Source organism: Nuphar pumila, chromosome 5 (assembly GCF_984573655.1).
Source record: "Nuphar pumila chromosome 5, dmNupPumi1.hap1.1, whole genome shotgun sequence".
Lineage (NCBI taxonomy): Eukaryota > Viridiplantae > Streptophyta > Magnoliopsida > Nymphaeales > Nymphaeaceae > Nuphar > Nuphar pumila.
This window is the reverse complement of record NC_143253.1, coordinates 93,663,399-93,807,577: the sequence shown is the minus strand read 5'-3', so window position 1 is coordinate 93,807,577 and position 144,179 is coordinate 93,663,399. Positions and strand designations below refer to the sequence as shown.

The following is a 144,179-nucleotide window of genomic DNA, read 5'->3' as shown; positions in this document are numbered from 1 at the left end:
TTGATATATCTTCGTCCCATTCAGGTTAAGGGCTAAACCTGAGACATTCCAAAAGGCCAATTTTGTCTCACCCATGAGACTTGATCAAAATTCTTATTTTCATCATTTCGGGACCTTCGCCCAAAGTCCCATCACAATTTCCTCATTTTCTTCCAGTTATATCATCTTCGAGGATTTCGTCTCCCCAAAACCATTCAGGATAAGGTTTTAAGCCTGAGAAACCATGTCTTTTAAAATAAATTCTTCCACACCCAGTTTAGATCTGCTTACTGGGGCATTTTTTAAAATGTAGAGTGTTTTCTTTGCCACTAAGCTCGGCATTCAACCGGCATAGTAGCAAAGAGGGGCATTTGTGAACACCCCAAATTTTTCAAAATCTTCTAAATATCCCCCTTTTGCCCCTGGTCTCCATCTTCTGAGTAAATTGAGTCATTTTCACTCAAAATTCTAGTTTATTTTTTGGATTCACTGGAATCCAAATTCATTTTATATATCTGACTCAATTTCGGATCCAGATTCAGTTCAAAATCCAAATCAAAGCCTCGTTATCCAATTTTCAAATTAAAATTACAAAAAATGCCAAAATAATTTCTGAAAGGCTCAGACAATTCATTCGGTATCCATTTGGATCCATTTCCTTTGTATTTCTCGATTCAAGGTTAAAAACTTGAATATTTCCTTAAAACTCAGATCCAAACATGTTTTCTGAAGAAATTTTTAAAAGATAAAACTCGAATTCTCAGAAAACCCCTCTTTTGTACATATTTCTCAAAAATACAAAAAAATAGTTTTAAATCCATTATTTACCATAATTTAGAGTTTTATTTCAAAAAAAAAACAGAAAATGAAAAGAAAAGAAAAGAACAAAAAATATATAATGGAAAAAGAAAATGTAAAAGACGGCCTTTTAAAGCCCTTTTTTGAAAAAAAAAACAGTTTTTGTGAAAACCACATTTTTGAGAAAACTTTTGAAAAGGACCACCTTTTTTAAAACCTTTAAAAATGAAGACCAATTCTTTGGTAAAAGGCCTTTAAATGACTTTCTGTTACAAAAAGACGCCCTCGCTCTCCCGATCTCTCTCAACCCTTCTCGAATCTTTCCTCTTTAGCCTATTTAACAAGCTCTTGTATTCTCTCAGGGGATCATCGCGTTTCATGTCACCATTTCATGAATCTCTCTTCTTCATCCATCTTTACCCCCACATGCCCTTCTTCACGATCCTTCTTCTTTATTCCCTCTTCCCCTTTACTTTCTCCTTAGAATTTTTCTTTTGATCGACCGAAGGGTCTTCAGCTCCAGTAACGTAGAGCCATTTGTTCCTATAAGCAAGAGGATCCACTATATAGCAAGCATCAATCCTTCAATCGAGCCATTAGCATTGCAATTGGCTGCTATCTGACCCCCTCTTCGTCTTCTGCACCAAAAAAAAAAGAGGCTGAAGAAGGGCATAGAAGGGAAGATCCTTCAGGACCCCAACAGAACCAGCTGAAGGAGGATCTCTCCCTGCACGCATCCTCTCTGCAATCACTCGAAAGCGGTCTGGTAACAAGTTGTTTCGAGGGATAATGATTCATATCCTCTTTTGATCCATCGCTCCATCTTCCAAGGTTTCAGCAAGTGAAAGGAAGCTGGTGGATCACCTTTCCGGTTCCCTTGAAGGAGAATCGATTTCCTCCTTTCAGATTTCTGAAACTATCCGGTGAGTCCCCTTTCCTTTCCTTTCCTTTCCTTTCTTTCCTTTTCTTTCCTTTCCTTTCCTCTTTGTTATTCCTGATTTTCTTTTTTTTTTCATTTTTGGATTTCTTGTTTAATCGCCCCATCAGAGCACTATTGTGGTATCGGTTTGCATATGGAAAACACCGATCCCCACACATTGTGCCATATCAATGGAATCCTCGGATTCCGACATTCCCTTTCTCTAATTACAAATTTCCTTTAGTTTTTTATTTTTTATTTTTTTTTATCATGCACACTTCTTCTTCTTCTTCTTTTTCTTTTTTACTTTACTTTTTTTTATACCCCGGTTACTAGGAATAATTTGCTTAAATTACAAGTTATCAATATCTTCAGCGATCTATTTGGGATTTCATGATCTACGTTTGCTGCCTAGGTTAGCAGTTGGGTTATTTCTGAATCACCATGATTTATCCTTTAGCATTTCCATGTTCATGTCAGATCCTCTATTTTCGTTCTAATTATCCATTATGAATTGTTCATTTCTGATCTCCCACATTCAGCACACTATTACATTGGCCACAGCAGCCGATTTCCAACCTTTAACGTCTGCTACAACAGCAAACGTCCAGAACACTCTCTCTAATCCCATCGAATAATTTCGATGGTTGGAACTCCTCAATTTACTGTGAGAGCCGTCCCACTGATTCTGAATTCCCCGGTTAAAGAAGATATTTTGTTCTGATTTACCATCACATTCTTTGTTCAATCATTCACAGGATCATTCCTTTTCTTTTATTTTACCTACTTTTCATTTAGCATTTGACCAGAGATGTGTTACCATGGCATATAAACTATTACAGTATGGATCTATGCTTCATCATAGCATAAACCTATAGTGTAGATTTATACTTAGGAACAATGTAAACTTTTTTTCTGAATTTCGTTACAGTCTGAGTTTATGCCTCGTTTTAAGATGGATATATTGATGGATATGACATTTGATGTAGTATATCTAGGTGTTATATTTTTTCAGATGAAATTGTTGGTGTTGGCTAATATAAAAATAAAAAAATAAAAAATAATTGAACCTTACTGAAGCAATTGTTTATATTTGAGGCCAGAATATCAGCAACTCGTTTTTCTTTTTTCTTTTTTTTTCTTTTTTTTTCTTTTTTTGACAAAGCTTTCTTGTCTTGGGGATTGGTAAGTAATTCTCTTGTTGTACACCAATAGATGGCCTGGCACTACAATCCCTTATCGTTTCAAAATGTAACAGGCTGAGCAGTCATGACATTACAATTACCTTGGGTTACTAGCTGCATTTCTGATGCAATGAATATATATATTGTTGCTTCTAGCATCTGTGAAGCAAATGATGTTCCATTATTATCTCTTATGTCTTCTTGTGCTTCCTTGTAATATTTGATTGTCTGTTGTAGTGAAATTTTTATCATTCTCAAAAATTGTCCTGTTGAATCTCAATGATGGATGTTAAATCAACCTGCTAATATCGATTTATGGTTTGAATATAAATATGGAATATCGATTTTCTGTGTGATCGATTCACAGCAAAAGTCATCTGTGTGATTTAATGAGACTAAACCACTATCATGATTGAGGATATGGGTGGTTAGCAGAGCAATCATTTTTGTCGTTAAGCAGTGTGAATCCCTCATAGGTATATCTGACCTCAGATGTCAAAACTGGGTATAATAGCTTTGTGTACTTCTACAAGTACAACAAGAGTGGCCTAAGAGCAGTTTCTTCACCAAGGAGATGCACGTCACCCATCCACCTCACTAACTATATCCACTAGCACCCACAACAACACTTTTGCATACACCTGCTAAGTGCACTATTCATCACATCATGCACTTCACTCTCACACAGCTGCTACACCTACCCTGCATAGCCCTGTTACTTCATCCCCTGCACCTGCCACACAACACCGTCTTGTTGTGACTTCCTCATAAAAACCCTACTCACTTATGTTTGTTGTCCATGCATATGTCTGCACTTAATACCCTGCAAACCTCAATTGGCTCCAGCTACTTGCACTCACATAGTTGGTCGCCTCTCTACCTAATGTACCTTCCATAGCAAATCCTCCCATCACCCTTCAGCCCACTTGTGCACTACTTGCACCTGCTGGAGCCCCCTTCACAATTTCAGCAGTCATCATATTTTTTCTTCCATTTGCCTTTTAATAGTAAGGGCCTCACATACTTACACTGCCACCATTGTATCTGTGCACGTTTTCATCTCATGTCCATCCCTGCACTATCATTGCACTTGCAGCAATACACTGCATTGACCATCACATCCTATATTACCCTCCTATCATTTGTTGTTCAAGTGTGGGAACATCATACAGTTAGGAATCACTGTAGTTGGGCCCCTATGCATTTAGAAATTATTTATTGCATTGCATGACAATTAGGTAACATGCATTTAGGAGTTAGGTAGATAGGCACCACTCATTGGTGAGTCCGCTTATATAGATTTGTTGTAAGAAGCTTTTCCATCACATGTATCTATCATAATACATTTTCCATTAGTATTAACCTTGTTAATGCATTTGATATAACTTTGCTCTTGCTTAGGTACTCTATCTAGCTATACATCCATATAATATTTTGTATATAGCTAAATATAGATATCATATCTAACTATAAGCATTTGGGATCTTGACATAGTATTTTCCATCATTTACTGTATTTTACGTGCTCTTTTGCTTTATTACTAACTCAATCTCTGCAGGGAAAATGTGGAAGATCTGCTTGTTACGACAATGAAGCTATACATGATACTTCAAGTACAAGGTTTTGATGATGAGCAAGTGAAATCAACTGCATTTCAGCTAAGGCAATGAAGACAAAATTCTTTTCATATTCCAAGTGATTTTGAGAAAATTCCTTAAACATTTTCTTCACTTCTCAAATCAATTCTTATTTATCAATTCAAATTCATCTTTCTATTCTACCTCATTTCAAAAATTCAAACTTCAATTTCAAAGTCCGATTTGACTTTGAAATTTCAAATTCATTTTTATATTCAAAATTCAATTTCAATTCAAATCAAATTTCAAAGTTCAATTCAACTTTAGAATTTCAAGTTCATTTTCAGGATTCAATTTCAAAGTCAATTTAACATTTTAGATTAAATTTCAAAGTTTAATTTAACTTTAAAATTCCTAGATTCATCATCTGATTTCAAAAATTCCAGTTTTTAAAATCAAGTTTTATTCTTCATTTTTCACTTCAGGTTCCCAAATCTTCCAGATTTATCTTCTAATCCCATTTAGGATTCTAGACTTCAGATCCAATTCCACTTAGGATTCAAGATTTTGGATTCAACTCTATCTCAGATTCCCGACTTTGGGTCCAATTCCATTTAGGATTCCAGATTTCGGATTCTATTCCATCTCATATTCTAGACTTCGGATCCAGTTCCATTTAGGATTCCGGATTTCGGATTCAAATCCATCTTGAATTCCAGACTTTGGATCCAATTCCATCTAGGATTCCAGATTTCAAATTCAATCCCATTTCTCAATTTGATTTTCAAATTCCAAAACTCAATTCCATTTACAAATCTCACATTGATTTTCAAATCCAGAGTTCAATTCCATTTCAAAATTCCATCTCAATTTCGAAATCTAGATTCAAACTCAAATTCAAAGTTCATCTTGACTTTGAAATTTTGTTCTTACTTCAAAATTGTAATTTTAAATTCCAATTCTCCTTTTTCTCTTCAAGATTTTTCCAAACTCTATCTCGAGTTCCAAAATCTCTTTTTCTTTCTTCAAATCAAAATCCATTTCTTTTCGAGCTTTGATTATTTCAAGGCTTGGGGTTTCAAGTCTCTTCTTCCAGATCTATTTCAAATTCTAAGTTTGATTCAAAATCTAACTTTTTCAAACCAATTTCAAATCCTTTGAGTTATTTCTTCATTTCATTATCAAATTCATTTCAGAATCGCTTGAAAAAATCCAAAATTTCTAAACTATTTTTCTCAAAAGCATACATTTATGCATTTGCATTGCACAAGCATGATTCTTTGTGCATTTTAGACTTACAATAAATTCTTAGACAATATTTAGGCAAAGCAAAAAGGCATAAATTCGATACTTGGTTCGATTACCCCTGATAAAGGCATCAGGAACGGTCGAACCTCGTATCGATGAGCGAATCTCGTCTCTCCATTTTCCTGCAAATATTTCAAAACGGAGGTGAGTAATTTTCAAAGTGTTTTCAAAAAATTAGGTCAAGTGAGACCTTTGCAAAAGAATTCATCTCTCTTCTTTTCTTTTTTCTTCTCTCTTCTTTTTCTATCTTTTATTTCCCCTTCAAAAAGAGAAATAGAGGTTAGAAAGAAAAAGAGAAGGAAGAAAGGGAAACAAGAGGGAAAATTTTGCAATGATTACAAAAGATGGCAACCGTGATGGGACCCGTCTTCGTCCGATCAAATTTATGCCTTTTGTTTTGCTTCAATATTATCTAAGTCTTTATTCTACAAATGTCAGCTTCATTTTCATGCAAACCTTAGGAGCCTAGACTTTGTCCTAGCTGACATAATACATTTAGGATTTAGGTATAGTTTGGTAGGACCATATTGAGGAGATCTATTCATGCTCACTTAGACTTAGGTATGAAATACTACTCTCCTCAATTCTAGGGATTGAATGTAAACAATGTATGCAAGTGTATGCTTCTTTTCATTTAAATTTTGTCTAGGACTTGCATTAGAAACATCTGATTTTATTTGCATGTTGAGCATGTTATCAAAAACATCCCTACTTATATTGTCTTGGTCTTCATGTTGCTGGGTTGTCTCACTGAACCATAGTTTGGGAGAGAGCCTCACAACTGGACCACTTATTTGGGTTAACACCCCCTTACCACATACTTAAGGATCATAGTCCGAAGTATATTGGTAGGTGCTCAAGAATGTTGGGAAGTCATTACCTTAGAACCGGAGGAATATTTCTATGCCATGTACTTTGAGCTTTAGCTTGAGTATAACAGCATATCTTGATTGGAATTAGATAATCTGAACCATAGAGTTAGGGTTAAGGTCCTACCAGCCATTTCAAATATTGCATTTAGAGTCAGCTTTAGGGAGTGTTGTTTGTGCATCCTTGTTTATACAACTGTGATTCTTTGATATTTATTTATTTATTATATTTCCTTATATTTTCCAAAGACCCTAGGTATATTATTCAAAATTTTCTCTTTGTTTTCAAAACTCTGGTGTATTTTTCTTTTTTTCTTCTGATTTCTTCAATTCTTTTGATCCTGTCTGCAATTTTTTAAATTTTAAATCTTTGCCATCTATTTTCAAATTCTTTTTTTCTCCTATCTTTCCAACGTATCTTCTTATTCTATTCTAAGAATTTTTTCACCTTTCTACAAAAAGTCCCTTTTTGTCAAGAGATATCCTTTTTCAAAATAGCATTTATTCTTCATATTTTCAGTTGTTTATTCCTCCCCATGGAGTAACAACGCAATTGTCACAAATTTTGTGACGACTCAATCCCTCGCAATGGGATATCATTTTTCAAAATCTATTAACGTGATTCCTTCTCTTGTCAAAAATTTCTCCCAAAAAATCGTCAGTCTCAACCATCCCTTTTTATTCTGCAAAAAGCGTTGATATTTCATCACGGTTCAGACAAGGACTGGAAAGGAGACACTTCCATAACAAAGCGACAATGAAGCAGAAGAAATGAATTCCCCCAAGCTATCCAGGAGCCAGGGCCAAGAAGCATAAAGCGATGTTGATCCGGCTACATACAAGTTGTTTCAGAAGGTGATGGCCCGCTAGTCCCTTGTGATCATCACAAAATTTTTCCTCTTTTGATATTTTCTCTCTTCCATCTCTTTTCCTTTCCAAACTCTATTTCCTCCTTTTTGAAGGGAGAAAATAAAAGTCAGAAAGGAAGAGAGAAGAGAAAAGAAAAGAAGAGAAGAGGAACTCTTTTGCGAGGTCTCACTTGACCTTAATTTGAAAATATTTAAGAAAATAACTTGCCTCCGTTTTGAAATATTTGCGGGAAACCTGGGAGACGGGATCCGCTCGTCGGTACGAGGTTCGACCGTTCCTAGCGCCTTTACCAGGGGTAATCGAACCAAGGGTTGAATTCATGCCTTTTGCTTTGCTAAGAATTTATCTAAGAATTTATCCTAAGTCTAAATGCACAAAGAATCATGCTTGTGCAATGCAAAGATGTATGCGCTTTTCGAAAAACTGATTTGGAAATCTCCAAGTATTTCTGAGATGAAAAGAGTGAAGAAATGGTTTCTAACTCTGAACTCAAGATTTAAAATTCTGAATTTTTGGAATAATCAGAGCTTGGGAAAATAATCTAGACTTTTGAAAGGAAGGATCTTGAAATTGAGATAAAAGGAGAAGAAAGGAAACTTCAAAGTCATAAATGGACTTTGATTTAGAGTTTAGAACTTGGATAAATGTTTTGAATTCTAACTTTGAAGTTTGAAATTAGAATGAGTTCTAAGAGATCCAAATAAGGTTGAGAAATGGCTTTTGGAATTTTTAGGAATCAAGATAAACTTGGTTTTTGAAATCTAGAATGAAATGGAGTTGGACTTGAAAAATTGGAATTGAGAATGGATTTTGAATCCAAGGTCTGGATCTAAAATAGATTTTGAAATCCAAGATGAAATTGAATTCTGGATTTAGAATGGAATTGGATCCAAGATCTGGAATCCAAGATAGAATTTGGATCTCAGATCTAAGGTAAAATTGAATTCTGGATCCTAAAGGGACTTTGGATCTGAAGTCTAAGATCCGAGAGGGAATTGGATTCTAGATGGAATTTGGACCTGAGATCCAATATGGAAATGGATTCTGGATCCTAAAATGAATTTTGGATTTGAAGTCTGAGATCCAAGGTAAAATTGGGTTCTAGGTCCTAGAATGGGTTTTGGATCTAAAGTCTGAGATCCAAGATGATATTGGATTCTGAATCCTAAGATGGGTTTGGATCTGAAATCTGAGATCCAAAAAGTGGAGGTTTATACTTGGAAATCTGGATCCAAGTTGGGATGAGGATTCTAACTTTGGATTTGGATTCTGAAAAGTCCAAATAGGACTTTCAAAGCTGGATCTGGGTTTTGAAAACCCAGATTTGAATTTTTTTAAGAAGAGTCAAGTTTTGGGATTTAGAATCAACTTCAAAATTGAACCTAATTTGAAATGAGAAGATAACTCAGAGTTTTCAAAGTCAAATTGAACTTTGAAAGATGAAATTTTGAGATATCTGAATTGAATTTGAATTTGAATTTGAATCTTGAAAAATGAATCTTGGAATTTCAAAGTTGATTTGAGAATTGAATTACACATGAATTTCAAATTCGGATTTTTGGATTTGAAGCTTGAATTTGGAATTTTTAGAGAGTGAATCAAGAATTTCAAAGTTAAATTGAACTTTTGAATTTGATTTTAAAGTCAAATTTTGGACTTTTGAAGATGAGATAGAATTGATGAATTTGAAATGGAAATTGAAGAAAAGATATTCACAACCACTTGGGTTTTTAAGAGGAGAATTTTGAAAACATGATGCAATTCTATCCTAAATGATGAATGAATATTAAATAACTTTGAAATTGGAATATGAAAATCATATTTCATTCTTTAAATGAATGTAAATAAGATTAATGATATAATACACTCCTGACTATGGTCATTGAATGTATTATATAATGATCATATCTAAATTCAAAATGAAGAATAAAACACATTTTGGTGCTTTTATAGAGTTTAGAAAGAAATTAACTCTCAGTATACCCTGACTATGGCCATTGGTATACGTATTGAATTAATTTTAAACTAAACTCTGATAAAAGAGGAACATATTTAAAGAAAACATAATGAATTTTGAAAATGATCCAGTGTGGATCCAGTGTTATTTTATAAAAGATAAAAATCCTAAGTCTTATTTACATCCTGACTATGGCCATTGATGTAAATCATCAACTTAGGATTAATTACCTCTTACGAAATGGTGCACGTGCCATTCGTGTTCCCATTGTGAGATTTTAGAAAATAAAAAGAAAATAGTGAAACAAATGGTATTTACATGCTCATCCATTCTAATCTATAGAGTTTTCATTTAATATCTAACTTATTATAACATTGAAAGGGGATTTTGAGATGACAAAATTCTAATCTGGAAAAGAAGATCAACATTTGCCATACATCCCTGCAAAACAAAGTTAATGTAAAGCAATAGGCTAAGGATAGGGAATGTACCTTGGCAAAATTGATATATTCATTGCTTTCGTATGATCTTTACCTCTAATAAAAGAAACTTATGTATAAATGTCAATGAGGGAAATACATACACGTGGATCATATAGACAAGCATTTGTATTAAAGGGGAAAATCCATATGAAAAGAGATGCTCATATTACATAAAGTAGAAATGTATATTCTAGGCTAACGAAAGGGAGCATATATATATGTATATGTATACATATATACCTATATATATTATGTATATATAGATATATATGTATATATATGATATTTATATTGAAACGGGGAATATATATACTTATGTATGGTATATATGATGTGTTGAATACAGATGTGATGAGTACTAAGTGAAGGAAGGGTTATATACAGGTGAATGTATGACTCCCATAAGTAACTGTGAAAATGTGGTGTAAGTCATGGTAGTGAACAGTGTATGAAGGCAGCATGTGAAGAGTGCTGGAATATGGATGGTAGGCATGACTGCAAATGTGTGGTGTAAGGTATGGACATGTGGTAGTGAGTTGTAGGTGAAGTGGACGACAGAAGGTGAGGTGCAAGAGGTCCGCCCAGATCAGGTGAAAACAAGAAAAACCATGGACCAGAAATATCTCTTTTACCTGTTTGCAAAGATCTTCCAGAAAATCAGAATAAGCTCCAGCCTTAATTTCATTGAATTTGCCAGGAAGGAATGCTTGGTGATATCAATAAGCACCTCACACATGTATACCAGGAAATCAAGAAAACCCTCAAATCAAACACCCTCAGCTTCTAAATTATTTTGAGCTAGTACAAACAAAAGATATGCAGTAATATGAAACCTCTCAACCGAGTTTGTTCAAGAAAATATGTGAAATGTGGTTAACTGAAACAGCAAACAGATTCTTTGAACAAGGAAAAAGTTAAAGATAAAAACTTAAAAAAATGAAAAGAAAGAAAAAAAAAAGAAAGAAATATCTCTGAGCATCATTATCTGACATGGTCTGCGAATCCAACAACCCACACAGTCACTACACCATGTCATGCCTCATAAATTTTCCTCATGACAAGACAACAAATTTTGATACCTTGTATATGCTTTTCTAAGAGTTAACAGTGAAAAGTAGCGTGCTAGTATTTCTTTTGAAAGCCACGTTTGAAGTCACTAAGACTTGGAACTTTTTTTTTGTTTCCAGGTAAGGGAATAGTTATGGCTAAAGAATAATCATATTTGTCATGTAAAAACAACTAAATGAGGAATAATTGCTTACTACAGTACACCAGTTTGTGGAGAGTTTCCTTGCTAAGATGCTTGAAAACATTGCATTTAATATCTTGCAAAGTTATTTGAGACTAGCAGTGCCAGTAGTGCATTATTGTGTGAACAATGCAGGTACATAAAGTTATTGCCTGAGCTGATAAGATAAACGAGTGCACAATGAATGCAACCACTGATATTGTTTGGTCCAAAACGAATGTCATAAGCTCAAAGGTCATATTTTCTGGTGTGCAACTTGCAACCCTTTCAGCAGAACTAAACAACACTTGCGCAACATCCCCACCAAATGATTGACAGAGTTTGTTAAATATCTCTAGAACATTATACACCATATACAGCTTAAGAGAATCTCGGCCCTGAATTATATGATATGTAAGGCTGATATCTTTATTACAAGAAGACCTGTTGCCTGTATAACTCCACAAAGCGACCAAAATTTGTTGATTCTGCTGCACTTGGCCTCTAGAACTGCCTCATGTTGGAAGAATCTCCAGCAGATCAAGAGGATCTGGGCTGTTTTTCCAAGCACCTAGACGATGAACCCCATGATAGGACCCAATTGAGCCCTCTTGTCAGTACGCCAGCAATTTGATTTTGTAATGGATGGCTTTTTCTGATTGTTGGGATGGAGCAGATGGCTAAGTATTGTGGTACTTCATCGATGTGAGTGATTTATCGCCATCAGGGCAATCGATTAACATAGTAATGTAACAGGACCCATGACTATATAAAAAGAAAACTTGAGAGGTAGACGAACATTGCATTGCAGCCGATGACAACACAGTAACAAGCCACTTGCTGGGAATTTTTAACCGAGATATAACTCGGGCGATTTTTGTACTCAAGATACATAAACATTGGAGAGAAACATAACCAAAGAGATAGCAAATACACATGGCAGGCAAGATCAGTGTGACAAAATGGACTGTAAATAGATATTAAATCTAAACGACTTGTATTGAGATGTATCAAAACAGGAAATCAGTTATGCAGATACTAAAAGAAAAAACATTAAAAGGAATGACGGAGAATCCAAAAGGAAGTTAAAAACAAATTGTAGAGAAAAAAAATTGATTGTCGGAACAAAAAATTCCGTTAATGTCGCTTTGTATGAGTCGAGGTTGCAATATGCAGACCGACGCCCTACATGAGATCAAAAGAAGCTAAAAACTCAAAACAAAACAAATAAAGGAAAACAAGGGAGGAGGGGAGCGGATTCTTGCCTTGTTGGGGGTTTGTGGAGCTTCCAAGCTTGAAGAAGGAGAAGGCAAATGGGGGATCGGATCGTGCCTTTTTCGCTGAGATTTTCCTGAGGAGAGCTAGAGTCGATTGAAATCCTTCATGAAAGAGGGGTGCGGGGGTGAGAGGTGGTCCCTCAAACCTTCCCCTTCATGCCTCTTTTAAAGTGGAAGAAGAAGCTTCGGGAGGATTCGGGTTGTTGGAATTCGATGGCGGAGGATGAAGGTGGCTGATCCGAAGGTGGTTGGTGCGATGGGTGAAGAGGGTTTTGGAAGAAAGGGATTTCGGTGAGGGTCTGTGACGGCTGAGAGAGAGGGGCAGTCTTTGCCCTTTCCTTCCTTACGAAGGTTGCTTTTCAAAATCCTAAAAGAAGATTTGCAGGGGGCCCCCTTTGATTTTCAAGTTTTTTAAAAAAAAAGGGCTCCCTCAAAACGATTTTTCCTAAAGGTAGTTTTTATACATAAAAAAATGATTTTCAAAGAAAAAGGATATTTTTAAGAGGTTTTGAGGTCCACATTTTCTGATTTGTTATTTTTCATTTTTTTTTTGTATTTTTGGAGTAAAAATCTAAGATTTTACGAGAGAACAAAGATTAAACACTAATTTTTTTTTTTTTTGCAGAATATTTACAAAAGAGAATTTTTTTGAGAACTCAAGGCTATTTTGGAAGAAAAAAAAATTCTTTAGAAAATGGGTTCATATCTGGATTTTGAGGAAATATTCGAGGTTTAACGCCTCGAATCGATAAATACAGAGTTGTGGATCCAACAGAGCGCCGGATGAACTGCCCTAGCCATTCAAAACCATTTTTTGGTATTTTTGTAATCTTAATTTGGAAATCGGACAACGAGGCCCGAATTTGGATTTAAGACACTAGGTTTGGTTCCGAAATCAAGTTTGAATGGAATTCAATCAAAAAAAATTGAAGAATAACTGAATTTTAGTTTTGATTGTCTCAGAAGATGGAGTCAGGGGCAAAAAGGTCATTTTTACAAGCCTTTGAAAGTTTTGGGGTGTTCACATCCCTCCAACAACAACAATGGCAAAAACAAAAGGGGTGGCAGAAAGAACCACACCGACAGATCAGGCATAGATGATTGCTCAAGTAAAAAGAACAGGATTAGCAGGCAAAATGACAGCCCTCCCTCGAGCATCCAATTAGAATCAAAGCCCCAAGGGAGACCAAAGCACGACGGTTGGGGATACCACTGTGAATTTACCTCTGTAGAACAACCACTTGAGCAAGTTCTTAAGTACATGATAACCAAGGAGATGGTTAAACTCTCTAAGGTAGCAGATCCTCCTTTGACTATGGAAAGGTTTAAAGATCAGTTCTGCAAATTCCATCGCGCGATGGGTCATGACACCGAGCACTGCTTTGTCTTCAAAAACATCGTCCAAGACTGCATTGATAAAAAGCTTATGGTGGAAGACGAAAAAAAAGGTTAGCCAGTCGTCCTGACCTAGCCTTCCCGAACCATGCCAAAGTTTTTCTGCTTTCTTTCTTTTCAGTCACCTTATAGGGGCAAGTCAGCCTCAGTCTTTTGTGACCTTTGGTCAAAAACTTGTAAATATTTCAGTATTTGTTATCAATTCAGTTTATCAATGCAATGTCAATTCTCTTCATATCTTTGATATCAAATACTTTTCTCTTTTGCCACACTGGGGCATTTACTTTTGAAAAATTATATATTCATTCTAAAAATCTTCTTCTTCATCGGCTTCTATTAAGCCGCATTAAATTCCTATTCTTTTCAGGATGAGAGACAATCTCGACATCATTCATGAGAGAAATAAAATTACCTATGAGGGTTTTTCAAAATCTTGAAATTTTGAAAATTTTTGCAAAATCTTCTCATGATTACCAAAAGTTCAATACTTTGGTTTTATCTTTTTCAAAATCAACTGTCGCGTTGATCATCCTTTTCCAAAATTGGTTTCAAACCATTGTCTTCAAAAATCAACCCTCATGTTGATCTCTTCTCAAAATCAACCTCGCGGTTGATCCTCTTCCCAAAATGATTTCTCCCTTGTCTTTCGAATGAACATTCTCCTTTCACTTTAAAAATCCCACGTGCAGGCAGGATCAAATAAACTCTTTTCTTTTCTTAATTTTTATCAATTTTCATTTAATCTTTTGTCAATCTTATCAATTTTTATCCTTCTTTATTAATTTTATCAATTCTATCGATTTTTTAAATCTTTCAATTTTGGTCAATTCTATTTTTTCTTTTACCCTTTCAGGTTAAGGGATAAACCTGATGCCTCTTTCCCATGAGGTATTCATTTCTCATTTCTCTTCCCGCTCAGGTTAAGGGATAAACCTGACCCTCATTCTTCGAGGTGTTCCCATTCAGGATAAGGGATAATCCTGAGACCCCTCATAGGAGCAATAAGGCTACCTATGAGAATTCTTTTGTAAAACAATTTTTCATCAATTTTCTTCAATTTTATAAATTTCTGTCAATTTTTATTCCTTTTAAAATTTCCTCAAATTCTATTCTTTTACCATTCAGGATAAGGGATAATTCTGAAACCCCTCATAGGAGCGATAATGCTACCTATGAGAATTCTTTTGTAAAATAATTTTCATTAATTTTCCTCGACTTTATATTTTTTTGTCAATTTTTATTCCGTTTAAATTTTTCTCAAATTCTATTCTTTCTCATTCAGGATAAGGGATAATCCTGAGACCCCTCATAGGAGCAATAATGCTACCTATGAAAATTCTTTTCAAAACAAATTTTCATCAATTTCCATTAATTTTCTCTATTTTTATCAAATCTTCCATCAAATTTTATTTCTTTCTATCTTCTCAAATTTTATTCTTTCCCCTTTCAGCTTAAGGGATAAACCTGAACCTCTTCTTTCAAGGTATTCTTTTCCCTTTCAGGTTAAGGGATAAACCTGAACCTCGTCCTTTGAGGTATTCTTTTCCCCTTTTAGGTTAAGGGATAAACCTGAACCTCGTCCTTCAAGGTATTCTTTTTCTCTCTCAGGTTAAGGGATAAACCTGAACCTCGTTTGTCGAGGCATTTCTTTCTCCCCTTCAAGATAAGGGATAATCCTGAAATTGTTTATCATCTTTCAGTTTTCCACCAATTTTTACCAATTTTCATCAGACTTTCGTCAGTCTTTACCCATTTTTATTCTATGTCAAATTTTATCAAATTTTATTGATTTTTCATCAATTTTTATTAATTTTTATCAATTCTTTCATTCCCCCTTCAGGTTAAGGGTTAAAACCTGAACCTTGTCCTCTGAGGTATTTCCCTTTCAGGTTAAGGGATAAAACCTGAATCATTTTTCCATAATTTCCTCAAAAATTCTCATCAATTTTTATTTTTTTCCCCTTCAGGATAAGAGATAATCCTGAAACCCCGACAATCATTCTTGCTTCGATTTTCAAACATCTTAAGAATGACGGTCTCCTTTTCAACTTCTAGTTGAAAAATTCAGTGCTCGTACTGGTATGCCTAGCGCTCGTACTGGTATGCCTAGCGCTCGTGCTAGTGTCTGGCTGATGGATCAATTGGCCTCCCAGGTCAGTCTTTGTACTAATCATTCATCAAAATTCAAAGTTTTAATTCCAATTTCGACATTTGGGTCATCCAATTCTCAATTTTAACCCTTCGGGTTACAATTTTATGAAAGTTTATCATTTCAAGCCTTCGAATTACAATTTTATCAAAGTCTATCATTTTCAAGCCTTTGGGTTACAATTTCATCAATGTTTATAATTTTCAAGCCTTCAGGTTACAATTTCATCAAATATTTATCATTTTCAAGCCTTCGGGTCACAACTCTATCAATGTCAACCATTTTAACCTTATCAATAAAATCCTGCTTTCGAGCTGGTCAGTCAATCAAAATCCTGCTTTCGAGCTGGTCGGTTAAATAAAATCCTGCTTTCGAATTGGTCAGTCAATCAAAATCATGCTTTCGAGCTGGTCGCTCAAACAAAATTTTGCTTTCGAGCTGGTCGGTCAATCAAATCATGCTTTCGAGCTGGTCGGTCAAATCGAAATTCTGCTTTCGAGCTGGTCGGTCAATCAAATTTTGCTTTCGAGTTGGTCGGTCAATAAAATCCTGCTTTCAAGCTGGTCGGTCAAAATAGAAATCCTGCTTTCGAGCTGGTTCATCAAAAACAAAATCCAATTTTACTGGTCGGGATCTCCAAAATCTGACAATTTCAGCTCAAGATCCTGTCAAAATCTATATTGAGTGATTATTTCACAAAAGATTCTCAAAAAATTTGCCAATTTGCTAAAAGTATTTGTTGATTCCAATATTCTTACTGCACAAAAGAATCATCTCAGATTACGTCTAGTATTCTTTTTAAAAAGGTGAAACTTTTTGCAAAAATGGATAAAATTTAAATATTTTCTCTGTTGATCAACCAAAAGGACGTAAGAAATATCCTTGGTATGATTAGCGAAAGAAATATTCAATGATGTTGAAAAGCCAGAAGTGAATCGATATTGATCATAGCTATGGCGCATGTTTAAAGACGACTTTCTAGCAATCAGACAGTAGAAATATCCTGAGCTATAAAAAGAATCCACTCAATCCATATCTCCTCAGTCATATAAGCTGCAATCAAATATCTGCAAAAGATATCTCTCAATTGTCGTCAAGATGAAGACGAATATGCGAGCTAGACCCTCAGGGCCAAAGAAGATTTGGATCATCTCCGAGATGAAAGAGTTTGTGACAGATCCTTCCAGGAAAAGTTCAGATCACCGTCGAGGTGAAGGAAAATGTGATAAACCTTCCGACAAACCCTAAAAGATATTTGATTTCTGCTATCATCTAAAGATTTTTGACCAATGAGCCAATATCATCAATATAATTCCTGAAAAAAAAAGGATCAGAAGATCTCCAAAAAGAAGCAGTTTGTGACATACCCTTCCTAGGAAAAAAGAAAAGTCAAAACATCTCCAAAATGAAAAATGATGTAATAAACTCCTCGCCAAAAAATCAAGAAAGCTCAATGACTCAAAAAGAGTGCAAAAAGATCATCATGGGAAAACACCAAGATATCAAACTGCCAAAATTGCCAGAAATCATCTTTCTTATGCAAAATTTTTTTATCAATATCTTTTCATTACTTGCTTTTATGAAATTAAGAATATACCTTCCCTTCTCATATCAGGGAAATGGATAGCTTCCTTGAAGAAAATCATCGGCGCTAAAATTTTGAATTTGACTCTTAACACCGAGGAGTTAACCTCGTTAGAGAAAATACTCTAGGTAAAAGAGGAAATGTCTTTTACATATACGTGCACATTTTTCAAGCGTTTGAGTCAACTACAATTTTATCTTATTTGCAAAATTTTTTAGCTATTCAAAAATGAGATAAATGCTCAATATCTATTTTTGAGGCAACCTATAGTTATTTACATTTTCAAAAAGAGTTGCCTCGTTCAGAAAAGGTATCTCTTCCTATCCCATCACGGTTTCTTCATTCAAGAATTCTGTATGGTCGTCCCCGCTCAGAATAAGGGTCAAACCTGAACTTTCTGCAAGAGGTCTTCTATTTTAAAAAGTTATTTCAGTCTCAACAATGAGGCGCCCCATATCAACCCCTTTTTAAGCTTTAGGGATCCCCATTTTCTTCCTTTTGCAAACCCCTCTTGGATTTGTTGTGCAAAATCCAGAGATCTTATCACAGTTTTCTCGCTCCTCAAGGATTTTGTATTCATTCAGGCTAAGGATTAAACATGTTTACATCGCTCCTCGAGGTATCACCCACTCAGGTTAAGGGTCAAACCTAAACTTTCTACAAAAGGTCACCTATTTTAAAAGCTATTTCAGTCTCAGCAATGAGATGCCAAGATCAATCCCTTTTCTAGCTTTAGGGACCCCCATTTTTTCTCCTTTCACAAACCCCTCTCGGATTTGTTCATCCGAGGATTTCCTTATGGTCGTCCTTTTCAGGTTAAGGGTTAAGCCTGAACCTCGCTCCTCGAGGTATCATCCCTTTCAGATTAAGGGTTAAGTTTGAACCTCGCTCTACGAGGTATCTTCCCTTCAGGTTTGGGTTAAACCCGAGCCTCCTTCCGACGAGTTAGTTCTCTCAGTCCCATCATGGTTTTCCTCGTCGTGGAATCCATGCCCTTCATATCCATCCAAGAAAGGATCATACTTGAGTTTCATCTCACGAGGCATTTTTCTCAAAAATGTCCCATCAAGGTCCTCATGTATTCATTTCCCCATTTAATTCATCTTGATATATCTTCGTCCCATTCAGGTTAAGGGCTAAACCTGAGACATTCCAAAAGGCCAATTTTGTCTCACCCATGAGACTTGATCAAAATTCTTATTTTCATCATTTTGGGACCTTCGCCCAAAGTCCCATCACAATTTCCTCATTTTCTTCCAGTTATATCATCTTCGAGGATTTCGTCTCCCCAAAACCATTCAGGATAAGGTTTTAAGCCTGAGAAACCATGTCTTTTAAAATAAATTCTTCCACACCCAGTTTAGATCTGCTTACTGGGGCATTTTTGAAAATGTAGAGTGTTTTCTTTGCCACTAAGCTCGGCATTGAACCGGCATAGTAGCAAAGAGGGGCATCTGTGAACACCCCAAATTTTTTAAAATCTCGTAAATATCCCCCTTTTGCCCCTGGTCTCCATCTTCTTAGTAAATTGAGTCATTTTCACTCAAAATTCTAGTTTATTTTTCGGATTCACTGGAATCCAAATTCATTTTATATATCTGACTCAATTTCGGATCCAGATCCATTTCAAAATCCAAATCTGAGCCTCGTTATCCAATTTTCAAATTAAAATTACAAAAAATGCCAAAATAATTTCTGAAAGGCTCACACAATCCATCTGGTATCCATTTGGATACATTTACTCTGTATTTCTTGATTCGAGGTTAAAAACTTGAATATTTCTTCAAAACCCGGATCCAAACCCGTTTTCTGAAAAAAAAATCAAAAGATAAAACCCGAATTCTCAGAAAACCCCTCTTTTGTACATATTTCTCAAAAATACAAAAAAATAGTTTTAAATCCCTTATTTACCATAATTTAGAGTTTTATTTCAAAAAAAATCAAAAAATGAAAAGAAAAGAACAAAAAAATATAATGGAAAAAAAATGCAAAAGACGGCCTTTTAAAGCCCCTTTTTGGAAAAAAAATTTGTTTTTGTGAAAACCACATTTTTGAGAAAACTTTTGAAAAAGGACCACCTTTTTTAAAACCTTTAAAAATGAAGACTAGTTCTTTGGTAAAAGGCCTTTAAACGACTTTCTGTTACAGAAAGACGCCCTCGCTCTCCTGATCTCTCTCAACCCTTCTCGAATCTTTCCTCTTTAGCTTATTTAACAAGCTCTTCTATTCTCTTAGGGGATCATCGTGTTTCACCTCACCATTTCATGAATCTCTCTTCTTCATCTGTTTTTACCCCCGCATGCCCTTCTTCTCGATTCTTCTTCTTCATTCCCTCTTCCCCTTTACTTTCTCCTTAGAATTTTTCCTTTGATCGACCGAAGGGTCTACAGCTCCAGCAACGTAGGGCCATCTGTTTCTGTAAGCAAGAGGATCCACTATTCAGCAAGCATCAATCCTTCAATCGAGCCATTAGCATTGCAATCGGCTCCTATCCGACCCATCTTTATCTTCTGCACCAAAAAAGAGAGGCTGAAGAAGGGCATAGAAGGGAAGATCCTTCAGAACCCCAACATAACCAGCTGAAGGAGGATCTCTCCTTGCACGCATCCTCTTTGCAATCACTCAAAAGCAGTCTGGTACCCTGTAGTAACAAGTTGTCTGGAGGGATAATGATTTGTATCCTCTTTTGATCCATCGCTCCATCTTCCAAGGTTTCAGCAAGTGAAAGGAAGCCGGTGGATCTCCTTTCCGGTTCCCTTGAAGGAGAATCGACTTCCTCCTTTCAGATTTCTGCAACTATCGGGTGAGTCCCCTTTCCTTTCCTTTCCTTTCCTTTCCTCTTTGTTATTCCTGATTTTTTTTCCATTTTTGGTTTTCCTGTTTAATCGCCCCATCAGAGCACTATTGTGGTATTGGTTTGCATATGGAAAACACTGAACCATACACATTATACCATATCATTGGAATCCTCGAATTCCAACATTCCCTTTCTCTAATTACAAATTTCCTTTGGTTTTTTATTTCTGATTTTTTTTTTATCATGCACTCTTCTTCTCCTTTTTTTTTCTTTTTTACTTTACTCATTATTATACCCCTGTTACTAGGAATAATTTGCTTAAATTACAAGTTATCAATATCTTCAGCGATCTATTTGGGATTTCATGATCTACGTTTGCTGCTTAGGTTAGTAGTTGGGTTATTTCTGAATCACCATGATTTATCCTTTAGCATTTCCATGTTCATGTCAGATCCTCTATTTTCGTTCTAATTATCCATTATGAATTGTTCATTTCTAATCTCCCACATTCATCACACTATTACATTGGCCACAATAGCCGATTTCCAACCTTTAACGGCTGCTACAACAGCAAACGTCCAGAACACTCTCTCTAATCCCATCGAAGAATTTCGATGGTTGGAACTTCTCGATTTACTGTGAGAGCCGTCCCACTGATTCTGAATTCCCCGGTTAAAGAAGATATTTCGTTCTGATTTACCATCACATTCTTTGTTCAATCATTCACAAAATCATTCCTTTTCTTTTATTTTACCTTCTTTTCACTTAGCATTTGACCAGAGATGTGTTACCATGGCATATAAACTATTACAGTTTGGATCTATGCTTCATCATAGCATAAACCTATAGTGTAGGTTTATACTTAGGAACAATGTAAACTTTTTTTATGAATTTCGTTACAGTCTGAGTTTATGCCTCGTCTTAAGATGGATATATTGATGGATATGACATTTGATGTAGTGTATTTAGGTGTTATATTTTGCCTGATGAAATTGTTGATGTTGGCTAATATAAAAAAAAAGAAAAGAAAATAACTGAACCTTACTGAAGCAATTGTTTATATTTGAGGCCAGAATATCAGCTGTGCATTTTTCTTTTTTCTTTTTTCTTTTTTTTATCTTTTTTTGACAAAGCTTTCTTGTCTTGGGGATTGGTAAGTAATTCTCTTGTTGTACACCAATAGATGGCTTGGCACTACAATCCCTTGTGGTTTCAAAATGTAACGGGCTGAGCAGTCATGACATTACAATTACCTTGGGTTACTAGCTGCATTTCTGATGCAATGAATATATATATTGTTGCTTCTAGCATTTGTGAAGCAAATGACGTTCCATTATTATCTCTTATGTCTTCTTGTGCTTCCGGGTAATATTTGATTTTCTGTTATAGTGAAATTTTTATCATTCTCAAAAATTGTCCTGTTGAATCTCAATGATGGATGTTAAATCAACCTCCTAATATCGATTTATGGTTTGAATATAAATCTGGAATATCGATTTCTTGTGTGATCGATTCACAACAAAAGTCATCTGTGTGATATAATGAGACTAAACCACTATCATGATTGAGGATATGGGTGGTTAGCAGAGCAATCATTTTTGCCATTAAGCAGCGTGAATCCCTCGGAGGTATATCTGACCTCAGATGTCAAAACTGGGTATAATAGCTTTGTGTACTTCTACAGGTACAACAAGAGTGGCCTAAGAGCAGTTTCTTCACCAAGGAGATGCACGTCACCCATCCACCTCACTAACTATATCCACTAGCACCCACAACAACACTTCTGCATACACCTGCTAAGTGCACTATTCATCACCTCATGCACTTCACTCTCACACAGCTGCTACACCTACCCTGCACAGCCCTGTTACTCCATCCCCTGCACCTGCCACATAGCACCATCCTACTGTGACTTCCTCATAAAAACCCTACTCACTTGTGTTTGTTGTCCATGCATATTTCTGCACTTAATACCTTGCAAACGTCAATTCGCTCCAGCTACTTGCACTCACATAGTTGGTCGCCTCTCTACCTAAGGTACCTTCCATAGCAAATCCTCCCATCACCCTACAGCCCACATGTGCACTACTTGCACCTGTTGGAGCCCCCTTCACATTTTCATCAGTCATCATACTTGTTCTTCCATTTGCCTTTTAATAGTAAGGGCCTCATGTACTTCCACTGCCACCATTGTATCTGTGCACGTTTTCATCTCCTATCCATCCCTGCACTATCATTGCACTTGCAGCAATACACTGCATTGACCATCACATCCTATATTACCCTCCTATCATTTGTTGTTCAAGTGTGGGAACATCATACAGTTAGGAATCAATGTAGTTGGGCCCCTATGCATTTAGAAATTATTTATTGCATTGCATGACAATTAGGTAACATGCATTTAGGAGTTAGGTAGATAGGCATCACTCATTGGTGAGTCCGCTTATATAGATTTGTTGTAAGAAGCTTTTCCATCACATGTATCTATCATAATACATTTTCTATTAGTATTAACCTTGTTAATGCATTTGATATAACTTCGCTCTTGCTTAGGTACTCTATCTAGCTATACATCCATATAATATTTTGTGTATAGCTAAATATAGATATCCTATCTAACTATAAGCATTTGGGCTCTTGACATAGTATTTTTCATCATTTACTGTATTTTACGTGTTCTTTTGCTTTATTACTAACTCAATCTCTGCAGAGAAAATATGGAAGATCTTGTTTTACCTTCCTAGATTAGGATTTTTCCATTTCAATTTCAATTCAATTCAATTCAATGATGTAATAGCTAGATTATAATGAGAGTTTACATTTTTCTGTATTAGATTAGAATGTATAAGCATGCATAATTTCTAGAAATGCTTGTTTTATATCATTTTTTTTCTTTTATTTCAAAAATTCACGAATGGGAACACAAATGGCACGTGCACCATTCTAATAAGAGGCAACTGATCTTAAGCAAATGATTCACATTGATGGTCATAGTCAAAATGTGAACAATGCTTAGGATTTTTATCTTTTATGGAATAACATTGGATCCACACTGGATCTCTTTTAAAAAATTCATCATATTTTCTAATATTTTCTTCCTTTATCAGAGTTTAACTTAAAATTAACTCAAAATATATATCAATGGCCATAGTCAGGATATATTGAGAGTTAATTTCATTTTAAACTCTATAAAGGCACCAAAAATATGTTTTATTCTTCACTTGAATTTAAATATGATTATTATATAATACATTTTATGACCATAGTCAGAAATGTGTTATATCTTTAATCTTATTTCAATTCATTTAAAGAATGAAATATGCTTTTTCAATATCCAATTTTCAAAATTCTTTTAAATTCATTCATACATCATATTTTCAAAATTCTTTTCATATTCCAAGTGATTTTGAAATAATTCCTCAAACATCTTCTTCACTTCTCAAATCAATTCTTATTTATAAATTCAAATCCATCTTTCTTTTCTACCTTATTTCAAAAATTCAAACTTCAATTTCAAAGTCCGATTTGACTTTGAAATTTCAAATTCATTTTTATATTCAAAATTCAATTTCAATTCAAATCAAATTTCAAAGTTCAATTCAACTTTGGAATTTTAAGTTCATTTTCAGGGATTCAATTTCAAAGTCAATTTAACATTTTAGATCAAATTTCAAAGTTCAATTTAACTTTGAAATTCCCAGATTCATCATCTGATTTCAAAAATTCTAATTTTTAAAATCAAGTTTCATTCTTTATTCTTCACTTCAGGTTCCCAAATCTTTGAGATCCATCTTCTAATCCCATCTAGGATTTCATACTTTGGATCCAATTCCACTTAGGATTCAAGATTTTGGATTCAACTCTATCTCAGATTCTTGACTTCGGGTCCAATTCCATTTAGCATTCCAGATTTCGGATTCTATTCCATCTCAGATTCTAGACTTCGGATCCAGTTCCATTTAGGATTCCGGATTTAAATCCATCTTGAATTCCAGACTTTGGATCCAATTCCATCTAGGATTCCAGATTTCAAATTCAATCCCATTTCTCAATTTGATTTTCAAATTCCAAAACTCAATTCCATTTACAAATCTCACATTGATTTTCAAATCCAGAGTTCAATTCCATTTCAAAATTCCATCTCAATTTCGAAATCTTGATTCAAACTCAAATTCAAAGTTCATCTTGACTTTAAAATTTTGTTCTTACTTCAAAATTGTAATTTTAAATTCCAATTCTCCTTTTTCTCTTCAAGATTTTTCCAAACTCTATCTCGAGTTTCAAAATCTCCTTTTCTTTCTTCAAATCAAAATTCATTTCTTTGCGAACTTCGATTATTCCAAGGCTTGGAGTTTCAAGTCTCTTCTTCAAGATCTATTTCAAATTCTAAGTTAGATTCAAAATCTAACTTTTTCAAATCAATTTCAAATCCTTTGAGTCATTTCTTCATTTCATTATCAAATTCATTTCAGAATCGCTTAAAAAATCCCAAAATTTCTAAACTATTTTCCTCAAAAGCATATATTTCTGCATTTGCATTGCATAAGTATGATTCTTTGTGCATTTTAGACTTAGAATAAATTCTTAAAAAATATTTAGGCAAAGTAAAAAGACATAAATTCGATACATGGTTCGATTACCCCTGGTAAAGGCGCCAGGAACAGTCGAACCTCGTACCGACGAGCGAATCCCGTCTCTCCATTTTCTCGCAAATATTTCAAAACGAAGGCGAGTAATTTTCAAAGTATTTTCAAAAATTTAGGTCAAGTGAGACCTTTGCAAAAGAATTCCTCTCTTTTCTTTTCTTTTTTCTTCTCTTTTCTTTTTCTATCTTTTATTTCCCCTTCAAAAAGGGAAATAAAGGTTTGAAAGAAAAAGAAAAGGAAGAAAGGGAAACAAGAGGAAAAATTTTGCAATAATCACACTTTTTGACCCAATATAGATTATGATTATGTTTTCTTTTTGTTCATATGCATGTATTGACATATTTGAACTATGGTATTCTTTTCAGGGTAAGGGTCTAATATTCTAAAATGAGTTGATTGAAACATGTTACCAAAGTAACATCTCTTGTGTACAATGACTTGATTGAAATATTGATATATATATATATATATATATATATAGTAACAAATATGGGATGATTGTACAATTTTCTATGTGAATAACGAGTCGTCCCAACGAAAGGCTCAATCTTTGACAGGATTAATTGTCCATGTTTGATTACTGTGATGAGAGTACTACTTACAAGTTGACATTTTTCTCCAAAGACTGAATGTCAATGATGTCCTGAGTATCTTGTGATGTGGTTCACCATAGTTTATATATATTTGTTTATGTTAATGCATGTGAATATGTATGTTAATTATGAGTTTGTTTTGTTCTTGATTCATTTAATACCTTTGCTTTTATGATATTTGCAAATAAAAATTCGATCTCTGTTTTAAATGGCTCTAACATAAAAAACTGAAAAGAGAACATTATGATTGTTCTCGGATGCATAGATCTAGACCTTACTTCAAGATGATCAACCACCTACTCTTACAGATAAGAATTCCACTAAGGATAAAAGGAACCATGAGCGGTGAGATCGATCAAATCCCATGAGTCTTATGATCATGAAATATGTAATTTTGAAAACCTTCAAGGGCACTATGTCCAAAGAGATTAATGCCAAGAGGTTCTTTGAGGAAATCAAAAATCGTTTTGCTAAAAATGAAAAGACTAAGAGAAGAACTCTCCTTTCGAGTCTTGTTTCAATGAGGTATAAAAGTAAAGAGAACATTAGAGAGTACATTATGGAAATGTCTCATCTTGTTTCAAAACTAAAGGTACTAAAGATAGAGTTGTCTGAGGACTTACTCGTGCACTTAGTTTTGATATATCTTTCGGCATAATACAGTAAGTTTAAGGTCAGTTATAACTGTCAAAAAGATAAATAAACTCTTAATGAGTTCATTTCCAACTGTATGCAAGAAGAGGAAAGGATGAAGTAAGAAAAGACAAAAAGTGCTCACTTGACAGTAGCCTCTAAGGACAAATTTAAGAAAAAAAAAAGGAATCAAGAAGTTGTAGTGGACCCTCAATCGCAGAAGCGACATCAGGATCCAAAGTTCAGTTGTTTCTTTTGCAAAGGGGAAGGTCACATAAAGAAGGACTCTACCAAATATCATGCTTAACGTGAAAAGAAAGGTATGTTCCTTGCTTTGGTTTGTTCTAAAGTTAATTTAACTTTTGTACTCAAATATACTTGGTGGATGAATTCCGGTGCTACCACTCACATAAGTGTATCTATAAAGGGTTGCCTAAGTTGTCAAACGTCAATTGATGCGGAAAGATTCATCTATATAGATGATGACAAATCAGTTCAAGTTGAGACATTAGAGACCTTTAGGTTATTATTAAAGACGAATAGTTATTTAGATTTGAAAGAAACATATATTGTACCACCATTTAGACAGAATTTGGTTTCTATTTTTGCATTAGACAAATCTTTTTATTCTTGTTTATTTAAAAATAGTCAATTTAAATTATTTCTTGATTCAAATCTTATTAGGACCGGTTCTTTATCTGTGGTTGAATATTTATATTTACTTAATATTGTTGCCTCATATAATGAAACCTTGCATTCAAGTTCTCGTAATAAAAAAAAAATAACAAATGAGAATTTTATTTTTTTATGGCACAAGCGCTTAAGTCACATTTCTAAACAAAGAATTGAAAGGCTTGTGACGAATTAAATCTTTGATTCTCTTGATTTCATCGGCTTTCAGGTTTGTGTTGAGTGCATAAAAGAAAAATAAACAAACATAAAAAAATTAGGTGCCGAAAGAATAACAAATGTCTTAGAACTAATTCATACAGATATTTATGGTTCATTTCATATGGCTTCTTTGAATGATCAATAATATTTTATTACGTTCATAAATGACTATTCATGCTAATATTTGATTCATGAAAAGTCTGAGTCTCTGAATGTGTTCAAATCATTTAAGGCTGAAGTTGAAACCCATCTTGGCAAAAGGATTAGGGCCCAACTTAGCAAAAGGATTAGAGTCGTCAGATCTGACCGTGGTGGTGAATACTATGATAGATATGATGAATTAGGTGAACAACATTTAAAGCCCTTTGCTAAATTTTTAGAAGAATATGATATTGACCCTTAGTATACCATGCCAGACACTTCTAGCATGAATGGTATTGCTGAGAAATGAAACAAAACCTCAAAGGATATGGTAAGGCGTATGATTTCTCATTCTACTCTATCAGAGTTAGCACAAATAAGTTTAACGATCAAATAAAGTGTTTTCTCAGTCGATTCTAAATCCAACACTCTACCCCAGCTGCTAGTAATATTGGATCCCTATTGATGGTTTTCCTGGTGTGGGTATCCATAAATCAGCCAATTCTGATTATGGGTTTTCATTAGAAAGAGGAGGAGACGATGGTTTTCATGAATGATGGTTGAAAAGGGTATCGCTTGTGTTGTTGTACCACTGAAACCTCTCATGAATGGGAATAGAGTGGACTTCTTCACATTTCTGAGAATGGCGTGTTTCCAAACGAGGTGCATCTCTACCACACACACACACACACACACACACACACACAGAGAGAGAGAGAGAGAGAGTTATTCTACAAGAACCAGCCGAATACCTGAGGATTGTAACGGAAAAAGAAGCAGCAGCATTTCCACCAACCTGGAAACTGAATGGGGAGTTCCCTTTAAAAATTTCAGAATAGACGAGCATGAAAGAAAGATGACAATGGGTCAGGTTTGGTTCGGATATCTGGACGACCACAAATACTACCATTTAGTTGGATTCAGTACAACATTCTAGTATTAGTATTAGAGTTTTTTCTCTATTCTCTCGACAGTCAGGCTCTGGATTTTGAACCTGAGACCTCTCGGTTGGATGGCTAGGCCTGTATCTTATAGGGTACAATGCAATCCTTTTTCGATGCAAACCTATGTGTCTAATTAAGCATATAAACAACTCAGTTTGGATGCAAGCATTATTGAAATCGGATATTGCCTGGAGCCTAACTGCCGGCCTGATGGACAGTAAAGCAAGGCTGAAGTCCAGGGTACGAAAATTTGTCACTAATCTTACATGGTATGCAATATATAAGACCATTCATGCGCCCATATACTGCCTCAAAACATACAAAAGGATGAATATATGCGAAATATTCAGAATCTTATACAAAAGGATGAATGTATGTGCAGGACCTCCGAAGGGACAGTAAACAATGAGCTTAGAGTCCCTGAGGGTAGCTACAATTCTTTCCTCCTCAAGGTCAACTATATTGGTAGAAAACTTAATCCTCATGACCCTCTCTTTAAAAGATGGTTTTTCCCTCATGCATCTTGGTATTAGCTTTTTTCAACAAGTTTTATTGCAACATGAGGTCTTGGTTTGTGATTGCTCTGAAAACACATCTAAGATGAACAGTATTACAGTAATTCATCTGAAGTGTGTGTTCTAACAAGTAAATTGTATAGAATATATCTGTAAGTTTTGATTAAGCAGATATCTAAACATTTGTGATTTTTTGTCATTTAGGATTGTTTAGGAGAAACACGCACACATGTACCATCATCATCATCATCAAAAGTGCGGCTAGTTGATGCAACTCGATTCATTTCTATCCCTGATTGGATCCAATCATATATTGGTTTGAGACACAGCCCGAGGTTGAAACAACCTCATAAATCAAGCTTATTCTCAAACAGGTGAGGGCCCATCACACGCATTAGTAATGCCGACGAATTAGGTAGGTTCAGCCAACACAAATTATGTTGATCTAGATCTGTTGAATATCCAGTCATCTAGACTAAAATGTATTCGGTCTTGAACACAAGCAGCAAATTATTGGGGTTCATCCCAATTAGGTGGTAGTCGACCACATCCAATCTCATTAAGCAGGGCTGGTATGAGCTGAACTAGCTGAACTTGAAATGTACAAGGTTGACTCATTCTTGTGGTGAGCCAACTGAGATTAACTTTTATAATGAGCTTGAGTAACTGGTTTGTTTATAGAAAAAATACATTGTTTAAGATCTAGAAGCATAAGGTTTTATCTCTAAACCTATTACCTGCAAACCAAATACTTTAATCATTTGTTTTACACTATACTATACAATGTAAAATACATTTAAAGCATTTTATTACTACTTAAAACGTGTTTACATGAGTAGAGCAACATGCTAAACATCTATTGTTCATGTTACTCTTGCCAAGCTTATTTTATGAGTTTGAATGAACTCTTTATGAGCTGAACACAAGCAGAGGCATGAACAGCTTGGCTTGTTTCTCAGCCCCACAATTAAGTGACTGAATAAGGAATAGCTTGCCAGACCCAAACAAATAGAGCCTATAACCACAGAACCAAAAAGATTATCAAATTTTCTGCTTCGTGGAGCCATAGCCAAAAACTGTGTTTCTATGCTCATTTTCCAATTTTTACAGGATTTTGTAGTCAATTAGAGGCAGCACAATAATTAAAAAAAAATCATTTAGAAGCCAACCAGAACCCTTCAAGGGAATTTCATAGTGGACGAAAAGAAATTAAGATTCCCATCAAAAGACAACCAAATTTTGACTTGCCCAAGCTAAAGCAGGCCAAAATCGCTTTTTCCTCAACATCTAAAGCACTCATAAAATGTACAATGAGCTCTTGTGATCCAACAAATTCAAAACAAAAACAAAGTTAAACAAAAAAAAAAAATCACATTAACCTAAACGGAGAACATTACGGAAAATTTAATCCAACAAATTGAGGGCTCCCAAAAGATCACAAGGCAATTTGATGAGGTGGTACTAAATATCTGAAACAGCCAGAGGTCCTTGAATTGTACAATGAGCCTACTGAACAACCATTATATCAGCAGTTAACTCAATTCCCTATTGAGGGTTTTACTTCTAGGGGGAAACTAAACACAATATCATTCCCACTGCAGGTAAACCAGTGCAGATAACCTTCATTGCTTGACTTGATTTGATGTTTGTGCAGGTCAAGCAGCGGCATCCTGTTGATCGGCTCCCAGAGAAGCATTCTGACAACTCTATAAAATCCAAGACAAAAGTAGCAGAAGCTCTGTTCTGCGATCTGTTGACCTTACACAGAGAAGAGAATCGGTACAAACTGCTTCTCTTGTAGCACCAACTGCCGATGAGAACATGTTAAAGAGAAAAAACTGCATTAGCATATCAAGGTGCCACCTGAATCATTAATTACCAAGTTGAACCCAGAAATGTATTATCTGGAAATATTTTCTAATATTTAAAAATCGTCATGCTAGCCTTTCATTCAATAAATGTTACTATGGAAATTATGTTGTAGCAAGCCTTCTGGATCACTCACATGCAAGAGATTTGCCTGTTTTACTTCGTGAATTCCACCACAAGCCGAGTAATCTCCTCAAGGAAGGAAACAAAACCCATTCCACTTGTGAGTCCACTTCCATCAACATCCTGCTCTTCGATGAGATAATGCTCAAATGGAGAAACATCATCCTGGCCTTCACGAATTAGGATCAGCTTGGGTGTAATACTTCTTTCTTGCTTCAGCTTGTTAATTGTAGTTCGAAGAAGACCTAAAAATGCATATAATTTTCTATGTATGAAAAGAAAATGCAATTCTCTACCAGTAAGCATGCACAAGTTGACTTTCTTGTTCAACAAAAAAGATAGCCATAGATTATTAAGATGAATACCCACATTCAGGCAGCAGCATAAAAGTCAGGGTGCCATAATCCGAAATAATACACCCAATAAAAACTTGTAGTACCTGAGCATAGGCGGAGGAACCCAGTTCTCTTCTAGGTTAAGCAACAGCAGATCACAGAAGAATTATGCAAAAACCGACTTTTGGATTCCAGATCACAGTGTGAGATAATGCTTGCATTTATTAGAATCATTATTTTGTAAGATCCATCCAAAACTGACATTCTTGTCAACAAAAACACCAGACTAACTTGCAGGCCCTGGCTAGCTTCTATAGTGGTTAACTTTTAAAAGAAACTTAATTTTCTACTGAATCAGATGGCCAAAAGTTACATCAAATGTACCACACAAATCAAATATGGATTTTGAACTTACACAAGGTTTGTAAGTTAAGTTCCAACTCGCATGCTATTTTAGGAAAAACAGAAGGATGCAAAAAAGAATGGGAAGAACAAACATACCATCAATCAACTAGTGAGCATTTGATAAAAATAAAAAGAATTCCTAGGAAGCCACAGACATGAAAGAGAGAGCCAATATAAAACTAAACCCCCTTCCATAATTAAATAATGATACACATAGCATGTTACAAATTAAGCAGAGCAAAGATTGGTTATTATGCCTAATAATCCCAACAATCTCAACTTGGATAAGGTATTCCAGCCTGTAAATGAAGCAAAATGCAACTCTTAAAACCATAAAACTAAATAAGCCTGACATGGATATACATAAAAAATAAATAAATTATATATATAATATATATAATATATAATATATATATATATACAAAACGTGATCGGCTTGATGAGCAGTATCTTAACATTTTCTTTTTTTTATTCACTTTTTAGGTGTGTGTGTACACGTGTGGAAATCTGCAGGATCATGCCACATTGCTTTATCGCCTGTGCCAGCACCATGGCTGTTGATTTACAGCAACATAATACAACTAAGACTACGTTAGCATGTAAAATGTTGTATAATGTGTAGGTGAGATGGAGGCAACTTGGTGCTTAATCTATGTTGTCAAAAGCGCTAGGCGGGGCTAATCGGTGGACCTTTGAAAAGGCCTAGGCGGCCGACTAGGAGGGGCCTAGGCGGGCAAAAAAAATTAAGAACAAACAATGTAGAAAAAGATAAACTACACAATATTGAGATAAATAAAGCATGTATGTGTTAAATTGTATATATATATATATATATATATATATATATATATATATATATATATATATATATATATATATATATATATTTCCCAACATGTAACCCGTAAGGGTATTTCAGTATTTTCTCCTTTTGCGCATATTCACATTAGTGAATATGATTGTACTTTATTTTTTTCCTTTCTTTTTCTTTTCCTTTTTTTTTTCCTTTCTGTTTTTCTTTCTTTTCTTCTTTTTCTTTTTTATTTGTTGACTTAGTCAACCTTGGAGGGGGTCCAACACTAGACGTTGGACCTCTCCAACAGTTAGATTTCTAACCGTTGGAGGGGCTCCAACGTCTAGTGGGAGCCCCTTCAAGGGTCCCTCTTGTGTATAAATAGGGGTGAACCCCCTTCATAAATGTATTCATTACTTGGAGCATTGTTCTCCAATTGTTCAATAAAATTCTTTATATTTTTGCATTTGTGTTCTTCATTTGTACCTTGGGTACATTTTGTTCTAAGTGTTCTTGTGCCTTTGTGCACATATCCCTTTGTAAAGTTGGAGCTTGGTTTGCACACTATCTCCTTTTGAGATATTTTTACATGGTATCAGAGCAAGGTTGGTGATAGAGGATCGTGGGATTCTTCGTTTTCGAGTGCCTCGAAAAACGTGCCTTCGGTGTTTTGAAGATTGAAGTGGTGGATCTTGCTTCTCCAATATTTTAGAAGAATCTTACATCAAGTAAGATTTGAAAAACCTTTTGTGGTACGTATTTTTTCTCCACTCTTCTCTCTCTAATGGGTGAAAAAGAGTCGCATTTTTCACTTGGTTTTAAGTTAAATGACATTTACCTATACACATAGAGATAAAAATACTTTTAGAAGTGCAATAGAGAAGTATAGTGACCTTAGTGAATCTTCCAATCACTCTCGAAGAACATAAAGACCTAGGAAAAATCCTTCTAAATTTATATCCTATGAATCTTTCTCCCCAAAACACAGGGCATGTCTCAGTGTCATTCACTCATATCAAGAGCCTATGAACTTTGAAGAAGCTAATAAAATGATAGAATGGAGGGACGCCATGGATAATGAACTTAGAGCCCTCAACAAAGCTAAAACTTGGATCTTTCAATATCTTCCAAAAGAAAAGAAATCAATAGGATGTAGATGGGTTTTTAAAGTCAAAACAAAGAGTGATGGCACTCTTGAAAAATATAAAGCTTATCTTGTCGCAAAAGAATATAGTCAAGAATGCGGTATTGATTACGAAGAAACCTTTGCCCCTGTTGCACGGATGGTCACTGTAAGATGTTTGATCATCATTGCATCTATTAAAAAATAAAACATTTACTAAATGGATGTTAAAAATACCTTTTTAAATGGGGATCTTAATGAAGAAGTTTACATGGATTCTTCTCCTGGCATGGACGTACCAAAGGAAAAAGTCATTTGTTTGCAAAAAGCACTCTATGGTTTAAAACAAGCTCCTAAGGCTTGGTATGATCGATTTAATGAAGTTATGATTCAAGAAGGTTTTGCTTCATGTTATACTGATACTGCTCTGTTTGTCAAAAAGTCTGATGCAGGAATTGTGATTTTATTACTATATGTTGATGACATGTTGTTAACAGGTAGTGACAAAAAGGGCATCAAAAGTATTAAAACTACTTTAAAAGAAAGGTTCGAAATGTCAGACTTGGGGTATTTGACATACTTTATAGTTTTTTTAAGTTTAAAAAAAAATTGAGGCTTACGCCTCGCCTCAGATTTTGGTGGAGCGCCTCGCTACGCCTCAATGCTTTTCACAACACTGGTACCTTGGGTACATTTTGTTCTAAGTGTTCTTGTGCCTTTGTGCACATATCCCTTTGCGAAGTTGGAGCTTGGTTTGCACACTGTCTCCTTTTGAGATATTTTTACAATATGAAGCATAACAATTACTATTAAAGGGTCAAAACATAAGAGTGAATGACATTAAAACATCGAACAAACAATTAATATTACTTGGGTTTGCATCTTCCATTATTCTAATTAAACATTTCAAAACAAACAATTATTAATCAATAAAGTAGATAAACAAAACATACATAATATATATAACAATATATAAACAATACATATATAACAGTATGTATAAACTGTTCAGTATATAAAATATATAACTGGTATATATATATATATATATACTAAACCGACTAGGTAGCTCGCCTAGTCGAGCCGGTGGCGCCCAGCGCCTAGGCAGGCCTTTGACAACATAGTGCTTAATATAACTGTTGTTCCCTTTGGCATAAGGTGTTTTTTTCCCATTTTTGAAACACTAATATATGCCTGGTTCTAAATGTAGAACCTCTGTCTCTCTATATATACACACACACAAACATATCCACTTTGCAGAACGACATTTTTTTTGTAAACAGGGTGAACATGTGAAATATATTATTTCTTTTCAATCACTTGTACAAGAAGATGACTAGCAACTACCCAATTTTCACGGAAATGCACATGCTTTAGGATAATAAAACAAACTCATTCTTTCTGAGGAGAGATGATGTTGACCTAGTCTATCTATCAAATTCACAAATTTCTAAAGAGAAATGTAATATCGTGTATTTTTTACATTTAGTTAAATTTGAGATTTTTGCAAAAATTTGGCTAAGTATAGAAGAAAAATCGTTTGATTCTAGATTTTTGGCCGATGCTTTGGAATCTGGGCTTGGCCCAGGTCTCATTGTCAAGGCCTAAACAAGTCAATTGAAACGTGAGAAAAGTTTTATTTTTTACCTTTAAATTCAAGAGAAATTCGGGTTATTTTCAGGCGAATTTTGAAAGCAAAATTCAAGTTATATATCGTTGGAGGTGTCTCAAATTTCTGAGCATAACGATATTTTATTTTGCTTGATTTGGGCTACGGTTGGCCCAAAAATCTCATTTTTTCAAAAATTAAGCAGTTTGTCGGTTCAAATTCGGATTTAGATTTGGATCGGACCGGATCTGATGGATTTGATCCAAATTAATATGGATTTGGACTCTATCCAAGACTCATATTAATCTGGATTTGATCCAGCTCAAAACCCATTTGGATTTTTAAGATGGATTTGGATCTTGGATCCGGATCCGGATCCAGATTAAATTGGAGTTAATTAGTGTTAAGAAGCCTTCCAAGTTAATTTGATAATTTTTGGAAGCTTCTGAAAATTTATTTATTATTTAATATTAAATAAATAAATAATAATTAATTAATGTAATTTCAAATTTTTAATTTGACAATTGTTTAGGACTCTAAGTAGAGCCCTTAAACCCATATAAAATCACTTTAGAAGTGTTTTACTTCAATAATATAATTTTTGGAAGCTTCTAAGTATTTATTTATTAATAAATAATAATTAATTAATTAATTATAATTAATTCCAAGATTTATTTTTAGAGAGCTTAGGACTCTTTATAGAGCCCTTGTTCATGCCTTAGAAGCTTTAAGAAAGATTTTTTTTTTTTAAATACTCAAATTTGAAAAGTCAACCCTTGGAGAATTTCGAAATTTTTGGAACTCTAAGAGAGAAGAGAGTTCCAGCTGGGGCTGCACTCTCTTCTCCAACCCATCTAGAGTTCTATGAATAGATCAAAAAAAAGGGGAAGAAAGAGAAAAAGAAGGAAAAAGAGAGGAATAGAGAGAAAAGGAAAGGAAAAGAGAGGAAGAAGAAGAGGGCTATCTTCTTCGATCGTCCGGCATTTTTCACCATTAATCTTGTTTCTTTTTCGATCTACGGTAAAGGTACAGGTTTCTCTCTTGTTTCAAACGAGAAAAAGAGCGTGGATTTGGATCTCATGCAATATTTTGGTAAAAATGTATGGAAAAGGAGTAGATCTAGATATTTACTCCAATTGGTGTTTGATATCCCTCTTTTTCGAAGTTTATTTATGGGAAAAATTTATATTTTTGTACTTGATATTGTGAATTCCTAAATCGGGGCAGATTGGCCATGCTTAGAGCATCTGCAAGTCTGGTCCAGATTTAGTTTATGAAAGAATCTTCGAAAACGAGATACAACACAAGTGTTTACATGTATTTTTGTGTATGGAAAAACCTTGGAAACGGGGTGTAAAAATAAGCATTGGCTTGTATGTTTGCAAACAACTCGTTTATACATGCATACATAACTGCAAATCTGCATACAAATCTATCGGTTTATGAACTCATGGAAATCTGAACATGTTTATATGCTGAATGTGAATATGCATGGACATGTGTATTGGGCTTTGAATCTGCATACTTAAGCATAGCTGCTCATAAAGCAGCCTGTAAATGCATGCTGAAATATTTTTTTCTGACATGAATGTATTCCCTATATAAAAAAAGGGGTTTATGTATAAAGATATAATTTTTTTGTTCCCTGGCTGGCTGGCTGTCAGGCCAGCCGAATCTGGCCTGACATGCCAGGCCCTGCCAGGCATGGCTCGGGTCCGGTCGGGCTGAACCAGACCCAGCCTGGTGCTGGCTGGGCACCTGGCAGCCCAGCCGAGTGGCTCGGCTGGGCATGCCAGGCCGTGTCGGGCCCAGTCCAGCCTGTGGCTGGACTAGTGCAGTCCTGGCAGCTTCCTGCCAGGCCGTGCCGGGTCAGACCCAGCTGACTTGGGTTCAGCTGGGCCTGAACCAAACCCCAGCCGACTGGGTCGGCTGGGTGCAGTTGGGTCTTTTATATATATATATATATATATATATATATATATATATATATATATATATATATATATATATATATATATATATATATATATATATATATATATGTTGTGTATTTTAAATTCCCGGATTTTATTAAGTGTGTGTATTTCAATGCATGTTAAGAGTGGGATTGTTCACATGCTTTAACTAGGTAACATGTGCTCAAGCAATATGTCACTTTAAGTTTTGTTTCAAGTGCATGCATAACGTGGGCATGTTCAGTTATGTAATGTTAATTCCCAGATTTTGTTATTTTAAATTGGGCTTGGCTGTATGCATGTAAAAGCATAAAAATTTCGCATGCTGCACACTTGTATATCATGCTTAATCAAAGTGTTAATACACAATCATTCTTATGTGTGTACGTGCACCCTTGAAATCGACATGTTTTGCATATAAGTAATCGCATAAAGGTTCACATGCTTAAACTAGATATTTTATGCTGAGTTAAAGTGTGAATACAAGGTTGTTTTCTTATGCATGAGCATACGTGCAGTTGACATGTTGCATGTAAATGATGGCATGAGTGTTCACATACTTTAATTGAAAGGATTCATGCATGAAAGCAAGCATTTGACAGGAATACATGAAGTAAATGAAATCATGCATTGGACATGAATATGTGATGATGGCATGAGTGTTCACATACTTTAATTGAAAGGATTCATGCATGAAAGCAAGCATTTGACAGGAATACATGAAGTAAATGAAATCATGCATTGGATATGTGTATTGAATGAAAGCATGTATTTAACCTGAAATTGTGTGAACTCATGCACATGTATATGAATTTTATTATTTCATGCACATCTTTAAATTGCATATATGGATGTACATGGTGAAGCATTCAAAAGGAATGCATAGTGGCATGTGATTGATGATTTTTGCATATGAATGCATCGATGATCAAAATAGATCCTGGGTTGTGCGAGCTTTGAGCATGTGTTGCTCTTTGTTTTAGTTGTTTTATGCATTGTAAAAATCAAATGTGGTATTATTGTTCTTATTGCACTATTCTATATTGTCACGGGTCGGGGTCTCGTGAAGAGCTTTGCATGCTAATTTGCAAGCTTGTGTTACTAATTCTACATGTTGAATTGCAAAGTTTAAAAGAAGATGAATTAATAACAAGATAAAAGAAATTAAAGATCAGTGTAATCTACGTTTCTTTTATGTTCTTTCTATAGTGTAAGAATCTTAGACATTGCGGTTTTGGAAAAACCGTGATGATACTAAAACTTTGTATGCATTGTTGTTGTCCCTGAACCCGATATTGAGGTTCTTCTTCTTGTCACAGTTTTAGGGAGAGCCTGTCACTTTGCCTGAGGGTGGTGTGTAAACAAAACTGTTGTTTTGGTATACCAAGAAAGTGACACTTGTGGATGCTGATGTCCCGACATTAGATGTTGATTTCTAATGTTTTGATGGATGGTGTTGTTTTCTGATATCAATCGAGGGCTAAGTTTGAAACCCAGTAATAAAATACAACTTATGTACTAAGTTACCTTGAGAACCCTGAACCCGATATTGAGGTTTTTCTTCTTGCCACAGTTTTAGAGAGAGCCTGTCACTTTGCCTGAGGGTGGTGTATAAACAAAACTGTTGTTTTGGTATACCAAGAAAGTGACACTTGTAGATGTTGATGTCCCGACATTAGATGTTGATTTCTAATGTTTTGATGGATTGTGTTGTTTTCTGATATCAGTCGAGGGCTAAGTTTGAAACCCAGTAATAAAATACAACTTATGTACTAAGTTACCTTGAGAACCCTACTTGACCTCGAAAATTTTTACCCGTTTGGAGTATCCGCGGGCAACAGTAATTAAAAAGAGGAACTTAAATTGTGTGCATTTAATAGAGACATGCATATGAAAAGAAAACTCTAATGAAAGATAATAATTTATTCATACATTGCATTGAAACCATGCATATTCCTACTATGCATTAGATCATGCATATTTAATTGTTCCCTTAATTGTGATATATTGGTGAATGCATAATGTTGTTCCCTAATGCATGTTAAATGTTTATATTGCTTAAATTGTGATCTTTGTTAGTTATTAAATGTTTTCTCATGCTTAATAATTGTTCTCTGTTGCATGAATGATTAATTGAATTATGAAATTGTCATAATTGCATCCCTCTAAAATATTGCACAAATCTTATTTATGTTCTTTTTACTTATTTGTTTCTTTAGAGAGATTCGTATGCAGGATTCTTTGGATTCTGACACCGTTCTTTTTATATTTTTCACAGCCTCAGATGCCTAGTTGAGTGACTTGCTTCTGAAATGAGCTACAAGGGGACTACACAACTGCCTGGCAGATTCTTTTAGACAACGTGGCTCTTGTTTTTGCTTTATTTAAATTTTATTTGCTTATGTCTCAGACTCTATGCATTTGAATAAATAAAGTTTGGTTTGATTTGGTTTGGTTTGAAAGATAAGTATAAGATCCCTTGTGGTGGTGGTTGTGTTTAACTGTAAAGGCCTAGGGTCTCTGGGAAGGTTTTCGCACTTGTAAAAAAAAAAAATTGTCACTTTTTCATTGGTACAAGTTGGGGTCGTTACAAGAAACGTCTGAAAATTTTATTACAAATCTTTTAATATTCAAAACCAGTCTCAATCCTAGGTTCAGAAGACGAGCAACACAATTAAGTTCTTCAATACTGCATGTGTAGATCTTGTAATAAGTAAATGAGCCACCAGCTTAAAACGATGCAAAGAGAATGATTTGCAGAATGTAAAACTATGAAGCAAAGTTTGTCATGAATGTTCATCACCCCTCTTGACGTCAAACCAAAAATATCAAACGGCATCCAGCCAAGAAATACAATGGAACCTTCAACTTTGTATCTCTGAATAGTTTAAATAATACCCTTCAAAAAAGAATACTTAATCATATAAGTAAACTATACAGCAAAGCTTGGAACTAGTATATGGGCTTCATTGTGAATTGAACGAGTGAAAAGTGAAGAGGGTGACTTACAGTCTTGTGGAGGGGGAAATGGTAGCATTGGGTCAGCTGTTGAAGAATAATAAACGATGAGATTTGTAAAAGCATCCAGAAAAAATATTGGACTCCCACTGGTTATCAAAGCAGCACGACTTAATGAATGGCGTGGGTAAGCTTGTTTGTCTGGAGTAGCATATGACGTCAATACAGGATACACAGCACGATGGAGTGAACTTGGATCCAGTGCACTGCATTTAAAAGTGTAATAATGAAACATTAATCAAAACATGAAAAGAAGAGCTCCGTAGTTCTTTAAGAGTGGTCCATTACAGAAGCAATGAAGAGTTGAAGACTGAAAATGGCTAAGGAATTCAATTACAAAAGCAAATATTGAAAATCTCATAATTTCTAAGAAACAGATTATTGGATGCATCATCAATCACCTTATATAAATAGATCACAAAAATGACTCTGTGCTAACCTATGCCACATAGATGCGGCACTTTAAAAAAACTTGGGTGCGGGGAGGATATATATATAATTTTTAATAGTTTTAAGTTAACACTGTGTCTTTGTGTGCATTTATGTATTTATATATATAATATAGATAAAAATGAATTTGATTAGGGTTAACTGAATCTACTTTTGGATAAAAATGGACCTCGGTGTGGTTGACTTCACCTAACACAAAGGAAGTTGTATCCAAGTGTCGCACCCACCTGGGTGCGGGTACGGTGCCCTGTTAGAAGAGTCCGTGTGACATAGGTGCTAACCGATACATGCTAATAGGCATACAGATGGTAACATGCATAATCACACATAATTAATTTATAACTTTATATTACCTACTTCAACTTGATAGATTACATTTATCAACAGTAACTTACAAATGATAGAGATGTACAAGAAACCATAGCATATTAGCCATGAGAAACAAACAGCAATTTTTAGTTGGTCATTTATCAACAATAATTTACAAAACACAGATCTGTACAAGAAACCATAGCATGAGTAGCCATGAGAAACAAACAGCAACTTTTAGGAGGTCAAGATCAGAATGAGGATAATGTCAGTACCTGAACAGACACTGGAGGTATATCCGATAGTCAGGATGTACACCTTCTTCATGAAACCGAAGAAGTGGATTTCGAAGCAATGCAAATATGAGACGAGGTAGTGATTGCAATTGTGGACATTGTGAAAAGGCCACATCTATGCGAGAAGTTGAATTTATATTATCATAATGTTCAAGCTTAAAAGCATCATTATACTGAGACAAGAGAATAACTAGCCAATCGCGAAGCAGTATCCTGCCTTCCCTCACCCCTTGCTCCAAAGAAGCTTGAATAACCTGAAGCAATTGCAGCAGACCAACTAAGCAGACAGTTAACAGAAGTTCAATATATCTTTAGGGTAATAAACTTATTTCCCACATGAATATCATTAGTACTAGCATGATTTTCCTAGAAACTCTTCAAGAATCAAGTGCAAAATTACAGAACACAGACTGCAGTTCCAGGACTTTCAAACATGAAATACCAATTAACATTTGCAAGAGGAAGGCAAGAAAGACATCAGAAGCATTCGCTCAAAGATGGCATTTCCTTGTTTTAAACGGTAGATCCAAATTGTCATTCATTGAACAGATGCAGTTCCTGGACCCCTTCCATTTTTATATTGACATTTCTTTCAATGTAAAAATAACTGCTTCTTGAACAAATTTGCTTATTCAACCTGTTAGAACAACATTATTGTTAAAGTATATATATAATAAATATACTTATTGTTAGTGTGTGTGTATATATATATATATTGATGTAATAGGTAAAACCCATTAGGGGTATTTTAGTCATTTCATCCCATGTAATAGATTGTGCCCATTAGGGGCACAACAGTAAACTGTTTAGGTATTTTTAGGCAAATATCCTTTAGCCAATAGCTAAAGAGCATTTAAGTCTTGTGATAGAGTAATTGGGACCTCCCCCAACAGCTCTATTTCTATCTGTTGGGGAGGGTCCCAAGGCTCTCTCATGCTCTCTCTCATGTCTTTGTGTATATAAAGGGGTAGAACCCCTCTTGTATTTTAAGTTTGTTCTCAAGCATTCTTCCAAGAAGATCCTTATATTTTTATGTTGTTTCTCATGCTCAGCACTGTGTTTATGATTGTATCTTAACTCATAAGTGGTCTCCATTTGTGTATATTGTTTTTACTGCAACGACCCCAATTGACCCTCGTAAAAATAGTAGAACTTGAAATTCCACTAGAGGGGGGTGAATAGTGAAATATGATTATGATCGATAAAATAAAATAACTAAGCAATAAGGCACAACACATAAAACACAGAAGTTATACTGGTTCGGTCAATATCCAGACCTACATTCAGTCCCCAAGCAAACCACTTGAGATTTCCACTATAACATCTGAGTCACCGGATAAATAGTACAACACCCTCTTCCCAAGAGGTCTTCTTCTCTCAACAGAGAAGGGGCACACCCTCTTCTCAAGAGGTCTTCTTCTCTCAACAGAGAAGGGCAACACCCTCTTTCACAGAGGTCTACTTCTTTAAACAAAGAAGGAATACAGTGAATAAACAGAGTTACAATACTTCCTATAGAACCTTCAGAATGATATGAATGCACGAATGAAGGATTCTAAGAATGTTCTGTTTGTCACTCAGAGGATACTCTTTGTCAAAGAGCTGGACTTGACTTTTTCTCTTTTCTTTCTTTTTCTTTTTCTCTTTCTTTTTCAAGGCTCTCTTTTCAAATCACGAATAGAAATTTTTTCTCTTTGTAAGCTCACACGTCTATTTTATTCCTCTTTTCTGAATAGTTTATGTGTGTGTGTTTATATAGCTTATAAAAAGTAGTCGTTACATTTTGGAATTGTAACTTTTTGAAATGTGAAATGTTAGGTCATTTCAAAAACATCTTTTAGAGAAGTTCGAGAATGCCTTTTTCCATAAAGGTGAAATAGAGGGTACACTAGTCGTTGTAATATTTTCAAGTAATACATATTTTATGTAAAAAGTCTATTTCTTACAATAGTACATTTGAACGTTGGGTTGTAGTTTTGTCTTTATTCTAATTAATGATTTGAGGTACATTAGTACTTCTTTACTTTAAATGAGTGTAAGTACTATGAGTGCTTTGAGATATTTATTTGTACATAGTCATGTCAAGTGTATTCTTTATGTAGTGTATTTCAAAATCTTCAGAGAGAATGAGGACCAAAAAGAAGGTCGACATTCTTTGGGAAGGATATTTAGAAAGGATTTGTTACAGAAGGCATTTAATGCTTTGTAGAGAGAATGATGACTTCAAGTAAGTCGACATTCTATGGTTATGAAAAAAGGTAACTAGAGTCCTTTTAAAACCATATTTTATTTGTTTTTCTTATGTGTAGCCGATTTATGTTTTTGTCTTCTTCTTGTATTAAGAAAACATTTCATTAGAGAAGATAACTAAAGTCTTTTCAAAAATATATTTTATTTGTTTTTCTTATATAGTGGATTTTATGTTTTTGTCTTTTTCCTACATTCCTTTTTTTCATGTTGTCTTGTATATAGTGTAAGGTACAATGATAAAATGTCTTTTTCATAAAAGGTTGTAAGAAGGTACAATTATTATATGACAAAATGTCTTTTTCATAAAAGGTTGTAAGAAGGTACACTTATTGGTTTTCAAAAAAGAAGCTTTTTGAAACTATCGTATACTTTTATGATATAGTATGTATGAATGAGTATGTAATATGCAAAATGCAAGTTCCTGAAGGTTCTGTTACATATGACTCTAAAGAAGAAAAAAATCTTCATCTTGAGGTAGCCGATTTCTTCAATTGAGCTTTAGGAAAGCATGGCTCATCAAGCTTTTTCTTCAAGGAGTATGATTGCATCATAGTTGTACTTGAACAGGAAGTCTCCATCCTTATTGGGTGAGATATCCTTGCATCAAATACTCGTTAGATTTAAGGCAAAACATATTCAGTCATAATATAACATTATTTCAAGAGAACATATTATCATATCATATAAAATCAAATAAGACAGTGTATCATATTATGTGACATCAAAACCGAGTTTCTCAACATTCTCCCCCTTTTTGATGATGACAAAATATGCTCCCCCTGTCAAAAAGACATTATGCATAGAAATAATAATATGATAAAAAAGTGAAATAATGTTTAAAGAGAGAATATTTCTCCAATAATGGAGACAGGTTTTCTCCCCCTTTGTCATGGACAAAAAGGAGGGATTAGAGTAAAAAAATATTACAGACCGAAAGTATTTAAAAGTTATTACAGACCAAATATAATAAAAAATGAGTCTATCTCGAAGGAGGAGAAGGTGAAGGTGTCCGATTGGCACGATTCCGCCTGCGAGTCTGCTGCAACAGGGCTTGATTACGAAGGATTCGATCCTGAGTTTGCTCGATATCCATCATAGCAGAAAAGTAATTGAAGGAGGACATTGGATCTGCTTCATCAAAGCCGGGCATGTGCAGGGACCTTAGATTGAAGGTGGTACCATCGAGGACGTGAGAGGGACGGAGGATGACTTCGTTGTGAAGTGGTACTCGGAAGTATTTGAGAATGGGAGTTATAAAACACCCAAAAAGAAGAGGCTCAAATTTCTGATAACGAATAAAGAGGTCGAAAATAATGGATGACCAATTTATCGGAAGAGAAGAAAGGATTGCGTAGATAAGAAGAGAGATTTTTCGAGGAACTAATCCCTGGCGGGGATGCTTGGGATAGATGTTGTGGAGAAGAATCTGGGCAAGTAGCTGAGCATGAGGTTGAAGATTCCTCATGTGCCACGGAAGTTGGTAGCAGTTGGTGCAGAGAAGTATTTTTCGAAGTACCGATCGGTCGATTGGTACTATGGTGTTAAGGTCGGTACCGGTGGAAGGTAGATTTAGAATTCTACCTAGGTCGGAAGCATCGAAAATCATCAGCTGTCCTCGGACTTTGCTGGTGATTGAGGTTTGTTCATGATCAGAAGATAAGTTGGTGTAAAACAGTCGGACTAGTTCGGGATAGTAGGCAGCTGGAGATGAAGATCCTATGAGAGGTTTGAGTTCAGGGAGATAGGTGTCTAAGTTGAAGAACTTGAAGTCGTCAAAGTTGATCAATTTTCCTTCATGAATAGGGCGAGAGCAGAGTGAGTTGTAGGTGTGAAACAAATCAGGATACCTTAGATCGCCGGAGGTGATCAGATTGGTAGAGGAGGAAGCCATTATCGAATGCCTTGAAAATAAATCACTAGGAGAGAAAGGAGCTAGAACCGAGAGAAAGTTTGTTTAAGGATAGAAAAGTTTGAATGGAATAGTAAGAGATGAACCAATTGATTAAATAGAAGGAAGAAAATAATTGTTGATATGAAATGAATGACATTGGAAGTGAGTAACTTTTAGATTTTAGTCACATAAGGAAATCCGTGAGGAGTAAGTTAAGAGACTTGTGAATGACGAATCAAATCAATGTTTGAGGATAGTGTATTATATTAGATTGAGGAGGACATAGTTATTGAGATATATAGATTTTACTATGGATGAGTTTATCGACTAGTGGGGGAAGCCATTAATAGAGTATGGGGTGTCATGTTTTTACAAAAATGATTGATCTTTTAAAAATAATGGCCTAACAAGACAAACAACTTGTTACTCTATGTGAAGGGATTCTAAATTCGTGAATGGAGAGTTAAAGACATAAAAAAGATGATGTGGATATCTAGAGAGGAGAGAAAGAAAATAAAGGACAACATTTACTTGATTTAGATATGACATAAAGTAGAGATAGAATAAATAAAGGTTTGCTTGGAGGCAAGACTTTAAAGGTTCTCGATTTTAGAGAGATATACAATAAGAGAGAGACAAGGTCACGGATGGAAAGAAAGGTCATAGGGTGATCATGTGATGTGTACTTTGAAAGATATGACATTTTAAAGAAAAGGGTGCCCAAACAAATGTTTCATGATTAATATTTGTAATTTTTTAAGAGTATACGTGGATATGAGAAGGACATATTTTGACTTAGACTAGTGGTGAGAGAGATGATGAGACCAAAAGGAGAAAGAGTTAAAAATATATAAGAATTTAAATAAGAATAGACATGGAGGAGTCGGATTCAAAAATGTATAATAAAAAATGTATTCGAGAGATGAAATGAGGAGACAAAGAAATATTTATGAATGAAGAGTAATAAATGTGAGTTGTCATAGAGAAGTGAGATGACACATATGGATTTTTGTGAAGGATAAAGAAGTAATAATAAAAAAAGTTGATGAAAGACATGAAGTTATGATTGATATGAATTATTATTTATATTCTTAAAGAAACTCGACAAGGTTAAGTTTTAAATAAGAGTAGACAAAAACGGAGGCTTAATTTGTATACAAAAGAGATGATAATAGATAGTTTGTTGGGCTATGATATAATAGATGATATAGTAAAAAAAATTACGTGTGAATATATCAACTAGATCTTTTAAAGGAACTAAATAGTCATTCGATTTTAACTAATGAAGAGTATGAGTTCTCATAAACTAAGTAGGACCATTTATCGTAAGAAAAGTTTTTATAAAAGGACAAAAATAATAAAGGAGTTGAGTGATGTGAACATTGTTATGATGGCTTTTAATATAATTAGTTTTTATGGATATGAGAGAAAGGAGATAGGACAAGGAGTTATAATGGACGTGTACTTGAAAGATGACAAGTTAAATGACATAAAGAACGAGTCTTATAAGAATACGTGAATATGGAAACTTAGTTTGACTAACTAAAATCGATAAGAAGGAAAGCAATTTAAAATAAGATTTAAACAAGACTTATAAGAAGTATTATAATAAGTGTGATTAATTTATAAGTCACTTAGTTTGCATATTCCTAGTTCTCTTCTAATTCGTGTGAAGTCTTCATGTTTTAATGGTTTAGTGAATATGTCTGCTAACTGTTGATTAGTGGGTATGAATTCTAATTTAATTATGTTGTTTAAGACTTGTTCTCTTAAGAAGTGGTGTCTTATTTGAATGTGCTTAGTTCGTGAGTGTAAAATAGGATTCTTAGATAGGTTTATAGCACTCGTATTATCACAGAAAATAGTTGTATTTTCAAAATTTAAACCAAAATCGTTTAAAGTTTGTTTCATCCAGATGACTTGAGTACAAGCTAAGCTAGCAGCAATGTATTTGGCTTCAGTAGTTGATAATGATACACAGTTTTGTTTCTTACTGAACCATGATACTAGTGAGTGCCCTAGCATGTGACATGTTCCACTTGTGTTTTTTCTGTCAGATTTACTTCCAGCAAAGTCAGCATCGCTGTATGAGATTAGATCAAATATAGAGGATTTTGAATAGAATAATCCAAAATCAACTGTGTCTTTTAAATATCTCATTATTCTTTTTACAGCTTTAAGATGTGATTCTTTTGGATTTGACTGAAATCTAGCACACAAGCAAACACTAAACATTATATCTGGACGGCTAGCAGTTAAATAAAGAAGTGATCCTATCATACCTCGGTATACCTTTGTATCAACAGACTTACCATCTTCATCTTTGTCCAACACAGTAGTAGTGCTCATAGGAGTAGATTTTGAAGCAGTTGAGTTCATGTTGAACCTCTTCAGAAGTTCACAAGCATACTTAGATTGATTGATGAAAACTCCATCCTTGGTTTGCTTAATATGCAGTCCAAGAAAGTAGGTGAGTTCTCCCATCATACTCATTTTGAATTCATTCTGCATGGACTTAGAAAAATCTTCACAGAGAGTGCTGTTAGAAGATCCAAAGATGATGTCGTCGACATAAATTTGAACAATTAGGGTATGATTATTCACTACTTTGACAAATAGTGTAGAATCTGCTTTGCCAACAGAAAAACCAGTTTTTAATAAAAAGGTTTTAAGTCTTTCGTACCAAGCACGAGGTGCTTGTTTTAAACCATATAAAGCACGTTTGAGTTTAAAAACATGATCTGGGTATTGTTCATTTTCAAATCCTGGAGGTTGTTTTACATAGACTTCATTTATAAAACCATTTAAGAAAGCACTTTTAACATCCATTTGAAATAATTTGAAATCCATATAGCTTGCATATGCTAAGAGCATTCTAATAGATTCAAGTCTAGCAACAGGAGCAAATGTTTCATCAAAGTCAATACCTTCCTCCTGATTGTATCCTTGAGCTACTAGTCTGGCCTTGTTTCTGATAACATTACCTGTTTCGTCTAGCTTGTTTCTGAAGATCCATCTTGTCCCAATGATTGGATGATCCTTTGGTCTAGGTACAAGATCCCAAACGTCATTTCTTTGGAATTGATTCAGTTCTTCAGTCATGGCTAGCATCCAGAACTCATCAATGATGGCTTCATCAATCTTCTTTGGTTCAAGTTGAGAAATGAATGCCATGTTTGCAATCCGTTCTAGCTGAGCTCTAGTTTGAACCCCCTTTGTTAGTTCTCCCAAAATCTGCTTTTGAGGATGATCTTTGATATCGACAAAGGTTCTTTGGTGATCATCTTCATTAGACTTAGCTGTGTTATCTAAAAATAAATCTTTACTTTCAACATCATCATCATTAGTTTGTATATGAACAGATTGATCAATAGATTCACAAAAACTAACATGCATAGATTCTTCAATAGTATTATGACTCTTATTGAAAACTCTGTATGCTTTACTATGACTTGAGTATCCTAAGAATATGCCTTCAACAGATTTAGCATCAAACTTATCCAAGCTATCTTTTGTGTTTAGGATAAAGCATTTACATCCAAAGACTTTGAAATAGTCTATTCTTGGAGTTCTGTCATAGAATAGTTCATAGGGAGTTTTATTTAATAAAGGTCTAATGAGAACTCTATTTGTTATGTAGCATGCAGTATTAACAGCTTCTGCCCAAAAAGATTTTGCAAGATTATTGTGTTGGAGCATAGTCCTGGCAGATTCCTGAAGGGTTCTATTCTTTCTTTCTATTACACCATTTTGAGGTGCAGCTCTAGGAAATGCAAAGTTATGAGAAATACCATGCAAGTTACAAAAATTTTCAAAGAGTTCATTTTCAAATTCTCCTCCATGGTCACTACGAATTTTAACAATAGAACATGATTTTTTGTTTTGTAATTTTTTACATAAGATTTCAAACTGACAAAACGTGTCACTTTTGTTTTTCAAAAATATTACCCAAGTAAATCTTGAGTAATCATCTACAATGACAAAAGCATATCTATTATGATTAAGGCTAGCTACCCTAGAAGGACCAAAAAGGTCCAGGTGGAGAAGCTCTAAAGGTCTTTTACTTGAAATGACATTCTTTGATTTGAAAGAAGATTTTGACAATTTTCCTAATTGACATGCATCACAAAAATAATCCTTTTTAAAAGATATGTTGGGTAACCCACGTACTAACTTATCTTTAGCTAGTTTAGACATGTATTTAGAATTGACATGGCCCATTCTCATGTGCCATAGATGTTGAGTGTCATTATTAGCTATGAGGCAATGTTCTGTGATGTTTTCTAGGTATAGTTCATATATATTATTCTTTCTTATACCTTTTAAGATGATGTTTTCATTTGTGTCAGCTATGAGGCATGCATCATGATTAAAGCTAACATTATAACCTGTGTCACACATTTGACTGATACTTAGTAGGTTATGTTTTAAGCCTTTAACAAGGAGAACGTCTTTGATAAGAGGTTTGTCTATGTTACCAATATTTCCAATACCAATTATCAAACCTTTGTTGTTATCTCCAAAGGTGACGGTTCCTCCTTCTTTATGATGAAGAACAGCAAAAAGGTCTGGATGTCCTGTCATGTGCTTTGAACATCCACTATCTAATATCCATCTGCTCTTCTTCTTTGGAGCCTGCAAAACATTAAGTAAATCTCCTTTTTGGTACCCGATCGGGTCCTTTTTTGTTAGACTTTGGAACCCATATCCATTTGGATTTGGGTTTGTCTATCTCTTTAGAGGAGTTAAAGAGATTATTATTATAATATTCCTTATTTGGTTCAGATGAACTTTTCACAAACGTGGTCTTTTGATTTATACAAGAAGGTTTTTTGAAATGAGAATAGCCAATACCATTCTTGTAAAAAGAGACCTTCTGAGAGGATAAGAGTTTATCCAAGTTCTCTTTACCTTTAGTAAACTTGAAAACCGTTTTCATGAGGTTCTCAGTTTTACTTTTTAGCTCTGAAATTTCTACTTGCATATTTTTAGTTTTGGAGCTAGTAGAAAAAATTTCAGATATAAGCATAAGATTTTTCTTTTTCAACTCGGAATTTTCACTTCTGAGTTTTTCATTCTCTTGAGAAAGCTTTAAATTTTCAGATTTTAAAACTTTATTTTTGAAACTTAATTTTCTAGATTCTTCAAATAATTCTTGAAAAGCATCTAGAAGTTCTTCAAAGGAAAAATCAGAGATTTCACTTACCGAACTTTCGATTGCCATGAAGCACATATTTGCAGTTTCGGCTTCATCATCACTTGACTATTCACTAGTGGATGGTTCTGAATCATCCCATTGAGCATGCAGAGCCTTTTTCTTGAAGAACCTCTTCTTTGGTTCCTCAGTTTTGGACTTTCTTTTGAGAAGGGGACAGTCACGTTTTAAGTGGCCTGGCTTATTACACTGAAAGCACATGGGATCTTCTTTAAGATCTTTTCTTTCCTTGTGCCTGTTTGGAAGCCGGTTCCTTCTCATGAAGCGCTGGAATTTTCTAGTAAATAGCGCAATTTCTGATTCTTTATCTGAGTCTTCATTCTCAGATAGTGTAATAACCGCAATTTTTACCGTTAAAAATTTTAGTATTTTAGGAGTAAAATGGGCGAATCTGGGCACGGATCCAAGTTTCGGATCCAGCACCCATATTATACAAGATAAACCTATTTAAATATTAAAATACGTAATAAGAAAAGAAATAAAATAAATATATAAGTGGGGTTTTTGGATCCAATTAAGAAGCCAGAATTTTTTTATAAGACCCGGATCCAACCTGTGATTGGATCCCGAGTGCGGGTCGCGGGTCAGACTCGGACCCGGCCCACACCTTGTAAAAAGGATACAAAGGGGGGGGGGCCGGTAAGGGGGTTGCCCGATAAAAAAAAATGAAGAGGGAAACCCCCCCCCGATAAGTCACTGGTTAGGGTTCTTTTGAACCCTAACATTTGGAAATGGGAGGGGGGGGAAGCCGAAGCCGCCGGGCTTCCTTCCTTTTTGGAAGGTCACCCACCTACAAAGGGGGACCCCAAACCCTTCCTTCTCCCTCTCTCGCTGTCCCATGCTCCCTCTCTTCTCTCTCTAACCCTCGGATTCCCCTCCCCCGAGCTCGGGCCTGCTGTTTGAAGCCGTGTCAGGAGACGCAACCGACCTCTCCGGTGGTGGTGCTGTCCAGGCCGACCGACCCCTCTCGTGGATGCTGCAACACCCTCGCCGGATAATGGTAGGGTTTCTGTGATTGTTTTTCCGGTTAATCATGGGTTTTGGTCGGGTGCGGGTTGTCTAAAACCCAAATCGATTGGTTTAAGGGAGGGGAGTGCGTATAATAAAGTGTGAGGTACTGCGAATGGGATAAAATTTTGGCTGAGTCCTGTCAGGGGATTCTCGAATCCCTAATTAGTTGTATATGTGCATTGTGGTTCAAGGGGATTCCCAATTTGGGGTCGTCTGTCGACCCCAAACCGAAAGCCCCAAATCTGCGATTTGGGGGTTTCATATTATTATGGAAAAAAAAAAAAAGAGACTTTTATGCAGTTAGGGGGAAATCATGATCTGTCCCTTTTTAAAATTATTTTTTTTTTGGGTTATTACCTGCGTATGTCTCTGGGAATTTCATGATTTAGTGGATCTACCTTATTGAAATTTATGATTTCAGTTATATACACATTCCTCTGAAATTTCTGATATATGTATATATGTATATAAATATATATATACATTCCTGTAAATTTATGATTTAGCGTCGTATATAACCTTTGGGACTGCATGACTTGGCTGGGACTATATTTTCTTGAATTTTAGAATCTATGTTGTGCAAATCCTTTGTGTTGAATAGGAAATTTGGTGTTTTATGTTTTCTTAGAAAATTCCCGGTAACAGAATTGATATTGCTGGTAATTTCATGCAAAAGAGCCGATGCTTGATCCGTTATCACCAATGTATTTCATGGTTGAGTCTGGTATAGGTCCAGTAGTTGTTTCTGTTTGTTGGTTCTGCATAATACGACATGCGGTTTAATACTTAATAATCCTGTAAAATGCAGTAGCATGGCTGAAATCATTATTTGATGTATATGCTGTATGATGGCTGAACTGAAAAAAAAAAAAATGTGTTTAGTTCATGCGGCTGAATAAATTCCGGTTCTGTCTTTTAGATTTCTTGTGTAACTCAACATGCTATGCTATACTTAGTACGATAATTGGCTGATCCGATAGCTATTGTACATGCTGTATTTTAGTGAACTGTAGTGTTAAATGATACTTAAACTAATATGGCTGAACAATGTCTAGTTGGATTTATTGGTTTCTTGTGTAACTCAACATGCTATGCTATACTTAATTATCAAAAAAAAAAATATATACATTGTAATGATTGGGTGATCTAGTACCTTGAATTTCCTGTGGTGTATAACTGAGATAGGCAAAATAGGATTACAGACTCTATTAAGTTCGGCCTGCATTGTGATGCACATCAAAAGGTTATGTTTTGGCATATTGGCTATAAACACTGCATATGTTAGTTTCAACAATTGTAAATACTTCAAGATCTTTAGGGGATGCATACTTCCCTTTTTACATGTTGTAAATAGTATGCATAGGAATCTTACGTTCCTATAAATGAATTATCCATAGTGGTTTGTGAATGTGCCAATCATCATGTTAGTAAATTTTATCACCATTGGTCCTTATAAAGGGCCGAACTAAGTTAATGATCATGCAAGTCAAAGAGAGTTGTAATCACTCTTTTAGTTTAAGAAATCCATGGTAGTGATTGATGAATAAGAGTAAATTTTCATTTATGTGTAATTGTTTGTGGATTAAGGTTGGCAGGTGAACCACCAAGCCTGGTACTTGCAGGCTTTACCTTGGCACTCAAGTTAAAAAGGTTAATACCCACATAAATTTTAACATTCGTGCTTGACTGGTTTAAAGGCACCGTAGCACTTTGGGTGGGTTATGAAATCAATATGACAAAGGATTGAGACGACTCTATACCCTGGGTAAATTGACTAAGGGTGGGAATTCTACTGCCATGGTAGTAGAAGGAAGTTGGGGAAATGCCCTGTACTTCGGAAACTAAATTAAATGAAAAGATTAACCCACCCAGTTCTTGGGCTTACCTTAGAGAGGGTAAGTGGTACAAAACTCTGGGGACACGTGTTTTGGTTTCGAGCGTAAAGCGACTCGTTGGTCCCAGTCCTCAGAGTTGGGGGACCCAGACTACCAATTTATCCTAGGTGGTAGTTCTTTTGTTCTTCTGCAGAAGTGAGGGATGCATCCTGTTTTGGTTTTGGCCTTTGGGAGTTTCTCTCGGTCACTGGCCGCTCCCTTGGGATTTCAGTCACAGTTAGAGTGTTCGGGTTAATAAAACAACCCTAAATAATATACCCCCGGACATTCTCTTCTGTGATGGTTGCCTTGGCCCGTGTGTACCCGCGGGATAAGAAAAGATAAACACTAACTAGGACAGTTAGGTATCACTGTATGGGAGTCATTAAAGAGACAATTGCTTACTCTTCCATCATGTTTTATATTTGTCGCTTATGTTGAAACGACATCCTAAATTGTGTATTTATTAGTTAATTGAATTCATATTATGGATGTTGTTCATGTTAGTGTAAGTTCTGCTTGAATTGCTTAATACCTTACTTAATTGTTGTAGTTGCATAAAATGCTTCTTGTGCTTAAGTATAATTGTTACATAATCTACCTTTCTATTCAAATATATGTCTATGATTGCTATTGCATCGAAATCCTTATGTGGTTATGTTTAGACTGTAATTCAAACACGACACCCACATCACACTTGACACATGATCTACTTGCAAGAATAATTACAGTTTTCCTACTTAGACGTGGTAGTCTAATTCCTATAATTTCTATTATTTTCAGGAGAAGAGTAGTTCTATGAGCGATGCGGGATGAGGCGCTGACCGAGACTTGATCCATTGTTCCCTGGCGGTTCTGCTTACTTTCAGATTGAGATTTTTGTTTTGAGACTAAATGTGAAAACTTTGATGTTGGATTTTATTATTATTGAAGTGGAAATAAATGGTGTGGTTTGCTTTTACCTTCCTGTATCGTTCTGAAATGCTTAACCCGAGACTTATTAGTTGTTTCCGCTTGAGAAAAAAAAAAAACCCTAAAAATTTGGGTTAAATTTCGGGGCGTTACAGTTATGGTATCAGAGCCTGGGAACAATAAATCAAGGATCACGGTCATGCCACATCCTGAGATCGCTCTGTGAGTATATTTGTATCACTCTTACTTTATTAGGCCTGATAATTGCATTATTTTCTATATAAGTTTAGATATATATACTTGTGATGATTTTAGGGACACTACAATTCAAAGATAGTAAAACTGTGTGTATTGAAATGGTTATTAGATGTACCGTCGATTCCAAGCTAGTTCGAGCACGGCGAACGAATGGCAGGACCAAAGGGGTTTCGTGATGGAAACTCTCGGTAATCTGGCTCAAACCATGGACACTCAAATGCGCCATCAGGCGGAGTTAGCCGCAGCCATAAGTGAAAGGCATAATACAAACACAATCACCTATGAGAAGTTCTTGAAGTTGAACCCGCCTACCTTCTCAGGCAAGGCTGATCCTGAATTAGCTGAGAGTTGGATTGCCGAGACAGAACGAGCTTTTCGGGTTCTGTCTGTTCCTGATGATAAGCAAACGGACTTCGGCACATACCGCTTGACGGAAGATGCACAAAAATGGTGGGACACAACCCGAACCATCCACTTTGCTGGAGTGGATACTATTCCATGGGAAGATTTCAAACGAACATTTCTCGAGACATATTTCCCCCAGTACGCTCGTGATCAGAAGCATCAGGAGTTCTTGGAACTTACCCAAGGAAATATGAATTTGGTGGAATACACTACCAAATTTCGGACCTTGGAGCGATATTGCCCAAATTTGTTCGCGAATGATAAAGCCAGAGCAACTAGGTATGTCCGCGGACTCAAGGACGGATTGCGACCACGAGTGATGATAAATCTGCCATCTACCCTCGCACAAGCCATTGAAGTGGCTACTATGCTGAATGAAGAATGGGAGAGATCAAGGAAGAGTCAAAAAGACACACCGGGGAAACGGGGAGCCGGTCCGCCGCAGCCTCACAGTGGCAAGAAGTACCAGCCACCTTACAAGAAGCAAAAGTACAATGGTGGAAATCGTCCTCCGCAGCATCAAGGACAAAATCGGGTGTGCCAGAAGTGCAACCGGTCCCATTATGGACAACCTTGCCCTAGAGACACAGGAGCATGTCTTTACTGTGGAAAGATGGGTCACTATGCCCGTCAGTGCCACAAGAAGATGGCGGATATGCAGAAACGAAATGCCGGGGGAGGACAGCAACACCAATCATCTCAGCCGCAGCAAACACCGCAGCAAAATGCACAGAAGAGGGTGCCGGGACGAGTATATGCCACCACTGCGGAAGAGTTGGAGAAAGGAAATCTGGTACAAGGTACGGTATTTGTCAATGGCTGTGCTGCACTTGTTCTATTTGACTGTGGTGCCACACATTCGTTCATATCCGTAGAATTTGCAAAATTACTTGGTGCACATACTGAATCTCTGAAACATGAATTATATGTGTACAATCCGATAGGATATAATTCGATATGTGTAAACTACATCCCTGATGTCATAATTGTACTTGAAGGGCAGAACTTACCTGCTGACTTAATCTTGCTCGATATGACTGAATATGATGTCATTTTGGGGATGGATTGGTTATATGAACATTATGCCAACGTTCTCTGTCGACAAGGGAAAGTGGTTTCGTCCCGACCAGGACTGCCAAAGGTTGAGTTTCGACTCTCTAGACCTACAGTGAAGGGCCGAATTGTATCGATATTAAAGGTTCAGAAGTATATGCGACAGGGGTGTCGAGCATTCCTAGTAAATGTATTCTCCGGCGAGTCGAAAGTCACACCATTAGAAGAACTTGAAGTGGTTCGTGAATTCCCGGAAGTATTTCCGGATGAGTTGCCTGGACTACCTCCACAGCGTGAGGTGGATTTTCATATCGAGTTGGTGCCTGGGACGGCACCGATCTCGAAAGCGCCTTATCGTATGGCCCCGGTAGAATTGGAGGAGCTGAAGAAACAACTCCAGGAGTTGATGGAGCAAGGTTTCATTAGACCGAGCGTATCACCATGGGGAGCACCAGTTCTTTTTGTGAAAAAGAAAGATGGTTCTATGAGGCTGTGTATAGACTATCGGATGTTGAATCAAGCAACAGTCAAAAATAAGTATCCCCTACCTCGTATTGAAGACTTGTTCGACCAATTGCAAAAGGCTAAAGTGTTTTCAAAAATCGATCTTAGATCTGGTTATCACCAACTCCGGATAAAGGACGATGATATTCCTAAGACAGCCTTTAGAACAAGGTACGGTCACTACGAGTTCGTAGTTATGCCATTCGGACTGACAAATGCTCCTGCAGCATTCATGGACTTGATGAATCGAGTACTCAGAGCATACTTGGATACGTTTGTAATTGTCTTTATTGATGATATACTCATATACTCAGAAAGCATAGAGCAACATCGTGAACATTTGAGGATCGTATTGGGGACTCTCAAGGAACACCAGTTGTTCGCCAAATTCTCCAAGTGCGAATTCTGGCTCGAGAAGGTCATGTTCTTGGGTCATGTCATATCGCGTGACGGAGTCGCTGTAGACCCGGCTAAGGTTGAAGCTGTATTAAATTGGGGTCAACCGAGGAATATCAGTGATATCAGGAGTTTTCTGGGATTAACAGGCTATTATAGAAGATTCATTCAGGACTTTTCACGAATCGCCATGCCCATGACCAAACTTCTAAGGAAAGGAATCAAGTTCGAATGGACGGATAAGTGTGAGGAGAGTTTCCAAATCTTAAAGAAGAAGCTTACCACCGCACCAGTGTTGGCTTTACCTTCAGGTCATGGTGGTTTTGTGGTCTACTCAGACGCATCAGGTACTGGGTTAGGATGTGTTTTAATGCAGAATGGTAAGGTGATAGCGTACGCCTCTCGCCAATTAAAGATTCATGAGCGAAACTATCCAACTCATGATCTCGAATTGGCAGCCGTAGTGTTCGCTTTGAAAATATGGCGACATTACCTGTATGGGGAACAATTCGAGGTATTTACTGATCACAAAAGTCTCAAGTACCTGTTTTCCCAGAAAGAGTTGAACATGCGACAACGACGATGGTTGGAGTTTATAAAGGATTACGATTTTACCATTTCCTATCACCCAGGAAAGGCAAATGTGGTAGCTGACTCTCTCAGTCGCAAAGCTGGTTGCAGTTTGTCCAGTCTATTGACAAAATGGTGGAATTTGGTGGAGGAATTCATGGATTGGAAACCGTTTTCAGATGTCGTGGGGAGTATCAAGTTATCTAATTTATCTGCTCATCCGGAGATCCTTACAAAGATTATTGAAGGTCAGAAAGAGGATCCCCAATATGAGAAATTGAAGTCACTAGCCCAACAAGGGAAGTCACATTTCTCACTCAAGGAAGATGGCAGTATTTGGATGAAAAAGCGACTTTGGGTCCCTAGTGATCCCAAGTTGAAAGAAGAACTATTGGGGGAAGCACATAGGTCCAAATACACCATACACCCAGGAGGCACGAAAATGTTTAAAGATTTACAACGTGGGTATTGGTGGAATGGAATGAAGCGTGAGGTCGCAAGTTATGTCTCGAAGTGTTTGACTTGTCAGCAAGTCAAGGTAGAACATCAGAAACCTGGTGGAATGATGCAGCAAATGGAGATTCCACAGTGGAAATGGGAAGAAATCACCATGGACTTCGTGGTGGGTTTGCCCAAAACACGGAAACAACATGACGCTATATGGGTAATAGTGGATCGACTAACCAAATCGGCTCACTTTCTACCCATACGAATAAATCAATCCCTCGAGAGCTTAGCAGACTTATACATCAGAGAGGTTGTTCGACTGCATGGAGTACCAGTTTCTATTATATCAGATCGAGATCCTCGATTTACTTCTCGGTTTTGGGGTCAGTTGCAACAGGCCTTGGGTACGAAACTGAAGCTGAGTACCGCTTTTCATCCTCAGACTGACGGACAATCAGAGAGGACTATCCAGACACTAGAAGATATGTTGTGAGCATGTATGCTGGATTGGAAAGGTGAGTGGGACAAGCATGTTGTTTTAGCCGAATATGCCTACAATAATAGTTACCATGCGAGTATCGGCATGGCTCCTTTCGAAGCTCTGTATGGAAGACCATGTAGATCACCTGTGTATTGGGATGAAATTGGTGAACGGTCGGTAGAATCACCAATCGTGTTACAACATTATACCCAACAGATAAAGATGATAAGAGATAGACTGCTCACAGCCCAGAGTCGACAAAAGAGTTATGCAGATCAAAGGCGCAGGGAGCTCACTTTTGATGTGGGGGATCGAGTCTTTGTGAAGGTATCACCCATCAAAAGTGTGTTTCGTTTTGGTAAGAAAGGAAAATTGAGTCCCAGATATGTCGGACCTTTTGAGATTTTGGAACGGATTAGAGAAACGGCCTATCGTATAGCCCTACCTCCTCAGTATGCTCAGATACATAACGTATTCCATGTATCTATGTTAAGAAAATATCTTCAAGATCCGGCACATGTCATCCAATATGAGGACGTAGATATAAGGGAAGACCTAACAATGGAAGAAAAACCAGTGGAAATATTGGAACGAAGCGAGCGAGTCTTGAGATCAAAGACCATTCCTCTCGTCAAGGTGAGATGGCAGCACCATGGCATTAACGAAAGCACGTGGGAACCAGAGGCAAATATGCGGGAGAGGTACCCCAACCTTTTCGAGTAAGCACCCACAGGTAAAATTTCGAGGACGAAATTTCTTTAAGGGGGAAAGGATGTAATAACCGCAATTTTTACCGTTAAAAATTTTAGTATTTTAGGAGTAAAATGGGCGAATCTGGGCACGGATCCAAGTTTCGGATCCAGCACCCATATTATACAAGATAAACCTATTTAAATATTAAAATACGTAATAAGAAAAGAAATAAAATAAATATATAAGTGGGGTTTTTGGATCCAATTAAGAAGCCAGAATTTTTTTATAAGACCCGGATCCAACCTGTGATTGGATCCGGAGTGCGGGTCACGGGTCAGACTCGGACCCGGCCCACACCTTGTAAAAAGGATACAAAGGGGGGGGGGCGGTAAGGGGGTTGCCCGATAAAAAAAAATGAAGAGGGAAACCCCCCCGATAAGTCACTGGTTAGGGTTCTTTTGAACCCTAACATTTGGAAATGGGAGGGGGGGGAAGCCGAAGCCGCCGGGCTTCCTTCCTTTTTGGACACTAGTCGTTGTAATATTTTCAGGTAATACATATTTTATGTAAAAAGTCTATTTCTTACAATAGTACATTTGAACGTTGGGTTGTAGTTTTGTCTTTATTCTAATTAATGATTTGAGGTACATTAGTACTTCTTTACTTTAAATGAGTGTAAGTACTATGAGTGCTTTGAGATATTTATTTGTACATAGTCATGTCAAGTGTATTCTTTATGTAGTGTATTTCAAAATCTCCAGAGAGAATGAGGACCAAAAAGAAGGTCGACATTCTTTGGGAAGGATATTTAGAAAGGATTTGTTACAGAAGGCATTTAATGCTTTGTAGAGAGAATGATGACTTCAAGTAAGTCGACATTCTATGGTTATGAAAAAAGGTAACTAGAGTCCTTTTAAAACCATATTTTATTTGTTTTTCTTATGTGTAGCCGATTTATGTTTTTGTCTTCTTCTTGTATTAAGAAAACATTTCATTAGAGAAGATAACTAAAGTCTTTTCAAAAACATATTTTATTTATTTTTCTTATGTAGTCGATTTTATGTTTTTGTCTTTTTCCTACATTCCTTTTTTTCATGTTGTCTTGTATATAGTGTAAGGTACAATGATAAAATGTCTTTTTCATAAAAGGTTGTAAGAAGGTACAATTATTATATGACAAAATATTTTTTTCATAAAAGGTTGTAAAAGGTACACTTATTGGTTTTCAAAAAAGAAGCTTTTTGAAACTATCGTATACTTTTATGATATAGTATGTATGAATGAGTATGTAATATGCAAAATGCAAGTTCCTGAAGGTTCTGTTACATATGACTCTAAAGAAGAAAAAAATCTTCATCTTGAGGTAGCCGATTTCTTCATTTGAGCTTTAGGAAAGCATGGCTCATCAAGCTTTTTCTTCAAGGAGTATGATTGCACCATAGTTGTACTTGAACAGGAAGTCTCCATCCTTATTGGGTGAGATATCCTTGCATCAAATACTCGTTAGATTTAAGGCAAAACATATTCAGTCATAATATAACATTATTTCAAGAGAACATATTATCATATCATATAAAATCAAATAAGACAGTGTATCATATTATGTGACATCAAAACCGAGTTTCTCAACAGAACTTGTTTTTTTTAAAAACAATTGCGGAAACTCACCCAAGGATCTGGGGCATTACAGATTTAATATACCAAACCACAACCCATACCATGCATTGAATCAACTGAAGAAATAAATCAAACTTTATTAATTTAACCAAACTGTCAAATAGTCTAAGACAAAAAAAACGTCTATATCCAACTAGTCGGTCGGAGACATCACTGCGCATCTATGCCTGTAAAACAATTTTAAGAAAACGGGTAAGAACCGAAGTCTTCGTACGAATTCTTCTAAAAATTCAAACAGTAAAGGAAATGACATAAACTAATTCATGCATAAATTTCAGAAGAATATCACAAGTAATAACTTACCACAACTGTAACGCCCCAAAATTTTAACCCAAATTTTTAGAGAATTTTTTTATAACAGAAACAACCATTTCATTGGGTTAAGCATTCAGGCGCATTACAGGAGTGATCAAACAACAACATTAATTTTATTCCAAATAAATACTGACATCAGAGTTTCCAAATAACAGGAATAATAATAAATTGTAATTTAATAAGATTGTCTCGGGAACACAATAAATCAATATCTTGATCGAAGCCTCATCCCGCAGCCGCTCATAAACGCTATTTCTTCACCTGAAAAATGGTAAATTGATTGGAATTAGACTACAACTGTCTAAGTAGGAAATACTGTAATTTTTCTTGCAAGTATATCATGTGTCAAGTATGTGATGTGGGTGTCATGTGTGATTTTCAGCATATACAAGAATAAGTAAAGATCTATGCTATGACAGTCAACAATTTATCAGAAGCTAACTGACAGGTAACATAATTAGCAGCATTTAAATATCTCATAACCACAGATTTCATTGAATGCTAAAAGTAAATGACCACATTTTAAAAATAATTGTGTATGGGTACAATTGTAAATCTGTCACTACCTCCTCAGATGTGATACCTAAAATGATCAATTCTAATATTTATCTTTAATTATTCTGCGGGTACACACAGGCCAAGGCAACCATTTCAGAAGAGAACATTCAAGGGTTTATTATTCATTGGTGTTTTATTAACCCGAATATTCTAACTGAAATTGTAAATCCTAAGGGAGCGGCCAGTGACCGAGAGAACCTCCCAAAGGCCCAAAAACAAAACATTATGCATCCCTAACTTCTGCAGAAGAACAGAGAGCTACCACCTAGGACACATTGATAGTCTGGATCCCCCAACTCCGAGAACTGGGGACCAACGAGATATTTTTCCTAAAAACACAAAACACATGTCCCCGGCGTTCTGTACCACCTACCCTCTCCAAGGTAAGTCCGAATCTGAGTGGGTTAATCTTTTCATTTATTTAAATTACCCAAAGTACAGGGGCATTTCCCCAAACTACCTCCTACTATCATAGTAGTAGGTCCCCAACCTTAGTCATTTTACCCAAGCATACACATCCCAATTTTTTTTCATATTGATTGCACAAACCCACTCAGAGTGCTTCGGTACCTTTAAACTAGTCAAGCACACAAGCCCCGGTACCTTTAAACCAGTCAGGCAAAGAAAATTTAAATTTAAGTTTTTCACCGGTGTTATTGACATTGAGTGCAAGCTCATCAACCCAAGTACCCGCATCAGGTAATCAACCCATATTGCCCATTAGGCAGGTTTTCCCAAACGACACTATTTGTAGTTCATTCAATCCATTCTTGGTTCTATTTCAATATAATATGTTGGTTCCAATTAACATGATTGAGCATCATTCATATCCACGCAAACAGATAGTGAAACATTACAGAAAATGAACACGACAGTCTAACTAGAGCCTGCTAATTTTGAACCCAACATATGCAAGAAATAAGTCTTCACATGTGCATCAAACAAGTCTAGGAAATTCAGAATAATAAAAAGAACATAGTACCAGCTACAATAGTTGGACATGATAGTGGAATTAAAATTTATGTCAAGTGTGTTTAGAAATATCAAAAGGAAACGGTTGCAATGAAACAATAAAACTTTATCATCAACTGACGGAATGCAAAGGTCTCCCAAGTCCAATCTGTTTTATTATCCTATGTAGGACCAACAAGCTTGACATTAAATAAAATGTAACTAGAGATTAATATACCTACTGGACATGAAATAAAATGTAATTGGCGATCTATATACATGTTGGTCATGAAATAAACTATATTCAAAGACATATACCTATGAAGTACAATGTAACCAGAATATATATATATATATATATAAATTTTTACTTATTAATTCTTACTATGTACTCGAATCCCCTTAAATGATTTTACTGTATATCTAGATTCAACACACATGTACATAGATAAAAGCAATTTTATTTTTTTAATCTTTTTTGTATGCCCGAATCATCCCATATGTAGTACAACAATTTTTTGTGACTGAATTCCACGCATTATAATCAATCGAATTCTAAGTACATGCAGGTAGTATAGCATAATGAATTTTAGCCAAGTCCATGTGCACTTGCATTCAGCACACACCCAGAAGATTTAAAACCAGTCCCTGTCCACTGACATTCAACACATGCCTTGCCTTCACTTAAGCCAAAACACAGATTTGTTCATTCCAGAGAGTACAATAATCAAAATATTATGAAAAACTAAGTTTATTTGGTCTTTCCCCAAATCAGAACATGCAACACAGTTGCTCGGGTTAGAGAACACCCGCAGAACCAAGGTTCTGCGTTTGCACAATCCTAACCCCATACCAATGGATTATGATGTAGGACTCGCATTGTAAAATCCAAAAAAAAAAAAAACTTGAATTCGGGTTGGATCCAGACCCGGACCCATCCGGAGGCACCGCCTCCCTCGCGTCATCTAAAGACAGCAAGGTAGGGGGGGTTCAAATATGAAACCCCTCTCCTGCTCTCTCGGTCTCTCTGCACTCTCCCCTTTCACCACGCACCGACCCCCTCACCGCCTCTCCCCCCGACGACCTCGTTTCCCCAGCAGCCACCGGCGACCCTCCTCCCACCGACGACCCCCCAGGTACGCCTCTTCTCCTCTCTCCTCCCTAATCCTCTGCCTCCCTATCTCCTTCTCCCCTTCCCCCTTTTCTCTTCTTTCGTCGGCTCCCTTATCCTCCGCCTCCCTATCTCCTTCTCCCCTTCCCCTTTTTCTCTTCTTTCGTCGGCAGGGGGCGAGGCCCCTGCCTTCTTGTGTTTCCCGGCAGGGGGCTTTGCCCCCCTGCCTTGTGCTTTCCGGCAAGGGGCGAGGCCCCTGCCTTGTGTTTCTCGACAGGGGGCTTCGCCCCCCTTGCCTTATGTTTCCTGGCAGGGGGCTTCGTGACCCCTGCCTTGTGTTTTCTGACAGGGGGCTCCGACCCCCTGCCTTCTTATGTTTCCCGACAGGAGGCGAAGACCCCCTACTCTCCAGTTGCTTGAGTTGGGCGAGGGAGGGTGACACCTTCCCTGCCCTTCCCTTTCGACAAGGGAGGGGCACAACCCCTCCTTGTCTCCTCGTTTCAGCCGGAGAGGGCGAGGCCCCCCTCGTCCTCTGGCAGGTCGGCAGGGGTTGGACCCCTGCTGCCTGAGCCTTCTACAGACAGAGAGAGGCTGCTCCATGCCTCTGTCTTCTCGGTTCTGGCAGGGGCTGCCCCCCTGCTTTGGCTGGCAGGGAGCAGGCCTCCCTGCCTCTTTTCGTTGGCAGAAAGAGGGGGCTCTCCTTCCCTGTTCCTGTCGCGCTCTGCTAAGCAGGGCTCGTGCCCCTGGCCTCTGCCTCTGTAGCTTGTCTGCAGGGAGCGAAGTCCATTGTTTTGCTTCGCATCGGGTCTTGTTGGACCCACCTCCTGTTGTTTTTTTTTGTTTAGCATACTAACGTTCTAAGCATCGCAGGTTGAATGGTGGATCTTGCTCGCCCTTCGTGGCTCGAGCACGTGCTTACCTACGCCGCTGACATACGAGGACCGCAACCCCTTAAGGTAGGGAAAGATTGCACGGAGGACTTGGACAATTGAATTGAGTTCAATTAATTAAAAAGGATAATTAAATAAATATATATACATATATATATATCATATATATTTATACGAGTACGCAGTTAACTCAAGGATACGGTTTCGCGATCTTTGTCCTTTACTTTTTGTCAGTCTTTACTTTGTCGTTGCGCTCTGCGCCCAGGCTTTGCATTTGCACTCCTGCTCACAGTCTTTACTTTGTCATCGCGCTTTGCGCCCAAGCTTTGTGTTTGCACTCCTGCTCACAGTCTTTACTTTTTCGTCGTGTTATGCGCCCAGGCTCCCGCTTTTGCAAATGTTTCGTTACTGTCTTGCCATTGCAGATGACGCTCAGGTTTTCCGCTCATTGCATGTGCTATATAGGCATCCTCGTGGAGGATGCAAGAGGCATTTACCGCTCTCCCTCTTGCAATAAGAGTTGAGTATATCATTGTCTTAGGAGAGGGATCCTTAGCTAGGATCCTGGCTTTTCGAGTGAGCAGTCCTGCAAAGTAGTGTTTGAGAAACGTTGCATATTTGCGAACACTTTTGTTGAGGTTCCTATTGAAAAACTACACCCCTTTCATCCTAGAGTACTTGTAGTCAGGCACTACACGCTAGTACTGCGATGATCGGATGAGATGGTCGTGCGACCTCGAATAGTGCTAAATGCACAATGTTGTAATCACATAAAATGGTGACTATTCGCCTTCACAGGCAAGATGCTCGAGTGGTTTAAAGACCACATCATAGAATGGGTCGTTAGTTAAGCAACACCTAACGCACTCATTCGCTTCTTGTTGTCTGTCAAGGAAGAGGACAGAGCGGTACAAAAACTCCAATGGATACGTTGTTAACAACCACCCCACGGGCAAAAATCTGGCCTCCCCAGTCATTGGAGTTAGGGGAATGGACTACCAGACATTATCCTAGGTGGTAGATCCCATTGACTTCTGCAGAAGTTGGATGCATCTGTGGCACTGCTTACCTACCTTTGGGGAATTCTCTCTCGACTGAAAGTCGTCCCCCTTAGAAGCGGACTCAACTAGCTATTCAGGTTATTGAAAATACATAGAATAACAGACGCCCAAATTAGTCTCAGTTGTTTCTACGTTTTGGCTGCACGTACCCGCAGGCCAGTAATATCGAAACATAAAGTCTGTTCACACTGGTTGATGGGTCATAAGACTTTCGTGTGTTTTTGGTACGTATTTTTGTCAAGTAAAAGCTTATCGATGAAATTATGTATGACTTTGTGTGTCCCCGAGATTCTTATGTTTATGATGCTTATGTTAGCATATAAGTGGATGACATGTCGCACCGACAAATGATTAGTTTAGACTATTTAGGTGAATAACACATCACGCCTACATAGTTTTATTGCAGAGAATTGCGTTATGATTGCCTAAGTGAATATAGCATACATGTATAGCATGATTGATAAGTATCTTGAATTTGATTGAAATGTTTTGAAGAGATGTGTGTGAGTTACACGCTAGAATAGTCGAATGCGATGTGCTTCGAGATAAGAATCGTGAATGCATATGATGATGCAATGATCTGAATATTTGCACATATAACTTGAATCCTATGTAAATTTATTGAACTACGTAGGAGTTACATATGTTAATGTTTAGTTGATTCATATTATGTAATCTGTATGTTCTTATGTGTATATAACTCATGCTTTGTTTATGCATGCTTTGAGGTCCTATTTAAGGAATGCAATGTTCCTTGTGGCAATAATATGATGCGTAGTATTTTATGCTTTTGTATGGTGTGATTAAAATGTTACGTGATAAGAAATGTTGAAAGCATGCGATAAATATTCATGGTTCATGAAACCTTATTGGAGGAATGTGTGATCTTGTGATTTTGTTTTACAATGTGAAGTGATACGATGCATATTGCTGGTATACATGCTTATGCCCATATTGGTGGTTACTGACCCCAAGAGCGGTCAATTGTTCGGAGCAGTCGATCGTATTGATGCATGTATCACTGGGTATGGTATCTGTTGAGGACCTGATCTTCAAAGGATTATCTGTGAGGGCATGTATGATCAAGACCAGGTGACCCGGCTAGGGTGGTAGATTCTCTGTAAGGATGTACACTATCCACGAGCGGGTAGCCGCAAAGACGGTGAACTCCTGTGAGGAAGTGTATGGTCCAAGACCAGGTATACCATCTAGGGCGGTAATTCCTTGTGAGGTTATACATTTCACAGACCAGGTGATCCGGCATTGATTTTGTTAATTATAGTAGTGGCTATCGACCCTAAGAGTGGTCATTTGTGTTGATGCGTGTATCACAATAATTTTTATTGGATATGCATTTGTTGAGGATCGGGTTCTCAAAGGATTCTCTGTGAGGGTATGTATGATCAAGATCTGGTAACTGACTAGAGCGGTAGAATCTCTGTGAGGATGTAAACTGTCTAAGATCGGGTAACTGCAAAGACGATGAACTCCTGTGAAGAAGTGTATTGTTCAAGACCGGGTATACCATCTAGGGCGGTAATTCCTTGTGAGGTCGTACATTTCTCAGACCAAGCGATCCGACGTGAAACTTGTGTTTTTGATTACCATAAAAAGTTATGGTGAGCTGTGAGGATCTTCTGAGATTGATTGGGATAGCCAGTTATGAATTTATAGATTTGGTGTTTTGATATAGCATGATTTCATGCAGGACCCAGATGTGAGAATCATATCTTTATTGATTTTAGATCATGTTTTTGACCTTCTATAGAAGGGTGGGCCTTTTCTGAGAACGTATGACGCCTTAAGCGAGTCGTGAAAGGTGATGATTAGGTACACAACGGGCGAAGGCGCGATTGCAAGATGGCTTCAATCATCTTCCTGCTCTTAGCTCGCATCCTGGACGTTTTGGGGTTTTGTCACGGGTTTTCCTTTGGATATCCGAATTGTGTACTTTTTTGTTCTTTTAGCTATCGTGCCCAAAGTTGTCAGCTTGCCTTTCTAAATTCAACAAAAGAATAGTCTTCCACTGACTTCATAAACAAACTCTGAAAAGAAAGATATTTTTTTCTAGTCTCTTGCTTGTTTTCTGAAAGGTTCGCAAGTTTGAAATTTTAGGGCGTTACACGCATGCTTGAAACCAGTACCCCCCCCCCAAAATCATTGTAAAACCCTACATTCATGATTTAAACATGGTATATTCGCAACACAATCCTCTGGTGACATATGAAATCCGAGAAATTTAGCAGGTATTAAACCGACACACTGCAAGAATCACAGTGAACCTACTTTCAGAATCCAAATACCCAAAAAGAAAAATCACAAAACAGTATCACAAATTCAGAGACGTATGTTAATGCTAAATGAATAAAATAATGTTGAATCCAAAGGAAATCCCTTCAACCCCCCCCCCTTTATCTTAAGTTTTTTTTTTCCTTTTCAAATTGGGGTTTCACAGCACCTAATCCCAAAAATTTCGATTTGGGTTTCCTTTCATAGTAGCCGAAATCCCCAATTTTCTGTTCAATTAGGGTTTGCTTTCACGGCAGCCGAAATCCCCAAATCGATTGATTTGGGTTTCCTTTCATAGTAGCCGAAATCCCCAATTTTCTGTTCAATTAGGGTTTCCTTTCACAGCAGCTGAAATCCCCAAATCGATTGATTTGGGGTTTTTGGACAACCCACATAGCATGTGTGACTCCATGCTATACCCAAACAAGGAGAAGCATAGTAAACCCTACCTTTTTCCTGCGTTTGGTGGCTGCTGCCGCGAGTGGAAGGGTCTGTCGGCCTCAACCGCACCGAAACCAGAGGAGGTGCTCCGAAAAGGGGAACTGTCATTGGGTTGTTGGCAGTAGGTGATCGGACACAGGGCGAGCTGAGGGAGCGACAGAGCCAACCGGGGATGTCGGTCGAGGCTAGCAGAGTGGGAGGAAAGAGAGAGTTCGGGAGGAAGAGGGTGAGGAGAGGGGAGTAATATAGGGAGGGTGGCCCCCGGAAAGGAAGGAGAAGATGGGTATCCCCCCTTCCACTCCGGCGGCTGCGCATCGCCCCCTCCCATCGCTTTGGATTTTCGTTAGGGTTCCTTCAGAACCCTAACAGACCCCCCCCCTTTATCAGTCTGCACAGTGCCCACTTAAAAAAATCACTTACCGAGCGTGGTCTGGGTCCGAACCCGAAACCGAGGCACGGGAACCAGACTCGGTCTGGATTCGCGACAGTATTGCGGAGTGATCCGAAGGTTGGATCCATCCATGGGTCCGGATCCGAGACTCGGGATCTAACCGCAAGTTGGATCCATGACTCGCATGGGATATGGATCCGCAAGTTGGATCCAACTACGGATCCCAGTGTTACGTTTATTATTTTTTTATAATATTATTATTATTATCTATTTTTCTTTCTTTTTCTAATAGGTTTATATATATATATATGATATTATAAGTATATACCCTTTATGGATCCTGGATCTGAAATGTAGATCCCAAGTGATCTTATTTTAGATCAAAGTAGAGTTTTAATTGGACCCAAATATTACCGATGTAAAATTGACATTGAAAATTAAGGATCTGATATCCAATATCTAAATAAAGTAATATGGATCTAAACATCGCCTAGGCTATTATGGATTCCCAATAAAGTGTTATAGGTCCAATATAGAAATTTTCTCATTAACATTTGATTTAAACTTTGCGGATCCGCTGAATTCATCCTGGATCCAATATCCAATATAACCATGATATTGAGGATCCAATATCAGAGATCTAATCCATTTGCCTAAAATCCATTAATGGTTATCCAATTAAAAATGTTCGTGATTCGATATCTAAGATCCGAACATGATATCGAAGGTTCGAACTGGATATTAAGGACCTAATCATTGAAGATCCAAATAGGATTCTCGAGATCCAAATACGAATAACAATTATAAAAATAGCTTTGGACATAAATTGCGAGTTTATTTACCTAATAAAATTCACGGGTATTACAACAACTACTTTACTATTCAAGCATTCAATCAAATATTATGTAAAGCCAAATATACATAACTGCATGAACTAATGTTGAACAGTAAAATATGCATGATTCAATGCACATACATGAATAACTTCTTAAGTTATTTATAAGAGTTGCTTTTGTATGCATGTCCTTATTAAATAAATTTAATTTTCACTTTTCCTTAAACCCGTGGATACTCAAAACGGGCACAAATTCCCAAAGTTCAAGTTAGGTTCCTAATTGTAACTTAACACACAATTTGTATTTTATTACGAGGTTCTACACTTGTTCCTTGACCGATATCAAGAATCAACATCATCTATTAGAACATTAGAAATCAATATGTAATGTCAGAACATCAGGGAAATCAACATCCACTGATGCAACTTTCTTGGTATACCAATAACTACAGCTGAGTCAACAACACTACCCCCAGGCAAAGTAGCTGAAATCTCCATAAAACTATGGTCGAGAGGTGAACCACCATATCGGGTTCTGAGGCACAATCGCACACGGAGTTTTAGTATCATCACGGTTCCCTATGACCGCCATCCAAGATTCTCACACTGTAGAAGGGACATCAAAAAAGAGATTAATTACACTATTTGGTCTCTTTTACCATTTCAAAACAAACTTCAAGTTCTTTACATAAGGACTGTTTTTCAAATCAACCTGCAAAACTAACAAATTCAGGCCCTGGCCCTCACAATTTAACACTGTAATTAAATTTTAGAAAACCAATAATTTCTAAAAATAAATTTTGCAATATAGAAATAAGATCAACAGTTGGAGCAACACATGCTCCTGGCCTCCACGTCCAGCAATAGTTCACATCTGACCAATAACATATCTCAAAAATAATTTATGCAACCTTGCAAAATTTAAGTGAACATACAACAGACACACGGTTTCCAAACATGTTCACAATGCACATTCAAAACACACAAAATATGAATGCACATTAAGCCAAGCACATATGCATGCAACTACATGCTTGCAGAACACACCATTCATGATCAATTTTAAGCATAAACAATCAAAAATGCATATGGTCACAGTCACGCAAACATCAATTTATTTTCAGATTTATGCGTATGATATACACAATTGCAAACTGATCAAATCAGGATCAGGCTTATGTATCATCTCAAAAAGAATACATATATACATGACCAATTTCACGTACTCAAATCAACTATGCGAAAATTTTACCTTTGTTAATCCGATTAACAAGCTAACAACTGGAGTTGATCCATGTACATGGGTCAGATAAGCTGAAAAATACATATTTCCAGCATCTTGGCTGATCCATATACATGATCATAAACATGTACATGGGTCGGCAAGACCAAAACCATAATCTATGCAGCCTGTTGGCTGGTTCATATACATGATCTTAATCATATACATGGGTCGGCCAGATCTGTACCATATGGACAACATGCTGGTTGATCCGTGTACATGATTTTTAATCATGTACATGGGTCGGCCATACCAAAAAGAGTCATGTGTACAACATGTACAACATGCTGGCTGCACATATACATGAGTACAAAGCTCGATACAAGCTGAAATATGCAAATATATATTCAAATACATGAGCATGTTATTAAGTGTCGTGATAATGGGTTGGATCAGTTTGGATCTGATCCAGACCCAATCGTGTATTGTGTGATTGACGTGTTGGTTGGGGTATACTTGTAATATTGTTTTTGTTGTAGGATTGTTATGTCCATCAAATCATTGTAACTTACATATAAATGAGAAGAGATAGGTCACATATGTATTGGAAAAAAAAGTCGTGACCTATTCACCCCAAACAACTCTGTGTTTTCTTCTTCCTCTTGCATATCGGTTTTGGTGATATCTCAAGATCTAACATGGTATCAGAGCAAGGTTGCATCTAGGGTTTTGATATTGTCTCCAAAAAGTATGACCATAGAGATTAATATCTAATTCTAGTCAGGAAATATTCTCTTCTCAAATTATTTTTCAGTTCTTATTCTCTTTCTCACAATCTATCTTCTCGTATTCTCATATGAAACATGATTTTTTAATCGCTTCTCGGTATCTTGATCGTATTCGCATCTGAAATACGATTTTCTTAACATATGTTTTCTCGAATTCCATCGTATAGCTTGAAATCTTTTCTCTCCTACTTCTATCGTATCTCTTAAAACCAGCTTTCTCGTATTTCATCTGAAATACGAATTCTAATCGTTTTTTTTGTATTGAAATGATGATTGTATTCACATCTGAAATACGATCTTAAAAAGTCTATTTTCTCATATTCTCATCTGAAATTTGATCCTTGATCCATCTGAAATACGATTCTTGTTGTGATCTGGTTACAAATATTTCTTTTTTTTTAAGTCTATTGACGTCGATCAAATGTTGCATATTGAAGTGATTTAATTTATTCACATTAAAGTGATAACCTGCATAGTCACGTGTATGACACGATTTTTTTTTTAGGGCTTTACATCCTACCTCCCTTAAAAGAATTTCGTCCGCGAAATTTCATAGGAAGGCGATCTGCCGAGACCGCAGTCTAAGGGAAAAGATATAGATCAAGATGCACGTGCGTGTGAGCTCCCAAACACATAAGCTTCTGAAGGGATCAGGACAACACATAATAAGTCCCTGAGAAAAGCTCGAAACCAACTACTCGGTCGAATAAAGTATATGTGAGATTTCGTTAATAACTTGTCTTCACAAGAGTTCATACGGAGCCACTAAAGGGAGTTTAGCAAAAGACTATATGAAGGTTTATTCGTTATCTTCTACTTGATTCGACACTGATGAAGAGACACATCGAGACATTGCTCTAGTTTGCTTATGTTCCTTGAACGAGGTCTCTAAATCATTATCAAGACGTCGCATGTCGCTCTCACAATTTCTAACAAACTCTGTGTCCTGAATAATCACAATCTATTCTCATCTCTGAAGGCCTTACACAGCCAACAACCAGCTATCATGACTTACTTAAGGCATCATACTTTCTCATAAAAGCTCATCCTTCCATAGAAGGTCCGAAACATGATCAAGATTTGAAATCAATAAAGATCTGATTCGCACATCTGAGTTGGGCATATAATCATGTTATAACAGAAAACCAAATCTGTAGATTAATAACTGGCTATATCAATCAATATCAAAAGATCGTCACGGCTCACCATAACTTTTCATGGAAATCAAAATCCACAAGTTCCCCGTCGGACCTCCTAATCTGGGAAACGTACGACCTCACAAGGAATCACCGCCCTAGATGGTATACGTGGTCTTGGACAGTACACTTCCTCACAGTTCACCGTCTTCGCAGCTACCCGCTCTTGGACAGTGTATATATCCTTACAAAGATTCTACCGCTCTAGCCGGATTACCAGATCTTGGTCATACTTACCCTCACAGAGAATCATTGCGATACACGCATCAACACAAATGACTGCTCACAGGTTCGACAACCATCAATATGATTAACAAGATCGACGTCGGATCACCAGGTCTGGGAAATGTACGACATCACGAGTGATTACCGCCCTAGATGGTATACTTGGTCTTGGACCATACACTTCCTCACAGTTCACCGTCTTTGCGGCTACCCGCTCTTGGACAGTGTACATCCTCACAGAGATTTACCACTCTAGTCGGGTCACCTGATCTTGATCATACACCCCCCTCGCAGATAATCCATTGGAGATCAGATCCTCAACAGATACCATACACAGTGATACATGCATCAATACAATCGACCGCTCTCAGGGTCAAAAGCCACCAATATGGGCATAAGCATATATGTCAGCAATATGCATCGTATCACTTCACAGGGCAGAACAAGACACAAAATCACGTGTTCCTCCAACAAGGTTCCACGAACCATAATCATATATCCAATATAAACATTCATTGCATGCTCTTAACAATTTTATTCAGGTGGCATGACAAACACATCATATAGAAGATTTACTCTACGTAACTCATCATTGCCACAAGAAACATTGCATTCCTCAAATAGGACCTCAAAGCATGCATAATCAAAGCATGAATTCTATACACAAAAACACGCAGATAATATATTATGAATCAACCTAACTTCAACTTACGTAACTCCTACGTAGTTCAATAAATTTGCAGGATTCAAGTTATATGTGCAAACAAGACAATTTAAATCATTGCACCATCATATGCATTCACAATTCTTACCTCGAAGCACATCGCATTCGACCACTTCAGCGTGAAACACACGCACATATCTACAAGACATTTTAGTCCAATATTCATGATATTCATCAATCATGCTATACAAGGATGATATAATCACACAACCAATCAAAATGCGAACCCCTGCAACACAGTTATGTTGTAGGCGTGATGTATCATCAAAAAACTAATCATTTGTAGTTGTGAGGTGTCATTCATCTAAATGATCTAAACTAATGATTTGTAGGCGTACAAGTCAACCACCTAAAAGTTAATCATCAACAGTAGGCGTAACAAGTCAACTACCCAAAAACTAATCAGTTGTACGCGTGACATGTCATTCACCTAATAAGCATCATAATCATTAAGATCACAGAGACACCAAAGTCATACGTAATTTCATCGATAAGCTTTTACTTAACAAAAATACATAACAAAACACACAAAAAGTCTTAAACTAAGACTATCAAAGTATCTATTTGACGTTTTCTATGTGTTTTTGTTGATGTTGCTAAGGAGGTTGGGGTGTACTGCCCACTCGCTGGAGGTCATCAATCTTCTTTTTGCGACAATCACGGATAAAGTGGCTCATTTTGCCATAATAAAAACAGCCACCAAAGTCTCGGAGACATGACTGCCCATGATGAACACGATCGCATCTCAAACATTTTGGGTTTAACAGTCGTTGAGGCTCATCTTCTCTACCTTGTTTCAGTCTTTTAGCAGGTTGACGCTTGTTATCAGCACTATCTTTGGCAGACTTTTTGTCGCGACGTTGATTAAAGTGGCATTCTTCAGCAGAATGACCCACCTTTCCACAAAAATTACAATCATCGGGGTTCCGAAGGCACATTGGATCGGACAAAACATGAGAGCTAACACCTCGCTCTAGATTGGTGCTCGTGCAAACCAACCTATCAACCTTATGATCCAAGTTTTGGACCATCGCTTGGAGCTGCTCAACTGCTCCGGTTAATGCGTCTATAGATTTGATCAGTTCATTGAACGACATCTAAGCAAAAACACATTCTTTAATTAAAATAAATGCAGAATAATTTAAGAGAAATAATACTCACAGTATGATGTAGATGACGGATGATCAAGGGTTACCGCTTTCCCTGTTGCTCTGATACCAAAAGTTGTAACGCCCTAAAATTGTGAACTTGAAACCTTTTATGAGAAAGTTTGAAAGCTTTGAAATCAATCATTTATCAGAGTTTAAAACAGAAGTTCAGTGGAAGATCAGGTTTAAAACAACAAATCCTTAGACTTTGGGCGCATTACAACGAAAATGCAATCTTCCCCTTATAAACCGAGTTGCAATTCGAATATACATTTTATTAAAATGAAAAGAAGAACCACGTTTTGGTAATACAGTTTTAGTAATCCAGAGTTTTAATCAGAATAAATACTTTCGAAGAAACTTTATATCACATTTACCAAAAGGGTCCCCAGGAACGCAACATCAGGAAAAGGGTCTTGCCTTGAACGCATCACGACATCGTGCCATCGCAAGCTGTATAACTTGTTCACCACCTGCCCATGAAATGGGTCAGTCTCACAACAGACTAGTAGGGGTACAAAAGACAAGAAAGTACAAATGCTACAATAAGCAAGATATCTGCTAGATCAAGCAGGGAAAAGCAAGACTAGCAGATCTGACAAAATGTGTTGTGGAGTAAGCAAAGTTCTAGTAAAGCAAATAGCTACATACAAGAGCAGTAAGGATCATAGTGCTAAACAAGCAACTATAGTGATCCCACAGGTTCTAAAGGTGAAGAGTAACTAGCTCTATCCAACAGTCAAGCAAAGCAATTGCATAAGACAAGCATTCATAACAATGCTCGTAATATGTATACAAGTACCATTGGGTGGCTCAATCTATCGGCAAGTAGCTACATCAGTCCTAGTTACAATCACATAAAATCATAAGAGACGCAAGCCAACGGATAAGCAATTAACTAGCATAAGAAGCTAGTTATTTCTAAGCAAGGAACTGCGTAAGCAGTTTAACCAACTAGAGTAACACCTCGATAGGCGTACATAGCTCAACGAGTAGCGTACCGAACTACCGAGCTAACAAGTAAGCAATCAATTCACGTCACAACACACATATCTCATGATCATGTGTATAAGTTATATCTTGTCTCATTATGAGTCCGTTGTTGTGGGTACGCATAAGGCAAAACGTAGAAACAGTCGGAATCTATTCGGGGGTTCATTATGCTATGTATTTTATTATACCCCGAATGACTGACTGAGTCTGCTCCTAAGGAGACGACCAGTGACCAAGAGAGTAAATCCTCAAAGGCAAACAAAGCCCCAATGGATACGCATCTGAACTTCTGCAGAAGTGGCCTGAAGGATTTCCCCTAACCTCCGATGACTGGGGAAGTCGGATCTTTGCCCGAGATTGCCATTAATGACTGTCCATCGGAGTTTAGTATCATCCATCCTCTATCTTGATGAATCGTCCCGAATGAGCACGATGGAGGGTTTTTTAACCGTCGTCTCATTCTATATGCTTTGGTCTTTCGACCCACTCGAGCATCTTGCCGGTGAAGGCGCATGATTATTATTTAGGTGAATTATACGCGCCATTGCGCGTTCGAGGCAACCACACACTTCTCATCCTACTCACTGTAGTACGCAATGTACCTATTCAAAAGTACAACTACGATAAGAGGGGTCAACTCAAAGCGAGGGTAGAAACATCTCTTGTGATCTCAAACACGTGTCATTGCACATTCAAGGTAGACATAGACCTCTCATCCTACTCATCGTAGTACGCAACGTACATGTTCAAAAGTACAACCACGATGAGAGGGCTAAGGATCTCTCACAGGAAATCCCAACACATCTGCTTTACAGAAGTCCACCGTGAACTCATTCAAGTTCTAACTTATCGTGTTCGGGTCCTTTAGACAATCGCAAGCATTCTGCCTTTTAGGCGAATATCAACATAACAGGATTTAGCTTAATGTGTCAATACACGTTTAGGGGTTACTATAGACCTCTCGTCTTGTTCTTCGTAGTCCAAACATATCGTAGGTGACTAAGGATACAACTACCAAAGGAGGTACATGGATTCCTCGTAAGAAATCCAACAACAATACCTTCACGAAGGAAGGAAGGCGCTACTATCTTGGTTGGACCAGAAAGCCTAGAACCAAGTCTCGCATCAGAGGTGAGGTAACGCCGATCTAGCGATGGCGCAAGTACCTCAATAGGGTTCCCACCCTACTCGTGCACAGGCTCCTAAACAAGGTTATCAGAGACGTATCGGATAGGCGAACTGAGGTTGCAACACACTTCTCCCAAATACATAGACTTGGGAGATCCATCTGCCATCTCTACTTTACAAAGCTATACATCTCTGGAAAATAGGTTTGTACCTAAGACCATCATCTTTGGAGAACCGAAGTGCATAAGTGTGTGTCGTGACTCTTAAGACAAGTAAAACGATATACACTATACACTTGAAGCTGCACTCAGGAAGTGTAAGCTGACAAAGGGAAAACCCGTGCACGAACTAATACAATGACAAATCAAGGAACAAGACTCGATGTTGGAAGCTGCATCGCGAGGGTAGAATGCTAGAGCTACACACGAGGTATGAAATCATACATAGATCATCGAAACACACAAGCAAGCAACTACGCAAGCAACTCACGAAGTATGAGATCCTATACTGACTAAGCAAGTGTAAAGGACGACTCACGAGGCATGGGGTTGCACCTCGATAGATCGATAAGCGTAAACAAGTAAAGGAGCATACGACAGAGATAAAAATACATGCACGAAGTGCAGCAGCAAAGTAAGGACGAACAACGCATACAAAAAGTAAGTGTGAGAGCAAGCATGACAGCAACAGGAAAGTAAGGTACGAAGAGCAAAAGCAAGTAGCAAAGCCATGGCGTATAAAGCGCGGGGCAACAAGTAAATACAGAAAGTAAAGTGCGAGAACGTAAAGGAGGATCAAGATGTCCTGGAGTAAAAAGACATACAAGTAAATGCCATGGCGCAAAGCGCGGGGCAGCAGGAAAGTAGAGTACGAAAAAGTAAAAAGGACAAGGATCGCGAAACTGCGTCCTTGAGTTAAAAGACATGAAATGTAAAGACAGGAGTGAAAAGCCTAGGCACATATAGTGCGGCGGCAACAGAAAGGAAAGTGCGAGAAAGTAAAGAGGACAAGGATCGTGAAACTGCGTCCTTGAAGGTAAAGACATACGTATATATAATATACGTATATATATATCATCCTCTTTTAATTATCTTTTCTTATTTTAATATTTATCTGTTCATTGTCCTTTCAAGCAAGAATCCCCTTACTTTGAGGGGTTGTGGGTCCTCGTACGCCTGCGGCGTAAGCAAACAAGAGCTCGAGCCACAGAGGGTGAGCTGGATCCACCGTTCAACCTAGAAAGCTTAGAACGTTAGTATATGGCGTAATATAAACGAAAAGCGGGTCCGGTAAGACCTGCAGTGGTACCGGACCCCAAACACGAGAGTAGGCAGGGAGCTCAGCTCCCTGCGGAGAAGCAACAAAGGCAGCAAGGCCTCTCGCAGGCTGCAGTGCCAGAGGCATGGGCCTCAGCCCTGCCTGGCAACAGCAACAGAGGCAGAGAGCAGGAGCTCCCTGTCTGCCAGCACAAAGAAAGGCAGGGGAGGGAGCAGAGGCTCCCCGCCACACCTACCGCAACAAGGCAGTGGGGAACACCCCTCGCCAGAACATGAATCAAGACAGGGGGCGCAGCCCCCTGCTGGGAACGAAACACCTGGCAGCAAGAACAAGGCAAGGGGGCAAAGCCCCTTGCCGGAGAACAAGCCAGGTGCAGGGAGCCTTGCCCCTTGCTCGAAAACAGGAAAGCAGGGGGCTTCGCCCCCTGCTGAGAAACCAAAGGAGGCAGGGGGGACAGAACCCCCTGTCGAGGAACAACAGGAAAGCAAGGGGCTTCAGCCCCTGCTGAGGAAAAACAGAAGGTAGGGGGAGCTCCTCCCCCTACCAGGAAACAACCAGGGAGCAGGGGGACTCGCCCCTTGCCAGGAAACAAATGCAGGGGGAGCGTCGCCCCCTGTAGGCAAACGCAAAAGCAGGGGGAGCCTCGCCCCCTGCCAGAACACACAAAAGGGACAGGGGGAGAGGAACCCCCTGTCGACAAAACAAATGGAAGGGGGACGGAGCCCCCTACCGGCACAACAAGAAGGGCAGGGGGAAGCGGAGCCCCCCCCCCTGCCGACCTAGCAAGGACACGGGGAACGAAACCCCCTGCCGACAAGAGGGGGTGACAGGGGCTCAGCTCCCCCTTGGTCGGCTGACTACAAAAAGGCAGGGGGGGTAACCCCCTGCCGACAAGAGGTGACGACAGAGGGCTCAGCTCCCTGTCGACCAACCCCCCCAAAGGAGAAAGGAAAAAAAGAAGGGGGGTTTTACCTCGGAAGACCGCAGCAACCGGGGGAGTCGTCGGGGTTGCTCGCATGGAGTTGTCAGACTGTATATATATATATATATATATATATATATATATATATATATATATATATATATATATATATATATATATATATAGAGAGAGAGAGAGAGAGAGAGAGATGCAGATAAAGTTCGTCAGTTTTTCTTTATCCATATTATTTCAGATATCTTCCAATCAAGAATGATTTGCAACCCTAACATGATACACTGCTGAATAGTGGCTTGAAATCTCACAAAAATTACCTACACTTCTGCAACAAAGATAGAGCTTGCAAAGGTCGAAAGGTGATTACAATTTTAATTAATCGTTCTTCTCCAAGTCAGCATGCAACTGAAGATAATAATCATGACATCAATACTTTCTACTAATGAAAAAAATAACATGTTACCTTGCACTTATGTGGGTGTATTTGCACACTATCATTATGCATGATTCATGATAAATAAAAATAATCTGTTCACGGACAATGTAAATGTATATGCTACTACCTCAACTATTGTACCCTCTATAAATCACAAAATGCATGAGATGCATCTTTGACACACATCCTCCACCAGACAAGTACTATTAACCAGGGTTACCGGAAGCGCCATAGGACCCGGAGAAGCACGCTTCCCTGAAGATTGTTTTGGAAGCGCGAAACGTGGTGCTTTCAAAATGCGCTGGGAAGCGCCATGATTAAATAGGAAGCTCGCTTCCCTTTCTTTTTTTCCTTTTTCCTTTTTTCTGTTTTTTCTTCTTTTTCCTTCTTTTTTCCTTTTTTCACTTCCCCCTTGCTTCCTAGGTCACTTCCGGTTCGCTTCTTTTCTCACTTCCGAGATGATTCTTGGTTCGCTTCTAAGTCATCCCATACTTCCCGCTTCTTAAAATTTTGTAAGGGCCTCGCTTCCCGCTTCCCTGGCAATTCTGCTATTAACACCTTGACTATGAGTTCTTGTTCTCATTGAATTCATGCAATGGCATTGCTATCAGTATATGGTGTAACACAAAGAGATATACCAACAACAAAAAGTAGCACAGTCAGAACCTTGTGAACAAGAATGGAGAGGACAACTTCAGAGTCCACACCATCATAAAGTTCACTGATGTTTCTAGCCAACCCATACTGCAATGTCCTTATTCTTAACCGCCTCTTCAGAGAATGTCTACACCTACAAAAGATGTGAAACATCACAATAAGCAGATGTCTATACCTACAACAGATGTGAAACATCAAAATGGCCTTTATAAGAGCTTCATATTAATTAATTGAACAAAACAACAGCAAGAACAAAGAAATGCTCAAAGAACTTGAGGAATAAAATCGAAATGAAGAAAATTTTAAAGGTTCAAAATCACATACAAGTCACTTTAAAACAGCAAGAGATGAGCTCAACAATGATTCACATTAGACTAGATTATGTGAGTTACCCTCTTCAGGCCCAAACCATAGTCTTAAAGTTAACAACAAGAGAAGATAATCAGGGATGCAAATATCAAAAGTGTACTACAATCAAATAAATAAAACAGGTGCACACACATACACATGCATGCATGCAAATATCAAAGATGCCACCATGCAAAAAAGAGGAAAAGACAAGCTGTTGTGACAAATTGAAAATATTACAAAATGTCAATTTATTGTGATAACATTGCCATACTGCCACCTATCTAACAGACTGGCCAAATAGGCTGCTGCAACGTGATGCGGGTCTCCCCGCACCTGATGATGTCAACGTGAGTCTGTGTGCGGTCAACGGTCAACCGCACCCGGGCTCATTTTGGTCAAAACATGGACTTGATCAACTCTGATCAAGTCCATTTCAGTCCTAGTTTTTAAAGGAAAAAAAGAGGGAGGTTTTAGGGCACGATCCCTTCACCTCTCTCTCTCTCTCTCTCTCTCTCTCTCTCTCTCTCTCTCTCTCTCTCTCTCTCTCTCTCTCTCTCTCTCTCTCTCTCTCTCATTGAGGGAACCCAGGTGCCTTGGGCAAGGTTCAGTTGAACCTACCCAAGCTTGGGTGGGGTTTGGCGCATCACAAAGTGGCATGGAATCAGAGACACTAAAGAAAAATAGTAATTTTATCAAAATAATGAAATTCAAATGCATTATCATAATGTATTTGGCTAAATACAACAAACCATATGTAGTCATGAGGAAGAACAAGAAATAAAAAACAAATATTTTATTAATGAGAAATATTCATAAAATATACAAGGTAACCTCACCACAACACTCATGCACACACACTATTTACATCCATCCTCACTCAACTATACAGAACAAGGTCTATATAGAGGACGACATAATGGCTAGTTTGACTAGTCAAACACTAGCCATTAAAGCAAATCCCAAGTCATTAGAGAAAATCCTAACGGTTAGTCTGGTCAACCAAGTTTGGCCAAAATCCAAAAGCAATAAAAAATACAAAATTAGTCATTTAAATAATGACAAAATATAAGAAATAAAAAGACTTATTTTACCCCTAAAAGTATACATTAAGTATACTTAGTCTACCTAAACTAGAGACTAAATATCCAATAAGTATACACAAGATATACCTTGAATTATTGAATACAAAAAAAAATACAAAAGAAATAAAAGAAAAAGGATATACAAAAAAAAAGTACAAAAGGTATACCAAGTACACCTATGTCACATAGGTGCGGGTGAGGCGATGCGGCACTTTAAAAAAACTTGGGTGCGGGGTTGCGGGAGGGTATATATATATATATATATATATATATATATATATATATATATATATATATATATATATATATATATATATATATATATATATATATATATATATATATAATTTTTAACAGTTAATAGTAACACTAATGAAATAAAAAACAGTTTTTTTTTGCCCCAATCCCCCGCCCAGCCCCTTTCATAGTATTTTTTTCGGGTCCAGGGTTGGACATTTATGACCCTATGTGTGTTGACCACACCCAGGGTTGGCTTGACTGCACTGGGTGCCGCACCGGCACCTGAGTTGCGTCACGTCGGCGTGGGTGCAGCACCCTGCTGGCCGAATCCCTGTGACCTATGTCACAGGGACTCTTCAACTAGGTGCTGCACCCGTGTCGCACCCGCACCCGCACCCGATGCGGTCAACCTAACCCTGGGTGCAATCAACGCACCCAGGGTCATTTATGTCCAACTTTTGGACTTTATATATATATAATTTTTTATATTTTTGCCGTACCCCCGCACCCAAGTTTTTTGAAAATGTTGCACCCCCGCATCTGCACCCACACCCATGTGACATAGCCTCTGACATAAAAGTACATCATAATATACTTTGGCATACATACCCGACAATACATAGATTTTAACAGGATGAACTCACCTAGGCCCGGGTTAGGTGGGGTTTGTGTGAACCCACCCAGGTTGGCTGGGGTTCAGGTGAACCCACCTAGGCCTGGGCTGGTTTGCTTCTTTTATTAGTATAATTTACTTCTTTTCTACTTGACTTGTTTGATTGCCTTATGTTTTAGTGTTTTTAGGTTGATTTAATTGTGTTGTGTTTATTTTGCATTGATTAGGAACAACAATTGTAAATTGTTACTTGATTTATAGCATTAATTTATGCATGATGACTTGATGATAAATTGATAATTGTTTTTATTTCATTAGTGTTAATGGTTAAATGTAAAATATAACCGCATCATATATACCCTCCTTGCACCCCCCCCCCCACCTAAGTTTTTTTAAAGTGCCGCATCGCTGCACCCGCATCTGCACCTGCACCTATGTGACATAGACTGTCACAATATTATCAATATAATCTCCTCCAGGGATTCATTTCAAAAATATTTTTCAAAAATGTTATTTTGTTGAGATTTACCCGAGAAAACCTCTTTTTTCCTTAATTGCCACAAGAAAAAGCAATGTGAAGATTATTGCGAAAACAATACAAATGATTATGATATATAAGTTTCTATAATGTTACATTAAAATCTGGATTACTAACACTTGTATACATCTAGACACGTGCAAGAGAGACAATAAATAATATATATTTAGCCCAAGATAAGAATAATACAAAGGCAAAAGCTAACACTAAATTCCCCTTTCTCCATGATAGAGATGAGCAACGCACATAAAATGACAAAATGTTGCTACTCAACCATGCTGGATGACAGATAGGCATCAAGCCAAACTTGCATACCTTATCCTAAAGACAAATCTATCTCATATACAGAATAACATAATTGGTCTTCCAATTCTACATAAGTAAACAACGTAGTTTCTTTTTTCTCTGATATGAAATAACAATCAATATCCACATGAAAACTTTTCATTTATGAAATACAAAACTAGCAACGATATGAGCAACAGTTTGGTATAGCAGTATTCTTTGATAGGGCGATCGATGTTCTTACCCAAGTCATTAAGATTGCAAATCAAAATGCCTGTATACACCCCACATCATGCCTCTACACCCAAACCCCCCATAGATTGATATGGCAAACCACATTTTGGTTTTTGAACCTATATAACAATGTTACTCCAGAATTAAAATATAACACCCCAATTTTGATCTTGTATCCTTGCTAGAGATGGACAAATTCACATCCTTGTATATATTGACACCAAACATTCTGTGCACGGCTTCTTTATTATATCTTAGGACTCTGCAAACCGCATCCTTATGTAACTTTAGATCTGAATGTGTGAATCAACTAACAAAGCTAACAAATGTCATTTCTGGTTAATTGAGCCATTGTGAGGTAACTTGAATACGTAAAAAGCATCCAAATGCAACTTTAGAGCTGAATGCATGAACCAGCTAATAAAGCAAACAAATGCCATATCTGGTTAATCGAGCCATTGTGAGGTAACTCGAATTCCCCATAATAATCGGAATCTTCCATGTCTTCTGCAGGTTCACTGACTTTTCTCTTCAGTTCACAATTTTTTCCAATTGGATATCAACTGAATGAGCACCAGGGGTTCTAGTTATATGGTGAGTATATAAAATGACTTTCAAAAAAAAAAGTTTGGTTCTTGATTTTGCAACCTCAGTCACAAGAAAATATCTTAAATGAACAGGAAACTTTATGTCAAAGCACTATTCAAATGGTCCAACCTTTGATTTTCTTCTGAATCTCCAATGGCAAATACATGATCCACAGAAGTTAAATAATGAACAACTTCTAAGTGCTTTCTGCAAGCAATTTGTGTGTGGTGTTTTTTCAAATAAGATCAGGGCTGGGAAATGAGACAAGCCACTTGTGGCTCGGCCAGAAAGAGCTCGTTTAAACTCATAAAATAGGCCCAGCAAGCTGAACATGAAGAATAGATGTTTGACTCTGCTGGGCTTTGTTTAATAGTAACAAACATATTTAGAAATTGAGAAATAATTTACATAAGAGTGCAACAAATTATTGAAGTATTTGGCAAACAAGAAATATAGTTAGAGATAAGATCCTTTTTTTTTTGCTCTAAAACAATGTATATATTATTTTTTATCCTATTACTTCCAGCTTTAAAGCAATGTTTGATTTTTTTGGGTGGTAAACAATCCAGTTCGAGCTTGGCTCATTTAGCTTGGGCTCAGTATGAGCTTGAACTTGGTTCTCGCCACAAGAATTAGTCAAGCTTGAACACTTCAAGGTTGGCTAATTCGGCTCATTGACCATTCCTAAATAAGATATAGCAAACAATTTCACCAGAAAACACCAACTTGTGTTCCTTTTTCATCTTTTGGCAGAAAATTCTCTTGTAAGAGTGGATGCAAGAACAGCCGGCATCTATGTCACATGGACTCACCTAGTAGGCCGCCGCACCCACGTCGACGTGACGCGGGTGTGGGTGCCGCATCCGGTGCATGTGACCCTGGGTGCGGTCAACCCGCACCTAGGGTTATCTTTGTCCAAAATTGACTCAGTTGACTTTAACCAAGTCTATTTTGTTCCATTAAAAATATGGATGGGGCTTGAGAATGGGTAGGGTACCTCGAGCTCCCCCCTTCCCCATTAAAAAAGAAGGGGTACCTCGAGCCTCCCCCTCCCCATTAAAAAAAGAAAGGGTACCTCAAGCCCTCCCCTCCCCCCATTAAAAAGATAAGGGGGTATCTCTAGCCCCCCTCCCCTCATTAAAAGAAAGAATTGGTATCCATTAAAAAAAATATAAAGGGTACCTCGAGAAGGGGTAATATATATATATATATATATACCCTCCCGCACCCAAGTTTTTTTCAAGTACCGCATCGCTGCACCCATACCTTAGTTGTCAAAGGTGCCGCTAGGCTGTCACCGCCTAGACTTTTTTTTTGGAAGTTTTTTTGTTTTTTGAACACATCATTTTTCTTCTTCGAGGAGAAGAAGAAGAAGAAAGAGAAGACATGTTATTTATTTATTTCTTGTATTATGTCTATTGTTGAGAAGAATAAGAAGAAGACATTATTTGTCTATTGTTTGTATTATGTCTATTGTTGTTAATTTTTTTGTATACATGATTTTATTTTTTGTGTATTGTTCGTTCACATTGTTAGTTATATGGTTTGTTTATTCAATTGTTAATTTATTCTTAATTTATTTGAGAAGGTTAAGGTTATGTAATATAATTGTTTTACACTGTTCAACGACATATTATTTGTCTATTGCTTATTATTGATTGATTTTATGTTGTATACATGTTTCTTATTATGTTTTTTTATGTTTTTTTTTATTTTGGGTACCACCTAGGCGCCTAGTCCTTTTTAGGGACTCACCACCTAGGCTCCGCCTAGCGCCTATGACAACTAAGACCCGCACCCACATCTGCACTCGCACCTATGTGACATAGGCCGGCATGCATACTTGAAACAATCACTAATGGAAATGGGAAGACGTCTAAAGTTTTGTTTGGAACCAGTGTTGGAGCATAGGTGAGAGGGGCGATGGGAGTCGAGATGAAATTGGGTGATGGAAATGGAGTTGTCAACTACATTTGCTTGATGATGTAGTGGAAATAGGGAGATGGGAGGCGATCTCCAATCCCATCTTCACTCTAATCTCCACTTCCATCTTCCGAATCCAGGCTCCTAAACACTTGCAGATTAGGGGATTTAGTGAACCCCATATTGCTCTCAAAACTGGCTCGCAGACAGCAATTAGATGTAGATTGATAGTTAATGCTCAATATCAGATAAGACTTCAAATTTATTTTAAAAAGAAATTGCATGACAGATACCCATGTGCACATGCATGGATGAAGCTCCAAGTATGCCTATACTGACTGCATAATCTAGAAAGATCATAATTGGATACAAGCACAATGTGAAATAATGAACAACTAATCAAAACAAGACATCCAACACTTTAGTCACTGGTTCACAATTGTCTCACCTAAGTTCTATTGCAACTAATTGAAAAATAAATAGGATGTCCTAAATCCAACACATTCCAGTCACTGGTTTACAATTTTTCCACTTAAAATTTTGGTGCAAGTAATTAGCTAAAGAGCCAGGATTCCCTATATTCATTGCATAGCCAAATAAAAAGATCATCATTAGCGTACAGGAATATCATAGAAGAATGGAAAATCAGACCAAGCAGCACATTTGATTATCTAACTTGTAATCCAGTTATCTGTCTTCTTTGTCTTCCTTTCTTTTGAGTCTGTAAGAACAAAATCTTTTCTTGCCATGCAAACAATGGTATTGAAGACAATGATTGACATTGGCCAGAGGAACAAAACAGTAGAGGATTAAGTCTTCATAAAGCACCATGCAAAACAAAGAGTTATGAAGCAGTTTTCAGCAACATCAAATGCAATAGATTGGATAATTATACTTGTCAAAGGAGGATGACCCTGATTTTGGAGATTCCTCATGTGGTACCACAACTGTATATTGGAAAGCTATCTGCAGCACTGGTGGATCAGAATGTCTGCAAACACATTACAAGTCAATCTGTTAAAACGGCTGTTATGATTAGGTAAGCCACATTTTTACTTCCAAATCACAGCTCCTATAGATTTCACAAGGTCTATTTTAATAGGCATGGGTCCGAATATGGGGTACAACATGGTTACGAAGGGTATGACGAGAACATTTTTGGAAAGACAGGCAACAGGGGTGTGGCTAGTCAACATTGGATGTGTAAGATTTGGTTGGTGCTTGTTGACTAAATTAGTTGATGAGTCCTAAAAGACCCAAAAACCTATGTTACATGGACACAACAAAAAGGACACAAGACATACATTCTTGTGTAAATTTCTATTGAAAATAGCATAAGGGATACAACAAGAGCAGAGAGAGTGTCTCCATGATATAGCTAAAAACTTGAACAAAATTGTCCAAATCAATATTCACTTAAACAAAACAAAAAAGGCAAAATGGGCCAAATTCAATGTTGACCGAATCCATAAACTGGACAAATTTGGTTGATGCATGTTGACCACAACAGTACTTGTACCTGCACATGTACCCGTGTTGCATTGTGTCACCATGGGTACTCGGATCTTCCAGAAGTACATGTCACATAGCACAAGCTTTAAAGCAACAGAACTTCGAAAGCAGAGAATCTGATTATACTTTTAAATTTGATGAGAAATGCATAACTTTAAATGCATTGAATGATGAATTACAAAAGGATCTACACAACCCAAAGATATTGCACATTTAAGCAGAGTTCATTGTAAGCTATTAGAACAATTTCTGGGTGAACATAGAGCCTGAGAACAAGTGGGTGAAGAAATGAAGTATCATCAAGAAAATTTTTAAAAAGGAACAAACAGCAAGCAAGTAGACAGTTAAAAAACTTTATGATTTCTATTGTCATCAAACATACACATTGCAGAATTTCTGTAGGCAACCATAATCCCATATAATACTAAGTCTCCAAGAAATTACACACCATAATAAGATTCAGTGAACCAAACCTTTAAAGAACTCACAAATTACCATTCACTTCTCAAGTAGCATTAGATATGAGGGTAAAAGACTTCTAGGCTCTAATATATTAAAAACGCTTAACCTCTGCTTTTCTTTTTTCAGAGTCAAAAGGTTAAAACTTTTCCAGAAACATGACCAGGAAAGTGACTAGTTACCACCCCAAGATACATTAAAGGATATTGATGCATAAGGTTTGCTTAGTGGGGAAAACCCATCGTTATCAGCATGAAACCAATTCAAGCTTAATTTCTCAAAAGATCAGATAAAAAAGATTGTATGTCCATGATCCATCAATGGACAACTGTTAAATGCAGAAAGCACAATCAACTCCAAACATTTTCCTTGAATGTGATGTACCTGGGAAATCCTATTGTGTTGGCAAATTCAAGGTCATATGCATAAGTAGCATAGGAATCACAGCAAATGATGTGTTGAACATTTTCATACTGAGGATCTGGAAAAAAATGTCCATACTGCAGGGAAAGAAAAAGTTGATGCAGGCATGTCATGATTCAATAATGTGTACCAAGGTGTTGACAAATTTTTGTTGAAAGTGATATACAAAATCAAACAATCAGAAAGCACACATACCGAATGGTCAGGTCTAAAGTCAGAAGATGTCCTAATGCGCAATATGCAACCAAACGCATATGGACGGCTCAGCATACGATACCTGAGAAAGAATTAAGCTCATATTATATCAAGATTTCTGGAGCATAAAACCACATACTGGGTATATAAAGATCATTCAGAGCCAAACAAATAAAGCAACTATTTAACACATAAAACAAAAATTATCTTAAAATTAGTTTCTAGTTTCAAAAATTATCTTAAAATTAGTTTCTAGTTTCTGGAATACCTCATCCATGCATTTTCTCCATAACCCTTTGTTGTTAATAATTATAAAAAGTGTGGTTTAGGTTTAGATCAGAACTTATAAAAGAATAACCACAGCCAATTAAAACAAAAGATATGACACCAATGATTGCAATTCAACCATCTGAATTCATGTTGAAATGCGGAGTTACATCATGTTATTTATCAAATGCAACCATAACATATTAACCAACATAAGTAACAGCACTACATAGCAGAAGCACAATTGAAGGACTAAACCCATTTCGTTGTCAGTAGCAGTGTTAAATCACCATAAATTGAAGCATTATAAAAGTAAAGGGCACCAAGTTAAAGGAAGGATAATTGTCAAATTGGCACCTAAGTATTCAGAATAATTACAAAATTGCACCTGTATTTTGAAAATGTTCAAAAATGCACCTAAATTTGTTATCTATGTTACCGCAACACTGTGGTTTGGCTGTTGTACCTGCATCAACACGGGTACAGGTACCAGATGCAGTGTGGGTACACCTGGTACCCAAACATCAGGACCCCCCCCCCCCCCCGAAAACCCTCTCTCTCTCCTTTGGCTCTCGTCTTCCCCCCTCTCTCTCGATTCTCCTCTTTATCTATTCTCCTCTTTGTCTTGAGACAAAGAGAAGAATCGAGAGAGAGAGAGAGAGGGGAAAGATGAGAGCAAGAGGGGGCAGGAGAGTGAGACCAGAGAGAGCGAGAGGGGTAAATCAAGAGAGAGAGAGGGAAGACGAGAGCCAGAGGGGGGGTGGAAGAGCGTGAGACTAGGGAGAGAAAGAGAGTACCTCCTCTCCTCTTCTTCTTCGTCTCGCTGCAACAAACAGAGAGGGGGGAAGTGTAAAATTTAGGAACGCACAATCTCACGAGAACACGTACACACGATTTTAGAGTGGTTCAGTCCAAATATGACCTACGTCCACTATGGGGATGTCTCACTCTCTCTGGGTTTTACGCCCCAGAGAAGAGGTCCCTTCTCTTTTTATAGAAATCCAAAAGTGTTACACGTTTTTGGGGTTCCTTCATAATAGAGGTGACCCAATTACAATATGACACATTTTGTTTACATTCATTTGAAGTCTTCTTCTTGGATGATAAGTCATTTTCCTTCCTCGCTTCTAACTCTATGGAAAAGGAGTCCTTTTTTTCTACGGAGTCCCTGGTCTTTGGAATATGGATTATTCTCAACGTGTAGGCCCGGTTCATGGGAGCCCTCTCTGTCGTGTGGATCTGGGTGATCTGTCTTCACACGCCCCCTCAAGCCAACTATCCAAGATTGAGCTTGTCTCGAAAGTACTGAAATTTCGGTCCAGCCAAAGCTTTGGTAAGGATGTCGGATATTTGATATTTGGATCGAATAAATTGTATGTTTAAATCACCATAAGCAACATTTTCTCTAACAAAGTGGTAATCAATTTCTGTGTTTTGTTCTGGCATGAAACACTGGATTAGAAGTTACATAAGTAGCTCCCAAATTATGGCACCAATGAACTAGAGCTTGATTTGACTTGAACCCCAAATATTTTAGGAGTTGTTTAAGCCACATTAGCTCAGAGGTTGCACCAGCTATGGCTTTATATCCAGCTTCTGTATTGAATCTGTAAGATCTCGTGTTTTCAGATCTTAGTCGATTCATGAAAATTTTGAAATTTGGCTAAGTCTGGTAAGAATATCGTTTGAGGCTCGAGTTTTAGACCAAGGTCTTAGAGTTTGGGTTTTGACCCAAGTCTCATCATCAGGGTCTAGACAAGCCAATCGATGTGTGGCAAAGAGTTTTATTTTCAACCTTTAAATTCAAGCGAAATTCAAGCAAAATTCGGGTTATTTTCAGGCGAAATACGGAATTTGATATTCATGTAATATATCATTGGATGTGCCTCGAAATTCTGAGCGCAATGGTGTTTTACTTTTTCAAATCTGAGTTCCGGTTGGCCCAGAAATCACGTTTTTCTAAAATTTTAGCAGTTTGTTGAAACGGATCCGAAATTGGATCGGATTGCATCCAAGGTGTAGGATCCAAATTTTTATGGATTTGGGTCCTAGTTAGGTCCTATAAAAATCTGGAGTTAATACAAGTCTTAATCCAAATTTTTGTATGAGTATGGGTTTGGATCTTGGATCCGTGATCCGAATACGGATCCAAATCCAAGCTTAACATTTTTATGACTTTAAATTCAGCTAGGAGCTTTAAATTGGGGTTATTAGCTTATAAAAAGTCTCCTTGGTCAACATGATCAATTTTGGGAACCTTTGAATATTTTAGAATAAGTAAATTCAAAAAAATAAATTTATTAATTTAATGATTTTTATTAATTTCGGGATTTGGGTTAAGAGGGTTTAGGGTTAACCCTCTTCCCTAATTTAAAAAGGGTATAGAGGTTTCCATACCTTTTAGGATAAGAAGGTCAAAAAGTCAAACAAATGTTAATAAGTAAAGGAGTCCAAAAATCTAGAAACTCCCTAAAGTGAGAGACCCAATTCTGGAAACTCTCTAAAGAGTTTCCAGCTATTAATAAGAGAAGGAAGGGGGGGGGCAGCCCTTTCTCCCTCATTTGGCTGTAGAAAAAAAAAAAAAAGGGAAGAGAGAAACAGGGAAGGAGAGGAGAAAGAAAGGCAGAGAAGGAGAGGAGGCCATTGATCTTCAGCCCAAGCTTTTGGCAGCCTTTATTAGCACGATCGTGGTCAAGGTACGGGTACTCCTTGAAACGAGTGAGAAATAGGGTAAAGATTGGATTTTCCATGCATCTTTAGATGGAAATCCATAGAGGAACAGTGGACCGTCGATTTCCACTGTTACCCATTCATATATGCTGTATTTTTATTGTTTCAAAAAAAAAAGGGTAGTTGATAGATCCATTAAACAGTTTTTTTTTCGTAACCTGTATGCTGTTGTTTTTTACAGCATACACAGGCCCACGTTGGACCTGTGTACATGCTTTTGGACCCAGCCGACAGGGTCGGCTGGGCTGGGTGGTTTTCCCCTTTTAAAAAAAAAAAATATATATATATATATATATATATATATATATATATATATATATATATATATATATATATATGATATTACAAGTAGGCAGTTTTGCTTAAATATTTTTATGTTGTTGTTGTTAACAGCATACACAGGCCCACACTGGACCTGTGTATATGCTGTTAAGCCCAGCCAACAAGGTCGGTTGGGCTGGGCAGGGTTGTAACAGAAAAAAAAAATGTGTGAAATCTGTTTGGTTTTGGGGTTCGGCTGATTGGTTGGCTGGCTGGCAGCCAGCCGAGTGGCACTCGGCTGACTGCCAGCTGCTGGCCGAGCCGACAGGCCCAGCCAAGTGATTGGCTGGGTGCGGTGTTGGTTTTGACAGGACCGGGGCAGGCCCAGTCGACCCAGTCGATTGGGTGCTGGCTTGGAGCCTTGGGCATTGAAAAACAAAAAAAATATATATATGTATTTTTCTGTATAGGTGGGGGTTTCTTGACAGCATACACAGGCCCAACTGGGCCTGTGGATGTGCTGTCAGACCTAGCCGACAGGGTCGGCTGGGCTGGGTTTGTTCTTTTCGAATATATATATATCTATGTCACAGGGATTCGGCTAGGAGGGTGCCGCACCCGCGTCGACGCGACTCGACGCGGGTGCGGGTGCCGCACCGGGTGCGGTCAACTCGATCCTGGGTGCGTTGACCGCACCCAGGATCATTAATGTCCATTTTTAAAAAAAAAAATTTGCCCAAATGGGCTTCGAATTTTTTTTTAAAAAACTTTATGATAGTCTGTCAGCTGCCTAGCATAAAGTAAGTTTTTCAGTTTTCACGCACAGCTGCTGACAGCAGCTGTCAGCACAGCTGCAGCAGCTGCCTGACAGCTGCAAAGTTTAAAAAAAAAACCCCGCCTATTCCCCAACCCCCTTTTTAAAAAAAAACCCCGCCTATTCCCCAACCCCCTTTATATATATATATATATATATATATATATATATATATATATATATATATATATATATATATATTACTTATTACATTTTTTCCCCTGCCGCACCCCCGCACCCGGGTTTTTTGGAAGTGCCGAATCCCCGCACCCGCACCCGCGCCCGCACCCGCACCCATGTGACATAGATATATATAGAACCAACAGTTGTTTCTTTTTGTTACTGTTGGCAGGCTGGCACCCAGTCGAGTAGCACTCGGCTGGCTGCCAGCATGCTGGTAGGGTGAGCCAGCTCAGCACCCAGTTGGCTGGGAACTAAGGGAGCCAATAGCAGGGTCGTGGCAGGCCCAGCTGATCCAATCGGCTGGGTACTGACATGCGTGGTAGGTGCTGTTTACAAAAAAAAAATATTCATATATAATAAGAGCACATGGCTCCCCGTTTGTGGCATGCTTCCGGACAGCATACACAGTCCCTGTTCTGGGCCTGTGTATATGCTGTCAAACCCAGCCGACTGTCGGCTGGGTTGGGCTGTTAAATACAAAATTCTCTCATGTTGGAAATGGTATCATGTTAGTAACAGAAGTACGTTGGTGGTTGTGTGATTAGTAAAGTTTAGAATTTTAATCTTTTGATGCATGATAAACTTTGAGAATGAGTCTTGTACCTAAAATTTTGATTTCCACACATGTTAGGAGTTGAAGTGGTTCATATGTGTGTTGGAACATGCTTACACGTTATTCCATGATAAAGTTTGTTTTGAGTACTTACATATTGATGGACTTGACGTGTATTGTTGCATATACATAGATACAGGAATGCTCCTTTGTTCATCTCAATACAATTCATGGTTAGAAGCATATGTGGCAATGATTGCATAAAGATGCATGCATGCGCATTCCATGCATACGCACAGGAAAAGGGGCATAACGTGGGTTGTTCAATTTGCATATGGGAATGTCATATTTCATGTTCATTGTCAATGGATTAAATTGGTACATATATGACTGTACCTTGGAGGCATGCTGATACCACGGCATACATTATACATGGTCATGATTCTTGCATTAGTGCTTCGGTGATCAAAATGAATCATCGAGGATTTGGTAAACCCGAGCTGTGGAATTGTTTTCCCTTATTCATTTCAATGCATCGCAAAGATCATGTTTTATTTATACTTCAGTTTTATTGCACTGTTCTATATGTTTCCACAGGCCGGAGTCCTGTGATGGCTCTCGCGAGATAGAGGCGAGTTTTTATCTTTCTTTTTGCATATGATGTTGCAAAACTTAAAAAATTGATTTTTAATAAAAAGTAATAATAAAGCACAGTGTAATATACCTCTTGGGATCACCTATCTGGAGAATGGGGATCTTGGAAATCCGGTCTTGGGGAGACTGTGAGGATACAAAACTCCGTGTGCTTAATTTGGTCCCCTGAACCCGATATTGAGGTTCCTTCTCCTGGCCACGGTTTTAGGGAGAATCTGCCACTTTACCTGGGGGTGGTGTGTTTTGACACAGCTGTTGTTGTTTTTGGTACCAAGGAAGTGGCACTTGTGGGCGTAGAGTGTCCCTTGTGTCCCCGACATTAGATGTGGAGGTCTAATGTTCCGAAGGTGATTCGGCCGAGGGCTAAGTTCGAAACCCAGTAATAAAATACAAATTGTGTGCTAAGCTACCCTGGGAACCTAACTTGACATCGGGGTTTGTACCCGTTTGGTGTATCCGCGGGCAACGGTAATTAAAAAAAGAAACTTAAAGCTGTATGCATTTAATAGGGCATGCATAAGGAAACAAAAGACTTAAATGAAAGATAATAAAATGATTCATGCATTGCATAAAAGTCATGCATTTTCCTGTTATGTATTAGATCATGCATACTTTAATGATTCTCTTACTCAATACATGATGGTAAGTGTTGAATGTTTATTTCTGGTTGCATGCTGAAGTTTTAGTACATGCTACTGCTTTACTGTCTTTGCATTTTAGCATTTATGATTGTTGCATGAATAAATTCCCAAATGCTATAAACTGTCCTGTATGTATTTCTATCAATTGTTGCATGATATCTCATCTTAACTCTTTATCTCACTTGTTTCATTAAGAAGTAGTTGTGCTCAGGATTTCGGTTCTGAACCCTACTTCATTGGTTTTTCGCAGGAACAGGTGATCAGTGAAGTCGATAGTTACTGTGAGGGCGCGGGAGTCACAATGAGTTTTGACAGTCTTCTTTGTGGACAGAGTGGCTCTTTATTTTGGTTTTTCAGTCTAGTATTCTTGACATTTGCTTATTTTCATCAGTGGTTACGTTACGTTCTGTTGAGTCAAACATTTTGTTTTGAGATTAATTCTTAATTCATGAATAAAGGTATTGGTTAGTTTATGAATGTTAATTGCAAGTTCTTTTGTGGTTTATGGCTATCCAGTTGGAATTGGAACTGTGAGGACCCCGGGTCTCTGGGAAGTTTTCCGCACTGTTTAAAAAAAAAATCCGCATTTTCAAAGGGGATGAGTTGGGGTCGTTACAGAATCGTGCCACAATTTGTTGTTTAGAGGAACTCTATGACAGTAAATTGAATCAAAGATAAGTTAGATATCCACTAGTGGATTTTCGATCATCTGGACTACCTGTTCACTGCAAGCCTGAGGTTATTTGACTGTTTGATGTGGAGCCCATAATTAAGAGACCCCTTGAGATACCGCAGGATATGCTTCACATGAGTCCAATGATCCTACATGGGCTCATGCACGAATTGACAAGCTTTGTTAACAATAAAAAGCAATGTCTGGTTGGGTAAATATTGCATATTGAAGGGCCCCCACAATACTTCTGTATTGAGTAGGATTCTCAAGAAGTTCTCCAACAAATTTGGACAGCTGGACGTTTGGAGCTTCAGGTGTAACAACACTTTTACAGTCTATCATGTTTATTCTCAGTAACAAGTCTGTAATATACTTTCTCTGGGTTAGGCCACAATACTTCTGTATTGAGTAGGATTCTCCAGAAGTTCAACAAATTTGGACAGTTGGACGTTTGGAGATTCAGGTGTAACAACACTTTCATAATCTATCATGTTTATTCTCAGTAACAAGTCTGTAATATACTTTTTCAGGGTCAGGACAATATTTGACGAAATGACATTTTTGACTTGTTGATGAGAGCTTTATGTTACAATTATGTCATCTACATATATCAAGATATACATTTTTACATCATGGTCATAACGGACGAATGAACAACGATGAATCACCATCGGATTCAACAAAATTTAGTTTTTTCAAGTATACTTTTAACCTTTCAAACCATGCACGTAGAGCTTGTTTCAACCCATACAAGGCTCGATTAAGTTTGCATACATGATGGGGTTTGTGCTTGTCTTCAAATCCTAGAGGTTGTTGCATGTAGACTTCCTCTTTCAGATAGCCATGAAGAAACACATTATGCGCGTAGAACTCATGAATCTTCTAACCACAACTAACAACAATAGACAGAACAATCCTGATAAAAGTGGAGTTCATAAAAGGACTAAAGGTTTCAAAAGAATCTACACCTTCTTGTTGACTATACTCCTTGGCAACTAGTCTGGCCTTATATCTGACAATAGATCCATCAATATGACACCTAATCTTATATATTCATTTACAACCAACCAAGTTATGAGCACTTGTAGGTGGAACAAGGGTCCATGTTTGGTTTCTGTGCAGGGCATCCATTTCTTCTTTCATAGCATGTTTCCACCATGGGTCCTTAACTGCCTAGTCAAACACGTATGGTTCCTTTTCTTCTTACAATACTTCAGACAAGAGTCCTGCATGTATAGGATATTTCATAGCTGAAAATAACTGTGGTTTTAACGTTCCATCCTGAGGCCTGGTTACCATGTGATGGGTTCTAACAGGACTCTGGGATTTCCTCAGTAACTTGGTGACTTGCGCTAGGATTAAATTCATGACCAAGCACATCTTGGGACTATGTAGAAGACATGGACAGATCTGAGTCGAAGTCCACATTCTCTTGGTTTTCATGGGAGATATCCAGTTGTCGAGGAGGACAACACGATCCAAGTAGAATAACACAAGAATCTATTTTAGAATGGATGTCTAGGGATGATTGGGGCTAATTTGAGGTTTGAACCCAAGAGGCAATTTCTTTGTCTAGGATAGGTACTCTCCCTTTTGTTCCAGCACAAAAAATTTGACTCATCAAAAGCATGTCTGAAAATAAAAGTTTTTCTTGAAATTTGATCATAACAAACATAACCCTTGTAATTGGTACCATACCCAATGAACACAATTTGTTACCCAAATTTGAACTTGGGAGTCTATTAATCAAATATACAGCAATACGGAAAGCATTAACCCAAAACTTATTACCCAAAGATGCATGCACCAAGAGACTCATCTCAGTCTCACGGATATGCCTAACATGCCATTTTGTTGAGGTGTACGAGGACAAATGAGCCACCTCTTTATCCCATTTTTATTTAAAAATTTAAAGAAAGCACCACTTACAAATTCACCACTGCCATCACTATGAAAAAATTTAATTTTCTTTCCTAACTGATTCTCAAGTTTGGCTTTGAAATTTTCAAAACATGACAGTGCATCATATTTTCTAAGCAATGGAAATATCCATGAAAAATAGGAGAAATTGTCTACCAAAAGCAAGTAGTACACATCCTTCTCTGGAGGGAGAGGGAGTAAGCCCCGCAGTGTTAAATTGTGTGTGTGTATAATGTATATATATATATATATATATATATATATATATATGTGTGTGTGTGTATTTATAATGATGTAATAGGTAAATACCCATTAGGGATATTTTGGTCATTTTAGTCATTGTGATAGGTTATGCCCATTAGGGGCACACTATACTTTATTTTGTTATGTTCGTTATTTTTTGTTTTATAGGGACTATTTGGTCAAAAACCAAATATAGTTGTTGGGTTCTTTTTGGACAAGTCAACATAGAGTTGACTAGTCAATAGAGTTGTTGGAATAGCTTTATTTGAGCTACCTCTTGTGTATAAATAAGGGTGAACCCCCCTCTTGTTCTTTAATGTTTATCTTAAGCATTCATGCTCAATAATATTAATATTTTTTATATTCTTCTTTTTAGTTCTTTAATGTCTTGAATGCACTTAGTGCTTGTGTTGGGCCTTTGTGCTCTTGTTTTGACCCTTAGTTGGACTTATGTATGTGCATGTGCACTTTGTGTTTATGATCTTGTAAGCCTTTAGAGGCCATCATTTTGTATTTTTGCATATTTCATTACACAGGTCGGCATATACCACTTTCAATGGCGAGCTAGCAGAAAATTCGGTTCTTTCAAAATGAAGCTTATGGATCTTATTTATAATGCAACTGGAGCATAAATAATTATCACGACCTATGTTTATCATATGAAATCAAACCATTATGTTCAAGCCAATTTATAGTTTTAAAATTAACGTGAGCCAATCGACAATGCCAGGCATCCTTAGAAAACTTATGAGGGCTACGAGCAAAATTGGCTTCACCTACAACAACTTCATGATTCTCCTTCCTACTCTGAGTTGGTAAGGGGTACAGTCTTCCTCTACTCGATCCTCTTAGGAGAATAGTCATGTTCCTCTGATCCTTATCACAGAAATCGTCAACATTGAATTCAAAAACACAATTATTATCACAAGAAAGTCTCGCAATTGACAACATTTTTTTTCTTTATGGATGGAACATGTAGAACATCTAGAAGCTCAAACTGATTACCATGAGAAGGTAAAGAAATATTACATATGCTTGATATTGGGAGATTCACACCATTACCTACCACAACTTCATCATGCACTTGACATTGCGACTTACTTCCCATAGATTGATCATTAGAAGTCATATGGTGAGTAGTTCCTGTATCCGAGCACCAAGAAGAATCATGCATACTATTATGAGTCATGGCTACAAAAGCTTTTGGGATATCATAACATGTGTGAGCCGTGTGATTCTTACGGCCATAGAACTGACATGTAACTTGGCCATCCCTGGGACCCACATCACGTTGAGGAGTTTTGGCTTGACCCTGATTATTTTGATAATTTTGAGAGGAGTTAAAATGACCAACCTCTCTTCCATGACCACGACCACTTTGAGTAAAGAAAGTGGTCATAGACGTTTCAACTTGTTGGGGAGGTTTAGGATTCAACATCTGCAATTTCTTCTCTTGATTCAACAAGATACCAAAAGTTTCACTGAAACTGGGGATCTTATTTAAAGAGGATGGTGTAGCAGTAGTAATAAAGCTCTCATATTCTCGAGACAGGCCATTCAAAGTGTATTGAACCAAATCAACATTAGAAACTGGTTCTTCAATGGTACAAAGGGAGTCGGCAAAGAACTTGACATAATTTAATATTCTCTTATCCTCAACATTTTGGAGGTCACGTTTTAGCTGGAGAATCCTGAGACTGGAGTGTGATGCATAGGATTTTTCCAAAGCAATCCCCGTGTCCCAGGGAGTAGGAATACGAATAATTTGCCCAAGAACAACTTCAGTAATGGTAGCTTTGATCCAACTCAATACGAGTTGATCTGCCTATTTTGAAGTAACAAATTCAAGATTGATTTTGAGTTGCTCACCTTTTGTAACATATTGGCAAGAAAGGAACGATCCATCCACATACTTGATGAGATCATGACTGTACATCACTGATTTTATTTGTGAACGCCATAACAAATAGTTGTCTCTGTCCAATTTGATGGACACTAGAGAAGAGAACGCATTCTATTGAATAGCAGGGTTGGTTACCAGAGAGGACGAACTTGATGTCATCTCTTATGGGAAACGAGGTGCGCCTGATGATAATATTGACTCGAAGGAGCTAACAGGCTCTGATACCGTGTAAAATTTAGAAAACAAGAACACACACAAACACGTACACGCGATTTTAGAGTGGTTTGGTCCAAATATGACCTACGTCTACTATAGGGCTCTCTCACTCTCTGGGTTTCACGCCTAAGAGGGGAGGTCCCTTCTCCTTTTATAGAAAGTCAAAAGTGTTATACATTTTTGGGGTTCCTTCATATATGAGGTGACCCAATTACAATGAATTCTTTTGTTTACATTCATTTGAAGTTTTCTTCTTGGATGATGAGTCATTTTCCTTCATGGCTTCTGACTCTTTATGGGAAATGAGTCATTGTTCTCTATGGAGACCCTTATCTTTGGAATCTCTGGAATATGAATCCTTCTCAATGTATGAGCCCTGCTGATGGGAGTCATTTCTGTTGTGTGGATTTGGGTTTGGACCTGGATCTATCTTCACAGAAGGGCCACACCCTTCCCCTTTTTATAACTTGGTTAAACCAAGTTGGTTTTGTTGACCAGATTTGGACAAATCCAAACTAGGCCAACGAAATTAAAAAAATGACCTTTAAAAACAACTCTCTCTCTCTCTCTCTCTCTCTCTCTCTCTCTCTCTCTCTCTCTCTCTCTCTCTCTCTCTATATATATATATATATATATATATATATATATATTGTAAAAGTCTCTATAAAAAGATACTTCGTGTATAAACACAAAGCTTGAAACACAAAGAGTACATGAAGGCACAAAGGAGAACACTCACAAGTACACAAAAGCACGGATACACATGCACAAAGGCATGAAAAAATTTAATCTTCAATATATGAAATCCCAAAAGGGGCTTTACAAAAGCATGAGAAAAGCTCAAGGGGGTCACCCCTATTTATACTACAATGGAGCAATGGGGGGGGGGGGGGGCTCCAATACATATGTTGAAGCCCCTCCAACGGTTAGAAAAGTAACCGTTGGAGGGTGCTCCAACCTATGTGTTGGAGGCCCCCCCCGTGACATCTCATTAAATGAGAAGAAAAGGACAAAAAATAAAAAAAAGGAGAAATAAAAAAACAAATACAACATATTCTCAAATGAGAATATGCGTAAAACATGTGAATTTACATAAATACCCTTATCGGGTTTGAGATATATATTTTTATATATATATGAATATATATATATAAAAGAGAATATTTTAACACCCCCCCTCAAACTTAGGGTGACACAACCGAAAGTTTGTCAAGAAGGAAGTTAAATCTTAGAGAGCACAGCGCCTTGGTGAAGAAATCTGTCAGTTGATATTCTGATGTAACATAAGGAAGGTCAATGGTTCTTCTTAAATATTCTTCACGAACGTAGTGGCAGTCCATCTCGATATGCTTCATGTGCTCATGAAATGTGTGATTTTTGACAATATAGATTGCACTTTTATTATCACAACATAATTTTGTGGGCCCTTGAACTTGAATATTCATATCTTCCAACAAGTTGTGAATCCAAACAATCTTCATGGTTGTAGATGACATGGCTCTATACTCAGCTTCGGTGGATTAAAGCGATACTTTTTGTTGTTTCTTGCATCTCCAAGAAATTAATGATTCACCTAAAAAAATACAAAAACCAATGGTGGAGTTACGGTTATTTGGGTCACCTCCCCAATCAGAGTTAGTATAAGCAATTAAATTTAATTCAGAAGAAGAAGATAGAAATACTCCATTGTTTATTGTACCCTTTATGTATCCGATGATGCGAAGAATGGCGCTCATATAGACTGAAGTAGGTGCATGTTGAAATTGACTGGCAACATGTACTGCATGAGAAATGTCAGACCTAGTAATGCTGAGATACGTTAGGGATCCGACCAATTGTCTGTAAGGTGTGGGATCTTTTAGAAAAATGTCGTCATCAATTTTCATCTTTAAACCTACTATTTCAGGAGTTTCACAGACCTTGTCATCTGTGATTCCTGATCTGTCAAGAATCTCACAAGCAAGTTTAGTTTGAGACAAAAAGTAACCTCGGTGAGAATAAGCAACCTCAATTGTCAAAAAATATGTCAAAAAACCTAAGTCTGACATCTCAATTTTTGAATTCAAGATAGATTTAATACTTTTGATTCCTTTAGTATCATCTTCTATTATCAACATGTCATCAACATATAGCAGTAATATAACAATTCCTGCATCAGATTTCTTAACAAACAATGCAGTGTTAGTATAACATGAAGAAAATCCATTTTCAGTCATTACATTGTTAAACCTATTGTGCCAAGCTTTGGGAGCTTGTTTTAGGTCATAAAGAGCTTTACGAAGACGAAGAACTTTATTTTTAGGAATTTTCATACCAGGTGGAGCATCCATGTATACTTCTTCGTTAAGGTCACCATTTAAAAAGGCATTTTTGACATCCATTTGAAAAATATTTCATTTTCTAATAGAAGCAATGGTGATGAGACATCTGACAGTAACCATACGAGCTACTGAAGCAAATGTCTCTTCATAGTCAATCCCGTATTCTTTACTATACCCTTTAGCTACTAGGCGAGCTCTATACCTCTCAAGAGATCCATCGCTTTTGGTTTTGACTTTGAACACCCATCGGCATCCTATAGTTTTCTTACCACTAGGGAGCGTTTGAAATTCCCAAGTGTTGGCTTTTCTAAGTGCTTTGAGTTCACTGTCCATGGTTTATCTCCATTCAATACATTGTTTGGCATCTTCAAAATTATTTGGTTCAAAATATGAGTGAATGGCACTTAAGCAAGCCAGATATTTGGGGGAGAATGAATCAAAGAATACGAATCTAGAGGGAGTTCTTCTAGTTCTTTCGGTTCTTCTAGGATTTGAATCACGTGTGGAGATAGATTCGTTAAGTTCATTATATTGCTCAACAGCACATTTCTAAAGGTGCTTCTATCTCTACGTGAATAGGTGATAGGATCTCTAGTTATATTTTCTTTTTGAGAGGTAGTAGGGTTAGAATTATTGTTGACTTCAACCACTTCATTATCACTGTTATATGTTGATTCATCATCACTAGAGATATCATCATCCTTAGATAATAGATCAAAAAGAAAGGAATAGTCAGTATTTTCTAAATGAGATTAATTCTTTTCAAAACCACTATCATTTTTCAAAAACATTACATTCTTTGAGACATATAACTTATCATTCCTAGTATCATAACATCGAAATCATTTTTGTGTTTCGGAATAGCCAAGAAAAGCACAAGGGATGGTTTTTGGTGAGAGTTTATCATTTTTATCTGTAAGGACAAAGCACTTATAATCAAAAACTCTTAACCTATTGTAATCGGGTTCTTTTCATATAGAGTCTCAAACAGAGAGATTTTATCTAAATTTTTGGATGAAAGATGATTAATAAGATAAACAGAAGCAAGAGCCGCCTCGGCCCCAAAAAAATTTGGAAAACTTTGGGAAATAAGAAAGGTTCTAGTGGTTTCAATGATATGCCTATGTTTCCTTTTGGCCAAACCATTTTGTTGTGGCGTTTTAGGACAAGATCTTTGATGGACTATACCATAGTCTTCAAGATATTTCTTAAACTCATTAGAGAGGTACTCACCTCCGAAATCGATCCTAAATATTTTTAAATTACTATTAAATTGATTTTTGATCATTATATGATATGATTTAAAACATGAAAAGACTTCATGCTTATGTTTGAGAAAATATATCCAACAATACCGTGAAAATCATCCACAAAAATCACATAATAAGCAAAACCTCCCTTGGATATGACGGGTGCCGGTCCCCAAACATCCGAATGAATAATTTCAAAAGGTTTAGTGGAAAACATAGATCTTTGTTCAAAATGCATACTTCTCATTTTTCTAAGAATGCAATCATTACAAGATAAAGTACTTTTACAAAGATTTTTAACAAAATGCAAATAGGACAACTTGGTAATGTTGGGATGACCAAGTCTTTTGTGTCAAACATTTATGTCTTTATGTTGAGCCACATTACAAGAGATGGTTTTAGAAATTTGAAGAGAGTACACATAGTACAAGTCTTCCTTCCTAGAGCCTTCCCCAATCAACCTTCCGGACCAGTGATCCTGTATTAAACATTTATTAGATGAGAATTAAATGTCACACCCGAGCTCCGAGAGTTGAGAGACAGAAAGTAAATTTAAATTCAATTTTGGTATAAATCTAATTTTAGGAATAAAAAAGTTTTAGGTTTCAAAATTTTCAATTTCCTTAATTTAAAGAGAAGTGCCATCCGCGGTTGAAACAAAAGATGGTGACGAACTTTTAGAATATTCGGAAAGAGAAAAAATGTTTGGGGTCATATGAAATGATGCACCCGAATCTAAAAGCCAAGATGTTTTACCTGGAGGGGAAGGAGTGGACACGGCGGCACCGGAAATAGCTCCCTTAAGAAGAGGTTGAAGAGCTTTCATAATTTGATTTAAAGAGAGCTTCATTTGTCAATTCCTCTCTTTATGGTTGAGATGTGGTTGTCATTGCTAGTAATTTCTTCCAATTGGGACAAACCGGTTTGATATGACCCAGTTCTTTGCAAAAGTGACACAATTTTGCTATAGTCCCTTCTTCCGCCTTCACCACCATTGGATCCTTGATTTTGGTTTTTGAAGTGAGGAGGTTTATATGTCCTCAAGTTGTTACCGGGCCTAGAAACGGCATTTGCACCATCACACTCCTCTTGATTTGTGGGCATTATAAGAACACTTGGATTTTGCTTGCTAATGCCCATACGAGTTTCCTCTCCATTTAATTTAGTAATGACATCTTCAAGAGAAGAAGAAGTGAAGGAGTATAGGAGAGAAGATCTTATTTGCTCAAACTCGGGCCTTAGCCCATTCAAAAAATTAAAAAAACGATCTTCTTCTAGTTGTTTATTTTGAACCTCTATGGCTTCTCCACTCCACTTGGGTTGGAGCATAGCAAGCTCATCCCAAATAGAGGAGAGTTCGGCAAAGTACTCTCTTATAGTCATCTCCCCTTGAAGAAAGGTTAGCGCCCTCTTTTGGAGATAATACTTGTGGGACAAATCCCTAGAAGTGTACATCTTCTCAAGGTACTTCCACGCTTGAGAAGCTTTTTAAACTTTATAATGTTGGCATTGATTCTTGTCTCAACGGAGGAAAAGATCCATGACAAGATCTTGAAGTTCTTCATTTCTCACTCATGTTTTCTACTATACTCCTTAAGAGTCTTAGTTCTTTCATCTCCCTCAAGAATTTTGATTTTTCCTTCATTAATCAAAGTAATTTTAGGCTTCGGTTCGGAATCGAGCCTTGCACGTAACCCCAAAGCCCTTTTCCTTTAATGTGAGCTTCCATATTTTCGGCCCACACGTGATAATTGGAGTCATTTAGCTTGAAACCAAGAGAAAAATGGAAATTTCTTTCACTCATTAGAGAGGTAAGATGAGAGAAAAGAATGTGTACCACAAGAAGATTTTAAATCTTACTTGTAGTAATCTTCTAAAATATTGGATGAAAAAGATTCTTCACACCAATCACCAGAAAATTGAAGGCACGCTTTTCGAGGCACTCGATATTGTGAAGAACCGCACCAATTTCTTTCTCCAAGCGACCTTGCTTTGATACCATGTAAAAGTCTCTATAAAAAGAGACTTTGTGTATAAACACAAAGAGTGCACAAAGGCACAAAGGAGAACACTCACAAGTGCACAAAAGCACGGATACACATGCACAAAGGCATGAAAAAATATAATCTTCAATATATGAAATCCCAAAAGGAGAAGGGTTGCGGTAGGCCTGTGACAGCCAGCATAAAAACTTAGTCATACCCTATGAATATGAACCAATATGAGAATTTCGTTGAGGCGTTCCCTACTGAGCGACGCGTTGTACTCTATAGGCCCAGAGGCAGTGATAAATGGGCAAGGGTTGCTAGGTCATCGCCCGGAAGCGACGCGTCACACCGGCGCCCGGGTGTGGTGTCAAATAGGCAAGGGTTCCCTCACTTTGTTGGACGGGTGGGGGTAAAGAAGTTAGTCCAAGACCATAAACTTAGGTTAGCCTCTTGGAACATAGGGTCTTTAACTGGTAAGTTGGTAGAGTTAGTAGATGTTATGTGTAGGAGAAAGATTGATATTTTATGTCTACAAGAGACCATATGGGTAGGTGAGAAAGCAAAAGTGATAGAACCTTGGGGATATAAGATTTGGTATACAGAAATAAATAGGAATGGAGTAGGGATTGTTATGAGTCGTGAGTTTATAGATAATGTAGTTGAGGTCCGTAGGAAGGGTGATAGGATTTTACTTATTAAATTAGTATTAGGTACAGATATTATTAATATTATTAGTGTTTATGCTCCTCAAGTAGGTTTAGATGATTCCATTAAGCGTCAATTTTGGGAAGATTTAGATGGAGTAGTACAAGGGATATCTTATGGAGAAAGGCTTTTTATCGACGGTGACCTTGATGGGCATGTAGGCATTAGTAGGGATGGTTTTGAGAGTATCCATGGAGGCTATGGTATAGGAGAAAGAAACGAAAGTGGAGAAAGGATTTTAGATTTTGGTTTGTCCTATGATATGATCTTAGCAAACACTTGGTTTAGGAAGAGAGAGTCTCACTTAGTAACATTTAAAAGTGGGGTTAATACGAGTCTGATAGATTTTTTCCTACTTAGAAAGAGAGATAGGGGTTGTTGCATCGATTGTAAGGTTATACCGGGAGAAAGTGTAGCTACACAACATAGAGTCTTAATTTTAGATCTTAGAATTAGACAATGCCGCAAAAGGGATAGACATAGGATAGATCCTAGAATTAAGTGGTGGGCACTGAAAGGAGCTAAACAAGGAATGTTTGTAGAGCAAGTAGTTAAGGAAGCTGATTGGTGTCTCGAGGAGGATTCAGAATCAATGTGGAATAAGATAGCGGGTGGCATGAGAAAGTTGGCTAAGGAGGTATTGGGTGAGTCTAAAGGCGGTGCACCGCTAGGTAAGGATACATCGTGGTGGAACGAGGATGTCAAATTAGCTATTAAGGTTAAAAGAGAGTGTTATAGAAATCTAAGTAAGAGTCGTGATACGGAGAATTTAGAGAAGTATATGATAGCAAAGAAGGAAGCTAAAAAAGTAGTTCGGAACGAGAGGGATAAGGTATATAAGGAGGTTTATGACAAGTTGGATACCAAAGAAGGCGAGAAGAATATTTATAGGCTTGCAAAGATGAGAGATAGGAAATCGAGGGATCTGGGTATGGTTAGATGTATCAAAGATGAAACACAAAGGGTTTTAGTCAAAGATGAGGAGATTAAGGAGAGATGGAAAAATTATTTTGATAAGCTATTTAATGAAAGTCATGCTCAGGATCTTGGAGACTTCTCTATTCCTTTTCATGAGATGAATCGTGACTTCATGCGCAAGATTCAAAAGAAAGAAATTGCAGAGGCTTTGAAGAAAATGAAATCAAGAAGGGCAGTTGGCCCAGATGGTATTCCTATCGAGGCTTGGAAATGCTTGGGAGAGAAAGGTTTAAAATGGTTGACAAATCTTTTTAACAAGATTTGGCGGACAAATAAAATGCCTAATGAGTGGAGGAAGAGTACTTTGGTGCCTCTATATAAAAATAAGGGTGATATACAAGATTGCACAAACTATCGTGGTCTAAAAATCATGAGTCATACTATGAAACTTTGGGAGAGGGTGATTGAGTCTAGGTTGAGGAAGGTTGTCATGATATCGGAGAATCAATTTGGTTTTATGCCTGTAAGATCAACTATGGAAGCTATACATCTTCTTAGACAACTTATCGAGAGAAATAGAGAGAGGAATAAAGATTTGCATATGGTTTTTATTGATTTAGAGAAGGCATACGATAGAGTACCTAGGGACGTTCTCTGGTGGACAATGATGAAGAAAGGTGTTTCTCTCAAGTACATTAAAATAATTAAAGATATGTATGAAGGAGTAGTAACCAATGTCTGCACTTGTGGAGGGGTGACAACCAATTTTCCTATAACGGTTGGGTTACATCAAGGATCTGCTTTAAGCCCTTTCCTATTTGCTATAGTGATGGATGAGCTTACGAGATCAATTCAAGAAAATGTGTCGTGGTGTATGTTGTTTGCTGATGATATTGTTTTGATTGATGAGTCTAGAGCTAGGGTTAATGCTAAGTTAGAATTATGGAGACAGACATTGGAAGCAAGAGGTTTTAAGTTGAGTAAGAGTAAGACAGAATACATGGAATGTCGGTTTAGTAAGCAACGAAGTAATGATGAGAGTGTAGTGAAGCTTGGTGAGCAAGAAATACCGGTGGATGATTGTTTCAAATATTTGGGATCTATCATTCAAAAGTATGGAGAAATTGATGGAGATGTAAATCATAGGATAAAGGTTGGGTGGATGAAATGGAAAAGTGCAACTGGAGTGTTGTGCGATCGTAGAATGCCATTGCGGTTGAAGGGAAAGTTTTATAGGACGACTATTAGTCCTGCTTTACTATATGGTACAGAATGTTGGGCTGCCAAGAGACATCATATTCAAAAAATGAGTGTAGCTGAGATGCGTATGCTGAGATGGATGTGTGGAAATACAATAAAAGATAAGATTCGAAACGAGGAGATACGTAAGAAGGTAGGCGTTGCACCCATTGAAAATAAGATGAGAGAGAATCGTTTACGGTGATTTGGACATATTCGGCGAAGGCCTAATGATGCTCCAGTTAGAAGGATGGAGAAATGGGAAAATATATTAGTTAAAAGAGGTTGGGGTAGGCCTAGGAAGACATGGATGGAGGTGATAGGAAAGGATATGAATGCTTTGAACCTCACCAAGGACATGGCATTGGATAGAAATGATTGGAGGAGAAGGATTCATATGGAAGACCCATAATGATTTTCTTTTTTGGTTCATATCGCCGACCCCAATTATTTTGGGATGAAGGCGTAGTTGTTGTTGTTGTTGTATATGAAATCCCAAAAGGGGCTTTACAAAAGCATGAGAAAAGCTCAAGGGGGTCACCCCTATTTATACTACAATGGAGCAATGGGGGGGCTCCAATACATATGTTGGAGCCTCTTCAACGGTTAGAAAAGTAACCCTTGGAGGGTGCTCCAACCTATGTGTTGGAGGCCCCCCCATGTGACATCTCATTAAATTAGAAGAAAAGGATAAAAAATAAAAAAAGGAGAAATACAAAAAGTAAATAAAAAAACAAATACAACATATTCTCAAATGAGAATATGTGTAAAACATGTGAATTTACATAAATACCCTTATCGGGTTTGAGATGTATATTTATATATGTGTATATATATATATATATTATATATTATATATTATATATTATATATTATATATTATATATTATATATTATATATATGTATATGTATCTTTCTATATATATATATATATAAAAGAGACACAATATTTTAACATATATATATAGTCACTAAGAATATGAGAACTGGAAATATGAAAACTAATGTGTGAACCACGATTTTCATGGTTTTTTATTCTTTTCTCTTGAATCTAACGGTACCAATGTGATCTACATGATTGGTTTTATAAGAACCCGTTCTTGAATCATCCGATTTTGATGTATAAAAAAAATTTTGTAAGGCTTTAAAATCAATGACTCATAATCTTCATAAATATTCAAGCATTCAAAAATCACATTTTTTTTATCAAAAATACTCCATCCAATGGCTGATTCCTAGCAAATTCACCATGCCAAGCACATCCAAATGGTTGGATTTGCAAAATAAGTGTTAAAAAGGCCGATATTTCTAGTTCTCATACTCTAGTGACTATATAAATATATACTTGTGTCCCCGTACCCTCATTTTTTGAAATTGTCATGTCATACTCTTTGTACCCACACCCATACCCATACCCAGGTGACTGTTAAATTGTATCTCCTATGTAAATATATTTTTATATGTATGTGACGAAAGATACATATACATATATGTATCATACATATATGTATATGTATCTATTGTTATATATATATATAATATATAATATATATTTTTTCACTTCATGTAACCCCAGGGGTATTTCTGTCTTTTGTTCTATTTTACGCATATTTACACTTGTAAATATGTTTGTAATTTATTTCTTATTTTTTCTTTTCCTTTTTTCTTTTTTCTCTTTTCTTTTTCTTTTTTATTAAAGTTGACTTAGTCAACCTTGGAGGGGGGTCCAACACTAGTCGTTGGACCCCTCCAACGGTTAGATTTCTAACCGTTGGAGGGGCTCCAACGACTAGTGGGAGCCCTCTAAGGCTTCCTCTCCTCTATAAAAGGGGTTGAACCCCTATTGTATTTTCATTCAATGTGGGGAGCATTGTCCTCCAACTTGTTCAATAAAATTCTTTATATTTTTGCATTTGGGTTCTCTTTTAGTACCTTTGTGTACATTGTTCTAAGTGTTCTTGTGCCTTTGTGCACCTCTCCCTTTGTGGTGGTTGTGCGTATTTAGCACTATATCTCTCTTGAGATATTTTCACAGCGACATAGCTTGTTATGGTTAACCAAAAAAGTCCAACATTTTTAACATTAAACTATAGCAAAATCCCAAATATAACCTTTAAAAATTTATCAAGGACTTTTTCCCTCTTCTCTAAAATTTGATTTTTTTTTATACAGGTTGAATCAATTTGTTGTGACATGGGGATGGCAATGATCTAAAGATCAAGATATGTAGGATAAACCAAATAATAAAAATTGAGGGAGGAGATATCAAATCAAAACAGGATTAATTTGCATGCCTTCCTAACCAAGGTCGGCATATACACCAACTTGGAGGGTAAAAGTATAATACCTTTGTATTAACACAAGATTGGTTAGTAGTAATTGCAGTTAATTTTAGAAATCTTTGTTTTTGTACATAAACAAAAGTATGGTGCCTTTTTGAAAACCTCCAAATGTCAGGCTATTTTTTAATTATGCCAAAATGTTAGGTATCATTTTGAAAATTTCCCTTCAAAGAAATAAAGCAATGCACCTAAAAATTATACATAAGAGTACAGTATTGCACAGAAAAAACACAGCATTGGAAGTCATATAATGAAGCTGATTTAAAGTACCGAAGACTGCAAGTTGATCAAATAAGATGTCCAATATAAAATAAAAAACTAACCTCAAAATGGAACATCTAACAAAAAACAAGAGAATAAAAAGGAAAAGTCATACAGATTTATCATGTCAGGGGCATGACCCTACTGCTATTACCACAAAATCACTTTCCTTTGTTCCATGGTTACTCTCTCTCTCTCTCTCTCTCTCTCTCTCTCTCTCTCTCTCTCTCTCTCTCTCTCTCTCTCTCTCTCTCTCTCTCTCTCTCTCTCTCTCTCTCGTGTTGGTTTCTGTAAGAATGGGACAAATCCCAAATAGACCTATACATTTCCAAACTCAACATGCCAGAAGAACTTCCTCATGTATTGATTGGCTGAAAACCATTCAATAGTATCCAAGACATTGAACACATAATCAATATCACACAATAAAAGCAACTTCGGTGTCAAACTTGTCCAAAAATAGCAAGATCATGGTATCAGACAAAACACTTCATGAGACATACATGTCCTGAGGTAATGTTGAATCATCAGTATTTGAGTAAAGAAACAAAGAGCCTCCACTTTCAATGCTAAGGAACTTTAGGGATGCCAAGTCTGTATATTCATTTGTAACAGCAAATATGTCCACACAAACACCTGCTTGCACAGCCACAGCAGCCTACAAAATGCTAGTGAGTTTTCATATGTATTAACACACAGTCAATGACAATAACAAATCTTACCAGATCCCTATAGTATGGAGTCTGCTCTGGAAGCAATGCACGGTCAGCATCCTCTCCTTTACTAGCATATTGCTCACCATACCGTCTTGTATCCAACTGACCAGCACCATAATCAGGTGGACCAGACAAAAATGCAAAGACCCTAGCTACATCCATTCAGACACAAAATCCACCTTCTTATATTGATAACATGTTAATACTTCACTAAAATCCACAACATGCACTGTGCACATTCACCAAGAAAAAGTAACACATAATGATGAAGATCATCATACCCAAAGCAAATGTATTCCCGTATTCAGATCCAAGATAAATACAAAGGGCTTCCATTGCTACTCCAAAACCCCGCCCACCCAGCAACACACCATCTACTCCTTGCCCTGCAGCTGTAGTTCGTTCCCACGAAGTTGTGGGTTTCAGTGTTTCAAGGGCTGCTGCAATACGATCTTTACAAGTTTCCACCTGACACCCCATCATAAAACAACAGCCAGCCAATGAAAAATCAAAGACACGCTTTTGGTCACCAAAGTTGCTGGTTTCTCTAACAAAATTGCTCTAATTGGTGGAACTTCCAGATTGCAATGGAAAGGCATTGTGTGCCATAAGGTCAAATATAAAATCACCACAAATGGATAGAAGCATACAGGAGCCAGGAAAGATAATAATGGCATTGCATCTTCAAGCAGAACAGATATGTCTCCATCCGCATCTGGGTGAATGAAAATGTTCTTCACAACTGGTATAGGTCCTTGAACATCATATAAACCTATTTTATGGCTGAATGTAACAAGGCCGAACAATGATCCAGGCCCCAAAGCTATCAGCATTACACATAAAAACAGAAACAAAAGAAAAACAAAGCCAGTATGAGAACTCATGAAATTATAATTCAAGCAGAAGACTAGCCTTTTGCAACCAAGTTTACCTTCAAGAGCTGCTAATAGTGAACTTTTAACAAGCTCCAAGAATTCTTCCGAAGCTGCAAAGAAATTTGAAATGTTCAACCAGATCATCAGTCTATACTAGCCTAGATCTTCAAGACATCTTGACCTTGTAAAAAGAATTAGGAGCTCATGACAGAATTAGCATATTGCACTGATGTCTGTTAGACAGCATAAACCTTGAACACTTATAAGTGGGAAAATTCATACCACGTGCATGAAGATTAGGGATGTCAACAGGTTGGATTTAGGTTCGATATCTGACCAAGTCCAAATCTGATTAGTTGGATTTGGTCAAGAAATAGGGTTCAATTGATAATTGGATTCATAATCAGTATGCAGTTCTTGTTAACTTGTGTGTGTGTGTGTGTGTATATATACTACATATATAATACATATATTATTTTTCTTGTAAATATGAAAAATATTTTCTTTGTATTTTATTTTTATTTTTTTTTGTATTTTATTTTTATTTATTTTTTTGTATTTTATGCTGGTTTTGACCAGCTTTCACTAGCCATTAGGACTAGTCTAACAGCTAGTCTTTGAGCTCCCTCTTGAATATAAAAGGGGATCTCTCCCATTGTGTATCCAATGCATTTTGTGCATTTTCTGAGATTAATAAAATAAATAATTTTTATTTGTGTGCTCTCTCTTGCCCTTAGTGGCGTGTGTTTATGCCCTTAGTGGCTTTGTGTGTACCTACCTTCTATTTTATTACATGGTATTAGATCTTTCAACACTTGATTCTTGGGATATTGGTGATTGAAGTGGTTGTGTGATCGTAAGCTCATGGTGATCGTGTGTTCATGAGCTTGTGGTCATGGTGTGCTTTTCCTACTTTCCTCTTCCTTCCACATATTCTCTCACTCTCTACACTGTGTTACTCTCATAATGGAAGACAAGGAATCTATTGCCGCCATCCCTATCAAGTTTGATGACTCAAATTATGTGATGTGGGCATCTATTGTAAAGCATCACATTTGGGAAAAAGGCATGTGGGGATTGGTTGACGAGCCCGATAAGAAGCCTAAGGCCCTAAACTAATCCTCACAAAGACCGACAAAGGAAAGGAGATGGCATTGCGAAGGGATGAGAAGAACAAAGCTATCACCAAATATGAGAAAAAATGGGAGTGGAAGATAGGCCACTTAAAAATTATGTCTAAGCTCATAAGCTATGTCACATAGGTGCAGGTGCAGGTGCGGGTGTGGTGATGCGGCACTTTAAAAAAACTTTGGGTGTGGGAGGGTGTGTGTGTATATATATATATATATATAATTTTTAACAGTTAATAGTAACACTAATAAAATAAAAAGCAATTATCATAATATCATCAATTCATCATGCATGCAATAAATCAAATTCACAATCTACGGTTCTATTCTTCATCATAAAAACTAACACCACAATTCAGGAGGAAAAGGGTACAAATGCTTGAAGCTACGGCCTCAACTCGAGCATGCATCTGGCCAATCACGTTATGAGATGTTAGTTGTGGATCCATGTTTTGTTGGGACCCACAGCGACCACTCTCAAATGATTGGTTGGATACTTGGATATGTGCTCAGTGAATGGCAGAAATTATGTATGTGTATAATTTCTTGACTGCATAAGAGAAGGATAAAATCACCCTAGAATTTGTAAGTTCTAGGTAAAATGAAACATCTAATCCTACTTAATTGTAGAACTCCAAGGGCTCTCTCTCTCTCTCAAAATTGTCATAGCCTGTTCTGCTTACAACACTGTCAGTGTATCACATTAGCTTAAACATATCATTAGTCATTAAACAAAACATTTTTATTGAACAATCCAAATGCTATCCAATTTACAAATGATTGCCATACAATGAAATCTTCTATAACAAAATCAATACAAAACCTCCTGCTATACCCTTTATTGTTGCATTCGTCCTACATGCCCCTCTTTATTGCAAATGACAAACTTGAAATTTAATAGCAAAAGAATCTTAGCTATTAAGCTTTCTCAACTAGAAGAATCTATGCAAACTTATCCTACAATTTGGCTACATTTACATTTCCAGGACTTAGTGGTAGTCTTCAAATTTATGGTGCCATGAAGGCCATATACTTGGGAAAAGCAGGGCCATACATACAAGAAGCTATTGTTGTCGTCTTCCCGATCTGTCTTCCCCATCTTTGTCTCCCTCTCGGCCCGACTCGAGCACAGCAGAAGCTGCTGCCGCTCGAGCACAACAAGGAGATGGGGTGATGGCTCGGCAGTCAGGCTGAGTCGTGCCCGGTCCCAAACCGGGACAAGACCGAGCTGGCTCGGTCCAACAACAAGAGGAAAGGGAGAGGGCCAGCGGCGCCAGCCGAAAGAGCAGAGGAAAGGAGAGAGGGGTGGAGCAAGGCTCGGGTTCGAGAAGACCAGAACCCGTGGCCAGCCGAAAGAGCAGGGCTCGAGGCCCTGCCTGCCACTGGTGGCATGGTCGAGAGGCGGATGAGAAGACCGGCCACCACCGTCGCAGGTGGCTGAGTCGTGCCCTCCCTGCCTCCAACAGAGAGGAAGAAAAGAGGGCGATGGGAGAGTGGCCTCAACCATCCCCTTCTGGCATGCCTTAGGAAGAAGAGGAGATTGGGGATAGAGAAAGAGAGGCGGGGCGGGTGTTTAGCCGAGAAGAGCGAGAGAGATGGGGGGAGAGAGAGGTTGAAGGAGAGATTAAGAGAGACATACCTGTAGTTGCCGGAGGAGATGGGCTGGGTTGGAGACGACTCAGAGCAAAAGGGGAGGCATCGGGAGTAAATTTTTTTGCCCAAATCCCCCACCCAGCCCCCATTTCATCATGATTTTTTTTAAATTTTTTTTAGAGTCCAGATTTGGACTGTTATGACCTTGGGTGTGTTGACTGCACCTAGTGTCGGTTTGACCACATCGGGTGCCGCACCTGAGTAGCGTCGCATCGATGCGGGTGCGGCACCTTGCTGACCGAATACCTGTGACAGCTCATAAGTAGTGTAGACATAAAGAAGTGTGCAAGCTTGACGAAATTAGAATACATTTAATGATTTATGAAAGTAGATTCAAGACATTGCACATGTGTACAATTTACAAGACAAAGGGAGGATTATAATCCAAGGAGACATGAGCATCCATGAGTATTATAATGCTCAATCTCTCCTTTGAAATGAGTTAGCATTGTTAAAATGTAAACTGCAATATATATATATATATATATATATATATATTATTTAATATTATTATATTTTCTTTTATTATTTTCTTTTTCTATTTTTTTATTTTCTTTTTTAGCATCTAGTTCAATAGAAACTAGATATTTTGATCCAGTCAAGTTCCAAAGGAACTTGACTGTGCAAGTAGCTGTTGGACTGTAGTCCAACAGCTATAATAAATGTTGTTGGACTATAGTCCAACAGCTATAATAATAAATGTTGTTGGACTGTAGTCCAACAGCTATATTAAGAGACGTTGGAATCCAACGTCTCTTTTTGGAGAGCTCAAAATCAGCTCTCCTCTCTCTCCCATTGTTTTGTATATATAGGGGTGAACCCCTTCAATGTATATAACCATGCTTCTTAAGCATTTTGTTCATGAATAAAGTATTATTTATTTTTCAAGTGTTCTTCCCTTTATACCCTTTCAAGGGTCATGCTTGTAGTGTCTCCAATAGACACTTGTTTGTGAGTTATTTGTGCATTTGTTGAAGACCACCATTTCATTACATGGTATCAAAGCTACGAAATCCTTAGATCTTGAAGTGCTTCCGCCTCGATTTCCGTGCCACATTTACAAAAGGTGTTTCGTCACCTTGTTCTTGGCTCAAGAAGATTTGTTTGAAGAAAGGCGAACTTGTGCTACAAAAAAATTTGGTTTTGTATCCTCTCTTATTCCTTTGTCTACTCTTTTTCTTTTCTTTTTATTTTTCTCTCTCTCTCCTCCTATTTATTCCTCTCTTATCCTTGTAAAAGATGGATGACAATGATAAGATCACCATCATTCCTATGAAGCTAAATGATACTAACTATGTAATGTGGGCTTCGATTATGAAGCACCACATTTGGGGAAAAGGTTTATGGGGTATAGTGGATGGTTCAGATTTGGAACCTAAACTATCTCTTACCAAGAAAGAGGGTGATAAAGAGGTTCCTCTAACGGAAGAAGAGAAGAGTAAGGCGTTAGCCACTTATGAAAAGAAATGGAAAGAATGGAGGATAGGGCATGCAAAAATTATGTCATGGCTCATCAATAGCATAGACATTAAAAAATGCTCTAGTCTAGCTAAGTTTGAGCATGCCGATAAGGCTTGGGAATACCTCAAAAACATGTATTCCCTTAAAGATATTGCACATGTATGCAATTTACAAGATAAAGTTCGGACAATGACTCAAAAAGATAAAACTATTCGAGAATATTATAATGAGTTGTCCGAACTTTGGGAAGAGTTGGCTCTTCTTGAGCCCAAATGGCATTGTGCCGAAGACATCAAGCTTCGCCAAAAGCAACTCGATATGGAACATTTCTATCAATTTGTGAATGGTCTAAGGCCGGAGTTTGAATCCACCAAATCGGCCCTTTTACATCGTGGAAAAATTCCTTTTATTGTTGATACTATAGAAGAGCTCACTATGGAGGAAAATAGACTTAGAAAAAGTACTCCAAAAGTTGATGATGACTCCGTTTTAGTTGTATCTAGACCGGGGAATCATACTCGTACTTACAAGCCGCCTCATTTTGGAAGGCAAAACGGCGACTTTGATAAAAGAAAAGTTATTTGTCATCATTGTCATGAACCGGGGCACTATAGGCCTCAATGTCCAAAGTTAAAAAGAAGAGAAGAAAAAAGAGTTGCATCTGTTGAATCTGAGTCAAAAGATCAAGATGCACCTGTGTCTATGGCTCAACTGATGGAAATCCTTCAACCTCTTCTCAAAGGGGTATCCTCCTCAACCGAAGCCTCAACTGGAGCGGCAGTTGCATCTTTCTCCGGTCCAGGTAACTTTCCTTGGCTTTTAGATTCTGGTGCTTCTTTTCATATGACCCCAAATGTTAATAGTCTATCCGAATGTCTTAAAAATGACTCAAGTGTGTCAAAGGTTTTTACAGCCGATGGCACATCTCTCGAAGTAAAAGGAATAGGATGTTTTGAAAATCTTCAAAAATACAAAAGATTTTTTATCCCAGAAGTTAGATATATCCCTAAACTTAATTTGAATCTCTTATCTGTCTCGCAAATATCTGATTATGGATGTAATATCTCCTTCTCTTCTCATGGTTGTTGGGTACAGGATCGCCAGTCAGGGAAGCTGATTGGGGAAGGCCATAGAGAAGGAGGACTTTATTACATGGACTTTTTGGAATTACCCAAGAATGCATTTTGTTACAATATTCAGAAATTAGAATTGGATTTATGGCACAAAAGGCTTGGCCATCCTCATATGTCTAAAATTCAATATTTTACAAGTTTGGAAAAATTTTGTAATTCTGAAAATTTTTCTTGTAAAGACTGCATTCTTGGCAAAATGAAAAGGTTACCATTTCTTAGTAGAACTTTTGTTTCCTCACGACCACTTGAGTTAATACATTCGGATGTTTGGGGCCCCGCACCAGTTATTTCCAAAGGTGGTTATACATATTATGTCATTTTTGTTGATGACTTTTCTAGACATACTTGGATTTATTTTCTTAAACATAAATCTGATGTCTTTGCTAACTTCCAAATATTTCATAAAATGGTTAAAAATAAGTTTCAAAATGATATTTCTGTTTTTCGCACTGATTCAGGGGGAGAATTTATGTCCAACGAATTCAAAGACTATCTCAATTTACATGGTATTACACATCAAAGATCATGTCCACACACTCCACAACAGAATGGCCTAGCCGAACGCAAACATCGGCACATTATGGAAACTACTAGGACATTGCTAATTGCAAATCAAGTTCCAAAAAGTTTTTGGGCTGAAGCGGTCCTAACTGCCACCTACCTCATTAATAGGATGTCATCTTCCTCATTAAAGAATACAACTCCAATAGAAAAGCTTGTTAATTTAACTCCATATTATTCTAGATTAAGAGTCTTTGGATGCAAATGTTTTGTTTTCACCAACAGAAATGATAAACTCTCTCCTCGTGCAATCCCATGTGCCTTTTTAGGATATGCTGATAATCAAAAAGGCTACAGGTGTTTCGATTTTCAAAATGACAAATTATATGTGTCAAGAAATGTATCTTTTTTGGAAAAAGAAAGCTTCTTTGAATTTGAAAAATCCAAGGATGTCACTGAATACTCGTTTTTAATTGATCTAACTTCAAAATCCAATGAATGTGATGTTGGATATGACCTTGACAATGATCAAAGTCCTATTGTTGTTGAAAATGATGATAATTAAGAGCAAATCCATAGGGATGTTAGTCTACAATATTCAAGACGTAGAGAGCAAAATCTTCCATGTGCATTACAAAAATACTCTGAAGTCCCACCTAGAAGAACGTCTAGAATCTCTAAACCTCCAAAAAAATTTGTGTCTTATGAATCTTTTTCACCCACGTATAGGGCCGCCATTACATTAATACAATCATATGTTGAACCATCATCCTATTCTCAAGCAAAAAATCATATAGAATGGATAGAAACCATGAAAATAGAATTGGATGCACTAGAAAAGGCCAATACTTGGACGATACAAGATATTCCTCCGGGTAAGAAACCTATAGGTTGTAGGTGGGTATACAAAGTCAAAACCAAAAGTGATGGGACCCTGGAAAGATATAAGGCCCGTTTAGTAGCAAAAGGATATGCCCAAGAGTATGGCATCGATTATGAAGAAACATTTGCTCCTGTGGCCCGTATGACCACTGTTAGAACTTTAATAGCCTTGGCCTCCATTAGAACATGGCCTATCTTTCAATTAGATGTCAAAAATGCTTTCCTGAATGGGAATCTCGTTGAAGAAGTATACATTAAAGCCCCACCTGGTATTAGTATCCCTAAGGGTAAAGCTCTTTGTCTAGAAAAAGCTCTTTATGGTCTTAAACAGGCTCCAAAAGCCTGGTATGACCGATTTAGTCATGTTATGCTTGAAATTGGTTTTCAACCTTGTTTAACTGACACTGCTTTGTTTGTTAAGAAATCTGATGCAGGCATCATTATTCTTCTTCTCTATGTGGACGATATGATCATCACCGGAGGCGACAAACAGGGAGTTGCAAATATCAAATCTCTTCTTAAAACTCACTTTGAAATGACTGACTTAGGTTTATTAAGATATTTTTTAGGCATTGAAGTTGCTTATTCCCCTCGGGGGTATTTGATATCTCAATCTAAATTTGCTCTTGATATCGTTTTCAGGTCTGGAATTACAAATGATAAGAAAGTAGACACTCTAGAAGTTGTCAATGTTAAAATGAAAATTGATGATGGAGAACTTCTTGATGATCCTACTCCTTATAGACAACTTGTTGGAGCTCTTTCTTATCTTTCCATTACTAGGCCAGATATAACTCATGTGGTTCATACAGTTAGTCAGTTTCAGCATGCTCCCACCTCCGTGCACATGGGAGCGATTTTGCGTATTATTAGATACTTAAAATCCTCTCTTTCACGAGGACTCTTCTTGTCTGCTTCATCTTCATTAAATTTAATTGCATATACTGATGCTGACTGGGGAGGTGATCCCAATAATAGACACTCAACTACTGGTTTTTGTGTGTTCCTAGGTGAAACCTTAATTTCGTGGAGGTGCAAGAAGCAGCAGAAAGTCTCTCTTTCCTCCACCGAAGCTGAATACAGAGCCATGGCAACCACCACTATGGAGGTTGTTTGGCTCAGACGATTGCTAGCAGATATGGGAGCTAAAGCAACGCAAGCTTCAAAGATGTGTTGTGACAACAAAAGTGCGATCTACATTGCAATCAACCGGACATTCCATGAGCGCACTAAACACATTGAGATGGACTGTCACTATGTCAGAGAGGAATACTTACATGGAACCATTAATCTGCCATATGTTACATCAGAATATCAATTAGCAGACTTCTTCACCAAGCCTCTCGCTGCTCCCAGATTTCACTTCCTCTTAGACAAACTTTCGCTCATTGTACCGTAAGTTTGAAGGGGAGTGTTAAAATGTAAACTGCAATATATATATATATATATATTATTTAATATTATTATATTTTCTTTTATTATTTTCTTTTTCTATTTTTTTATTTTCTTTTTTAGCATCTAGTTCAATAGAAACTAGATATTTTGATCCAGTCAAGTTCCTGTTGGAATTTGACTGTGCAAGTAGCTGTTGGACTGTAGTCCAACAGCTATAATAAATGCTGTTGGACTATAGTCCAACAGCTATAATAATAAATGTTGTTGGACTGTAGTCCAACAGCTATATTAAGAGACGTTGGAATCCAACGTCTCTTTTTGGAGAGCTCAAAATCAGCTCTCCTCTCTCTCCCATTGTTTTGTATATATAGGGGTGAACCCCTTCAATGTATATAACCATGCTTCTTAAGCATTTTGTTCATGAATAAAGTATTATTTATTTTTCAAGTGTTCTTCCCTTTATACCCTTTCAAGGGTCATGCTTGTAGTGTCTCCAATAGACACTTGTTTGTGAGTTATTTGTGCATTTGTTGAAGACCACCATTTCATTACAAGCATTGCTTGAGCTCAAATGACATTGTTTATTGGACATTGAGCTCCATGAAAAGCAAATCAATGCAGAGCATTTTTATCAATGGCCTTAGAGGCCACCAAGTTTGCTCTCCTTCGTAGAGGGAGCATTCCTTCTATTGTTGAATGAAACATTGGAAGAATTGACTATAGAGGAAAATGGGCTAAAAAAGAGTACTTCCAAGAATAAGGACTCGTATTGGCTATGTCTAGGCTAAGTTCTAACACTCGTGCCTACCAACCACTACATTTTGGTAGATCTTCCAATGACCATGAAAATAAGAAGATTATTTGTCATTTTTGTAACGAACCAAGACACATCAAACCTTTTTGTCTGAAGAGAAGAAGAGACGAAAGAAAGAAAAAAGAGATGTGGCTTCTGTAGGACCCATTCATGAGAAAAGTGATAATAAAGGCTCTAAGTCTATTAGATCGATGTCACTTTCTCAATTGGTAGAGGCTCTACAACCACTTCTCAAGAGTCAAACCTCTTCACTATCCTGTGTCGTGGTGTCCACTTACTCCGATCCCGGTAAGTCTTCACGGATTATTGATTCGGGAGTTTCCTTCCATATGACCCAAAATGAAGCGATCATATCAGAATATCATTCAAATTCAAATGATTTTTATGTTTTCACCACCGATGTAACATCCCTTAAAATTAAAAGCTTGGAAATTTTAAATGGTTTTTTTAAAAATAACTAAAACTTTCATGTACCAAATGTTAGAGTAGTACCTAAACTAAATTTGAACTTGTTTTTGATTTCACAAATATCTGAACATGGATGCAAGATCATCTTCTCACTTAGTGATTGTTGGGTGCAGGATCTCCAATCAAAGAAGTTGATTGCGCGAGGACATAGGGCAGGAGATCTTTATTTTGTAAACTCCTTGTGTTTGCCAAACAAATCATTTTGTAACTATGTTGACAAGAAAGATGTAGAAACTTGGCATAGGAGATTAAGACATCCAAGTATGTCAAAATTGTATTTGTTTCCTTTTCTTGAAAAGAATTGTAATAAAAGACTTTTTATGCAAAGATTGCATCCTTGAAAAAATAAAGATAGTACCTTTTGGATCAAGTAATTTTGTCTCTAAAGAACTGTTTGAATTGGTATATTTGGATGTATGGGGTTTCGCTCCCGTGATATCTAAAAGTGGTGTTTCTTATTATGTGATATTTGTTGATGATTATAGTAGATACACTTAGATATATTTCCTTAAACTCAAGTCTGATGCATTTTGTTATTTTAAAAAAAATCATAATCTTGTCAAAAATATTTTAAAACAAATATTAAAATCTTTCGATCCGATTCTGGAGGAGATTTTTTATCCAATGATTTTAAAAATTATCTAGACCAACATAAAAATTTTCATCAAAGATCTTGCCGTAAGACTCCCCAATAAAATGAATTAGCCGAAAGAAAACATTGTTATATCATTGAGACCACAAGAACTCTTATTTAAAAAAATATTCCAAAAAACTTTTGAGATGAAGTTGCTCTTACGGCGGTCGATCTAATTAATAGAATGCCTTCTTCAATAATGATAATTTTTTCCCAAAAGCTAATCCATCTGCTTTCTTGGGTTATGCTGAAAATAAAAAATGACATAGATGTTATGATATTAAAAATGATAAATTGGATGTCTCAAGAAATGTTACCTTCTATGAAAACAAAAATGGATTTGATAGACTTGAGTCCAAGGAAGATTATGAGTATTCATTTATTTTTACTTAGTTCATGAGCATAATACAAGTAATGGAAACAAACATAATGATGTTGTTGACAATCATGATGACGTGTATGATAGTGATTCCCCTCTATTCATGAAAATGCTGATGAATGTCACCGTGATATTCAAGTTTATATCAAGGGAAACCCCCCATCACTAACTGCACATTGGCTGGCCTCCGGTTAGTAAAACCCTTGAGGTCCCCCCTTCCCACCGAGGAGTACACCCAACTTTTACCTTTCGGCAAGAAACGCCACCCGTGGGTTTCGAACTTGTGGCATCCCGTCAACTTGGTGACATTCACAAGTCGCCCCTACAAGATGAGTGAAGCCCTTGTGGGCACCAGTTGTAATGTTGACCATCCTCCATGCCCTAGAAAAATATTCCCAAAATCAAGATTTAGAAGAACCTAGAAATAGAAGATCCACTAGAATATCCAAGGCACCTAGTGATATGGCCCTTGGAGGAAACTTTGAAGCAAATGAAGAGCATTGAGAGTCCAATTCTTCCTTAGACAAGTTTTGGAGGCCTTGAAGTTCAGCTTTCTTCAATCAAATCTTCCTTCCATTTCTGAACTTCCTAGGGCCTTGGAGCACTAAATTCACTTACTCTGATGTATTACAGACCCTCTGAATCATCTCAGCCAAAATTGGCTTGAATACAAACACATACGACCAAAGAAACAAAAGATTGAACACTTAGAACACTAACAAGCAAAATACATAACAGAATATACACGTTTTTTTGTACCCGGATTTACAATGCAATATCTCAATTCTTCCGTTGGCACAATTTGGTCCAAAAACTCACTACATAGCATACAAGAACCACACTAAAAATCACCCTCAAAACTCTAATGGATCAGGAGATACGAGCTCGCAAAGTTGTCAGAAAATCAGGATTGTATTCTGTCAGGATGTTGTCTCTGTACAGACAGTCAGCCGGAAAATGCTCAATTGAGATCCAAAACAGATAGATCCACCGGCGCACCTTCTTCCATTCACTTCCAAACATGCCAAAGGTAATGTGGACCCAACCCAGGCCTAGAGCGCACTCAGATGCTGCAAATTATGTGTGCAAAGTGTCTCCAAGATACAGTTTGCAGAAACAGAACAGAAAGCACTACAGTTCACTGGAAAACACCTCTAACTCACCAGAAATGAGAGAATTCACCGGCGGCGATGGGACTATTAACTGATAGACGTCTCAAGCTTTCCAAGAAGCACAAGAATGCCAGCAAACTTGTTCCAGAAGCTGAGATATTGTCAGCTGAAGTTTTCAGGATAACAGAACACGGTAGAACAGATTATGGCAAGGGAGTCACTGGATTTAGAGACCAATTCCAGGCTACTCAAGCCCATCTAGCTTGTACCAATGCTCAGGCGAGCTTAGCACACTCCAAAGTACACATATCTAGCAGGAGTTTGGCTGTATCTAGGCTCAGATGGCCAGAATGTTCAGATCTAGCTAGATTCTCACCGAACGTGTGGACAGGATGGAGAATGTGCAAGCACACTCAATCCAAGCACAAATCCACTCGATTTACCAGGAGAGAAGTCTCAAATTTATAGATCTGAAGTAGATCTACGTATTAGGCAGTAGATCTGAGCTGAAGCACACAATAATTATCGGTTTTTAGCTTTCTTTGGCCGGAATTCTCCAAGAGAGTCGCCAGCTGCTATCGATCTACTCGGTTTAGCTTGAATTTCACTCAAACTACCTTGAAATCACGATCTAATGTGTGGATTGTGTTAGATCAACTCCAGGTAGTTCAAATTATGCATCTGATCGTCCTTAAGCCCGAGCTCCATCGTGAATTGCTTCAGATTTGTTGAATTCGCAGTTACACGATAGGAGATGGAGATTGGAGGTAGCTCAACTCTAGAGAGGAGCACTCACCACTCGATCTAAGTGAGGAGCAACAATTGAGCTCAACTCAATTTGAGATCTGATCTGAAATTTAGATATGATATGTAGAAGAAGATGAAGAAGTAGGAAGTGTAGTAGAGGAGGAGAGGAAAAAAAAAACTAAAAGGATAGCTCTTAGGATTCAATTACAATTCTCAAGTATGAATTACAAAATGGCGCCAATAGGGGTATTTAAACCCTTTGAGTTGGACCTTGGATCAGATCCACTCCAAATGCATGAGTCCAAACCCATTTTGACCCAATTACACCCTCTCTAATGAAATGCACATGAATTACAACTACAAAGTCAAACTAAGCTAGTCAGCTAGGGGCTCATGGATATGGGTTGGCTGAGCACGCCCTAGGTTTTTGAATATTGCAAGATGAAGCTAGTCGGCTAGGGGGTTCATGGAAGGGGATACAAATGATTGTCGCTCAACCACAGGATTTTGTATTTTTGTAGGTGTCTCATTAATTTCGTGGAAATGCAAGAAGCAACAAAAGGTGTCACTTTAATTGACAGAAACTAAGTATAAAGCTATGGTGACGACTACCTCGAAGATCATGTGGTCGAAGCAGTTGCTTGAAGACATGGGAGTTCAGATAGCTCAACCCTTCAAGCTATGTTGTAATAACAAGATTGTGATCTACATAACCAATAAACATACATTTTATGAGCAAACCAAGCATATTGAAATGGCCGGTTATTATGTTCGTGAAGAGTATCTAGGAATCATATCTCTACCATATGTTGCTTCAGAGTTTCAGTTGGCGGATTTTTCACCAAAGCACTCCCATAATCACGATTTCAATTTTTATTAGGCAAACTTTCAATGATATCACCACAAGTTTGACCGGGGGGAGAGGGCGTGTTAACTTTCGTATGTATATATATACCACCCTGGGGGACACCCGTGTGGCTAGCAGGGTGGTTGTGAGGGTGCTGAGATGAAGGAACCGGATCAAACCGTGCTGGCGCAGAGGTGTGTCATAGCTTTTAGAGGTGGGCCACGTAAGGTAGGGTAGTCGTGGGGCCCCACCCAGGGTTTTCCTTGCTTCGGCAAGGGTTCCTTGTCATAAAAACAGAAAAACACTTTTGCATATATATACACACACCTAAGTGTGTATAGGTATATGTATATACCTATGTATATAATGTATACATTATTTTTTATAAATATGAAAAATATTTTCTTTGTATTTTTTTTCCTGTTGGGTTTGACCAGCTTTGACTAGCCGTTAGGACTAGTTTAATGGCTAGTCAACCTAGCTGTTAGACTAGTCTAACAGCTAGTCTTTGAGCCCCCTCTTGTATATAAAAGGGGATCTCCCACATTGTGTATCCAATTCATTTTTGTGCATTTTGTGAGATTAATAAAATAAATATTTTTTATTTGTGTGTGCTCTGCCCTTAGTGGCTTTGTGTGTGCCTACCTTCTATTTCATTATATATATATATATATATATATATATATATATATATATATATATATATAAGTTAACAATTCTGTGTTCGAGACTGAACTGAGTCTGAATCCAATGGTCAGATCTGGACTTGGTCTGACCTTTTTCCATCTGGCTCGGAATCAGAATCTGAACCCAATTAAGTTGGATTCTGTAATGCCTACATACAAACCAAATCAGACCAGTTTACATCCCTAAATGACACCTTAAAATATAATGCAGTATCCCTTTGTGGATACAGAGTATATGGATATCCTCATAGCACAGAAAGTGCATAATGGGATATTGAACAAAGTAGAAATGAACACAAAAATATTATTTGGCCTTCACGTGAGAGATGCCAGTTCCATGCATATGACATCTTGTGGCTATTCTACCTGAAAATTTAACTTGGCTCTCCTATATTGTGTTTTTATGTTAAGATAGGAAACAGAGAAAAATCCATTTGGGGCCCAACCTTTTGCACCTAATTCAAAAAATGGGCCTTACGTTTCTGAATTTCCTGATATGGTCTTCTGTTTTCCTGCAAACTTCCAAACATGGCCTACATTTATTATTGTCCTTTAACTCAGGTTAAATGATGTGAAATTACAATAGTAACCTTCATCATTAAGAGTTCAAACTGCTTACCTTTTCTTTTTTATGAGAATGAATGAAATTTTTTTAATTTTCAAAGGAGAATACAGGAAACCAAAAAGGAATTACGTTTTTCAAGATGATAGACGTTGAGCTGAGGTCCTTATGTGACTGTTTTCAGTAAAAGTATAGCCCATATCTGGAATTTCAGAAAAAGTGAGGCCCATTTTCGGAATTAGGGGCAAAAGGCTGGCCCCTAAATGGAATTTTCCTTAGAAAATAACAATAATTTATTTAAGATTGACTTATTAGAGTACTATTTCGACACCATCCCCTTTTTTATATTTGAAAATTCAAGCATCTCTTGCTCTTTTTTACTACATAAATAGATAAGCAAATAACTACATAAATACATAGCCAAATATACCTATGTGAACATATATAGCCATCACTGGTATCTATTTTCTTAAGCTAGCAAGTTTGACATCCTGTAAATGTCATTATTATTATTATTATTTATCTACATACTCCTGCATGCACTAATATACACACACACATGCACATACACATAGCTATGTCTGAAACTAGTTTTCAAAGTTCCACGCACTTATCTTTATAGGATTACAGATATGAAAGCAGTATGTATCATCTGCAATTTACTATACTAATCTTAGATAATAAAAGTTTATCTACATCCTACAATCTTATGAAAAACAGCAAAATCTCCATACCCATAGTTGCATTAACCAACATTGACAAAGGTTTTCTAAAGAGAACAACAATAAATAAAAGTGGTTTTCACTTGGGAAAATCTCAGAGATCTTTAAAAACATTAAAATATCTGAATTTCCCAAAAAGTATTGTGATATTATTACTAACACTTTTTATTGTGACAGTAAGATTCGTCAATCGTACAGGCAGAATTCAAAACTACGACCAGGAACACTAACCCTAACTCTTACAGATAACCAGAACCCAATTGCCAAGCAATTCTAAAAATTCATCTCAAATAAAAAGAAAAGATCAAGCTTGCACCAATCTCACCCATCGACTTCCAATTTCCATCCAAAAACTAAAATCTAATTATATGAAATCATAGGAGTGAATAAACATCAAAGCGGATGCAGATCTTACACGACAAATCGACAGCCGCGACGTAAACCGGCCGGCCCTGGAACTCCGCTTCCCCCGAACCCTCATCTACACGAAAAAATCAAGAGAATTTAAGGGGAAAAGAAAATATCGAAGATCGGAAATTACGATTACTGAGATCGAGAGGGGGAAGCAGGGGGTTGGTTTACCGGCGGGGAGCTCGAGGTCGATGAAGGAGGAGGACATTTCAGGGGAGGAGAGGGCTTGGGAGTAGCGGGCGATGGCGTCGGAGGGGAGGGAGTTGAGGGAGCCGCAGAGGGCGCAGGACCATGCCCACTGCTCGAGCTCGCACAAGGTATTGAAGTAGGCCCAGCAGTTATCGCAGCGGGGAAGGAGGTGGCCGTCGGTGCCGGTGGCAGGGCGGTTGCCCAACTCGTCCACAGGGGAAAAGGGCATCACCGTGATCCCCCACGGCACCCCTCCAGCCTCCTGCGCCTCCGGGTCTGCCGGAAACCTCGCCGTCGTCACCCTCACCGCCATTGTTGCTCCAGACCAGACACTCGCACAGAGAGAGAGGCTCCCCCCTCTCTTTCTTTGACGGAGGGACGACCGATGGATCCGCTCCGTAGGGCATGTTTGAATCACTGTCCCCCGCCCAAAATGGGACGAAATGAACGCGGCCTATGGTGACTTTAACAAACGTGTTCTTTTTTTAACACCCTTTCTCTGTTAAAAAAGAACAGGACGCGAAAAACAAATCGCGGGTAAGGGTCCCCGTACTCTCTCTTTTTCTCTCTCCTTAGGGGGTCACTGGTGCCAGCGTCACCGACGCCAGGGATGAGGCTGCCGTCGAGAGGCCGGCAAGGCGATACGAGGCCGCGCTGCTATTGGGGATGAGGCAGCGAGGTTTCTCATTTTCTTTTTTCTTCTTCTTCTTTTAAATCAAATTTCTTTTTAAGGCATTTTTAGGTTTTTATACGTGAGGGTTTCTTAGATTAGGGGGTTTTGTTTGATTTTATTGATTAGGATTTTTTTAGTAGGGTTTCCTCTTTTTTATTAAGTTTTTTTTATTGATTAAGGTTTCTTCTTCTTCATTCTTCCCTCATCAAACAAAGGACATTTGTTTCCATTCTTTTTGTTCATTTCGTCCAACCCTAGACAAGTGATCAAACATACCCTTACGGCCTTCTCTGCTCAGTCAGGACAGGGAAAGATCAAAAATAAAAAAAAAACATTAGTATATGTAAAAAAAAAGTGATAGCCCAAGATAATTATTTGACAAAGACACGATAAAAAAGACACAAGACACGTTATACTTGCGTAACTTTCCATTAGAGGCAGTGTCCAAAGAGAACAGACACGGGTCAACTGAAGTATCTTGCTAACGTCATCAAGTTGATGAGATGTCACGAGTTTGAAACTTGTAAGTGTGGTTGGAACTAAATAAACTCTACCAACAGTGCTCTACTTGTCTGGCAGGAGCAGCTAGTGTATGTCACCTTGTGTTGGGATATTGCAAGTTTGAATCTGTAATGACCCAAATCGGGGTCTCTCAAGCCTGGGTTCGTGGACGTTAGTTTTCAGAGAAAAAATATCAAAATAACCTTAAAACCATTTCAAAAAAAAATTAATTTTCATAATAACTAAAGATTTATGCATCCATTGACAATAATTGTTATCATCCAAAAAGTGTCACAAGAACATAAGCATAATCAATAGAAAATATAAACGGAATAATACTTCGAATGTTGAGAAGTCTGGTGGCAGCTGAATCAAAAGTCCATGATCAACTCCTTCGGCTAGCAACAGTCTCTGAACCTATAATTGTAACAAAGAGAGAGGAGTGAGTCTACAACTCAATATGTTTCTATTTACAAATTAGACACAACTGTTACAGATGTAGTGAGATCTAAGCTCTTAATATTAGTTTAGTTTGCTAACTAAGCACATATGTTTATAAATTTTATCTCATTTACTATATATCTATCATCATTCTCAAGTAGACATTCATATTCTACTTTAATTGGCTATTTCTAAAATATCCTTCTTGGGCGTAGCAACCCGTGTAGACAACTTAGAGTCTACGGTGTTGGCCAAACATATAAACTACTCACAACAATATAGTTTAAATTGACACAAACTTTGGACTCACAAATGTTGCAGTTGTTCACTGATTGCAAGTTGGGAGCCACAAAGTGCTCATCGATAGCTAGTCGAAGAGCTCAAGAGGCTATACCTGCCTCCAAGGTACTCAAGGAGTTATACCTATTCTCAAGGTGTTAAGGAGCTATACATACCGCCAAGGTTTTGTGGTTCAAGATACATCCTAGATGTATCCAATGGTAATGTTTTAACTCTTAAGGGTCACCTAGGAATTTCTAAGCAAATCTCAAGGTATGAATGAGGTACACACCCCAAACAATGCCTTAAACCATGCCTCACCTAGTAAAGTTCTTTATCATGTTTTGTATTGTTACCTTATGCAAATTATTCTTTTAACTTTCATTTCTTAATGTTATTACCTTATACAATCATCAATGTATGTCCACTAACTACTTTCAAGATATAAACACATGTCATATATCTAAGGATAACGTCACATCACAGAGTCAACTCATTAAGTCATGATACTTATAATGCCCCGCTCAAGGCATAAGCATGACATTCTGAGAATAGATCTTATTTCGAAACTCTGAAACTCTACACTAATTTCTCAAAGTCATACGTCAACCTTTAACAACATTTTATATACAGTAATGCCATGATTATCTCTACATAGGATACATTCATAATTTAAATCATGTCATAAATTAAGAAACATGTAGCATATATTATCATATTTAAGTATCATACTGAATAGCAATGTTATGGATTCCTAAGCATGCAAAACAATTATTTTATTCAAAATAAAATAAAGCTAGCATACTTAATACATTGAATCATATTATAGAATGCTTAAACTAACCAACATGTATTTTATTTAATTAAGGAGAAATTTGCAAATGTTCACTTACCTGGAATGCTTAAATTCTAAATCTAAGGAATAACCTTAGTCTTCTCGCAAGTTCTGATCTAAAATAGACAAAAAATTTCATATCATTATTTAAAGTCTTGTCTTTGTGAAAAATTATGAAAATACCTTTAGGCTTTAATGCCAAACTTTGACTTCATTTTTCTCAGAGTTCGTCATTATATCTCATACTAATGGATCTTAATCGAAGAGAAGAATCCAAGGATCCAAAAATTACTTGAATTTGATATCGGGGTGAAATGTTATGCCTTATTTACTAATCGGGCATATCAAGGGCAAAAATGATATTTTTACTCTTCGACCATCCCTGGGTTTATGTAATTTTTTTTTCCAGATTCATTTTGTCTTTACATCACACCTAATTCGTATTCAGTATAGTTCATATTTAGTTTAATTGGATTTTTCTATTGAATTATGGATCAAGATCCACTCTTATTCTAAAGCAGATCATTTAAGTTTTTCAATTATAAACTTGACTGGATCTTGGATCCAGTGTGATCGGTCCAAACTTTTTCGTAATAAGTTGGTACAAGTGGGGCGTCAACGATAGAAAGAACTTAGATTTGGACTAAACTCAACTGGATTTAATTAGTTTGGATCCACTTTATGTACACGAGTTTTGATATGAGTTTGGATCAAATTTGAATCCAAACCCAAATTCGACTCGTATTAGGAAAATCGAGGTCTTCACCATCTTGATTTTCACCTCACTCTGTGCACATGTCCATATCCGCTTACGCGCATGTATATATATATATATATATATTCATTTTTTTTTCTAAACATAGTTGACCCGGTCTAGACCGAGTCAGTTTGTCAGACCCGACTCGGTTTGGACCGAGATGGTCTATCCCACACGCTGGCTTGACTTGATCTGGACAGAGTCGGTCCGCCAACAATAGACTCGACTCGGTCTGGACTATGTGGGTCCGCCAAAAATAGACCTGACTTTGTTTGTCCAGACCGAGTCGGTCTGCCACAATTATGGACTCGGTATCGGTCTGCCACAATTATGGACTCGGTATCGGTATGTCCAGACCGATCCAGTATGCCAAAGAAAACATACTCGACTCGGTCTGTTGAAATAACTCAGACCTGACTCAGTCTGTCATTTTACAGGCCTGACTCTGTCTATCCAGACCAAGTCGGTCCATTATCATCGTCACTACACATTTTTTTTCCTGACTCGGTCTGAGCATGCCCAAACCGAGTCATCCCGATCGACTGCTGACCTGGCTTGGCTTGGGTCATACTGAGACTAAGCGACATGGCCGACTCGGTCTGCCGTTATGTGTAGACTGAGTCTGCCCTTCACTCGAGTTCGAGACAATGTTTCCCCTCTACTCTGCTATGCAGTTGCCTCCAGCAACACTCCTCACCTGCCATCCACCGGGAATATGGTGGCACCGCCGATTGTCGGAGACTGTCCACCTTGCGTTCCCCTTTTTTTTTAAATCGTAGGCTGCCGACATCGTAGTTGCCGGTGGTGAGAGTAGAAGGGACAAACCTCTTTGCGCTTCCACACTGCAAACGATAGGTTGTAGGGTTCACCCCCTACCCCTATCATTCTCTTTTTTTTCCTTTTCGTCATCGGCAACCTGCTGGTTGCCAGTTGTGAGGACAGAGGGAACCCCCCTTTGTGCCTTGCCATCCTTTTGAGTGGCAGTGACAAGGTCGCCTTCCTATCTCTGCGCCTCTGCAGTCGCTTATAACCGCATGATTGCCGACCGTTTTTTTTTCTTAAGAGAACGGGGGAGGAGGCGACTTTCCTGGCCGGTGGTGGTGCTCCTTGCCGCCCCTGCTTCGTCTTCTCTCCTCTTCTTCCCTCTTTTTTTGATCTCTCCCTTTCTTTCTGTATGTGCCCTCTCTCTTCCTTTCTTTGCCAAAATCGATAGGAGGGAGAGAGGGGACCCATGACTCCTTACCCCCTTGCATTTTTGAGAGAGACGTTTCCTTCCTCCCTCTTCTCCCCACTTTTCATTCGAGGGGGAGGGAGAGGGGGTAACCGCCCTCTCCCCTCGTAATCGTCCCAGGTGGGTTACTCCCACCTGGGCGGCATTATAGAATCCCAATGATATATGGTTATATAACTAGACCCAGCTATCTCTAATTAAAAAGAAGAAACTGGATAAACTCTTGGTGGACGAGCTTCGTAGATCTGGTTCAGTGGGTTGGCTTAAGTCATTCAAGTTGAAGAATGTTATGAGTTTGATGCCTAGAGTTTGGAGTGTTTCGCCTCATGACCAAAATAGCAAGTTCCTTGGTGGGAAAGGGTGGGATGCCTAAGCAGCGTGAGGCATGCAGTAGGGCATCAGTTCCTCCCAAATACCACCATCTCAATCAGGATTTTCCTTTGGTTAATATCAACAATGGAGTTCATGAATTTTTACACTAATGAACTTACTATGCAAGTCCATTTTTCTTTGATTATTTGATCAAGAAAAGAAAATGATTATTTTGATTCATGAATGCATTTGAAAAGTAAGACGTCAAAGTTACCTAATGCCACCTGTAAAATGTAGGAGCAAACGGTAGTCAAAATCAAGATTTAAGAAAATCGAGATCCCAAGCCTAGAGGCATATTCTTAAGATCGCTATTTTTAGAACTTCAATTGCCCTATTTTGAGATTTTTGAATATATGAAAAGAGTTTGTTCGCGACTGAGTTATCAGGGTAGAATTAGGTTTGGACCTCCAGAACATCACTACTTTGCAAGATCAGGTAACTTCTCTAACACGTGAACTTAGCAAATCAAACTAGATCAAAAGAATAAAAAGAGATAAGACTTGAAAATCAGAAAATCTGTTGAACCAAAAGACAAAAGACGAAAATGAAAAGATTTATAGACTTTAGGAAGACCAAAACATTTTTTGAGATAAATGATATTAAAGGTCATAAATCCAACTATTTGAAAATTAAATGAAAATAATCATAAACAATCACCCACCTTTAACCAACAAGGACCTCAAAAACCATCCAATAGTCACGACGCCCTATAAACACCATATAAATGCTTTTTAAAGTCTTTTAAACGATCAAACCAATCAAGAAACAAAAATTCAAAGATAATTTGGTCAAAGGTTAAGGTGCAGCTAAAATGGACTTCAACGTCTCATCGTGCGAAGTACAAAATGCGCCATCAAAGAATCATATTGCACCTCAAAAACCACTGTGCATACATATGCGCAAATGGTGCCTCCACCCCCATGCAAAGCACATCAATATTTGCAAGCCACCCTAACTTACAAGGGTTACCAAAGTATAGGATAAGGAGCAAATACTCTATTTAAACCATATAAATATCTTTCCCCCGGGATACGAGACTAAACACTTTTCAAAGCACTTTTGGTGAGAAGCAATAAAGCACCAAAACTTTATAAAATAAAAAAGATTTTAATACTTTTTCCAACAATTTTCATCTAAAGACTTATCTTCTAATATTTCAAAAATCATGACCTAATCTTTTTTTATGCAAATTGTACATGCAAAACACGTTTTAAACCTTTTTCTTTGTTGGAATCCATATTATTATTTAAAATTCAGATTTTAGATTCAACTTTAATACATTGGATCTTATTTGGATCCAGATTTCAATCCAAACTTATTGCCCGATACTAAACCCTTGTTTTAAATTTCTTGGGTTGGGATCCAATATTATAGTTTAAAATTCAGATCTAGGTTCAAATTCAATAGGTCAGATTGAATTTAAATCCAGATTTGAAACCAAAATTACTGCCCAATATGTAGTTTTGGATTCTGATCTGCCATGATGCAGCCCGTTTGTGCCACTCTTTGTGGAGGCTCTTGTTTGGGATGCACGAACTTATTTGCCTAATAATTTAACCATTTAAAACATGCTTTATTTCCAAGAGCCAGTTTAAATGTCCTATGCAGCTCTTTTCGTATTTAAATTGATAATAATATGTAATTTTATGAGGTGTAGCCTCAACAATATGTCTATTTACTTTCTAAAGATATATTCAAACCTAGAGTGGTTCCATGTTTTTGACAAGTCTATCCTCAACAACTAGGGATGGCAGTGGACCTGGGGAAAGGGGGCCCCGCCCCGCCCCGTTTGGACCGGAGATAAAGGGTATGAAACGAGGATGGAGGCGGGGACGAAGGTTAAAATCCATCCCCGTCCGGGGGTGGAGGCGGGGATGGACGTGCACTTTTCCCCGCCCCGCCCCGTCCCCGCCTCAACCTCGCCCCGAGCACTTTTCCCCGCAATATCCCCGCCCCGCCCCGCCTCATCCCCGTTTGAACCAAGGATGGAGGACATGAAACGGGGATGAAGGCGGGGGTGGAGGATAAAATTCATCTCCTCCAGGGAGGCGGGGCGGGGGTGGAGGATAAAATCTTGAGGCAGAGCGGGGGTGGAGACCTTGTCCCCCGCTCCGCCCCGCCCCACTGCCATCCCTATCAACATCATGCATTTTCTTCATGTTTTTTGTCATTTTTTATTTGTTTCGTAATTTTGACAAACTGCCCTCGTCACGCAAAATGCCTACTAGTGATTTCTTGCAAAGCATTGGATATTTTGGTAATTTATTATTGTTAATCGGGTTTTCTTATTTGTCACCATACCTGGACCCTATAGGGTTTGGTTAGGTAAACCCGACCCGTTGACCCCCTTAGTTTAGGTGGGTTCCTCTCTTCCTCTCCCTTGCTATTTTTTTTCCTGCTTTTGATGCTCTCCTTGGATTGACAATGGACATTGTAGATCAGAATCTTTGTGGGTTTCTGTGGTGATGATTCATCATCAATTTAATTATTTTGATGGGTTCTTAGGTTTTCATGGTGGTGATTCGTCATCGTTTTGGTTGTTTTGAAGTGTTATTAGGTTTCTATGGTCGTGATTCATCATCGTTTTGGTTGTTTTGATTGGTTTTTATTCATCTACATTTCCTTTGTTTGTTTTTCTTGAATTGGTAGGAAGAACAGAGAGAGATGTGAGAATGGGTAAACTTGGAGGTTCAACAAAAACAGAGCCTGCTACATGGGAATGGGCATCGTGGTGCATTGAGAAATGCCATTCGTATGAAAACCACGTCTCATTAGAAAACCATTGGGCCTGCGTGGGCCCCATGTTTTTTTTGCAAGAAAATGCTTTCTCTAATATGGGACAGTGAAGGGGCTATAATAAAAAAACCCCAAGAAAACGTGAGATCATGTGTGCCTCATCATACACCACGTGTTGTTTGGTTCACACTTCAAGATTCAGATACCCCCTACGTGCTGCGAGAGATGAATATTTATAATTATATGATGCAAATCAAAAGGTCATTCAGGAAGAGACAATTAAGTTAGGCTACTTTTACGGATTAAGCTACCAAAAACAAGATCAACACAAAATAAACAAATTCTAATGCATAAAATTAAAGTAAATAACAAGTTTCAATCCAATCAACTTTCTTTATAGAAAAACACAAAAAACCCTAGGTTTATTTAGCTAAACTGGATCAAAATAGATCTCTTATGAACCCGACTTGCACATAGCTTCGCTCCTTCATCATTCTCCTCAAGTTGGAGAAGTCTTATACTCAAGTCTTGGTCTTGCTTACACTTCTTTTAATTTCTCTCCACTTAAAGAAAACAACAATTTGTTGCAACTTTTGAGATATGCATATTAGCTAGCCTTGATGAATCATATCCAAAGAATGCCCAAGTAAGGGAAGAATGATGATTTAATCCCTTGATGGTGGACATAGTTAGGAAATAAATGCACCTTCACTTGGGGCATGAATCAAACTAGAAAAGTCTAACGTAAGAGGCACTTGGATCCTTTTAGAATCAATTAGTCCCAAATATATATATTAAATAGATCAAAGTTGTAATATTGTATGCTTTTTCATAGTTTTTAAATCCAAAAATTCTAAAATTTTGGCTAAGTATTTTATTGAATATGATAAGTATCATGAAAAATATCCTTTAAAATAGGTAACGTTGGTTGGGTCTGGGCATGGCCCAAGGCCTCCTGATAAGACCAAAACGAGGAGAATAATATTTGAGAAACTTTTTATTTTTAACCTTTAAAATCAAGTGAAATTCAAATTAAATTCAAGAAAATTTCTAAGGCAAAAATCAGGTAAGTATACTGTTAGATGCATTTCATAATTATGATAACATTGATATTTTATTTTTTTGAAATCGGGTTACGGTTGGCCCAAAAATTGTGTTTTTAAAAAATGACCCATCTTTATTTTTACCATTTTCTGGATTAGATTGGATAAGATCAGATCCATTTGATCTGAGTTGATATGGATCTGAATCCAGTTCAGGACTCATATTGACTAGGATCTAGTCCAGGTTGGGATCCATATGGATTTGGATATTGGATCTGGATCTAGGTTTAAAATTCAAATATAACAAATTTAAAGCTTTAAAATCAATTTAAAGGTTAAATTAAGAGAGAATTTTGCTTTGGGAGGACTTTTAAAGCAAAGCAACAACCTTTGAAATATTTAAAAAAGATTAATTATTAAATAATTAATTAAAATTTAAAATTTTATTTATTTAGATATGGTAGAGTTCCACATGGAGTAGAACTCTACCTAGAAAGGTGTTCTAGAGAGGGTGTCACCCTTTAGATAGACTCCTAGTTAGTTAATTAATAAAAAAAAATATAAGAGATAATAAAAGACAAATGAGTAGTTAGAGAGAAATAGAGTTTTACATTTTGTAGAACTCCATCCTCTATAGAAAAAATGTCTCTAGAGGGGGCGTCATCCTCTAGAGGACCTTTTTAAAAGATAATTTTTTTTTTTTAGAAAGTTTATAAAAGGGTTGGATTTTTCTCCTCTCTCTAGAATCGATATTTCTAGAGAGAGAGGGAGAGAGAGAAAGATAGAAAAAAAGAGAAGAAGAAGATGGGGAAGGAGGAGGAGGAGGAGAGGAAATGTGGTCAATCCATCCTTTTCACCCAATATCAGATGACTTTCTGATTTATTTTCATTTCTAAACTAAGGTATGGTTCCTCTCTAGGTTTGAACGGGGAGAAACAGGTTTAAATCAATTTCATGTAAGATTTTCAAGGGAAAAATGAAATCTGATTTTTGAAATCATGTTTAAACTCATGTTTTAAAATTTCAACTTTTGTAAATCTTTGGATGAATTAATCTTACAAACGATTTCTAGGTTTAATCAAGGATTTAACGTGGGGTATTCTTGAGTTGACATATGTGTTGTTAATTTCCTGCTTCTAAATCTTGTTTTCATGTTGAATATGTATATATATATATATATATATATATATATATATATATATATGAATTCTTAGCCCTATCGATTTTGGCAGAGGATGAGTTTTTAATTACTTATTTTAAAAAATAAAGATATAAACATGTGTAAACATATTCAGACCTATCGATCTTAGTGATAATTGTATAGGCATATTATCAGATCTCATGGTTCAAACATAAAAGAAAATAAATATGTATGCTATGATGTAAATTTAGTACATGTGTTTATATTTCCTTCTCTCATGTGAAATCGATATATGCTAGTTTTGCTGTCCTTTTTGACATAAAAAGAAAATTGTACATGCTCATGCTCTTAGTCTATTTCATCATTAGATTATGTGTGGAGCCGACAACTGCATTTTTTTCACTGTTGTGAATCGACCTATAACATGTATACTTGCATGTAGATCAGTTACAGATTTGCAATACATAGTATGTATGCAAATCTAGTACAGATCTGCAACATATCTATATGTGTGCAAATCTGGCCTAAATCTATCAAGTGTCTCATGCACGCAGATCTGCAGACTGCTATGCAAAATTTATTTCTTTTCGGATTGATAATCAAACTTATTAAACCATATAGAGGATTGTAAAAAAAAATAGATTAGAACATGCTTTATTGTGGAGTGTTATTGGATTAAATTTCTGACCAATAATTAGTCATGATAGACGACATTATGGATTGTTAGTAAACCCATTTTTATTGAATTGATAACCAAAAATTTTTAGGCCTTATATGGACTGCATGAGCATAGTTGTTCGTCATGCTTAGAGTTGACTGCTGATCGATTGTTATCAGTTGTATCCATCTTGTATTATGTTATGGCACCACTCTGTGGACTGTCATTAGCTGGCTTCACAATTTTATAAACTGTTTGTTATTGTTTCAAACTACTTTGTTAATATGAATATCTAATTGTTCTGCTTATCAAATTGTTTGTTGTTATGCATAACAAAATATTACGTTGTTATACAAATCTGTTTTCATTGTTATGCATACTAACTATGTTTGTCATGCTTGTCAATGGTGTTGTTGTATGCATCATAAGCTCTATTTTGTTTATGCTATTTTTGAATAGCCTATAACTTTATTTGATGCAACCCATTTTTGACTGCATACTTAGTTTATATTTTGGTGAACTTAGGGCAACTAAGTTGCACCTATGTGCAACCTTAGGTATTGTTTACGGCACACTACTGTGCACTATGGACAACACACTGTTATGCACTATGGGCAACAACATGCTACTATCAACATGCTATTATTTGCCTTAGTGCAGCTGTGACGTGTTGATTGATAACATGTCATGTCATTATGCAGGATGATATACACTTGTTTATAATCAGTTCAAGCTGCTCTTTGCGGGTGTACAAAATGTCTAGACTTGTGTATCGCTTGAACACATACAATGTGATCAGATTTGATAATGATTGCACATGTGTACTCCGATCATATTTGTTGAATGATAAGTCTCGTGCAATTTGGTCAGATTTGCATGGTTTGTTACACATGGATTTTGATTAGATTGGCAATGTGGTATATTTTTCTCAACAATGTGGTTATGTTCATATTTGAATTGTATGGACTGCAGGGTACTCATGTTGAATATAAATTATGCATGTTATATATTCAATTATTCTATTGCAAGTGCTCATGTCATACACATTGAAAATTCTAAAATTTATTTTGATGTTTGCATAAATATGATCATGTGCATGTTTAAGAGCTTATGCATAAATTAAATCATGTTAATGAATCTTGCAAGCATCTGTTCGCATGCGTATGCAAATTGATTTATATGTGCATTTTTGTTGTGTGTGATCAAATGTGTATTGTGAGCATATTTTGAACAAATGTGCGATTGTTCACTAAGAATTTTGCATAAAATGCATATATCACTTGAAATGATTTTGTAGTCAGATGTGAACTATTGCAAGCCATGTAGGCCTGGAGCATGTGTTGCTCCAAAAAATTGTTTATGAATTGCAAAATTTCTTTTCAAATTATTGACTTTCCAAAATTATTGCAATCTTAAAATGTGATGGGTTAGGGTCCAAGCTAGGTTTTGCATATTAATTTGCAAAATAATTCTTGTGTAAAAAACTTGAATTTGTTAAAAAGTTAAAAGAGACAAATAATGTAATTATTTTTCTTCTAAGATGTCCCTTTCATAGTATGGGAATCTTGGATGATGGTTTTGGAGAAACCGTAAAGATACTAAAACTCTGTGTGCGATGGTGCCTCTAAACCCGATGTAGTGGTTCACCTCTCGACCACGATTTTAGGGAGATTTTAGCCACTCTGCCTTGGGGTGATGTTGATGACACAACTATTGTTATTGATATACAACAAAGTGATGTCAGTGAATGTTGATTTTCTTGATGTCCCAACATTAGATGTTGATTTCTAATATTCTGATGGATGATGTTGATTCCTGATATTGGTCGAGAAACAAGTGTGAAACCCAGTAATAAATTATAAATTGTGTGTTCAGCTATAATTAGGAACCTAACTTGGAATTTAGAAATTGTTGTGTCTATTTTGAGTATCCGCGGGTTTAATGAAAAGTGAAACTAAAATTGCATGCATTTAATAGAAACATATATGCAAAAGAAACTCTGATTCACCATAGGGTCTCTCCTTAAATAAATGAGAGACCACCTTTTACTTTTTATGGTTGTAATAACGAGGGGAAGAGGAAAAGGTGAACCACCTCTCTTCTTGAAGTAATTAATAATAATACTAATAATAATAAAGTCAACTTAATTACTTTATGGAAGAGAAAAAAATACCATAAAATATGGTGTCTCTCCCTCTCTCTTTCCATGTTAATGAGGCCCTATATAAATAGGGAGCCTCACACACGATCAAGGCTCTCTCTCACTTGCCGTACTTCTCTCTATCTCTCCTACCTCTCTCTCTCTCTTTATCTCTTTATCTCTTTCTCTCTCACTTCTTTTCTCTTTTCCCTCTCATCTCCTTCCACACGATTGAGAAAAAAATTCCTTTAAATGATAGGGTTGATTAAAGGAGTGTACAAGTGTCTGAGGTTCTATCAAATCCCGTTCCACCATTGTTAATTGACCTATACAAGGTAGGGTTCTCAGACCGAGGTGCATGAATGAGGGGATATCGTGTAGATTCATACCGACTACACCTTAATATATGAATCAACTCACCAGTCCTCTACTAGATTGATAGCATATTAGGTGCATGATTGAATCACACATGTGTGAATCAATTTGAATAGAGTAAAGAGAACCCAAAAGAGGGTCTCACAAATTTTTTTAAATGATCCCATGATTGATAAAATTGTTACTCAGAAGGAGAGAAATTATATATATGTATATTGTTCTTTGTTTTAATCTAATAGTTATTCAAGAATAATATATGTAAGTATAGATGCATACATATAATGAGCGTATTAGGTCCATGATAGATATCAATATTGTTTCGTTGTTCATAGGAAAAAAATATATACATATCTATTTAGGTTATTCATGTGTTTATGATATATGTTTCTCAATGTGAAATTAGTTTTATTTAATTTTCACTCACACACATGCATGCACCTAGTATTGGGATTTGTGATCATCGCAAAATTTTTTCGCTTGTGTTCCCTCTTTTCCTTTCTAGCTTCTATTTCTCTTTTTGAAGGGGAAATAAAAGACAGAAAAGAAGAGAGAGAGGAACTCTTTTGCGAAGGTCTCATGTGACCTTAAATTTTGAAAAGATTACTCGCCTCCGTTTTTAAAAATTTGTGGGAAAATTGAGAGACGGGGTTCGCTCGTCGGTACGAGGTTCGACCGTTTCTGTCGCCTTTACCAGGGGTAATCAAACCAAGGATCAAATTTATGCCTTTTGCTTTGCCTAAATATTGTCTAAGAATTTATTCTGAGTCTAGGAATGCACAAAGAGTCATGCTTGTGAAATAAAAATGCAGAGATGTATGCTTTTAAGAAGAATAATTTTAAGATTTTGAGATTTTCCAAGTGATTTTGAAATGAATTTGAGAATATTTGTGAAGAAATGGTTTTTGAAAGTTGAAGATGGACTTGGAGAAGTTAGATTTTCTAACTCAAGATTTAGAATAGATCTTGACTTTTGAAATAATCAAAGATTGAGATGAACCTAAATTTGAAGAAGGGAGATTAGAAAATAAGAATTGAAAAATGAATATGGACTTCAAAAATGGAGTTTAGAATTGAAAGTCGAGATGAAATTTGAAAATGGAGTGGAATTCTAGATTTAAAATTTGAAATCAGAATGAAAGTTGGATGAGATTGAAGAAATCTAGATGGGATTTGGAATTGGGTTTTGAAATATGAAATTCGAAAAAAAAGGATTTGGACTTGAAGTCTGGAATTTGAGATAGTATCTGAAATTTGGATTGCAAAAAATGGTTTTGAACTTGGATTTGGATCTTAAAATCTGGATTTGAACTTGGATTTGGACTTCAAATCTGGATTTGAATTTGGATTGGAAATCCATATGGAATTTAGAAATGGAATTGGATTTGAGAAATCCAAATGGATTTTGTGAATGGAATTGAATTTGGAGTTAGGAATCCATATGGAATTTAGAAATGGATTTGAAGTTGGAAATCCAGTTTAAATTTTGAATTAGAATTGGATTTGAGAAATCCAAATGGAATTTGAAGATAGAATTGAATTTTGGAAATCCAGATGAAACCTGAAATTGGATCTCAGAGATCCTAAATCGATTTTTTGAAATTGGAAAGGAGAGAGAATGAAACCTGATTTTCAAACTTGAATTTTGAAATCAGAAGATGAATCTGGAAATTTCAAAGCTTAAATTGAACTTTGAAATACGATCTTAAATATTGAATCGAATTTGAAATTGAATCTAGATCCTAAAAATGAATTTGGAATTTCAAAGTTGAATTGAACTCTGAAATTTGATTTGAGTTGGAAATTGAATTTTTGAATTTTAGAGATGAATTCTGAATTTCAAAGTTAAATTGAACTTTGAAATTAGAATATTGAATTTTTGAATTTTAAAGTAAAATAGAATTGAGAATAGGAAGATTAATTTGAATTTATGAATAAGAATTGAAGATTAATTTCAGAAATAAAGAAGATATTTGAAGGATTGTCTCAAAATCACTTGATTTTTGAAGAAAAACTTGAAATAATTTGAAAATATGATGTGATTCTATCCTAAATGATGAATGAATTAAAGAATTTTTGAAAATTAGATATTGAAAAGCATATTTCATTCTTTAAATGAATTGAAATAAGATTGAAGATATAATACATTTCAGACTATGGTCATAAAATGTATTATATAATAATCATATTTAAATTTAAATGAAGAATAAAATATATTTTGATGCCTTTATAGAGTTTAAAATGAAATTAACTCTCAATATATCCTGACTATGACCATTGATATATATTTTGAGTTAATTTTAAGTTAAACTCTGATAAAGGAAGAAAATATTTAGAAAAATATGATGATTTTTGAAAAAGAGATCCAGTGTGGACCCAATATTATTCCATAAAAGATGAAAACCATAAGTTTTGTTCACACCTTGACTATGGTCATTGATGCAAATCGCCAACTTATGATTTAATCACATTTTATTAGAATGGTGCACGTGCCATTCGTGTTCCCATTTGTGGGTTTTCAGAAATAAAAGAAGAACGATATGAAATAAATAATTTTATGAAAAATGCATACTCATTTATTATATTCTAATGTAGGAAAGTAAAGTTTTTTATTATATCTAGCTATTACAATTAAACTGGAATTGAAATGATAAAATCCTAATCTAAGAGAGGAAATTGACATTTTTCATATATTCCTGCAAAACTAAAGTTAGTATATAGCGAAACACCAAGTATGAAGAGAAATTGAGAGGTTATATTACAACTAGAATGTACATGATGATGTCTGAGCGTTAATGAGGAAATATACATAAAAATGTATATAAAATGCATTATGATGATGAGAAAACATATATTTCGAAATATATGTGTAATGTACTAAGTGTGATCATCGCAAAATTTTTCCTCTTTGGTTTCTCTTTCT

General features: G+C 37.1%; 1 protein-coding gene across 2 annotated transcripts; it reads right to left on the bottom strand.

Annotated features, from left to right (window-relative positions):
• Nucleotides 1-30,157: 30,157 nt before the first annotated feature.
• LOC149837834 (protein transport protein SEC23 D-like) lies at nucleotides 30,158-128,454 on the bottom strand. 2 transcript variants are annotated; one of them, XM_090006215.1, is made up of 15 exons: nucleotides 128,059-128,454; nucleotides 127,892-127,957; nucleotides 112,407-112,460; nucleotides 112,126-112,298; nucleotides 111,757-111,943; nucleotides 111,482-111,627; nucleotides 111,263-111,417; nucleotides 88,677-88,758; nucleotides 88,443-88,558; nucleotides 86,983-87,078; nucleotides 80,243-80,366; nucleotides 41,002-41,276; nucleotides 39,959-40,173; nucleotides 30,743-30,974; nucleotides 30,158-30,544 (listed from the first exon to the last, which is right to left on the bottom strand). In XM_090006215.1, the coding sequence occupies exons 1-14, from the start codon at nucleotides 128,387-128,389 to the stop codon at nucleotides 30,763-30,765; spliced, it is 2,232 nt and encodes a 743-aa protein (XP_089862341.1). In that variant the 5' UTR covers nucleotides 128,390-128,454; the 3' UTR covers nucleotides 30,158-30,544; nucleotides 30,743-30,762. The 2 variants fall into 2 exon arrangements, with proteins under 2 accessions (XP_089862341.1, XP_089862342.1); XM_090006216.1 differs by lacking the exons at nucleotides 30,158-30,544; nucleotides 30,743-30,974 and adding an exon at nucleotides 39,506-39,848.
• Between the last annotated feature and the right edge of the window lie 15,725 nt (nucleotides 128,455-144,179).

Bases quoted from the DNA above. Each gene is read 5' to 3' on its own strand.
- LOC149837834 (XM_090006215.1), bottom strand. From the start codon at position 128,389: ATGGCGGTGAGGGTGACGACGGCGAGGTTTCCGGCAGACCCGGAGGCG. The intron at 127,958-128,058 runs GTAAACCAACCC...TTTTTCGTGTAG, and splicing joins CGACCTCGAGCTCCCCGCCG to ATGAGGGTTCGGGGGAAGCG. The intron at 112,461-127,891 runs GTAAGATCTGCA...ATTTCTTTGCAG, and splicing joins CGCGGCTGTCGATTTGTCGT to CTTCGGAAGAATTCTTGGAG.